The sequence below is a fragment of the Pinus tabuliformis genome, chromosome 3_2 (assembly GCF_031772625.1).
Source record: "Pinus tabuliformis cultivar Carrire ecotype Pingquan chromosome 3_2, CPIR1, whole genome shotgun sequence".
Taxonomy (NCBI): domain Eukaryota; kingdom Viridiplantae; phylum Streptophyta; class Pinopsida; order Pinales; family Pinaceae; genus Pinus; species Pinus tabuliformis.
In genome coordinates this window covers 1,115,795,424-1,115,939,602 of record NC_142302.1, presented here as the reverse complement: position 1 = coordinate 1,115,939,602, position 144,179 = coordinate 1,115,795,424, and positions in this window count along the sequence as shown.

The following is a 144,179-nucleotide window of genomic DNA, read 5'->3' as shown; positions in this document are numbered from 1 at the left end:
ACAAGACTTAGCTTTTTTGGATTTTCCAAGAGGGTTTCCTAAGCTTATGATGGTAATTTTATTTAAAAAGGAAATTTAGACACTATTTGAATTTTTTTTAGATTTTTAACTAAGGTTCCCCACTTATTTAGTATTAGGAATAACACTCAATAAGAAGGGGGGTTGTTGCTGGCCACAACAATTGGTGATTCGCTTGGAAGAACCAGTTATCTCTGCTGCTTTTTGAATTTTCAAAACTTCCAAAACAAAATTTTTCCAGAAAGTTAAACTTTATTATAGAAAGATAAAGTACATTATATTCTAACTGTCAATGACATTTTGTTTCAACTATTTTCAACCTTGATTAGTTGCTACCTCAAGCTAGTCCTTGTATTTACATCAGTCATTACTTGGCTTGTAAAGATAAAACAAAGTCTTCTCTGTAAACCAATTTTAAATATGCTCATTTTTCGTAGGTAGAGCCTCTACTGCCAGTAGGCGTTTATAGCCTCGACAGGGTTACCTGTTACCCAACAATGATCCTATATCCTACTTAAAGAAACCCACAATTCTCAAAGAAGAATCCATATCCACACTTTCTACTTTCATTTTCTTTTTATTCTTAAAGAGCAATGTCTTGGTTTGATAGCCAATTTATGACACAGTCATTCATTGATTTATAACTTTGCTGAACAAGCTGGCTCGTGATGAGACCCCTTGCCTTTTGATTGCAACAATCTTGAGTCTTTGCCCTGTTGTGGTATGCAGTATTGGCAAAGTTAGCAAGTTATAATATCTGTGATTATGATAAGCCGGCTCGTGATGAGACCTCTCACTCTTTAAGATAAAGTGTATCCTTGGATTGTTCCTCTGAAAGTTGTGATTTCCTTAGTAGGGAGGAAGTCATTGTTTCCTTAAGATAGCTCTGGACGACAATAGTAGAGTTTTTGGAAATAGCTGTTCTACAGAGAATCTTTATTTTGTTATTGATACTTTTCATTGCACTGATATAAAACAATTTCTCACTAAAGGTTGTTTTCATCACATTTTATGAAGTTGAAACTAGTATCATATCTAGGCTAGAGTTTTTAACTGTATCTTTCAATAATAAAGATCAATTTTCTAAAAGATTTGCTATTTATACAAGCAAAAGATCAAAATTTGAAAGAGAATTGGTGTCTTTTTCATAAATTCCTATCGTAACCATTCACAACTGGTTTTATTATGAAAAGAAAAACAACTATTCTACAAAAATAGAAGACTGATCTTCTATGGAAAATATTTCTTGAGAATTTGACCATTAATAGGCAGAGAATCTCTTTTCCCTGCTAAATCTTGTAACATGAAGGTCAATGGACCTATGATTTCTACAATTTGAAAAGGACCAAGCCACATTCCTTAAAATTTGTATGTTTTCCCTTTTCCTCATGAGCATTGTGCCATTTTAAAACTAAATCTCCTATTTGAAAATCTTTTTTGGATAGCATATTGGAATCAAAAGAGGCTTTCACCAATGCTTGATGATGAGCGTGAGTAATCTTAGCCCTTTCTCATTGTTCTTCTAATTTAATTAATTACAGCTGCCTAAGTTGTAAAGAAGAAGTTGGTACTTCATCAATGTACTTAACTAAGGCTAAAGAGGGAATGGCCAGATGCGTTGGAAGAACCACTTCTTTCCCATAAACTAAATTAAAGGGAGAAATGCCGATAGAGGCTTTCTGTGTTATTCGGTCTGCCCATAAAGCATATATTAAATAATTATGCCAATTTTTATGATTTTGGTCAATGGTTTGCTTGATGATTCTTATTAAGTTCTTATTTGTGGATTCAGCTAACCCATTCCCTTGTGGATAATAATTGGCCGAGTATTTAAGTTTGAAACCTATTTTGAGTGCAAACTTAGTCATTGCATTACCAGAAAAGTATGATGCATTATCAAATATTAAAGCGGAAGGCAATCCAAACCTGGTGATTATGAACTGATTCATGAATTCAATGATATTTTCAGCATTAGCCGTCTTGAGTGGAACTACTTCTACCCATTTAGTAAAGTAATTTGTCGATGTGAGGATGTATCTATGTTGTTTAGAAGAGTGAGGAATGATCTCACCTATTATGTCTAATCCCCACTGATCGAAACGCTGTTGGATGGTAACTGGTTGCAGTGGCAAGGATGGTTTCTTTTGTCTTCAGGTAGCAGTTTGACAGACTTGACATTTTCTTACGTAGTTATGTGCGTCTTTGAATAATGTGGGCCAGTAATAGCCTGCGCGTAAGATCATATGAGCAGTTTCATCTCCAGCGTAGTGTCCACCTTCTAGCCCATCATGGATTTCCTACAAAACTTTTTCAGTTTTAGCTTTCTCAAGACATCTAAGTAGAACAGAATCATAATTTATTCTGAAAAGAATGTCATTTACAATTTGATATTGTTTGGCTTTTATCCTCAGGGCTCTTTTCTTGGTGTGATAAGGGTTTGGAGGAGCATATCCATTCTTTAAATAATAAATAATATCAGCATATAATGAATCATCATCGTTTAGGCTTACATTGTATACTTGTACCTCTTCAGATGTGTTTTCGGACAAGTCCCCCCCACACCCCCCCGCATGGAGGGGTGTATAGTCTTCCTGGGGTATACATTGGCTGAAACCTTTGAATACAAAAGATAATCAGGCTCCACACCCAATAGAACGAGCACTTGAATAGATGGATATAGATATGGAGCGACAATAGTTAGAGTAAGACGTCGACCTCATGCCTCACCACCAAGAGGTCGACCCACCAACTTCACCGCACCCAGAAGACGAGCAAGTCCCAAGTGACCAAGGAGACAATGATCCTTGGAGATCAGCCAGAAGGAGAGATGCACAACATATCATTCGACAAGTCTCAACATAGAGTTGTGAAATCTCACAAAGTGTCAACTACGAAAGATCACACATCTCCTTCACAGTATGAGGAATGAGTGATCATGTCTGATGTGCACAAACATCCAACAACATTAGCCAATTGCACCAAAGCATATGTACTAGCTCGAGTGTTCACTTTCTGATAGTTGAGAATGAGCGAATGGCTAAGGAGCTGCAAACAGCTAGGTAAGGAGGAGAATTGGTTACAGCATCTCCCCGATCAGAATTGAAGAAGGAAATACTAGATGAAGTATTGTCCCTTGAAATAGTCATGCTGGCATTGTATTCCAAATTCGGTACCATGCATAAGGAAGTTGTCCATCTCAACGGATGGCAACAACGATGTACTAGAAGAGCACGTATCTTGTCGAATGTGCATGCTATTGTTGATTACATGCAAACCTGGACAATGAGATACAAGGGAGCCCCGCTTCACTTGAATAAGATGATGAAGCCCAGAGAGGTCGAGCTAAACGCATGCATCCGGAGTCATATCTGGAACTATGAAGAGCTCCCGCAATTCATCACTAGTTTATAGGGTTCCCATGCATGTGTATTCAAGAGTATGGATGTTGTAGTGCGCGCACATGTAATCCCATCTATTGGGACTCTCACATAGGTGAAGACAAAGGAAAAGGTACGACTAGAGATTGACTCGTACTTTGACAAGTTGATTCACATAGTCACCAGCTTAGACTTTTCAATTAGCATAGACACCATGCACAAGTTTGTTGCTGGTCCGATTGCGTTGAAGACAATGATGTGCATGCTATTAGACGAGTTGGATAGAGGAGCCTGAGTAGTGTGCCCAGATGCTATGGAGGCAAGAGTCAAGTTCCAGAAAGATGTCACCTTAGAGTACACAAACACCATCGCAGACTACCGATCTTGGTATCAAGTTGCTAATGTCAACAACCATGAGGATGTCGAAGACTTGGTCTTCTAACAAATGTTCGAGTCTTAGTGATGTCTTACATGGCTTGCTCAAGCCATTTTGTCTCACATGGGTACATGTGCATTGTAATGTAATGTCTTGTCAAGTGTAAGTTCAAGTGTCGATAGTTGGATGTAATAGTCATAGAGTAGATGAAGAGTCATGAGGGTAGATGAATTGTCACAAAGGGGAATGTCAAGGGCCACCCCACCCTTTTCTATAAATAGTCCCTCATAACTCATTTTGAAGGATTTTGGTTAGCCATGTTTCAATAGGAGTATCTTAGAGAAATCTTGGACAAAATTGTAACGCACCTTGGCTTCTCCACTGCGCAAAGCTAGTATATCTCTTTGGAGGAGCAGAACGTTGTGGCTATAATTATGCTATCGAAACTATTGGGTTGACATGGATGTATTGTATGACTAGAACTTACACTTCTTAATATAATAGAGCCATCATGTTTCATCCATATTTTTTACTGTATTCCAGCTATCTTGTTTACTCTAAATAACATAAGTAGTTTTTTGCTTACGCATGCATGTATGGACGATTCTGTATAAGTATGTATGAATATTTTTGAAATGTGCTGTTGGTTTAACCATCACTTTGGATTACTTGCTAAATTTCTTTCCAGCTTGTGTTGCATCTTCACTCGTGTGTTCCCTTCCAAGCCACGTACTATTACAGGTTTCCAAGGGGCGCACTCACCTCACCCTCAGTGTGTTAAAACCTCTCATGCACCTTCCTTGACTTACTGCAGCTGTCACACCCTTGCTACCAACAGGGACATCTTACTTGCCTCTGTGTGAAACTGTGGTCAAGGCATTACCATACAAGCCATTGCTGGGACTCCTACACCAAATGGTTTGAGGTATAATTGGGACTTCTTACCAGGGAGATCCCCTGACATGTTGGCAGGTCCAACACAGTCATCATTTTTGGTGCTAGAAGGAGGGATAGATGACAAGCTGTGTCCTATCATCATGTTTTGAACCTTGGCATATATATCATGGAGTCTTGCACTCTCCTCCCTCCATGATTTTTTTCACATGCCAAATCTATTACCATCACGAGGGAGTTTTTCGATCTCTTCTCCACATACACATATGATGGTGAAGGTGAAGTGGCCTGGCTTGAGTTCTTACATGACTTCCTTGCCTTGCTTCATGAGGATGATGGATGTTCTGATGAACAAACTTATTTTCTGCTTTCATACACACTTCGCGAATCTCCACATCGGTGGAATTGCAACCTACCATTTGATAGCGTGCACTCACTTGAGTACTTTTGTGATCTCATTGAAGACACTTCCTATCATTTTGGTCCAAAGCATCTTGACCAAAAATTGTTACAACAATGGAAGGATTCACATGAATCACTTATGGATTTTTTGATGCACTTCCGTGATTTGCAGTTTCAAGCTCTGAAGAGCCAGATGAATTTTTTCTATCTTTGGGACCAATTCGAGTATTGTCTTAAGAAATCTGCTCATCCCAAGAAGAAGTTTGAACTCAAGCCTTGGTCAACATTCTTCAGTGTTGGAGTTGCCCAATCACAGATGGAAACGGTCACTGTCACAAGTGACTGTCTGCCGTCCCCTCATCAAATAGATCCACCACTGCAGAGTGATGTGGGAGACCATGCTCACACATCTGTTCAGTTGTCACATCCTCCCAACATCACTTCACTTAATTTTCACGCAGATTTGGTTGTGAGTCCATCGAATTGTCATATGGAGTACCACCACATTCGTCTTCGTACTCGGCTATTCCTCCAGATGATACTGTCTTGTGTTCTTCCATTTCAGACTCTACACGTGTTTTGAACAAGGATCAAGCCATCAATAGAGTTGGTGTTGCAAAACCAACATGCACTGTCATTCATGAAGAGTATGACTGGGAGCTTGAGCATCAACACTCGGTGAAGGATGAATCCCTTCTGTCCAAGGCCCCTCCATTCTTTCCCGACATATTTGGTGAACCTTCCATCCATGATTTCACATGTGTATCTTCATCTACGGATGCACCCATTGTTGATCATTTGTAGGACACACTAAAGGCCAGTCCCTCATTTGACAATGGAGAGGATAACTTATTCATTGAAAATCCACTTGATCTTTCATCTCTTTTTTGGAAACACAGAGGATGAATTTGTTCGCTTCTCATCTACCCCTCTATTTGATTTATCAGATCATGAGGATGATGATGAAATCATTGATTTTTCCGATCGTGGCTATTGTGATCCATTTACTCCCATATTTGATCATGATCATGATTCTATTGCAGTTGATATTTCGAAGCCACCTGTTTATGATGATCTATCTAACGATGAAGTCAAAGCACCCCAGATTGTCGAGGCACTTCAGCCCGAGCTGATGGTTATGTCAAGCCCTCACTTTCTTGAGGTTGGTTTCACTTTTGATCAGGAAATTATTCAATCACCCGAGCCTCCTCATCACTCATTTGTATGCATTAAAGATCAATCTCACACATAGATCATGCTTCCTCCACTCAAACTGCACGATCCTATCACTCATGCATTGGAGGAATATTACATTGCAAGAACACATGAACGTCACAAGTTGTCTTTGTTTCTTTCATTTTCTTGCATATCACAGTCAAGATTATGCATATGCTTCAAAGCTACACGTAGTGTCGCACAAAACTGTAATAAGTCCATGGACCACATGTCATGTACTTGCACTCACTTAGGTGTTGTGGACACCTTTAATCATGAAGTGTGTTTGTCTTCATTGTTATATCTTTCTTGTATGTTGGTTCACACAATATAGTTTCTCGCGGACCAAGCCTTCACCAACATGGGTCAACCAATGCGGCAGTGCTTGCGTTGGAAATATCACTTCACGTGATCAGGCCCATGCAACATTAGTTTAGGAGTAGGAGTAGTGTTTTGTTTTAGTTTGTTTGCTTGCATGTTTGTTTGCTTACTTGATTTGCTTGTTTATTTTACTGCTTGTTTTCTTACTTGCTTTGCATTTGCTTCTACTTCTGCTTTGATTTGTTGTTTGTTTGATTGTTTTGTTCGTAGGTTAGTTTCACATGAAACCATGTATGACTCTTGAAACAAGATGGGTAAGGTACAAGAGGCCTTGTACTTCTATCAATACTTGGTTATCTGTCATCCCACCTCTATATGAAGAACTTGTTACTTTTAGTCCATGATACATCGAAGGAAAATATGTGTTGTTCAAACTGAACCTTGGTGAAAACATAACGATTATGCACTAACTAGTGTCACCTACTCTAGTTGGTTGCTTTTGGGTTAACCCTTGTCAGATCAGTCAAGTAGAGTAAGGTGAGGGGGAAAACCTTAACAAGCACGTCAGAGGTATATAATAAACTACTTCTATGAAGGAACAACTTCTTCTGCACTCAATAAGTTGGGATCCCTCTTCCGCCTCAAAAATGAAAAATGAAAAATGAAAAGTAAAAGTTTTGAAAAATGAAAATGAATAAGGCAAAAGAAAAGAAATGATTCCTTCATAGAGATCTGATTCAAGTAACTCTGCCGGGGTACTGATTAGGCTCGCTTGTAGCGGAGCAATGCTTGTGTTCCTACGTGACTCCGCCGGGGTACTGTCCAGGTCTGCTAGTAGCAGAGCAACACCAAAGATGAAACTAAGACTCTGATGACCATACTGCTTGCGCACCAATATACCCCTCAACCCCAATCGAAACAACTATGTTTCCTTGGCTTGGAATGTGTGTCAATTGACCAAGAGCTTGGTAGATGCTACATCTTATAATCAAGCTAATGTGAAATAAGATGAACTGAGAACTGAACAATACTTCAGGAGGTATTAGAATTGCTTTTCACGAACAAGGTCCATTCAGAGAGCTGGAGTTATACCAATGTGTCGCGAAGTGTTGTAGCAACTACAACCACCCTTAAAAATCTTTCCTTAGATTCTTTTTGGAGCCTCCCTACCAACCTTTCACAGTACCATGTCTTGCTTCATCAAGTACACAAGATTCGGTGATTTTCTTGTAGAATGGTAGCCTATCCATGAGAGCTTGTTGCATTCCCCTCACAGGCAGTTTCTCCGGACTTGGTCCAGCTACAGGCTGAGCAAATCCCTCCAGAAATTGAGCAATTTTGGAGGGCAACCAACCTTCCCTATAGAAATTGCGTAATTCTATATGGCAGCCTGCTGGGCTCCATAATTGCGCAAATCTGCCAGTCAAGCTTCACTGAGAAAATTACACAAATCTTCCCAGCATGTTTGCTCAGCCTAGGAATTGTGCAACCCTTGGCAACAGTTAGCTGCTTTGCCCATAAATTGTACAAATCTTCTGGGCAGCCAACCAAACTCCCTCCTAGAAATGCACAATTTTTTCTCCCAGTTGAGAAGACTGTTGCATGTGCAGTTGAGTTGACTGGTTCCACCCGGGACCAAGAAAACTTGACTTGCATGCATGGGTTGCTTTTTCCTGGAATAGAAAAAGAAACATGCAAAAAACATCCCTAGATTTTAGGGAGCTATTTTTAGCAGCTGGAGGTTACATGCAAAGATCATTTTAGAATCTTTCCTCCAAGTGTCACTTTTTCCTAGATTTGTGGCATGCATGTCATGAGCTTCAAACTTATTTATTCGATGCATCAGAGCTCATTTCTTCACATCGATCTTGGAGCTTTGACATCCCACAACACATCCAGGACTCTTTGACACATCCAGCTCAGCTATTCATGAGTAAGTGGTCTTAACTTGTCTTTTGCAGTGTTTTTTCCGCTTTTTGTGTTTTCACTTGTGTGAGTGCTATTTTCTTGATTTCTATGAACTCTTGCTATCGTTTACATGCATACTAGCTTGTACTAGCACTGTTTCAGTTTTAGTTAGCATCTCACTGCTGTCGCATGCATGAAACTATTTTGCATGAAGGGTTGCTGATTGAGTGACTTGTTTCACCAACATGCATGTTGTTTCATTTTCTAAATCTTTCATTCACTATTTTCATGCATGATCATTCACTCTTGCTTACGCTCAGTATCACCATGAATTCACAATCACATTTTCTTTTAGTTGCTCATCGGTGGGTCTGGGCAACCTTGGCCCGAACTATGCCTCACCAAGACAACATTGCACAATCCTAAGTGGGAAGGATTTGTCTTCCTCTCAGGAAATGTGCATTTCCGCCTAGGAGTTTTCCTCTAGTCTTTCATTGTGAAATTATGAGGGATAGGATCGCTGGACTAGAAAATTGCGCAATGCAGTCACTAGGCCTGCAACCACTGCCAGCTGAAGTTGCGCATTGTGAAATTCTAGCAGCCAACAAACCATCCTGGATTGCGCATTGCACAAATCCAGCAACCAGCCAGCCCCACATACAACCCATGCTTCCTTTTGCGTAGTTATGGCAGCTAGTAGCCAACCTCCCAGAAGAAATTACGCAATACTTTCCAGTCAATTCCTAGGTATGTTGCATGTTGCTCCTCAAGTTTGCTTTGGTTTTCGCTGATAGATTTCTTTCCATGCATGTTGGTTTGTCTCCAGATCTAGCAGGTGTTCGTCTGCCTCTTAGGATTTTAGGATCAATGGCCTCCAAGAGAGTAGGATCAAAGGACACTAACAGAAGTGCAACTGGACCAGCAATTGAGCGATTGTCTACAAGTCTGTCGATCTATGAAGATACCAAGATGATTGTAGACAAGCACATCAAGATGAAATGGAAAGAGGTCAATGATGCATTGGCAGGCATAATTGAGGAAGACCTCGAAGACTATCAAGTATATGTGAACATTCACAAGTCCAACTTGTATCAGATTGCATGAAAATACCCCGCGTTCCCATCCGCGGACATGATAAATTGGATCATCTCGCACACTGATCCTGAGACAATGACATTGAGCAGTGTTAGCGGGATGGAGATTGCTACCTTAAAGGCACATGATTATGATGAGATGTATCAGACGTCAGAGCCCGTGATCATCATGGAGACACCCTTCAGCTTACCCAATAGTAATTCCAAGTCCAGAGACATTTTGAAGAATTGGGTGAAGGAGATGACTAAATTAAGGATGACACACAACTAGATCTACAAGACGAAGATACTATGAAAGGAATATCAATACTTGGTCATATTTTCATGTCAATTGTATGGCTAAGGAAGCATGGAAACCTTCCCACAGAGTTGGGTGATCGCATTGGACCAATTGGCCAGAGAAAGCAAAGCATGCAATTGGTCTGGCATGTTGGCTCATCAACTGAAGGAACAGGTAACAAGGGCTCAACAACTGCCCAAAGGTATGCAAGCAAAAGTCTACATTTCCACCTACATCTTAGATGAAATCTATGCCTGACAGGAGTTCTGAGGCTTGAAGTGCACATGGACACCGGCGGAGACTACTGTGAACACTTATTGTAAGATGTTGTCTGAGTGCAGCTTCATAGGAGTTACCACATGGTTGTTTGATCATCTTTTCACCCTGGTTTACAATATGATATTCAAACAACATCCACCCTGCATGGTGAAGGAAACAATGGAGGCACTGATAGACATAGATGATTGGTATGCCTCACTATCCGACACCTTCATACGGATGTACAACAAGGAGAAGACTTTGCATGTTCTACTGAAGTTTTCCTTGGACATACTCATCATGCAAGAAGTAGCATATCACATCTTGGTAGGATTGGCAGCTAGGCTGCACCGAAAGAAGAAGTCAGCTTGGCCCTCTCTTTCACTGTGCATTGGGTTACATGAGATTCAGAGTTTCAAGCATGTGGATGTTGAAGTAGAATAGATGAAGAAGTATCCATTCGACCTATGAAGTTACAATCTGTGTGACCCGCATTGTCTTGGGAAAGATCACTGCACGAGAGTACAGTTCAATTTGATCCACAGGGCATGTCATTGGGCGGAGGAGGACCCATGGAGATATGGTTACAACTCCTCTAGACTCAATGAATCAGTCGGCCTCACTGTGAAATTGATAGCGAAGTAGCATGAAGCAGTATCCCGTAGAGCACCAGAAGCAACAACAGAAGTAGATGTGAACATAACAGTGCATGATAGGGGCAAGAGGAAGATTATCGATCACATAGAGGAAGAGAAAAGTTGCAAGTTCTGAGAAAATCCACTTGTGGAGAAAGCAGCTATGGCTATAGAGGCAAATAGGCAACAACGCAATAAGTGAAACGCGAAAAGGTAGAGAGAGAAATGTGGAATGGAGGAAATAGAGAAGGAATTGTAGGATTTGAAGGAGCAACTCCGGAAGGAACAAGAGATGTGTGGACAGGAGAAGGAAGTGCAATAGGAACATGTACAACAAGGGATGCAACTTGTACAGATAGATGAGACTATGCCCATACTAGTAGTGGACTCATCAAAATAGCTGGCATCAGGGAGACAGGGTGAACCATCGTAGGAACAAGACTTCGCTCATGAGATAGAGAGGGCACTTGAATAGATGGATATAGATATGAAGCGACATGAGTTAGAGCTAAACATCAACCTCATGCCTCACCACCAAGAGGTCAACCCACCAGCTTCACCACATCTAGAAGATGAGAAAGTCCCAAGCGACCAAGGAGACACTGAGATCCTTGGAGATCAGCTAGAAGGAGAGATGCATAACATCTTATTCGACGAGTCTCAACATAGAGTTGGGAAATATCCTAGTGTGTCAACTCCCGAAAATATCATACATCTCTCGCACCGTATGAGGAACGAGTGACCATGTCTGATGTGTACAAACATCCAACAACATTGGCTGATGCCAGTGGAGCATATGCCGAAGCCACTAGCTCAAGTGTTCACTTTCTGATAGTTGAGAATGAGCGAATAGTTAAGGAGCTACAGATGGCCAAGCAAGGAGGAGATTTGGTTACAATATCCGTCCAAGCATAATTGAAGAAGGCAATACTAAATGAATATTGTCCCTTGACATAGTCATGAGGGCGTTGTATCCAAGTTTGGTACTATGCATAAGGTATTCGTCCATCTCAACGGATAATAACAACAATGTGCTAGAAGAGCATGTATCTTGTTGAACGTGCATGCTGCTGTTGACTACATGCAAATGTGGACGATGAGATATAAGGGATCCCCGCCTCACTTGCCTAAGATGATGAAGGCTAGAGCGGTCGAGCTGAACACACGCATCTGGAGTCAGATCCAAAACTATGAAGAGCTCCTGTAGCTCATCACTAGTCTACAGGCTTCCCATGCATGTGTATTCAAGAGTATGGATGTTGTGGTGTACACACATGCGGTACCATCTATTGGGACTCTCACCCAGGCGAAGATAAAGGCACAAGTCCGACTAGAGCTTGACTTGTACTTTGACAAGTTGATGTGCATAGCCACCAGCCCAAACTTGTTAATCACTGCAGACACCATGCACAAGTATGTTGTTGGTCTGGCCATGCTGAAAACAATGACACACATGATATTAGAAAATATGGATAGAGGAGCCCGAGTAGTGTACTCGGATTTTATGGAGGCAATATTTAGGTTCCAGAAAGAGGTCACCTTGGAGTACACGAACACCATCGCGGACTACTGATCTTGGTATTAGTTCGTTACTGTCAACCACCATTAGGATGTTGAAGAGTTGGCCTTCCAAAAGTTGTCCGAATCTTAGTGATGTGTTGCATGGCTTTCTCAAGCCATTTTGTCTCACATGGGTACATGTGCATTGTAATGTAACATCTTGTCAAGTGTAAGTTCAAGTGTCGATAGTTGGATGTAACAGTCATAGAGTAGGTGAAGATTCATGAGGGTAGATGAATAGTCACGAAGGGGAATGTCAAGGGCCACCCCACCCTTTGCTATAAATAGTCCCTCATAACTCATTGTAAAGGCTTTTGGTCAGCCAAGCTTTGATAGGAGTATCTTAGAGAAAGCTTGGACAATATTGTAATGTGCCTTGGCTTCTCCACTATGCAGATCTAGTGTATCTCTTTGGAGGAACATGCAGTTGTAGCTGTAACGTTCCACTATCGGAACTAGTGGTTGGACATGGATGTATTGTATGACTGAAACTTACACTTCTTAATGTAACAAAGCCATCACGTTTCATGCATATGTTGTATTGTATTCTAGCTATCTTGTTTACTCTAAATAACATATGTATTTGTTTGCTTACACATGCATGTATGGACTATTCTGTATAAGTATGTATGAATCTTTCTAAAATGTCCTGTTGGTTTAACCATCACTTTGGATTTCTTGCTAAGTTTCTTTCCAGCATGTGATGCATCTTTGCTCGTGTGTTCCCTTCCAAGCCGCGTACTATTACAGGTTTCCAAGGGGTGCACTCACCTCACCCTCAAGGTGTTAGAATCTCTCATACATTCCTTGACTTACTGCAGCTATCACACCCTTGCTACCAACAACAACATCTTACTTGCCTATGTGCGAAACCGTGGTCAAGGAATCACTGTATGACCCACTACTGGGACTCTTACACCAAACGGTCTGAGGTATAATTAGGAATTCTTATCGGGGAGATCCGCTGACATGTTTGTGGGTCCAGCACCTTCAACAGAACCATTTCATGATCATTGGATTGTAGAAAAGAATGTATTGAGATATATTCGTGGTACTGTTTATTATTTTTTAAGATAGGTTGCAAGTAATGAGGTTCAACTACAGGGATACTCTGACTCTAATTGGGCTGGAAGTGTTGAAGACGGGAAGAGTACGTCTGGTGGTTGTTTCACTTTCGGCTCCAAAATGGTTTCTTGGACGAGCAAGAAGCAGACCTCCATTACACTTATCATTGCAGAAGCATAATATATGGCAGGCTATGTAGTTAGTTGTGAAGCAGTCTGGCTTCGTAAATTTATCGTAGGTTTAATTAATGAGGTGTTGAAATCAATTGTGATGTATTGGGATAACCAAAATGGTATAAATCTTTTAGAGAAACCTATCTTCCATGGGAGGTCGACACACATTGGAATCAAGTATTACTTCATTCAAGACATGGTGTAGAAGGGAGCATTTAAGCTCAAATACATCTCCACTAATGAGAAAATTGTTGATATTAAGTGAAGTTTGTGTAGTTCTAGGAAAAAATTGGGCTTGTGGAGAATGCCTATATCATTGAGAGGGTGTGTTGATTGCATCGTGGATGTACTTTCTCCTCATGTCAAGCACTTTGACCTAAATTAGGGAAATTATCCTTGTGTCAAGTACATAGACCCAAGTAAGGGCGAATGATTTGATAGATTAGATAGCGTCATGGAATGTAATTCTTCCTATGTCAAGTACTTTTATTTGAATCAGAGAATTTATCCCCATGTAAAGTAAATTGACCTGAATTAGGAAGAATGGTCCAGTGGACTAACTTTCTCCCTATGTCTAACACTTTGATAAAAATTAGGGAAGTTATCCACGTGTTAAATACATTGACCCAAATTAGGGAGAAAGGCCCAATAAAGGACGTACTCCCTATGTTACTTGACGTTGGGTGGAGTATGGTCCTAGAGGCTACTCAGTTGATCTAAAGTCTCCCAACATCATGCTTGGATCTCTTTATAGAGTCATCTTGTGTTTCACCTAGACTATGTTAATAGTTGTCTGAAGGTGAACCATGATTTTGTATGGTTGATGATGGTAATTATGATGCTTATCTTAATGTATCATTCCTTAGAGAATTTGTCAACTTGAGATTATCGTGGTAGTCATTATGAATACCTCCCTAGCTAAGAGGGAGTGTTGAATTTATAACTATGGTTGATATTCATATTAATGTATTTATCATTGATGCACTTGTTTATGTAAAGCATGTTATTCATGCTCATAATAAAATTAAATTATTAATATATTTATCACAAATAAAAATATATATATATATTTTTTTGACACCACAAGATGTCCAAGTCGTCCCTCATCTCCTCAAGTCGGCCCAACTATGCAAGGCACCCTTTCAACCTATTGATCAATATATATATATATATATATATATATATATATATATATATATAGAAGTCACTCATCCTCCTCTCCATCCATCATTTGATCTGAGCATCAAGAACTAATATCTTGTAGCCATATGAAGCAAATCAAGGAACATAATGAAGAATATTAAGGAAGAATTTCAAGGGAAATTTTAATCTCTATGAAGAAGTCGAATTCTCTGTGATTATTCTCTAAGGAACATGATAATTTTTTTTCTATGGATAAGGTCAAACCATAATGTGGAAATGGGTTGAGACTCTTTGGTTCATATTTGAGGAAAGGGGTCAAAGATTCTATGGTTCATCATTGTGGAAATGGGCTGATATTATTTGGTTTATCTATACAGAAAGAGGTCTAATTTCAGTGGCATTCACTCTGTGGAAAGAGGACTAAATTCTCTCTGTTGCAAGTATATTAAGGAGGGATGATTTGGACTTTTGGCAGATGTGTCTGCTAGTTAGTTTTTCCATAGTCTTGACATTGATATCTCTTGTTGAAATGATAATTTAAGGAAGGAATTGTTGGGTTTTTACCCCAAGTGGGTTTTCCCAAGGTAAACATTGTGTTGATCTTGAGCATTGTGATATCTACTTTTATTTTTCTTGCATGGTTGAATTTATGAAGTATAATTGCTTGATTAAGAATTTTTAAATGCTAAAGGAAGATATATATAATCATCACAAGTAATTATAAATGTTCATAAATACTTGTGCTAGTCTACATTGTGATAGATTTTTCAACAATATACACCACTACTAGTAAGGCAATGAGAATTGTAAATATGGAATTCCTTTGGGGACTACATAGAACATAGAGGTCATGAATATATGTTGGTCATAGTAGACATGTTTTTGAATATTGCACATTTCACACCTTGTAATAAATCCAATGATTCTACTGATGTGGCTATTTTTTTCTTTTGAAAAATTGTGAGATTACATGGGCGACCAAGGAGTATCACTTTTAATAGAGATACCAGATGCCTTGGAAATTTTGGAGGGTAATTTAGAAGAAAATGGGCTCTAAGTTGTTGTACAATTCCACATACCATGCACAAATGAATGAATAGACAAAGTTGTTCAACCAAATCCTTGGGAATCTGTTGAATTTGAGTGTAGAAAAACTAGGACATTGGGATTTGGTTTTAGTCCAGGATGAATTCCCTTAAAATGATTCAATCAATAAGTTTGTTGGAAAGAGTCCATTTCAAATAGTTTATGAAGGTTTCCAAGGGGAATTTTTGTTTTTTTTTTTTTTTTAAGTTTCCAAATCTAAAGGATAGAAGGAGTGCTAATGCAAGTGAGTTTGCAAAGGACATGCATAAAATCCATGAGAAAGTCACACTAAATCTATAACAAAGAAATGCCAGATATAAGAAAAAAGTAGATTTGAAAAGAAGATAAAATTATTTTAAAGAATTAGATGTGGTGATGGTGAATTTAAAGAAATAAATATTTCTCAAAAGTACATTTAGTAAACTCAAATATAAGAAAATTAGAGCATTTTGAGTCATGAAGAAGATTTCCGATAATACCTATAAGTTGGAGATACTAGATAATTTTGACATTTCACCAATATTCAATCTCACTAACTTGGATTATTTTCATGAAGGATACGGGGATGATGAAGAAGGTACCTTGGATGATTGGAATAAACAATGGTCTATCAAGCTAGCTAATGAATTAGAGCAAGTCTTAGCGAAGAAAGTTAGTAGAATGACTCAAAATAAGGAGTATTTTGAATATTTGGTCAAGTGGAGAAATAAAGGTTTCAAGGAGGCAATGTGGGTTTCTAAAGAAGAATTGGAACAATTATGAGGGCCTTCCTCCTTTATACCATATGTATTAGCATCGACATGAGTTGTAAGCTCATGTTTTTCTTATGAGGGATGTCTAATGTAGAAACATATTTGACCTAAATCAATATGCATCAACTTATTTGAGTTAGTATTTAGAGGATAAAATAAGAGTGTTGTGATCATGCTACAAATCTGGCATTAATGTTATAGTGTTGTGACTCCACGGTTGTTGTTATATTGTTGCGACTCCACTATTGTTGTTACAATTATGCAACTTCATCACTGTTGCTACAATGTTGCGACTCTACCATTGCTGCTACAGTGTTTCCACCTTTCTAGTGTTGTTGCAGTGCTACAACTCCACCATTGTTTTTATAATGTTGTGACTGTATCATTATTGTTACAATGTTGTGACTCTAACATTGTTGTTATACAACTACAACTCTACCTTGGCGCTATAGTGCTACAAATTTGCTACAAGACTATGGATCATACCTTACTACAATTCCATGTGTCTGATAGGACTATGACATATCAATGGGTCACCTATGCTGGGAGATGATGATTGGTTTGGGAAATGAGGGAGGAAGTTGAACCAATACAGCTATTCAATTTCTAAATCATATTTAAGAGTACAGAACAAACAAAAAATTAGTGGCAAGATGAGGAGAAGCAAAGGGTAGAGAAGAGATCATGAAGATTGAAAGGAACAAAGGAATAGAGAGAATATGGACGACTAAGTGCATCTGGCAATGAAATAAATGGTGTATATGTAGATTCATATCACAAAGTAGGAATTTACAGAGATCGTAAGAATAAATTGATGTGTATATGAATAAAAATTGAAAAAGTGTTATTGTCTCTTATCTCGTTTCATGTAACTCTCAATTTCTCATTATATTTGTTAGTCTTTAAATTTTGTTAACACTAGCATACAAGTAGTTATGCACTTAGAGAGCAAAGCCTGTGTTTCTATAGTTAGTTGTGTGTAGGATTTTATGGTCACATTCTTCATGGTGTTCTCACCTCAATGAAAGTTTTCCAATTTGGTTAACTTACTTTCTAGCTTCTTAAATAGTCGTACAGTTGGGATATTGATTCATTCCTAGTATTTATGACTCAATTGCATATATAATTTTCATTTTTCCATCAAATATAGGAGGCTTGGCCTTTTCATGGAATCCTCTTTAATGGCTATCTCGTTGAGATCTCTTTCTATTGTTTTTTCCATGAGATTCCTCTTAAAACTCTAATAAGGTAGAATCGAAAAAAGACAATCTTTGGGATTTTTTACTCTCCTTCTTTCATAAAAAACATGTTCCTTTCTTTGTTGTAACTACTTTTGTACTTGTATCAAGGTTTATCACAATTTATTTGTTTCTTAACTATGCTCCTCTTGAACTTTCAAATTCTTTCCATGAAACTTCTCATGGATTTTTGCAAGGTAACCACGCATGTCACAATATGTGAATCTAAGACATTGCATCTCAGGCATTACATGTGCTCACATCATGCACATAACAATCATGGGTCCTAAGAATTAATGAAAACAATTCTTTGTTCCACTTGAACTAATTAAGAAATATAATTATATAATGAAATTAATATTGTAAATAGACCTCACTATGCTTACCATAACCTTATAGCTTTATTATTATTCTTTGAGACAAAATTTCATATGCTCTAAATTTTGAGAAACTGAGAATTTCAAGAGCTAAATACCTATCTAATCTCATTTTTCTGAAATAGTGCAGAGATGACTCCAAATTTCGCTAAATGTAGCCATCCCCTTAAACGCTGACATTAGATATTTATCTCATTTAACTATTAATTGCTCCATACTTGCACTCTCTCTCTTTTCAAAAGGCAGATCGCATTGCCCTAATGATGGACTCACTAAGCTAGTTCGAAAATTGGTTTTTTCCAAAAAACTGATAACAGGTTTTTCCACAGATTCTTTAAAACTCTACCAACCTGTATGGACTCTCTCTTTAACACCATTAAGTCCCACCATGGAAGGGACATAATGAACAATGCTCTAAATTTTGAGAAGCTGAGAATTTCAAGAGCTAAATACCTATCTAATCTCATTTTTCTGAAACAGTGTAGAGATGACTCCAAATTTCGCTAAATGCAGCCATCCCCTTAAACGCTAACATTAGATATTTATTTCATTTAACTATTAATTGCTCCATACTTGCACACTCTCTCTTCTCAAAAGGCAGATCACATTGCCCTAATGATGGACTCACTAAACTAGTTCGAAACGTTGGTTTTTTCCAAAAAACTGATAATAGGTTTTTCCACAGATTCTTTAAAATTTCATATATTCTATTATTTTTCTCTTTCTCTACACCAACTGATAATAGGTTTTTCCACAGATTCTTTAAAATTTCATATATTCTATTATTTTTCTCTTTCTCTACACCAATTACTCCACTTTGTGCATAATTAGATTTACTAACCTAAGTGGACTTACAGTAAATCTTTCAACATCCTTCACTAATGTTCATTTCATTTAATTCATTCAGTATAGATGAAATGACAATTAACCTTTTTTTCCGCTTATCATTCATTTACTTTAAATGACATAAAAATCATTCCACTTCCTTATTGAAAACAAATAACACTCTTATTGGTCAAGTAACACTTCGCATAAATTTTGAAATTTAACCTAATTTTTTCACACTCCAGAAAAATGTCAAATCACTTTTTTTTTTCTCAAGAAAGCATAATGAAACGTAATATTCCTCTTTTTCCTTTTATAATTTAAAAATTTGGTTTCTATTATTAATTCAAAAATTCCACTTCGCTCTTATTTTATTTTATTTTATTAACTATTCTAAATTATTCCACTAGGTACATAAAACAGAATGGAGCAAAAACAATTTAATTAATTTTTAATCAGAGACATTATCATTTAATTTTAATTTTTTAAAGGGAATAATAATACCAATAAATATCTCTCTGCGCAACTTTTATGATACACAATAGTGAAAACTAACACCACTTTATCGATGGAATCTTGTTTATGGCCTCTCCCTTAATATTTATGGCCTTAAAGTCTTCCATCATCTAAGAATAATTAGACCTCTTTGTTGGTGGGTTCCTGTTCAGCTATATTTTTTAAAGAAGAAAATTTGAACCTTTCAATCTAATATTTAAAATTGCAAGGAAAACTGCTTTCTTTAACTTTTCATTTCCCATAATTATTTTGTCCATTAAAAACAAGACAATTGTGGGTCTCATACATAAATGGACAAGAGGTTTTCTGAAATATAGTTTTTAACGCAATATATTGTGATATATACGCTATTATGTGCATATATTGCATATTATATAGCTTACTGGATATATTATTAATTATGGCAATGCAAAAAAAAAATGATGGTTTGAATTGGGGTCTAAATAAAAATAATAATAATAAATAAATGGATTATAATTTAAACAAATTAATTTATAATTTTTTAGCGGAGATAAAATTTATGTGGAATTTTTTTCAGAAAAAGTCATAGAAAATAGATTAGAGTTTTTATTAAAATAACAATGAGTTTTTTATATTCACTCACACCCCTATTTTATATGCGTAAAAATAAACTTTATTATAATACTATGGGTCCAATACCATGGGTGTGGACAACTCACTTGACTCTTTCCTTAATATTATGGAAGCCTGAAGAAGTCAAAATATTTTATATTTTGATTTGGTGGCACACCTAACAATCTCCCACTTGAGACCAAACAGAAGGTTGATTGAATGTTTTTGACATTGTTTTTCTCTCCTTGCTACTAATCCTTTTCAAAGATGCCTTTCATCATGTTTGCATTACTCCAACTAAGGTTCTACAAAGCCCCTTCTTATCCCCTAGAAAAATATTCGTTAACATATCATTTGGATTGCTTCTAGTGTGTATTTTCTCCAACTTTAGCAACCCATCATCTAACACCTCACGAATCCAATGATATCAAACATCAATGTGCTTTGTCTTAGAATGATAAGGTGGGTTTTTTATGATAAGAATGGTGCTTTAACTATGACAACACAACATATATTTATCTTGTTTTATTCCTATCTTTCCTAAGAATCATTTCATCCACAACATCCTTTTGCAAGATTTTATGGAAGCTATGTATTCTACCTCTATTGCAGAGAGAGATACTACTTTCTAATGTCTAGACATTTAAGACACTGTTGCACCTGCAAAATAATATAAATAATTAGTGGTCGAATTTCTAGTATCCACATGTATAGCCATATTTGCATTTGTATAACCTTCAAGGACAACATTATTATTACCAAAATATAAACAGTAATTACTAGTACCCTTGAGATACCTCAAAATCCACTTTATCACTTGCTGTTTTTTTTTGGATTTGCAAGGAACCTCCTCACCACTCTTCCTGAATATGCAGTATCTAGACTAGTACATACCATGGCATACACCAATCTACCAACCGTTGAAGCATAAGTGATTTTACTCATTTCATCCTTCTTCTTGTCATCATAAGGGCACAAATCAGCATTGAGTTTGAAGTGTGATGCTAGGGGTGTACCAATTAGTTTCACATCCTTCATATTGAACCTATTTAACACCTTCTCAATATATTTTTCTTGCGACAACCAAAATTTTTTGTTCTTTTTTTTCATGTATGATCCTCATGCCCAATATTTGTTGTATTGGACCTAAATACTTCATTGCATATTGACTACCCAAATCTTTCTTCAACCTATTGATCATTTTCTTATCATATCCAACAATTAGCATATCATCCAAATACAATGGTAGTATAATATACTTTTCTTAGTCATACCTTTTGATGTAGACACAATATCAACCTCTAGCCTTTTGAAGCCATGCTCCAATATAAATGAATCAAATTTCTTGTACCATCGGCGAGGTGGTTGTTTTAGCCCATAAGTGCTCTTCTTCAACCTGAAGACATTGGTTCTCTTTAACTTTTACCTTGAAATCTTCTATTTATTCCACATAAATTTCCTCGTTCAATTCTCCATGAAGCAAAGTTGTCATCAAATCAAAATTTTCAAATTCAAAATCTACAGCAACAACAAGACCAAGGATAACTCTTATTGCTGACATTTTGACAATAGGTGTATTTTTTTTTTGTAAAGTCAATACCATATTTTTAGGCAAATACCTTTGTTTGCAACCTTAAAATTGATGAAATTTTGACAATAGGTGATTTTTTATTTGTAAAGCCAATACCTTCTTTTTGGGAAAATCCTTCACAAGCATCCTTTCTTTGTATATTTCCTTTTTCTTTTTACCTTCATGTTTAATCATATATAACCATTTGTTTGTAGGGAATTCCTTCCTTTTGGAAGCTTTACTAACTCCCAAGTTTTGTTTTCCAATAGGGACTCCATTTATTCCTCCATTGATTTCTTCCACTTTTTCTAGTTTCCACTTCACAAGCTTCCTAAAAACAATGAAGTTCACCTTCATCAGTTAGCAAAATATAATTTGAGGGTGAATACCTTTGTGAGGGCTTGTGAGGCTTAGTAGATCTATGAACCAACTATGGTGGCATGTTTTATGGTTGAATCTCTTGTAATGGTTGCACACATTTTTCTTCTTATTGTTGTCCATCATTTTCCACTTGTTGTCCATCTTGTTCTTGAATTGGCTGCCCAAATTCTAAGCAAAAATGGGATATTTTCGTGTTTCTCTGTAAACTTGTCAACAATTTTATTAAACTCCATATCACCTATAGGTATTTTATACATCTCTAATTCATTTAATATTTCATCCATGCTTCTAACAATTTTGTGATTAATTGTATTGCATAGACAATAATCAAACTCACCATCCACATATCCCAGAAAAATAGTTGTGATTGATTTATCATGTAATTTGGTTCTATGCTCTTTGGGAATATGCATAAATGCTTCATATCCAAAATTTTTAAGGTGAGAATAATTTACCTACTTACCGATCCAAACTTCTTCAAGAATACCAATGTTTAAGGTTGTAGAAGGTGGGTGATTGATGAGGTAATACGCTGTCCTTACTACTTATACCTAGAAATTCCTTTCCAATCTAGATTTTGTCAACATATTCGTCAACTTCTCCATAAAAGTGTGATTCATCCTTTCTGCAATACTATTATGTTGGGGAGTACTAGGGACAATATTCTCATGTTTGATGACAAACATATTACAATAATTCTTGAATTCATTGGAGAAATACTCTCCACTATCACTACTACATATGGGTGAAAAAATCAACACTTTACTCCGATAGTACTGATATAATTGATGGTAATGCCATATTTTATTTGGGATTTTCTATAATTCTTAAAGAAATCCTTGAACAATGTTAGATATTCGATGTGATGAATTAATGTGTAAAATATCTAACTGTTGCGCTAGATAACCAACACCATTTCATACACGCTAGATACCTAATGTGTATGCAATGTGGATTGGATTGTCAACATTTGACTAGGTTAGCCATGGTGATTTCAGAGGATCAATGTTGGACGGGGTCAATTTTTTTAACCATTATACATTGTCTCTCCATATTATGTGGATGTCAGAAATCCACCACAATAAAATTATATATAAGGGCTATTTTTTGTTCAAAAAAAAAATATTAATTGCTTTACAAATAATTAAAATATGGTTGATTTTTGGAGATAATCAATGTTAAAAGTTTGGTAAGAAAAAATGAGTGATGGAAAATGTTCTTATGCTTGTATCAATTGTATGGGATAAAATAGGAGGAGACATTTAATAAAAACAACTAAACAACATTGTAGAGAATTTGGACACCTTGAAGGTAGGCATGAATATCATCCCTTGGTAAATTTTTCATTATGTCTTTATATCGAAGATTTTTTTTTTCTAAATTAGGATTTATGGTTTAAGGTGTCTAGGGTTAGGGGTTAAGGGGTTAATTGAGCACATTTTTCTCAAAATTATTATCTTGATGGAAATAATGGAAGGTTTCCATCCTCACTTCCTCTAGATTTATATTTGTGTTGGAAGGTTCTAGAGATTTTAGGGGAATGTTGTATTTTCTATAAAAAGAGGCTAAAGATTATCTTATTGGAAGTTCCTTTATCAAATTTATTTTTAAAATCAAAAGCTTCATTGGATTTTTTTTTTTTTTTTTTTTTTTTTTTTTTTTTTTTTTTTTCCGTATTTTAAGCATAGCCTCTAAATCTATGGGTTCCTTAGGCTTATATTCATGTTTAGTTAATAAAAGAAGTTTCTTATTTACAAGAATAGTCTTATTATCCTCACCTCTCAAACTTTGTACTAATGTGGACATTTCCTTCTCAACCTTCTTAGCTTCCTTAATTTTTTTCTCAAGAGTGGTTTTACCATTGGCTTTGACAAATATGGAAATAGATCCATGTGGAGAAAATGTGTAATATTCAAATACTACTCCTTTGCTCAATTGCACATGAATAGTGAATTTATTGAAAAATATGGTGAAGTAATAATTGAATTCTTTGATATGCTCTTCCTTCTACATATTAATATATATTTGTTAAACAACAAAAATGGAATGGACCATATGTGAACGATAAACATGAATGCATTTACTATTCACAAGATATAAATTTATAACACATTGTTATGACTGTTGGATTCATATTGCAAGGTCTCTTGGACTCCCTTTGACTATTCAACTTCCACACCATAACCCTTAGTGGATTAGGTGTCCAATGTTCCCCCCTTAATTTGAAGGGTGTTAATTTTTCTTAGGGCTATATTTTTCTTTGCTTTGATTATTACATTTCAACATTAACATATTAAATTTACCCCATAACAACTTAACATTATTAAGATCTACAACATTATTCAACATCATATGCAATTATATAGAAAGAACAACATCATCATATTTAATGCCACAGAACATAAGGGAACAACAGAAGAAAAAAAATTCACACATAAAGACACCAAGATTGGTCGGAGACCAAGGCAAAATCCACTACGGGGAAAACCCTTTCAAACTATTATTCTTATTAGATTTGTCATTGAATGATTTAGAAAAAGAGAGTACAATTACCCATATCTTCAACCATAATCCTATCGAACAAAAGAAACTAAACAACATTCATGATATGACCCAGCAATGCCAATAATTAAAAACCCTAATTCAGGAGCCTGTAATCAAATTTCATTGTCTGTATTCAACTTCCAAACTCTGCGGTCAATGAGCGAAAAATTTGGTCAACTAAAACCTTTAGTTTCCAGTAGCAGGGAAGATGTCTCATGCATATGGTTGAAATTCAGTCAAAATTTTCCCATGACATTCCTGCAGTTGAGACTCAAAACCATAAAAACATAGATGTGAGCTTCAAACCCTGCAATTTTGAACCTGTGCCAACCAATCTCCGCTAACTTGCCTCAGACCTGTGCGAGCCAAATCAATGAGGAGAATAAAATAATGCTCCATGATTATATCCAAATACGGTTGAGGTCACTTGTATTTATAGAATTCCAAGAGTGTCCAATTTTCTTTAGGGCCGACCTGATCAAATGTGCACATGCGGTGGTTAATTAAAAAATACACTTTCCCTTGTCCAAATTGAGCACTTCAATAGTCAAAATTGGTCTTCTCAAAAAGAGGAATCTCATCCCATGGTTGGAAATTTTCACTTAGATACCAAATTAACACTCCCTCTTAGTTAGGGAGAAATTCCAGCTGCACCATGTAATCATCGTAAATATCTTATCATCAAATCATATCCCATCTTAGGTATCTCGTCATCAAATTTCATCACATCTCATCTCTGCTCATCTCTACTTATCTCTAAATTATATTTTCTCATATGCTTAAACATTCTCAAATCTAAAAGAAGAAGAATTTGATATCAGAGGGGAGCCTAAGCTTCCACCCTCTATCCATTGGGTGCTACCACCCATAATCACTTCTAGCGGGGACTTCTAGCGGGGAGACTAATTCTACCACCTGGGAAACATCAAAGAGCTTATCATCAGGGAGAAAATATGAACTTGGAACCACATTGGGGAGCTTAGTCTCTACTTGGAACCGCATAGGGGAGCACATCTCAACCCAAAAACCAATGAAAATGAGGAATGTCCTATTAGACACTCTCAACCCATGTCAAGCAAATAAGTGAGATACCACTTACCAAGAAAGGAATACAACCATGCCATTGTGTATTCAATTGGTGATATATGACTTGATATATGAGATAAGGATCACAAAAATCCTATTTCCCATTGATCTTCCCAACAATGACCCTCAATAGTCATGTGGTAGAACACCTGCATCATAATTTGAGCTTAAGTGAGATACTCGACTTACCAAAGGTAAGGATCACACACCCCCAAGCCTCCTCAACCCTTTGGCTAGATGGGGAGGGAGAATACCAACAAGCCCAACTTGTTGGTATGATGCCAACTAGTGTATACTCTACATAGACCAAGATAGGGGGAGATACTTGACTTGTCAAAATAGACAAGGATCATGTTGTCCCTTAAGAAATCAATTTCTTGGCTGTGTAGAAATTGTGCTTAAGACATTAATGTTTATTATTCTTGTCACTTATTTGTATAATATATCCTCAAATGAAGGACCTGAAAGACCTAGTTCTTAACCCTTAATACTTAGGTGATATGAAAGTCTCAGAATGCCATATGATGCTGGATATAAATGCTAAATGAAGAATGCTTTGAAAGGTTAGAGACAATATGCTGTTTTTCACAAAAGCTATTCTCTATAACACTTTCAGAAGTTAGAGACAATATGTTGTTTTCACATAAACTATTATCAGTAACCTAGAAGAAATGTTGAAGTAGGGGTTTTAAGTATAGGAGCATTCTTTTAAGGAATTTTAACTTCATTCATGTAAGTAAACAAAGACCTGCAGCTTCATTACTATACTTAAAGAAAAGGAGACATATGATGACACATAATTGGAAAGTTACAAAATCATACCCAACAATGTGTGGAAAACTTCTGATTCTTTCATTAATCAACAATTTATCAAAAATACAGTAGCCTAGTCTCTAGGTTCTTCAAAATTCGAACCCTTTTTCTATAATTTTCCCTCTTTTTATACATTATGAGACAGTTGGTAATCACCAAAACTGTCAAACTGCCTAACTATCTCCTAACTGTTTAAGGTAAAATTCATTACAGAATATTACATTGGAGGGTAAAAGACACCTCATTCTTCTCAAGAAAACAAAATAACAAGAAGTAACAGAAATTAGAAGGTGATGGTTGCTTGCTGTTCGAATCTGTGGCTTGACTGCTGATGAAGTTTCTCTGTAGATGTTCTGATAATAGCTAGACTGTTTTAACACAACAAACTGCATCTTTACAAAACTCCATGTATGGACTTGTGGTTATGGGCCCACGTATCTATCAGAAGTGTTCTGATTGGCAGAAACACAAAGAAACCCGACCAATCACCATTCCTTTGAAGTTTCGGTCATCCAGCTCTAATTTTAGTTATTATGTTAAAACAACGGAATTGGTTGATTTACGTGGAATATCAGCTACCATGGAACTGAAAAGAATTTAGACTCCGGTTCATAACCTTATCGTGTCCGCCTTTTCCACAAACCTTTGCCTTCCCCACGGACCCAATAGGAAACAAAATTGTAGTTAAAAGACTTCTCGGGTCCTAAATTTATAATAAAACCCGTGCACTTTTTGACGCGATATCCATTGGATCTTGTCCCTTCGTGATGAGTGGATGTGGTTGATCTAGACTTCAACGGATTAAATTGCACTCCATAAAACATCGCATTCGTTTTCTAAATTAAACCTCATCCATGTTAACCACGCGATTATCGTCGAATCTGCATTCTTCAAGTGAATGATCCTGATTAACTGAGTTTTTAACTCAGTTTTATGACTTCTCACATCCAATTTTGGAGTAAACCTCGCCCTTGTTAACCGTGCGACTACCGTTAGATCTACTACCTATCAATCGGATGGCTTAGATCTTCTCTCGAGTTTCTCACGTTCAAAATCCGTCAATAATATAAAACAACTCATTTCTTTCGGATATCCACATTTTCTTTTATTTCCATTATAACATAATATTTGATTTTTTTTAATTTTTGTGATAAAATTGAAAATAAAATTAAAATGACGATGGATGCTACAATAGATGATAGATAGAAGAGCAACATCTACGACCCTATTTTCCAAATATCCCTAAACCCTAGGAGTCCTCCATCTCAATTCCTCACCCTAGGAGCTTAGACAGGGGAGAAGAGTTGGTTCAATGTTCTCGATCAGTCCCACTCTCTGTAGATCAAAAATATGTTATTGTGTTCATATCTGGTAATCATCATGTCTCATTAGCAGCAATCTCCTATTCATGTAGGACATCAAATCAAATAATATATATATATATATATATATCTATCTATCTATCTATCTATCTATCTATATATATATATATATATATATATATATATATATATATATATATATATCATAAAAGGATACCATATTCATCCTCCTTCTCATAGAGGTAGCAATCACAAGCTTAAGCTTGTGTCTTACAATAGTACAAGTTGAAGAAATTTTAAGATTTTCTGCTAATTGGATCTCGCTCATTATTATTGCAATGTATCGTTGTTATATCCAAAACCTGCTCAAATAGCTATCCAAAGAGCTTCTTCAAGTAGACTCATAGCTAGCCATGCCAACATTGTCTTACTGAACCTCAGATATGCTTAAATGTTGGGCAGCGGATCCCCCGTGTAACGGTTTCGAGGCTTAAAGCCCATAATTTTGGGTAATGGTATGGTAAGGGTTCCACGAAATGAGTGGAGCGCGGGTCGAAATGAGTCAAGTCAAAGGGTTGTCTGCTCGAAAATAATGTAAGATACTAGAAAGTGAGTCAGCCTACCCATGGTCTGCAGACCATGGGAATGTATAAATAGAGCAGGGCTCTAGGTTTAAGAGTCAGTTTTTTTGGTAATTCTTGATCAAATTTGAAGTGTAATGGGTTGTTTGCTCTGAGTCTGTAAGTCTGTGTCGTGGTTGGTAGTAGTTAGCGTAGGCTCTGCAGTTGTGTGCGCAGAGGCCTGGTAGAGTCCACAGTTGTGTGCGCAGATCCTTGCAGCTGAGTGAGTAGGGCGGAATTGGATTGTACTGAATAAAAGATTAATAAAGATAAGTGTCTCCGAATTATTGTGCATCTAGTTGCAGAACTGTATGTTTAATCTTATGTTATAGTTTTATGCATATATTTAAGATTTATGTGTGCGCGTTGGTCATAACTATTGAATGCTTGATTAAGACTCTAAGGATTAGGTCAAATCTAGAAAGTACCTTGTCGACGAGCTACACGAGGGCCATAAAACTGTGCCATGTAGCGTGAGTGCGTAGATCGGTTCGCGACCTCTCGAGACCTCATCAAGACATCCCTAGGGGTGGAAACCTAGTTCCAACACCCTCCCATACTACCTCAGGTGAGAATTCAGTCTGCGCTCTGTAGATTGCTGCCGAAAGGGCTGGTAATGCGGGATTTGTTTGGCTAAAACACTTTCGAACTTGGGTCAGGCCCCAATAATCCAACAAATGGTTCCGTTGTCAGGACCGGGATCTGCCTAAGGGATGTCTGATGTCGGAATGCTAGAACCTTACGAAGAAGGAAATTGAAGATTGGTTGGATCAGAAGCTTCACAAGTTTGTGGTACAGGAAAATAAAACCCCACAGATATCTAAAAAGAGGTGGCTGGATCACTACGTATATACAGAAATCCACGAGATCTTCTTCGCATCTTTCTCTTTAGAACTGTATGAGTGGATCGCGAGGCTAGCAGACAGCTAGGGAAGGTGCAAGCTTGATCAACCCATAGTGTGGACTCTAGAGTTGGTGCACAGGCTAGAAGCATTTAAAGATAAGGTCGCATGGGTTGTAGACCACTGGCTAGATCGGATCATAGGAGGGTTTATCACTGAATTTGCGATAGACACAATTGTCAGCTATAACGAAGCAAAAAGACGTTTTCTCAAGGGACCACAAGGTAAGTACATCAAATCATTGAATACCTAGATTAAGATGCTATTATGTGAAAAACGGGTGATGCGAATCCATTAATGAGTGGAACAACGCAGAGCAGGAGGGCCTACAAGGGTATCGAAGGGTTAGGAAATAGTCCTTTAATTTTGCCTCCGCGAGAGGATGAGGAAGAGCACACTTGGGCTTCTCCAAGGAGTGCGGTCAGTTTGATAAGGCAATGCATTCTACAACTATCATCTCTGCTAACACCACCACTCGTGTCACCTCCTTCACCCCCATATTCGCCCACACCACCTCCACCAAACTAGCAGTTTAGCATGGAGAGCGCAATTAAGTTACCTGTATTCAAAGGGGTAGGGAGTGAAGATCCCGATGAGTTTTGGTTCATAGTAAGAGAAGTGTGGGAAGTGCACGGAGTTATGGATGATAACATTAAGAAGGCCACCTTGGTAAGTGCACTGTAGGATCACGTGCTGACTTGGTATATCAAGCACTCGAATGATCATCTGAATGCTAGAATAGTAGAAATCTAGATTGCATTAAACAAAGAATTTAGCCGGCCGAAATCGGAGACACAGTCGATCATCGGATTCAAGGAGATTGCGATGTTGCCAAGCGAATCCCCGGGGATCTGGATCAGAGACTTAAGACCATGATCCACGAGGTTAACATGACACTGACGGATATGCAGCATCGCATGTGGTTTGTGGCATCTTTGACACCACATCTGAGGACGACACTATCACAGTAGAAGATTTCAACCCAGGCAGAAGCATTGGAAATAGCGATGAGGTTGCATGAAACTCCGATACAGGATCCTAGGTTGGGAGTACAACAAATCCACGCGCAACTACAAACCCTATTCTTAGAGATGAAAAGTTTGAAGTAGGATAGGGCACCCCAGCTAGAGGCACGCGAAGAAGTGTGGTGTATAAAATGTAAAGGCCAGGGTCACGACAAGGATCACTGTTCTGTATTTGCGAACTATTTGGCGGGAGGAGGACCGATGCCATTAAGAGAGGAAGCACAAACAGGGCCGAGTGTGGCGCCCGCACTCTGTTGCGTGATTTTTCAGGTGTGAGGAAGGCACGCAACAGACAACTGTCACCTGTTGTAGAAGTATACTCAGACTCTGCAACAAATGTACTGTAATTTCTGCAGATCAGAAGGGCACAATGAGCAGACATGTCGGAGCTATGAGCTAGTGATGGATAGGATCCCAGCATATCGAATGTAGACAGAAACGTGAGGCCTCAATCTAGCTGCAGCAATCATGTGTGGGGGATTTCAAGGGTGAGGTCGAGGACGAGGAGGAATGGGACCCGGACGAGGGTGCAAACTGTTAGTCCGCTACAATTGTGGAGGACCCAGGCACTACGCGCGTAACTATACAAATCCGACTAGAATATGTTGTCCGTATTTCTATCAGTTTGATCACGAAGCAGTAGATTATCCGTCGTTGATTGCACACATGTGTGAGAAAGGGGTACTACAGCCTACTCCAACTCAAAATATCCAAATGATGAGGTTTGAACCACGCAAAGAGAAACCCAACGTGAATATGGTGCTTAGAAGTGGCACGACTACAGGGGACGATAAGGGAAAGAAACCCAAGGATGACACATGGGTTCGCAAGGCCCCTACAAGGGAATCTGAGCTTGACTCAGAACGTGCAACAAAAACAATTATGGAAGCTAGGAAGAGCTTAAAGGAGACCTCTACTTCAGGTAGTAAGGATCAGCCAGAACGGGGAATGGATCCATTTATGCTTACTACCTTTTCAGAGACATGCATGAAGCTGCTATGAGACAATAAGGTAGTTAAAGGAATTTAAGAGCTGATCACTAGATGCGCAGGATCAAGGGAACCACACATAGTTCGAAAGATGGGGAAGCATGCTTTGCATACTAGGAGGGAAATGCAGTTGATGATGCAAATTGGCAAATATGAGATGGATCAGGTAGTCCTTGACCTGGGTTCGGATGTAAATGTGTTACCAAAGCAGACTTGGGAACACATGGGTAAGCCCATGTTATAGTGGTCTCCTATTCAATTATAGATGGCGAACCAACAAAAGATCGTGCCCATGGGAAGATTGCAAGGGGTAACAGTGGATATCAAAGGTGCGAGCACGCAGACTGATTTTGAGGTAATAGAAATTGTGGATGATAGCAACCCTTACCCCGCATTGTTAGGGATAGACTGGGCCACGGATATGAATGGCATCATCAACCTAAAGAAGCGGACAATGATTTTCGAGAAAAAGTCCTTACGCATAGTAGTTCCGCTTGATCCCGCTGAAGGGGCGCGCTACAATGAACCTGTGCGTGAAGATGATAACGACGATGAGCTGGATTGCATCTATAAGATAACAATGCAAGATCAGGATCCAGTGAATCCAACAGCAGATGGAAGAATCTCATGGGAGTGTGACAGTTCTTGCACGTCAGATTCAGACGAAGAAATAGAGCGATGGCAGAACTGATTGCATGAAGGTACAACATTGAATTGTAATATGATGGTTAGATCACTGCGATGCATAACAATTGAAGCAAGGTAACTGCCAACAGATGGGGGTGAACCGAACGTGGCAGAATTCGTAGACCGCTGTGAAATTACAATACTAGAACAAAAGCAGCATAGTGTGCAAAAAGCGGCACTCCACGTGACAACTGCACTGGGGTGGAGTACACATCAGAAGACTAGTTGGAACTGGCGTGAAGGTAGAAGGTAGGTGCATGTACGGTTTGGAGGTCCCCCAATGTCGACCATGCTCGGGACAATAAGGACGAAGCGGTTTGAGAACCTACCTGCGGCAAGGGATGTAGATGTATGTTGTGCATCTAGCTTCCCAACTAAGAATAAAAAATTAGAACCCGACGTGGTAGCAGGAAAGGCAATGCATTCCACTTACCCACTCGTGATGGAGCATTCGGAAAAACATTTGGGATCCTGAATAGAGTTCGCCGGATAAAACAAACCAATTGGAATTTGTGCGTACCAAGGGTTAGATGGGCATATAGGACCATATGAAAAAAGAGGCATAAGAACATGACCCTATTAGCGATCAGATAAGATGAAGCCAGGGAGACGAAGAGAAGTCCCCCAACCATAGCCCCAGCATCTTGAACTGAACGCAGGGACCGGGGTAAGGGAATATAGCAATTAGAGGAAGCTATTCAGCAAGGGAGTTTGAAACTCTGCGCACTCGATGAAGAATGGGCACGGCTGAGGAGGAAAAGCGTAATATTGGGTGAAGGAATCAACAAACTTGAAACCGGATTCACACAAGCGGGCCGCTTGAGACTAGGTATGATGAGACTAGGCCTGACCGGTGCTACTATTATAGAAATAGTTGCGACCCTATTATCATGGCTTCGACCGCACTTTACCAAACAGGGGGTACACCATACAAAGAGGAACGAGATGCACTAATGGACACAAGGGTAGGTGAAGGGTGCCCGTAGCTTGGGCTAGTAGGGAAGTTGAAGTCTCGCACCTGGGGTGCGACCACCTGACTATCTGTGGAAAGCATAGTCTCAGCGCTCCAAGTAGTTGAGAGAAGGCGTGGGACTATAAACATGTCTGTAGGAGAGTTGTGTGGATAGGAGGTTTCATGTAGGGCTAGTAGGTCACCAGGATTGTGGTTGCACATAAGAGGCTGCACTGCCGCATGGGTAGGCTGGAAGGTGACCATTGATGCCACTATTCATGATAAGAAGTCTGACTTGCAACAGAAAGGAGCAGGCGACGGGCCATTATGACCGGAATTCAGAGCTATATATGGGAAGATCTGCCGCCAAGAAGATATTAATGACTCAAAAGTGGAGGGAATGATCGAATTCAAATTCAAACGTTACTATAAAACCCCTTGGGGTAGCCTCAAAACAACACTTGGATATTTGATATTCGAGCCAGTACAGAGCAGCAAGCACCAAGCTACCTTTCCACCCGTGACTAAGTACCTGAGCGAATCTAGGATAGAAACCATGTTAGCTGCTAGAACCAGAGTGAGATTCACGGAGGAGCCCCATCTAACTCAGGAGGAGCCTAGAAAAGCAACCGCTGCCCCAGAGGTTCCAAAGTCTCCACACACGCCGTGACCCCAGAAAGACAAGCAGACTATGGGGCCAGTCCGGGTATCATCGCGATTCAGTAAATTGTCAATGACCGAAAAGGGCAAAGCTATCACCACTGAACCTGAGGAGGAAGAGGAATATTTACAAGCCCTGATCACTCAGATTGAAGCACAGGATGAGGAAGAGGAAAATGTTTCCCAAGTACCTTCTACGATAATGCTACCACCATACATCTCCCCGTGGAAAGGGATGGCCAAGATACCGAAGGACCTAGAGGCCATGAAGAACACGCTCCAGACCCCGCTTCTTCCGGATGAAATAAGGTTCGACGGTCTGTTGTAGGGATGGATACTGAATATCAAGTTCAAATATTGGGACCTTGCAAACAATGAGAAGTTCCCCCAACTGGCTGCGGAGAAATTACTACAGCAGAAGTGGTTACGAGGTGTGTAGAAGGCAGGATTACTGAATCTGAGGTGGATACGCCACTATCATCGCACGACCATCACAATTTTTGTTATCCGACATCTACTATGTCTAGTACATGATGGATATCTCTCGCTGGAGGAACCGATTCCCATCACGGCCAATTTAGTACACCAAATTTCCTAGCTGCCTACTAAAGGAAACAATCCTGTAGCTGTAGTAGGAACGAGTAGTGACATGGGTCTCGCAGAAGCCATGAAGGCTAAATATAAGCTGGAGAAACGGAAGCGAGGGTATGTAATAGCATGTATCAAAGACCGAGGAGTGCACATCACCACCCAGTACTGGCCGGCAAGCTCATGAGGAAATGCCGCACAGACGAGGTGCCAACATCTGTCATTGCGCTCGCGAGCAGTGTGCAGAGGGGGTTCAGTTCAACTGGGTGCAGTTTCTTTGCGATGAATTTTTGATGAATTGCAGGGAAGCCGAGGAGCAGGGTAAAAGTTTCCACTACGCATGGTTGCTCCTGTCGATCCTGCTAGTTATAAGGGAGCTATCGAAGGGCAACCAGTTTCCCAACATTGAGAAGAACCTACCTGAAGCCGTGAGGTATAACTCGCTTTGGGCTACAAAAGATGCCACGAGGGTTCGTGAGATCAAGGTGTTTTGGATATTTATGGAGGCGAGTATCCAGACATGGATCGACTGCAGACCATGGTTATCCCCAACAGTATACAATAGTTTGCAAAGCACAACCAAATTCAAGGCGGATATGCATAATCTGTATATCCGGGCGCGAAAGGATCCAACTCAAACATGGGTAAAGCTTCTGTTCATTGCAACGGACGATGCAATTTTCAAGGCAATGGCGGCATGGCCTCTGGAGTGGTGTGCCTCGGACTTGGATGAATTAGAAAATATTGCAGCACAATAGTGGAAGAAGGAAATAAAGCCGCGCATCATAAAGTTGGCGGAAAGAACGCACCAGGAACAAAAAGCAGCCATGCCACAGGAGGCGACTGAGGCAGCAACAGAAACCACCACTGCACCCACCGAAGAGATCATGGAGGATCAAGAAATGTCCATGGAGATGGACATATAGGGGGAAGTGGAGACATAGGAACGCATGGACCTAATCACAACATTGACCCAACTTAAGAGGCCGCGCGTCTAGGAGCAGCCACCTGCATGCAAAGAGACAAAGACAGCAAAGACCTTGGAAGGAGATTTTCTTACCAGAAGAGAACCAGTATGCAATGTCATTAAGGGTGCTCTGGAGGAGTTGATGACAGAGTAGACAACTGTGTTGGGGGTGCTCAGAGCACAGTTGCAGGCATTACAGGTGTGACCCCCAAAAGGGATGATGCCGCACCTTGCGGAAGGTACATTCGCAGCCAAGCAGATGGTTCACACCCACACAATGAATACTTTAGTATTACCAGCAACTGCCATCTTAGCAGAGGTGGAAGGTGACACGAGGGGTTGGGGGTTGAATTTGGCTGCCCTTCCTAGAGAGACCCTATACCAATTGCAGGATGGGGTAACCACTGAGCTCCGCGCCTGGGAAGGCCACGCCCTCTAGATCTTAATGGAGAAAAAGGGAAATCTGGAGCAAATTAGTCTACAACACAATGACTTGGTTGCACACAACCAAGGATTGGAACAAGCCATGGCGGAGGTCTGTAGCAGTGTACCAGAACTGGCTATGCCAGCAGAACTCCCAGCAGTCGAAAAGATTCATCACATGGTGGCAGGATTCCATAGGGCCCAAGAGGAGGCCGCAAAATCCCAGTTGGAGTTGAACTTGCAGATCGTGTAGCTCAGGATGAAAGCGTAGCACCCTACACCACCGGAAGTCAGAAAGCAGCACCGTTGCGCCATTCAAATAGGGTTGGAAGTGATAGAGCACGTTGTATAGGACTGCATGTGATTGTTGGATCAGTCCCTTCTTATGCTCACATCACTGCAAGAAGACCTAATGCTGCAGTAGGTAGAGATAGAAGCATGGAAGTTACATCAAGCTTATGATAATGTTCAGGGGACTGCACAAACGGTCTCCCTCACTCAGCACTTAGCCAAGATGAGGGAGGCCCAAGCCCTAAAGGAATAGGTGGACACCGTGTGCCAGAAAGAATCCGGGCTTAAAGCACGCATCTAGTCTTGGCTTGAGGAAGCGTTCACAGTCACCACTATGATCGAAGGGAAGCTGACTCAGCTATAGGACACATATGAACTAAGGCAAGAAGGTGTCTCTGACAATGCATCAGAAAGCCACGCACAATTGATACAACAGATAGTGGAAGAATGTGTGGCAGATGTCAGCACAACATGGGTGTTGATAGATGGACTCCAAGCAAAGATCACCGCACCAACCGAGTGACTCGGGACGAGTGACGATGATTGTGTTGGGGGCCTGTTTGGTAGCAGATCCCCCACGTAATGATTTCGGGGCTTAAAGCCCACAATTTTGGGTAATAGTATGGTAAGGGTTCTGCGAAATGTGCGGAGCACGAATCGCAATGATTCAAGTCAAAGGGTTGTCCGCCCAAAAATAATGTAAGATAATAGAAAGCAAGTCGGCCTGCCCATGGTCCGCGGACCATAGGAATGTATAAATAGAGTAGGGATGTAGGTTTAAGAGTCATTTTTTTGGTAATTCTTCACCAGAACTGAATTGTAATGGGTTGTTCACTCTGAGTCTGTAAGTCCATGTTGTGGTTGGTAGTAGTTAGTGTAGGCTTTGTAGCTATGTGTGTAGAGGCCTAATAGAGTCCACAACTGTGTGCGTGGACCCCTGCAGCTGAGTGCACAGGGCGGAATTGGATTGTATTGAACAAAAGATTAATAAAGATAAGTGTTTCCGAATTATTGTGCATCTAGTCACAGAACTGTATGTTTAATCTTATGTTATAGTTTTATGCATATCTTTAAGATTTATGTGTGCGCGCTGGTCATAACTATTGAATGCTTGATTAAGACTCTAAGGATTAGGTCAAATCTATAATAACCGTAATAATAAGAATGGATCTAGGAAGTACCTTGTTGACGAGCTACACGAGGGCCAGACAACTGTGCCGCATAGCGCGAGTGCGCAGATCGGCTTGTGACCTCTCCAGACCTCATCAAGACATCCCTAGGGTGAAAAAACCTGGTTCTAGCACCCTCCCATACTACCTCGGGTGAGACTTCAGTCCGCGCTTCGCGGATTGTTGCCAAAAGGGCTGGTAGTGTGGGATTTGTTTGGCTAAAACACTTTCGAACCTGGGTCAACCCCCAATATGCCATCACTATTGCTAAGGATTTTTCATCAAAATATCATGGCAGATCTCATTCTAATGCAACACCCATATGTTCTTATCTCATCCTCAACAATCCTAAACAACATTAGTACATCGATGCAATCACATATCATAGGAATAATGTCTTAGACCAAAAATTGATCATCCCATGTAAATATCTTGAAGTGTGCTTGGTGGAAACTCAATGTGTATGAAGAGGCTCAATCATCAATTGACTCAGATTCTATGAAACACATACACACACACACACAAATATATGAACAAGTGGCCACATGGAACATTAATACTTTAATCAAGTATCGGTTGCCAAGTTAGGTTCAATAATATCTCTTCATAACTTCTTGAAATTCAATCGAAGTGTCCAAGGATTTGCATTTCCACTTTCCAAAACTCTTTAATAGCTTCATGCTATATATCTTATTTTTCCAATCTTCATAAAGTAATTCATCATGCCATGTTTCATTATTTCAAACTTCAGAGGCTAAATCCCTCATTCTTTGATAATAAGAGGATCATTACCTATTAAGAATAGACCATAAATATATAAAACCAAAATAAAATTCATACCTTGGACCTTTTTTGAAATAGAGGTTTGGATTTGAACATCTTCCTAGCTTCACAAGGTAACTGTCAAGGCATACATACCAGGCTTGGTGATCTATCTTCAAACCATACAATGCTATCTGCAATCATAATGCTTGACCAAACCAATATGCTCAGCCTCACACAAATCAACACAGTGTAATCAAATCAACTAAGTCAACTTATCAAGCCTGAGATGTCAGCTCAAAACTAATATCAAAATCATAAAAGTTTCTATTAGTATCACTATAACAAACTATTTGGACCAAGTGATAGGTAGAGATCATATCTAAATATCAAGTCAAGACTTCATCTATTGTCAAGTTAGCAAATTTAAGCAATATCAAAATTCCATCAGGCCATCATAAGATGAATTGTCACTAGATGCAAATGCATATACCAAGGATAAGTCACAATTGTTTATACTTCAACCAAAGTGCCAAAGCCAATGAAGCCAATACAAAATCAATGCCAACATCAATCACTGAAAGTCACTATGCCCACATAACACTGTCATCAAGGAAAATCATCAATCATCAAGTACCAAATCAAATCAAAACTTTAACTTGTTGTCATTGTGAATTTAAACAATCCATAAGCCAAAACATATATATAAACCATCAAGCATAAGGTCAATGTTCTAATGCATCATCTATCATCCAAGCCAATATGCTCACTAAGTCAAACCAACGAGCCAAATCTTGTCAAACCGTTGCAAATTTTATCATATAATGTCACATACTAACTTCAATCATCAAATCAAAATAACATGCTGATATGCATATTCCAATCCCATGCAAAAAAACGTTTAGTCAACATGTTTTTATTCTCTATAGACGGTCAAATATTAAAACTTCCCTGCTCTTAGGACATTCTAATGTTTACTCGATATCTGTAGGACTGTCATACTTCAGGCACACTTTTGATTTCATGCATGAGGCTCCAGATTTTGTGACCTACAAGCATAACTGCACCCATATGATTTCTTTCGTATAGATGGAGGCATATAGCCACACTGATGAGCTTGCTTTTGTGCAGTTGGGGCTTAGACTAAGGAAAACCCTCTCTTCTCAGATCAAGACTTGCTGCATACCAATGACATTAAATATTTGTTTATTTATGTCAGAAAACTTCAATAATAAAGAATCTTCTATACATCTAATGTAAATGATAATAGGGATATCTTATGGAGAGTTTCTCCCTTTAATGAGAAACCACTTCAATCATCATAATTCAAGACATCAACCTATCTATCATAATACTATCATGCATCAACAAAACTTTTAAATCATGAAATCAAACTATATCAATTTCTAAAACATATATCCATCTTGGTCATAACATTTCAGCATCAACTACTTCATCATTAGTCATATTAACATGACATCAAATTTTCATCAAGGGTTGGAGTCATATGATTAGGGTAGCTGACAGGTGTATCAACATAATTCAAGGATCATAGTCACTACATCACTTCTTTATCATATATTCACTCATTCAATTTTACTAAGGTCAACAAGGAGATCTTGAGCAATAACCTTATTGTTACACTTCCATCATCATGGCTATCATGCTTATCACACACACTATCAATAGTAAGGCTAACATATAAAATAATCAATGTGTTAGCCTTCTTTATGAGATGTTCTAAAATGAAATATTCTTGCCAAATATCAAGATCACCAATATATCAAAAATCAATGTTTCTATGTAGTTTTACCATGACTTAGTAAAATGTAGGAAACTTGTCCAATATTAAGTGCAACATATCATCATGAGTACCATGAATCAAACTTTCATATGCATGAGCCATTTCTAAAGGTGATATTATCATAATACCTTAGGGCTTACTTTGCCATCCAATATTTGCAGCTGAAGCATAACATTGAAATGAAGCATCATACATACCTTGTAGTATTCAAATACCCGTGAACCTTCTTATTTGACATAGGCAACTCTAGCAATTTGTCAACTTTTCATCAAGTGCATCATTTTATTTTTCCATCACTAGTTCTTCTCTTCCTATGCTAGACATGATCCTCAAGAAGGATCCACTTATCACAACTCATCAAGAAAAGTACTTATCTTCAATGATAGGTGAGATATCTTCCTCTTGAACTAGCCCTCAAGATCCATTACCATGCATTATCCATATGAAGAGGTTGCCATCAAGGGCTACATCAAATCTGGCACAAGTGCTTGAACATATTCATGCTTATCATGCTACAGTTTCTTCAAAACCCTAACCTCATAATATCCATCAAACCCTAATGCACAAATTTCCTAGGGTTTCCTTCAAACCCTATTATTCATTTAGGTCTCCACCATCTTCTCCTGCTTCCATCAATGGTGTCTTCATAGGGGTGATTTCAATGAATGTTTTCAGCCCAACTATGATACCATGTTAATTTTGTAGGTTTTAACCCTATACAACAATTACCTGCAAACAAATTCTTGAAATAGAAAGTATACAATGGCAAGAACATAAAAAAAAAATACACAAAGATTTTCCCCTAGATCCCAAAATCATGACTACTAGACTAATTTTTCATTGTGTTCATTTCAATGTTACAATACATATATATACATGCCAAAGCATTCATAAACACCAATCCATTAACCCTAGATTAGAACATAACGGTAGTTCCCTTACCGGATCTACAAAATACCTTAGGAAGAAAACCATCATGCCCAAAACCATGTGCAAAACCCATGCACAAAACCATGGGTAGGTTCACCCACCATCTTTAGGTATATATATATATATATATATATATATATATATATATATAGGGAAAAAAATTCCCGGGGTACTACCTCAGACCCCATGTAGGGGGGCTACCTCCCCCCTGTGACCCCCCTGCTGTGCCCAACGCAATGAATAAGGGGAGCTATCATCCCCCCTATGACCCCCTCACGTGTGCGACTAGTCGTGGAAATAATATAACACACACACAACAAAAAAATCTTAGGGCTAAATTGTTCTTTGTTTTGTTAATTGCATTTCAACATTAACATATTAAATTCACCCCATAACAACGTAACATTATTCATATTTACAATATTATTCAGTAGCATATGCAATTATATAGAAAGAATAACATCATCATCTTCAATGCAGCAGAACATAAAGGAACAATAGAAGAAAATAAAGAAACCCAGATTGGTCAAAGACTAGGGAAAAACCCACTACGGGAAAACCCTTTCAAAATTTTCTTCTTGTTATATTGTCGTTGTAAAAAAAATATAAGACTAAGGTCATGGGACAGGTATACCAAGCTGAATGGTGGGAAAAACATCTTAGTAGGTGTTCATTTTGGTTACTATGGCTAAACAAAAATGGAAAAGTCAATGGAAAAGGATTTTAAAAGGAAAATGGCATTTTTGGAAATATATTTATGAAAATAAAGGAAATTAGGAGCAAAGGAAGGTGAAAGGTCATAGAATGTATGTGAGGAGGAAAATGAAGGAAAATAATGGAAATTGAAGAAAATAGAGGCCTCATTAATAAAAATGCTTATGAGGATCAGTTCATAGATTTTTGTTAGTTCAATTTTGGAGCTCTCTCTATTCTCTCTCTCTCTCTGTCTCTCACTCTTCGATACTTAGAGTTTTCTTGCAGCACTTCAACATTGGATCAAGGAAAGAAAAGAAGGCAAGAAGAAGGAAATATCAAGAAAGGAAGAGCGAGATCAAGAAGCTACATCATGATTACTTGTAGGTATCAATTTGCATGTGTAATTTCCTTGCTATATTTGACATTAATGGCAATGAATGTGTGTTCTTGGTTCTCTTATTGTCATTGGCATGGGTTTTTATAGGTGTGACAATGTTTTTAAACCTAGCCTTGCCATTTCTAGATAACCATGGTGTGATGGGGTTCACATGTTTTTCTTGAGTTGGATTTCCAGATGGATTTGAAACTAAGTGAGGCGGATCTCTGAAAAGTGATCCTTGAACTAGACCATGGATTGTGGTAAAGCCTTGGTGTAGTAACGCTTGAACCAAAATATAGGTTGCAGTAAAGCTAGATTTTTTGTTGCCTCGGCAGGCCTAGGAATCCTCAACTGGTGAATGGCGAGATATATAGTAAATCCTAGAGGTGGGTGCCCTTGATCAAGCCTATGAATCATTGGTCAATGAATGGAAGGATATGTGGTAAATCCTGGAGGGTGGAGTCTCAATTATGGCCTAGTGATCCTTGAATTGGATTGTGGATTGCGATAAAGCCTAGGGACTAGGAGATAATGAAATTTCTCATAGTGTAGGTGGAGAAATTTGGTGGCATCCATGCTTTTTTAGGGCCTAGTGATCCAATGTAGATTGCAATAAAGCCTAGTTATATTATTTAGGGTGAGGTGATTTAGCCTTGGGAAGCCTTGGTTGATTTTGGCTATGAGTCCCACATTCATTCTTGGAATATGGCACAGGCGTGATTGGCTAAAAGAAATATGTGGTTCTACTAATCTATAGTTAGGTGGTTCATGGAAGTCCCAAACTTGGTTGGCTTTTGTATTCATTAATAAGAGTTTCTTTCCCTTTGTATTTCATGCATAAATGTACTAGTAATATGCGTATTTTATGGCTCTTATATCCTTGTAATTTTTGTTGATTATATGCTGGTTATGAGTATGTATTATGACAATTATGATGTATGGATCTCAACATGTTTTGATTTATAAAGAAATGAAAAATGAATATATTACCTAATAGATGATACTGAAACTAATGTGATAATGCATCAATTCTTCTTAGCGATTCTCAGATAAGTATGAGACCCCTAAGCTTAGATCTATTGTTATGACCCGTCGAATGCATATCAGTGACATGTTTGACGAAATGCTTGTGATAGCTAGTAGGGGTCCAGTCAAGTATTTTTTAAAGACTATTTACATTTGTATCATTGTTTTGATGTTACTTTTCATTTCTAGAAGCTCCATGAAATTTTGGGTAGTAGCCTGAGACTTGGCCCTGAAAAAGTGGCACAAAATCTGAGGTCATTGCCTCTGAACTAGTTGAAAAAGAACCCAATCATTTGCATTTCCTTGCTATGAGAGCAAATGGAGGGTCCCAATCGCATGCATGCCCATGTCATGGGAGTGAATGAGGATATTGGTTAGTAAAATGATAAGTTTCTTTAGCGATATGTTACCTGAAAGTCTTGGCTAGCTCCTGGAGGTTCTGTAGCATGTGGAGAAGGTCAGTTTGGTTTTGTTTTTCTAGTTCCACTTCCTTAATATACATAGGGATTTGAATTAGATCATAGTAGCCTCTTGTCACATGTTTACCCCAACAGAACAATAAACTTGGGTAAATGTGGGAGGAGGGTGTTATAGAGTGATATCATAGTAGGCTTCATTCTCTTTGGGGAATGTCTAGTTTCTGTTCTCTTTGGGTGTTATCTAATACCACAAAGTGGTATTAGAGCATGGTTCACCCTTTGAAATGGATGGACGGTGTGTTGGTCATGCATACATGCCAGTTTCATATGTGTTGTTTATTCTTATGGCTTATGTGCTTGTCGTGTATGCATGGTGGTGGTCATTGTTTCCATTGTGTCGCCAGGTGGAAGTTGATGATGTTGTTGTTTGGATGTGTTTTTCATGAATGCATGTTAGTTGTATATGCATTTGTTATGCATGTTAGTGTCTATATGTTGCTATGCATGCATTGTCATGGTTATGGTTTTTGTGCATGAGGTCATTGTAGGCACTTTAGGTCATCATGATGTTGTTGGTATGTTATGATGCTGATGTGTTGGTTGAGATAAATCAGGAGATGTAGGTCATCAAAGTGAGGTTGTAGGACTAGACCTCGGGGTAAGAGAAGATTGTTGTACATGTTTGTATGTTGGGTATGTAGGTTTGTTGGTTAATGTTTATTATACAATTTAGGTTTATGTACATGTCTATCATTTTATTGATGTTATGGTTACATAAATGATAAATGCTAGTTGATTAGTGTAGTCATGTGCACATGCATATATTAGTTATGAAGAATAGTAAATTGTTTTTATATGCATTGTGGTCATACACATGATGGTTATGGTCATTGCAACTAAGATCTTGATGTTATCAGTATCGTGCTAATTTGTATTGGTGTATGCATATGGTTAGGATTATGGAATTCAGGTATCATGAGTTAATATATTGTGATATTATGTCATACTAATCCAATTGACGGTGCATATGTGATTGTTATGCATGAATGACAATTGTTTATGAGCTTATGATGTGAACTTGTTATCTAGTCACTATTATGGATATCATGACCTTATTTATGTTTGAGTTGATGTATTGTGAAGTTAAATCATGCTAATCTATATTGATTGTGCAGACAGGATAACCTCCCTTGAGATACACTAAGGTATGAGTTTGTTTATCTCATCTACTTTGGGCTTGAATGTTTTATTATGTCATCTATCTGGTGTTTAAGTGTTTGGTGTCTATTATTTCGTCTATCTTTTGTTTGAATTTTTGATTAATTGCAGGATATGAGTTTGTATCTACAAGATTGCATGAAGGAATGAAATGGTTTTAAGATAGTTGTACTAACACATATGTGTTGAGAACAACTAATATGTACTTGAGTGCAAGTATGTGATAGTTATAGAATTATGTATTACGACTAATGAATGTGAGTTGATTATTGATTATGACATGGTTGTTAGACTTGGTGAAGGTTGATTTCAATTAATAGATATGTTTTCTTGATATTTAGAACATGTGATCAACATGTGCGAGAAGTTACAAGGAAACATGCTTGGCATTAGCATAACAAGGTAATAGTTGATTTGTTTATACAACTAACAGTTGGGTCCTATGACAGTGCATAGTAAGATTCATGTGCAACAAGGTAATGGTAAAAGAAAGGAATTGGGTGAGAATTCCTTTGGCTATGTTTGGAAATCGCAATTCCAAATGAATGAATGCTATGAATACAGGTAGTCTTCTTAACCTAGATTTTGTTTGACATTATGTGGATATATGTTATATTCTTAAACAAGTATTTGATAGATATATTAGCTAGTTTCTAGTTATAGTTAGACATGTCGAGAGAATTAGAATCCCTTGAGCAATGATATGTGTAGGTGTACAATGTGGAAATGTGATTGGCACAACAAGGTAAGATAATTGATATATTTTTATGATTACTTATGCATTGACACTTTTGTGTTTATGGAAGTATGATGTAGGGGATTGCATGGAAAAAGAGACTGCCATGAAATATTGAAGAAGGCTTAGGTTGAATTTCCCTTGGAGGCATTGGGAACCCATGGGGTTGAGTCATGGTTGCTAGTGTTGTGCTTTTGGTCTTTTTTGATTTGTTTACGCTTGATTTGTGGTCTTGATTGCATCTAGTGCATGATCATGCCACTTTGTTTGTGGTGTCGTATTGTATTGGTTTTCATGGTTTCTTCTTGTCTTTCCTTGTTCTTGCCTTTTATGTTTTGTGGGTCTTGAGAAATGGTTGGGAGAGAGGGAAGTTAGTGGAGTTCAGAAAGATCTGGATGGAACCCAACATGTAATGTAAGAAGTGGATGAAGCTTGGTGCATGTATAAGGGTAGCTAAAGGCAAGAGTATGATAACCAGTTGGAATTGTTGGGTCTATTGGTGTAAATGGATGGCGACAGGACATTCATGAGAAAGGTAATCATGTAAGGTAAGGTAAATGGATTTGAGGCATCAGATGCTTGGCTATGTTGTTCTCAATATTGTGCATGTTGGGCATGGATAAAGGGTGTTCTCTCAACCTTGACCTTATGCTATCTGATAATTATTTTGTGATCATGATTATACGGATTTTTATATATGTATGCATGTATGTATGTATGTATGTCATTGTATGACAAGATCATGATTATTTTATGCTAATGTTTATATATATGTATGTCACTATCTAACAGGGTTTTCAGGGATATTTATGTGGAGGAATGATTGCTTATCCAGGTGAAGGGCATAAAAGAGGTTCCTGGTCTTATGAGGAATCAAGTGGGCAAAGTGGCCTTGACAAATTTATGAGGTCAATATCATGTGGATATGATTTGATAGTGTGTTTATACTATGCGTATGTTTATGTTATGGACATGTAATGTTGAGAGATACATCAGTGGAATGAAAACAACATGATCCACGAAATGCTAGGATAAGCATGGACGTGAAAGGCACTGGAAGCAAGGTTTCTTGGTAGAGACAGCGTGGTCTTTTATTGTGTGGTACTGAATTTTGTATATTCAGTTATTGTACTTATGGTGTTGAGTGCCTGTGGTATATATGTTTTTTTGTGCATATTGCATATGTAGTGTTGGGTATAGATGGTGCTATGTACATGTTGGATATGCGGTGTTGTGTACATATCATATTGTGCACATGTTAGATATACAGTGTTGTGTACATATGGTGTTGTGCACATGTTGGATATGTAGTGATGTGTACATATGGTGCTATGTACATATGGTGTTGTGTGCATGTTATACATGTGGTGCTATGTACATATGGTGTTGTGTGCATGATTGTACATGTGGTGTTGTTTGCATTTGGTGTTGTGTGTAGGTGGTGTTGTGTACATGTTGTGCATGTGGCGCTATGTACATGTGGTTTCTTGTACATGTTGTGAATGTGGTGCTTTGTACATGTGGTATTGTGTACACGTTGTGTAGGTGGTGCAGTGTACATGTGGCATTGTGTACACATTGTGCAGGTGGTGTCATGTACATGTGATGTTGTGCACACATTGTGCAAGTGGTGTTGTGTATATGTGGTACTGTGTACATGTTGTACATATGGTACTAGTGCACATGTGGTACATGCTATGTTGCAGGCATGCGTTACTATATATGTGTATTCTATAGTTGTGATATCGTGAAATGTGTATTCATTGTGTTGTACTATGTGTATGTATGTGTATTGTGTAGTAGACTAGATGTAGGAGTATGTATTGTGTTGTGTTGTACACCAGGTGTAGGTGTATGTGTCGTGTTGTACGCTATGTGTGAATGTATGTGTACATGATTAAAGAAAAGAAAAAGGCAATGGGTGTTTGCTGGGTATGGCAACCGATACAGTGTGTGTACAAAAAGGACAAAGGATAAATATAGAAGTGAAGGACCGATTAAAGGATAAGTATCAGTATTTCATTTTAGTTTTATTATGTATGTGATCTATGATTCTAACTTATGATTATTACATGTGATCTATGATTCCGGTTTATGATGGTTACATGTGATTTATAATTTTGATTATGATGGTTGTGTTTTAAGCTAACTGGATGTGATATGTTTATTCATGATGATTTTACCAAAAAATTAGTTTTACTTGTTGTGAGAGGAAGTAACCAGGATTGCAAATGTGCCTTATTGACGAGCCATCGATGAGGTATGAATTAAGCTTATTTCAATTTATTTTGAATCTAACGAAAATTACGTGCTTGTTATAGGAAGCATGGAAAATGCCTGGTTGGGTGGTTGAAACTGACTAAAAGAATTAGTAGCAACAGTAAAAGGAATTGAAATAAGCAGCAGTATGCTGGTAAAAGCACTTCAGGAGCAGGGCCATTGTGGGACATTAGTACCTAATTGTGTCCATTGATTTCCATGTGCATGCTATGACTGATATCATAGTTTTGAGGTAGGGATATGCCTTGGTTTTCGGACCTTCATATGTAAGGAAACCTTACCAAGGGAGGTGTCACCCGAGGGACTATGTAGTAGAGAAGGGGATTGCCAATCCCCGTAGAACTTGGAAGGTGTGTGACTGCACAAGAGGGAGTGACTTGATTGTGTGATGGACTTTGTAGCACAAAAGGGAACGTTGGGGATGGATTTGTTTTGGTAATTATAATTTCCAGATGGAATCAAATGCACATTGGGAGTGTGACCTGAAACAATGAGTCAGTAACTATTCACTGAGAGTACAAGTGGCACTGGACATTGGATGCAGTTTGAATTTGGCAGTGGATTCTAGACTTCTTGGGAAGGTGAATCCTGGTATTACTTTAAGGGTGGAGGTGTAAGCCTCTGGATTCCATTGTTGTTGATGTGGGCATCATATCCTTTTATTTGTTGGTTGAGAAAATGTGAATATGTATATATGTGTATATTATTGTAAATACTATATTGAATTGGTTTTATAAAGCTCCATAAATAGTATGGTTATTTGTTGGTTCAACAAATGTGGTTGTTATTGTAAATATCGTAAATAGTTATGTTATAAAGCTCCAGTAAACAGTATGTCTATTATGTTTTCAGTAGGATGTCATTGCATATACTACAACAAGATGTGTTATAAATCTCCATGGGCAATATGTTTTGTTTTCAACGGTCTTGCTAGTTATAGGTGTCATATAAGGGAGCCCTGCTTCACTTGCATAAGATGATGAAGGCCAGAGTGGTCGAGCTGAAGGCACGCATTTGGATTCAAATCCAGAACTATGAAGAGCTCCCGCAACTCATCACTAGTCTACAGGCTTCCCATGCACGTGTATTCAAGAGTATGGATGTTGTGGTGTGCACACATGCGATTCCATCTATTGGGACTCTCACCCAGGCGAAGACAAAGGCACAGGTCCGACTAGAGCTTGACTCATACTTTGACGAGTCGATGTGCATAGCCACCAACCCAAACTTGTTAATCAGTGGAGACACCATGCACAAGTATATTGCTGGTTTGGCCACGCTGAAGACAATGATGAATATGCTATTAGAAAATTTGGATAGAGGAGCCTGAGTAGTGTACTAAGATTCTATGGAGGCAAGAGTCAGGTTCTAGAAAGAGGTCACCTTGGAGTACATGGACACCGTCACAGACAACTGATCTTGGCATCAGTTCACTACTGTCAACCACCGTTAGGATGTTAAAGAGTTGGCCTTCCAACAGTTGTCCGAGTCTTAGTGATGTCTTGCATGGCTTTCTCAACTCATTTTGTCTCACATGGGTACATGTGCATTGTAATGTAACGTCTTGTCAAGTGTAAGTTCAAGTGTCAATAGTTGGATGTAACAATCATAGAGTAGATGAAGATTCATGAGGGTAGATGAACAGTCACAAAGGGGAATAGGCCACCCCACCCTTTGCTATAAATAGTCCCTCATAACTCATTGTAAAGGCTTTTGGTCAGCCAAGCTTCGATAGGAGTATCTTAGAGAAAGCTTGGACAATATTGTAACGTGCATTGGCTTCTCCATTCTGCAGATCTAGTATATCTCTTTGGAGGAACATGCAGTTGTGGCTGTAACGTTCCACTATCGGAACTAGTGGTTTGACATGGATGTATTGTGTGACTAGAACTTAGACTTCTTAATGTAACAGAGCCATCACGTTTCATGAATATGTTGTATTGTATTCTAGATATCTTGTTTACTCTAAATAACACATGTATTTGTTTGCTTACGCATGCATGTATGGACTATTCTGTATCAGTATGTATGAATCTTTCTGAAATGTCCTGTTGGTTTAACCATCACTTTGAATTGCTTGCTAACTTTCTTTCCAGCATGTGATGCATCTTCACTCGTGTGTTCCCTTCCAAGCCGTGTACTATTACACATTTCCAAGGGGCGCACTCACCTCACCCTGAGTGTGTTAGAACCTCTCATACATTCCTTGACTTACTGCAGTTGTCACACCCTTGTTACCAACAAGGACATCTTACTTGCCTATATGCAAAACCGCAGTCAAGGCATCACTATATGACCCACTACTGGGACTCCTACACCAAACGGTCTTAGGTCTAATTGGGACTTCTTACTAGGGAGATCCGCTGACATGTTTGTGGGTCCAACACCTTCAACAGAACCATTTCATGATCATTGGATTGTATAAAAGCATGTATTGAGATATATTCGTGGTACTATTTATTATTTTTTAAGACAGGTTGCAAGTAATGAGGTTCGGCTACAGGGATACTCTAACTCTAATTGGGCTGGAAGTGTTGAAGACGAGAAAAGTACGTCTGGTGGTTGTTTCAGTTTGGGCTCCAAAATGGTTTCTTGGATGAGCGGAAGCAAACCTCCATTGCACTTATCACTGGAGAAGCATAATATATGGTAGGCTATATAGTTAGTTGTGAAGCATTTTGGCTTCGTAAATTTCTCATAGGTTTAATTAATGAGGTGTTGAAATCGATTGTGATGTATTGGGATAACCAAAACAGTATAAATCTTTTATAGAAACCTATCTTCCATGGGAGGTCAATGCACATTGGAATCAAGTATCACTTCATTCAAGACATGGTGTAGAAGGGAGCATTTAAGCTCAAATACATCTCCACTAATGAGAAAATTGTTGATATTATTACAAAGCCTCTTTTTAAAGTGAAGTTTGTGCACTTCTAGGAAAAAATTGGGTTCGTGGAGAATGCCTATATCATTGAGAGGGTGTGTTGATTGCATCATAGATGTACTTTCTCCTTGTGTCAAGCACTTTGACCTAAATTAGGGAAATTATCCTTGTGTCAAGTACATAGACCCAAGTAAGGGCGAACGATTTGATAGATTAGATAGCACCATGGAATGTAATTCTTCCTATGTCAAGTACTTTTATTTGAATAAGGGAATTTATCCCCATGTAAAGTACATTGACCTGAATTAGGAAGAATGGTCTTGTGGACTAACTTTCTCCCTATGTCTAGTACTTTGACCAAAATTAGGGAAGTTATCCATGTGTTAAGTACATTAACTCGAATTAGGGAGAAAGACCCGATAAAGGGCGTACTCCCTATGTTAGTTGATGTTGGGTGGAGTATGGTCCTAGAGGCTACTCAGTTGATCTAAAGTCTCCCAACATCATGCTTGGATCTCTTTATAGAGTCATCTTGTGTTTCACCTAGACTATGTTAATAGTTGTTTGATGGTGAACCATGATTTTGTATGGTTGATGATGGTAATTATGATGCTTATCTTAATGTTGATCATTCCTTAGAGAATTTGTCAACTTGAGACTATCGTGGTAGTCATTATGAATACTTCCCTAGCTAAGAGGGAGCATTGAATTTATAACTATGGTCAGTATTCATGTTAATGTATTTATCATTGATGCACTTGTTTATGTAAAGCATGTTCTTCATGCTCATAAGAAAATTAAATTATTAATGTATTTATCACAAATAAAAATAATTTTTTTTTATATTTTTTTTATACCAAAAGATGTCCAAGTCGTCCCTCATGTCCTCAAGTCGGCCCAACTATGCAAGGCACCCACTCATTATTATTGCAATGTATCCTTGTCATATCCAAAACCTGCTCAAATAGCTCTCCAAAGAGCTTCTTCAAGCAGACTCATAGCTAGCCATGCCAACATCATCTTACTGAACCTCGGATGTGCTTAATTGTTGGGCAATGGATCACTCGCGTAATGATTTTGGAGCTTAAAGCCTACAATTTTGGGTAATAGTATGGTAAGGATTCTGCAAAATGCGTAGAGCGCGAACCGCAATGAGTCAAGTCAAAGGGTTGTCCACCTGAAAATAATGTAAGATAATAGAAAGAGAGTCAGCTTGCCCATGGTCCGCGGACCATGGGAATGTATAAATAGAGCAGGGATCTAGGTTTAGGAGTCAGGTTTTTTGGTAATTCTTGATCAGATCTGAAGTGTAATGGGTTGTTCGTTCTGAGTCTGTAAGTCCATGTCGTGGTTGGTAGTAGTTAGCGTAGGCTCTGCAGCTATGTGCGCAGAGGCCTGGTAGAGTTTGCAACTATGTGCGCGAACCCCTACAGCTGAGTGTGCAGGGAAAAATTGGATTGTACTGAACAAAATAATAATAAAGATAGGTGTTTCCAAATTATTGTGCATCTGGTTGCAAAATTGTATGTTTAATCTTATGTTATAGTTTTATGCATATCTTTAAGATTTATGTGCGTGCACTGGTCATAACTATTGAATGCTTGATTAAGAATCTAAGGATTAGGTTAAATCTATAATAACCACAATAATAATAAGGGATTCAGGAAGTACCTTTTCGACGAGCTACGCGAGGGCCAGACAATTGTTCCACGTAGCGTGAGTGCGCAGATCAGCTTGCAACCTCTCCAGACCTCATCAAGACATCCCTAGGGTGTGGAAACCTAGTTCCAGCACCCTCCCATACTACCTCAGGTGAGACTTCAGTCTGCGCTCTGCAGATTTTTTCCGAAAGGGCCAGTAGTGCAGGATTTGTTTGGCTAAAACACTTCCAAACCTGGGTCAAGCCCCAATAAGCAACAAATGGTTCTGTTGCTAGGACTGGGATTTGACTAAGGGATGTCTAATGTTGGAACCCTATGAAGAAGGAAATTGAAGATTGGTTGGATCAGAAGCTTCACGAGTTCGTGGTACAGGGAAATAAAACCCCGCAGATATCTAAAAAGAGGTGGCTAGATCGCTACGTATATACAGAAATCCACGAGATTTTCTTTGCATATTTCTCTTCAAAACTGTATGAGTGGATCGCGAGGCTAGCAGATAGGCAGGGAAGGTGCAAGCTTGATTAGCCCATAGTGTGGACTCCAGAGTTGGTGCGCAAGCTAGAAGCATCTAAAGATAATGTCGCACGGGCTGTAGACCACTGGCTGGATCAGATCATAGGAGGTTTTATCACTAAATTTGTGATAGACACAACTGTTAGCTATAACAAAGCAGAAAGACGTTTTCTCAAGGGATCGCGAGGTAAGTACGTCAAATCATTGAATACCTGGATTAAGTTGCTGTTAAGTGAAAACATGGTGACGTGAATCCATTAATGAATGGAACGACGCAGAGCGGGAGGGCTTATAAGGGTATTGAAGGGTTAGGAAACAATCCTTTAATTTCTCCTTTGTGAGAGGATGAGGAAGAGCGCACTTGGGCTTCTCCATGGAGTGTGGTCAGTTTGATAAGGCAACGCATTCCACAGCTATCATCTCTGCTAACACCACCACTCGTGTCACCTCCTTCACCCCCATCTTCACCCACACCACCTCCACCAAACCAGTGGTTTAGCATGGCGAGCGTGATTAAGTTGCCTGTATTCAAAGGGGTAGGGAGCGAAGATCCCGATCAATTTTGGTTCGTAGTAAGAGCAGTGTGGGAAGCACACAGAGTTATGGATGATAACATTAAGAAGGCCACCTTGGTAAGTGCGTTGTAGGATTGCGTGCTGACTTGGTATATCAAGCACTCGAATGATCATCCAAATGCCAGAATAGCAGAAATCCATATTACATTAAACAAAGAATTTAGTCGGTGGAAATCAGAGACACAGTCAATCATCTGATTCAAGGAGATCGTGGTGATGCTAGGCGAATCCCCCTAGGATCTAGATCAGATACTGAAGAGCATGATCTGCGAGGCTAACATGACGCTGACGGATGTGCAATACCGTACATGGTTTGTGGTGTCTTTGACACCACATCTGAGGATGACGCTATCACAACGGAAGATTTCAACCCAGGCAGAAGCATTGGAAATAGCAATGAGGTTGCATGAAATTCTGATACAGGATCCTGGGTTGGGATTACAACAAATCCACGTGCAACTACAAACCTTATGCTTAGAGATGCAAAGTTTGAAGTAGATAAGGTGCCCCGGTCAAAGCACACGAATAAGTGTGGTGTATAAAATGTAAAGGCCAGGGTCAAGACAAGGATCACTATCCTGTATTCGCGAACTATTTGGCGGGAGGAGGATTGATGCCATTGAGACCGAAAGCACAAATAGGGCCGAGTGCAGCACCTGCACTCTGGTGTGTGATTCGTCAAATGGGAGGAAGGCATGCAATAGACAACTGTAACCTGTTTTAGAAGTATACTCAAACTCTGCAGCAACTGTACTGTAATTTTTGCAGATCAGTAGGCCACAATGAACGGACATATTGGAGCTATGAGCTAATGATGGATAGGACCCTAGCAGATTGAATGTAGACAGAAATGTGAGGCCTCGATCTAGTTGCAGCAATCACTTGGGGGGCATTTCAAGGGCGAGGTCGAGGACGAGGAGGAATGGAACCTGGACAAGGGCGCAAACAGATAATCTGCTATAATTGTGGAGGACCCAGGCACTACACACGTGACTATACAAATCCGACTAGAATATATTTTCCATATTGCTATCAGTCTGATCATGAAGCAGTAGATTGTTCAACATTGATCGCACAGATGCGCGAGAAAGGGGTACTACAGCCTACTCCAACTCAAAATATCCAATTGATGAGCTCTAAACCACGTGAATAGGACCCCAACGTGAATATGGTGCTTAGAAGTGGCGCAACTATAGGAGACGATAAGGGAAAGCAACCCAAGGATGATACATGGGTTCGCAAGGCCCCTACGAGGGAATCTGAGCTTGACTTAGAACGCGCAACAAAAATGGTTATGGAAGCTAAGAAGAGCTTCAAGGAGGCCTCTACTTCAGGTAGTAAGGATCAACTAGAACGGGGAATGGATCCGTCTATGCTTACTACCTTTTTAGAGACATGCATGAAGCTGCTATGAGACAATAAGATAGTTAAAGGACTTCAAGAGCTGATCACTAGATGCGCAGGATTAGGGGAACCACGCGTAGTTCGAAAGATGGGGAAGCATGCTTTATGTACTGGGAGGGAAATGCGGTTGACGATGCAAATTGGCAAATATGAGATGGATCAGGTAGTCCTCGACTTGGGTTCGGATGCAAACGTGTTACCAAAGCAAACTTGGGAATGCATGGGTAGGCCCACATGATAGTGGTCTCCTATTCAATTATGGATGGCGAACCAACAAAACATCATGCCCATGGGAAGATTGCAAGGGGTAACAGTGGATATCGAAGGTGCAAGCACGCAGACTGATTTTGAGGTAATAGAGATTGTGGATGATAGAAACCCTTACACTACATTGTTAGGGATAGACTGGGCCACAGATATGAATGGCGTCATCAACCTGAAGAAGCAGAAAATGATTTTCGAGAAAAAGTCATTACGCATAGAAGTTCCACTTGATTCGGCTGAAGGGGCGTGCTACACCAAACCTGTGTGTGAAGATGATAGTGATGATGAGCTGGATTGCATCTATCAGATAACGACACAAGATCATGATGGAGCGAATCTGACAACGGATGAGAGAATCTCATGGGAGTGCAACAGTTCCTACATGTTGTAGGGAAAAGTATCCAATACGGAATGACCCTATCCCACTCTAAGGGTGATAGTACCTCAGCAACAACCGAAGCAAAGCTATCTAAGGTTTCTTCTTTATGAAAGTAAAATAGGAGAGGAAGAGATCCACTAACCGATGTCTTTCGTTAATGATTGATCCAATCTTCTCTCCTTGCTGCTTGTTCCCAGCTCCTTGCTCTTTCACTGGCCTAGCTACACAAAGATCCTGCAAAAAGGCAAAAGAGGGAAACTACAAGAAGCATACATTCATAATTGATTCAAGGATTAGAATAAATCAAATACACAAGTATAGCAATACACCATTGAGACACATGCATATAGAAGAACCTCAAATGCTTTATTAATGGAAGAAGTAAAGTTCTGAGAGTGTTACAACCATAAGAGGCCCAATCCAGCAACACCTCCCAACAGAAATAAATCTCCTCTTCACCTCCTTCAAAGCAATCACCCAATAGCTCTAAACTCAAACCAACAACACTTCCTTACATTCACAAAATTCCAGCCTCATTAGACCTCATGAGAGAGCTCTATATATAGGAGTTTTGGAGAAAGGATGAGTCAGCTTGAGAGCTGACTAGTGTCCTCTCCCACTTCAGTTATACTTCAGTTCTTGAGTCCACTTGGAGATCCTTGCTTCCACTTGGAGTTTAAGAACCTCTTACTCATCACTAGGCGAATTCCCTGATCCAAGTGTCATTTTGGAAGCTTCCTGGGCATTGACACCTTGAGGAATGACTGTGCCATTTGTCTAATCTCGCTCAGCGCAGGTAGCCTTTGTTGGATTTGACATTCAACGTAGGTACAGAGAGGGGCAGTTGAAATTCAGCGCAGATGCTCAGTGGAGCAGTTGACATGATCCAGAAATTGCTTGTTTTTGAGTGTTTTCAGGTGGAGAACTGATTTTCAGTGCTGTGGTTTGCTGACCTTGTTCCTCTAGGGGTAGGAACAACATGTTTAGGGACTTTGGATCCCTTAGATTATGGACATTTCATGCTTCATGCTGCAAGGCACAAAAATGTCTATAACAGTTGCCCCCTAAAGCGTGAGGTCGTTTATCGGGTGAAATGCTTTATCAGGAGGATCCGAAGTTCATTCAATCGCTGAGAGGTGACCTGTAATAAGATACAATACAATACATTATTTTTCATTCTGCTTTCATGATCTAGCTGAGGCGGGCATTCCCATGCTCAGCTTTATAAATTCATTTTGGTACATAGAACAGACGATCGTCTGATGGTAGACTGATAATTCTCTGCTGAAATTATCATCCTTTGAGTAGGATGATCATCTGCTGCAATGATGTACATGAAAAATGTCTTTATATTTCCTGAATATATATCGCAGCCCGGATGGATGAAACTAGATCTGGGGTCTTCAAACTCGTTCGATCTTCACTCTAAGTACAAGTCGATCCATGTGAGAACTGCGCTGAAGTCGAACATGGAAAGACATCGCTTGATTACCGGTCAATGATGTAAACCGTTAACAAGCGCGAGAGGAATCACCGATAATGATAATGATCCTCAAGGTACTGCAGTACAATTCACGTGGTGTGAATAAAGGACTTGGCGTCAAACACCACGCAAAATCTTCTGGTCGAAGGTCATTGATGTATACCTGTCGCCGGAAGTGAGAAACTTGCCATTAAGGCATGCAAGCTTCAAAGTACTGAGGGGGTTGTTCCTAGATCAAGTTCTTGGATAATCAGCTGAAGTCGACAAGAAGCGATCCGTCAAAGGAGGGCCTTAATGAATCCCACATCAGTGACACGGAACGGAGCTAATGATTTTAGTGGAGGTGAATACAATCTGTGACATATGATTCAGGGTGGCGATCATGGATGGATGAAGGATAATGTATGGCAGTGGATGGGACACGGTTGACTCTTTCTGAACGACATCTCTTGAACATATAACGACACTGATGCGATGGATCGGTAGCATTACCCCAAATGTGGATGGTTTGGCGAAGACCATGGTGATGAGACCGGTGAATGAAACAACCCAACCCAATGTGGTACGGAGGAAAAGTGTCATGTTCAAGAGCGACTTGCTACCATTAAAGCTTTGAGGTTCTCCCAATTTTTCCCCAGTCATTTCTGACCAGTACCTCTTTATTTTTGTCAAGCTTGAGGAGGATAACATATGCTTGTTCTATAACCTACCCTTCGGGCAAGCCCATCGCTATATTTTAACGAGCCTAGCGATAGGGAAACTCGTTCTCGTCTAAAGACAAGTTTGTCGCTATTTAATCATTTTAACGAGTCTAACGACAAGGAAAACTCGGTCCTTTTCATTTTTAGAGAGTCTAAAAAGGTACGGAAAGTTAACTCCAAAATTCCTTTTTCGTCATCTAATCCCTTAAGTCCGAAAAAGTATAAAACAATACAGAAGGGATGAGTTTTCGGTACTTTTAACGAGCCGAACAAAACAAGCGCTCGATCTTTTTGTGCAATAATCCCTCAGGTCCAAAAAAGATTAAAATCTAGAGGAGGGATAGCTCTTCCGGTCGTTTAACGAGCTGGAAGGCCAAAACTCGGCAAACTTTTCATATTTTACGAGTCAGATGAAAAGAGCTCAAAGAAGACTCGTCTTTTGAGGAACGAGTGATAAATAGGGATAGCAGCAGATTCCAGGTACAGGTTGGAATTTTCCAATCACGGCAGTGTCACAAGGATGGGTAGGTGAAATCACTCTTCGCAGCTGTTCCTCAAAATGGGTAAACAATCATATGGAGGTGAACGATCGGCCAAATGACGGTGGAGGTGACAGGTGCAAACACGACCAAGGCCTTTTATGGCTGATGAATTTATGATCACAATGGTTATTTACCGGTTCATTTTTTCTGGATGAGCTTGAACTCTAAGGGAAAGCCTGCTCACAATCTTATGTTTATTTTTTAACGAGCATGAACTATGTGCTAAAACTGCTCGGATCTTGCGTTTATTTTTTAATGAGCATGAACTATGTGCTAAAACTGCTCGATATACCAGTCATAAGATAAGAATGTCTCCTGTGAGATAGCTATTTTTTATGGAGCTTTATCTCACGAAGCTATGCTCCACATCCTTTCTTTATGCAAGTTCGGAAACGGCTAATCCTACGAGTTTAAAGGGTTAGACCTACAGGTTTAAAGAGAGGACCTAAAAATTTAAAAAAATAAATAGTCATCCCTTGCTTGCACTCCAAACGGTTGCATGCCCCCAGGTATAAAGTACAATTTCAAGGCTGCCCCTACTTATCCGCTAAAACATTTGTTTTAAAGGGTGAGGCTTACCTCTTTCTGGTTACCCAAAGATTGTTTCGTTAATCTTTCAAACAAAACATTTCCTCGGCACTGTCTACTGAAATAGACAAGGGTGAATAACTGTTGTCAAACACGTAACCTTGACAAAAGAATCCTATTCCAGAACAACCCCTCTTCCAAATACGGACGGGGTACGGACTAGTCATATTCTTTCGCGGAAATTCTACTTCATACCCAGGGTTTCTTCTGCCCGAAGTAGACCAGGATGCATGCCCCCTGGGTTCCAGTCCTATTTTTCCGAATCACTCGCACTCATCGGGAAGAAGGACTGGGGGTGGAGACATTTCTTGATTGAATAGACCATTCAGGGTTGGTATTTGACTATTTGCGATGCGTGATCCCGGGAATGAAAGTTGGTCTATGAGTTTGACTATTCTTTCTTCGTGTGGAAAACACATTACTCTAAAGAGTGAGGAAACTATTGCTCCCATGCAATATATATAGTCTCGTCCAAGGAGTAGGTTATAATCCAAGGGTCCTTGAACGACCATCACGTTCATTTGAATGGTCTTCCCTTTCAATGTAACAGGTACATTGGGGAGGATCCCTAATGGTCGACTGGTTCCTTTATCAAAACCCGAGAGATTTCTTATCTCAGGCAAAAGCGCCGGGGAACCCAGTGCTTTCCAAGCAATAGAGGAAAGGATACTCACAGATGCCCCTTCATCAATGATAGTGCCAGCCATTATCATTCTGTATATTTGGACTATGATTCTGAATGGTATACTGGCTGGCAACCGGGGTCTGCCTAGTTGATTCCAATCAAAGGATACAACTAGGTTGCTTGGTGGTGGAACCGAATATACGGCCGGATATGACCCTGACGATGTTCCTTCCTGCGATAAAGGAATGGGCGCATTGCCCTGATGCTCATCAGAGTCTGTGTTGATGAAAAGAATCTGGATGGTGTCATCCTTATTCTCTTCAGTGAGGGTGTCATTTGAAGATGAATCTTCAATGACGGTGTCATCTGAAGATGAAACTTCTGAAGGGAGAACCGGGTCAACTGCCGTTTCGACCTTTGGACTTTCGTCCGGTCTGGATTCAGTAGGTTCATTTTCAGTGACTGGCGCTTCAACCGACCACTTGAGCGGGCCAGCTGTATTTTCAACCAACGAAGGACTTGGCACGAGTTTTTTGTATCCAGGAGGAAGTTTCAACGGTGAAACCGGACGATCTTCCAAAACTCTGTTCGCTTCATCTAAGAAGGGACAACGGTGGATGGCGTGATCGCCTTCACACAGTCTGCAGGGAGATCTTACTCCCCCTCTTTGTCTTGAACCTTCACTTTCGCTGGTTGACGGTAAGCATTCAACATGGCTATCAGAGGTTGATGCTCCCGAATTGTGCAAACGAGGGGACCAGTCCCTTAGTATCCGGGGAATACAGGGACAATCTCTATGGAAGTGGTCTCCTCTACATATGACACATGGCGATTTAGGCCCGGTCTGTGCTGTGTGTGGATTTTTGTCAGATGTCTTTTGCTTGCCCCTAGTCGCCTTAGGCTCCTTCTTCTTCTTCTCTCTCTTCTTCTTTTCCTTCTTCTCCATGGGAGCTTGGCTTTTGCCGGCTCTACCTTGTGAAGATGAAGGATTGGAGGAAGAGTTATAGGAAGTAGAAGGCTGGTGGGCAGCTCTAGACTGATCTAACTGTTGACTCGACTGTTCAGGAACCATGGTGTTCTGAACTACATTGGTTGAGAATAGCCAAATTGGCAGGCCAATTGTTAGTCCTGGAAGCGACAATGTGGCCATGTGGGGTGCACCAACTTCTCCCCAAGAGGAGAAAGGACTAGGATTTCCATCATGGGGAATTCCTTGGTTGGGGCGTTCCATGTTCTCAACCTACAGATCAACGCAGGAATAGGAGGTGATTATGTTCCGTTTAAAATAAATTTTATAACGACGCTTTAGACACAACTTGCTTTTTCACTTTTTAAGAGTCGAGAAAAAGCTAAAGATGACTCTAGTCTCCTTCGATGTTTTAACGAGCCCGAAGTGACAAATGCTCGGTTGGACTTTTTCAGTTATAGAGTTTGAAAAAGGCCAAAAGAAACTGCTCTGGAGATCTAGGCAGAGGGTGTGCCAAACCTTTTGCGAAACCACAAAATACGTTTTACGGTACGGGTGGTCGATCTTCGTGAATGCTGTGTTCACTGCATCGCGATCAGTAGGGCGGCCGACACGGCTTCCTAAGGATAAAGGCTTTGTTCCTATAGGGGTCTCCCAATATATACGCGACGGTACGTGGGAGCACAAGTCCGTATTGATACTTATCGCTTCACCGTGGAGGAATCACCCAACCACTCAACGCTAAGATATCACGTTTAACGACGTCGGAACACGTCTCTAGCTTAGACCTCTATGTGTTTGCATTATGTTTCAAAGCGTTGTTATGTAAATTCAATTCATTTTAAGTTGATCTTGTTTAGCAGTTTGCCTTTATGGATCACCACGAGATGTATAATACAACTTCCTAAATGCAGTCTAAGATGATAAGCAAGCTTTTCAATCTTTCAACTTTGAAAATCTTAACTACTGAGGGAAAAGAAAGACATCATCTTTTCACACAGATCATAGAGCACACACTAATGCACTTTCTCCTAAATCAACATGCAAACTATCAAAATGCACATGCACAATGCAGGTATTTCTTTTCTCTTTCTTAATGTTGATGTATTACAAAAAGAAAGCTGTTGTATAATTTTGAATTCAATTTCAAGTGAAAACAAACAAGCTTGTCCAAAATCAAAAGACACCTTAAGATTTACTTGTTTCAACACTAGAAATACATAAATTCAAACCATATGACGAAAGAAAAAGCTCAATCAGCTATGAACAGCAAACAAACTAAATCTTAAGATCAATACGACACTTATCACAGGTCTAGATCTAGGAGGCCACAGCAAGACTAGTTCGCTTTTCGTTATGGGAAACTGTAAATGATGTAAGAAATACACAAAGAACAAACACAGTTTCTTTATACAACCTGAGGTGGAATAGTGGCAAGGAAAGTTGGTTTCAGATAGGTACATTGACTGATAACAGGCTGCAAAAACAAGGGTGAAAACCGGGCAAGAAACAGCAAGGAACCCCAGTAGCACAAGGCAAGACTGGTTCAGCACAGGTAGTACACTGTCAGTTTGACATTCAACGCAGGTAGCCCCTTCGGGAACTGCGCTGAAATGCAGACTGCCTTCACAGTGCCTGCACTGAAGAACGAAACTTTCGTTTCTCTTGGTTTCCGGGTCACAGATTGCTCAAAAATTCACAGTTTTTGGCCAAATCAGAAGCTATCAATCAAGTACACACTAAAGGGTAATTAGGAGGATGAAAAGCTATCACTAAGAGTTGTTCATAGTCCTTGTGGATCAGCTCTTCAAATCATAAACATGCCCAGAAACTGAGCTAGAGTAGCTGCCCTCTACTTTGCATTTGAAAGATCCAAATGCAGTTCGATTCGGTACTCCCTGTGTTTATGAAATGAATAGCAAAAACACAAACAACCAACAAGATACGATCCCCAGCGGAGTCGCCAATTTGTTGTAGGGAAAAGTATCCAATACGGAATGACCCTATCCCACTCTAAGGGTGATAGTACCTCAGCAACAACCGAAGCAAAGCTATCTAAGGTTTCTTCTTTATGAAAGTAAAATAGGAGAGGAAGAGATCCACTAACCGATGTCTTTCGCTAATGATTGATCCAATCTTCTCTCCTTGCTGCTTGTTCCCAGCTCCTTGCTCTTTCACTGGCCCAGCTACACAAAGATCCTGCAAAAAGGCAAAAGAGGGAAACTACAAGAAGCATACATTCATAATTGATTCAAGGATTAGAATAAATCAAATACACAAGTATAGCAATACACCATTGAGACACATGCATATAGAAGAACCTCAAATGCTTTATTAATGGAAGAAGTAAAGTTCTGAGAGTGTTACAACCATAAGAGGCCCAATCCAGCAACACCTCCCAGCAGAAAGAAATCTCCTCTTCACCTCCTTCAAAGCAATCACCCAATAGCTCTAAACTCAAACCAACAACACTTCCTTACATTCACAAAATTCCAGCCTCCTTAGACCTCATGAGAGAGCTCTATATATAGGAGTTTTGGAGAAAGGATGAGTCAGCTTGAGAGCTGACTAGTGTCCTCTCCCACTTCAGTTATACTTCAGTTCTTGAGTCCACTTGGAGATCCTTGCTTCCACTTGGAGTTTAAGAACCTCTTACTCATCACTAGGCGAATTCCCTGATCCAAGTGTCATTTTGGAAGCTTCTTGGGCATTGACACCTTGAGGAATGACTGTGCCATTTGTCCAATCTCGCTCAGCGCAGGTAGCCTTTGTTGGATTTGACATTCAACACAGGTACAGAGAGGGGCAGTTGACATTCAGCGCAGATGCTCAGTGGAGCAGTTGACATGATCCAGAAATTGCTTGTTTTTGAGTGTTTTCAGGTGGAGAACTGATTTTCAGTGCTGTGGTTTGCTGACCTTGTTCCTCTAGGGGTAGGAACAACATGTTTAGGGACTTTGGATCCCTTAGATTATGGAAATTTCATGCTTCATGCTGCAAGGCACAAAAATGTCTATAACACTACATGTTGGATTCGGATGAAGAAATAGAGCGATGGCAGAACTGATTACATGAAGTAACAACGTTGAATTGTAATATGATGGTTAGATCACTGCAACGCGTAACGACCGAAGCAAGGGAATTGCCAACAGATGGGGGTGCACCAAACGTGGTGGAATTTGTAGACCACTGCGAAATTGCAATACTGGAACAAAAGCAGCACGGTGTGCAAAAGGGGCACTACACATGACAACTGCACAAGGGTGGAGTACACATCAGAAGACTAGGTGGAACTGGCGCGAAGGTAGAAGGTGGGTGTGTGTACGGTTTGGAGGTCCCCAGCATCGACCACACTCGGGACAACAAGGACGAAGTGGTTTGAGCACCTACCTACGGCGAGGGATGTAGATGTATCTTGCGCATCGACCTTCCCAACTAAGAATAAAAAATTAGAACCCGACATGGCAGTAGGAAAGGCGACGCATTCCGCCAGCCATTCGCGACGGAGCATTTGGAAAAACATGTGGGATCCTGAACAAAGTTCACCAGATAAAACAAACCAATTGGAATATGTGCATACCAAGGGTTCGATGGGCCTATAGGACCATAAGAAAAAATAGGTATGCGAAGATGACCCTATTAGCAATCAGACAAGATGAAACTAGGAAGATGAAGAGAAGTCCCCTGACCACAACCCCAGCAACTTAGGTTGAATGCGGGGACCTAGGTAAGGGAATATGGCAGTTACAGGAAGTTGTTCGGCAAGGGATTTTGAAACTCCTTGCACTTGATGAAGAATGGGCACGGCTGAGGAGGAAAGGCGTAATATTGGGCAAAGGAATCCGCAAACTCAAAACTGGAGTCACACAAGCAGGCCGCTCGAGACTAGGTATGATGAGACTAGGCCTAGCCGGCCCTACTATTATAGAAATAGTTGTGACCCTACTATCATGGCTATGACTGCACTTTACCAAATAAGGGGGCGCACCATACAAAGAAGAACGAGATGCACTAATGGACACAAGGGTAGGTGAAGGGTGCCCACAGCCCGGGCTAGTAAGGAATTTGAAGTCTCGCACCTGGGATGCAACCACCTGACTATCTGTGGAAAGCACAGTCTCAGCGCTCCAAGTAGTTGAGAGAAGGTGCAGGACTATAAACAAGTCTACACGAAGCTACATAGATATGAGTTTCCGTGCAGGGCTAGTAGGTCACTAGGATCGTGGTCACACATAAGAGGTTGCGCTACCACGTGGGTAGGATGGGGAGGTGACCGTTGATGTCACTATTCATGATAAGAAGTCTGACTTACGACAGAAAGGAGTAGGCAACGAGCCATTATGACTGGAATTTAGAGCTAGGTATGGGAAGATCTGCTGCCAAGAAGATATTAATGACTTAGAAGTGGAGGGAATGATCGAATTCAAATTCAAACGTTACTATAAAACCCCTTGGGGTAGCCTCAAAACAACACTTGGATATTTGAGATTCGAGCTAGTACAGAGCAGCAAGCACCAAGCTACCTTGCCACCCGTGACTAAGTACCTGAGTGAATCCAGAATAGAAACCATGTCAGATGCTAGAACTAGAGTGAGATTCGTGGAGGAGTGCCATTTGACTCAGGAGGAGCCTAGAAAAGTGGTTGCTGCCCCAAAGGTTCCAAAGTCTCCACACACACCGCAACCCCAGAAAGACAAGCAAACTATGGGGCCAGTTTGGGTATCACAGCGATTCACTAAATTGTTAATGACCGAAAAGGGCAAAGCTATCACCACTGAACCTGAGGAGGAAGAGGAATATTTACAAGCCCTAATCGCTCAGATTGAAGCACAGGATGAGGAAGAGGAAAATGTTTCCCAAGTACCTTCTACGATAATGCTACCACCATACATCTCCCTGTGGAAAGGGATGGCCAAGATACCGAAGGACCTAGAGGCCATGAAGAACACGCTCCAGACCCCGCTTCTTCCGGATGAAATAAGGTTCGATAGTCTATCGTTGGGCCAGATACCGAATATCAAGTTCAAATATTGGGACCTCACGGACAGTGAGAAGTTCCCCCAATTGGCCACGGAGAAATTACTATTGCAGAATTGGTTACGGGGTGTGGAAAAGGTGGGATTACTCAATCTGAGGTGGATACCCTACTATCACTGCGCAAACATCACAATTTTTGTTATCCGACAGCTACAATGTCTAGTACATGATGGATATCTCTAGCTGGAGGAACCGATTCCTATCACAGCCGATTTAGTACACCAAATTTCCCAGCTGCCTACTAAAGGAAATGATCCTGCAGCCATAGTAGGAACGCGTAGCGACATGGGTCTTACAGAAGCCATGAAGGCTAAATATAAGCTAGAGAAATGGAAGCAAGGGTATGTAATAGCAAGTATCAGAGACCGAGGAGTGCGCGTCGCCACCCAGTTACTAGCCAGCAAGCTCATGAGGAAATGCCGCGCAGATGAGGTGCCAATATCTATCATTGCGCTCGTGGAGTAGTATGTAGAGGGGGTTCAGTTCAATTGGGTGCAATTTATCTGCAACGAATTTTTGACAAATTGTAGGGAAGCCTAAGAGTAGGGTAAAACTTTCCACTATGCATGGTTGCTCCTGTTGATCTTGCTAGTTGCAGGGGAGCTGCCGAAGGGCAGCTAGTTTCCCAACATTGAGAAGAACCTGAAGCCGTGAGGTATAACTTGCTATGGGCTACAAAAGATGTCATGAGGGTTCGTGAGATCAAGGTGTTTTGGATATTTATAGAGGTGAGTATTCGGACATGGATTGACTGTAGACCACAGTTATCCCCAACAGTTTACAACAGTTTGCAAAGCACGGCCGAATTCAAGGCGGATATGCATAATCTGTATATCCAGGCACGAAAGGATCCAATTCGAACATGGGTAAAGCTTCCGTTCATTGCAACAGATGATGCAATTTTCAAGGCAATGGCAGCATGGCCTCTGGAGTGGTGCACCCCAGACTTGGCCAAATTAGAAAAGATTGCAGCACAACATCAGAAGAAGGAAATAAAGCTGTGCATCACAAAGTTGGCGGAAAGGACGCACAAGGAACTGCAGAAAACAGCGACACTGTGGGAGGTGACCAAGGCAGCAATAGAAACCACCACTACACCCACTGAAGAGATCATGGAGGATCAGGAAATGTCCAAGGAGATGGACATATAGAGGGAAGTGGAGACACAGGAACACACGGACCTGATCACAACATCGACCCAACTTAAGAGGCCACGCATCTAGGAGCAGCCACCTACATGCAAAAAGACAAAGACAAAAAAGACCTTGGAAGGAGATTTTCTTGCCAGAAGCGAACCAGTAGGCGATTTCACTAAGGGTGCTCTGGAGGAGTTGATGATGGAGTAGACAACTGCGTTGGGGGTGCTCAAAGTGTAGTTGCAGGCATTACAGGTGTGACCCCCAGAAGGGATGATGCTGCACCTTGCGGAAGGTACATTTATAGCCAAGCAGATGGTTCGTGCCTACATAATGAATACTTTAGTATTACTAGCAGGCGCTATGTTAGCAGAGGCAGAAGGTGGCATGAGGGCTTGGGGGTTGAATTTGGCCACCCTTCCTAGAGAGACCCTATACCAGCTGCAGGATGTGGTAACCGCTGAGCTCTGTGCCTGGGAAGGCCGCGCCCTCCAGGTCTTAATGGAGCAAAAGGGAAATCTAGAGTAGATTAGTCTACAGCGTGATGACTTAGTTGCACACAACCAAGGATTGGAATAGGCCGTAGTGGAGGTCTGTAGTAGTGTACCATAACTGGCTGTGACAGAGGATCTCCCAGCAGCCGAAAAGATTCATCACATGGCTGCAGGACTGCGTAGGGCCCAAGAGGAGGCTGCGAAAGCTCAATTGGAGTTGAACTTGCAGATCACAGAGCTAAGGCTGAAAGCGCAACCCCCTACACCACCAGAAGTCAAAGAGCAGCACCTCTGTGCCATTCAAGCAGGGTTGGAAGTGATAGAGCGCGTTGTACAGGACTGCACGGGATTGTTGGATCAATCCCTTCTTATGCTCACATCACTACAAGAAGACCCAACGCTGCAGCAGGTAGAGACAGAAGCATGGGAGTTACAACAAGCTTATGATAATGTCTGGGGGACTGCGCAAATGGTCTCCCTCACTCAGCGCTTAGCCAAGATGAGGGAGGCCCAAGCCCTGAAGGAATAAGTGGATGCCACGCGCTAGAAAGAAGCCAGGCTTGAAGCACATATCCATCCTTGGCTTGAGGAAGCATTCATAGTCACCACTACGATTGAGGGGAAGCTGACTCAGCTACAAGACACATATGAACTAAGGCAAGAAGGTGCCTCCAAAAATGCATCAAAAAGCCGCGCACAATTGATACTGCGGACAGTGGAAGAATGTGTGGCAGATGTTAGCACAGCATGGATGTTGATAGATGGACTTCGAGCAAAGATCACCACACCAACCAAGTGACTCGGGATGAGTCATGATGATTGTGTTGGGGGCTTGTTGGGCAGCAGATTCCCCACGTAACGGTTTTGGGGCTTAAAGCCCGCAATTTTGGGTAATAGTATGGTAAGGGTTCCGCGAAATGCGTAGAGAGCAAATTGCAATGAGTCAAGTTAAAGGGTTGTCCACCTAAAAATAATGTAATATAATAGAGAGCGAGTCGGCCTGCCCATGGTTTGCAGACCATGGGAATGTATAAATAGATCAGGGCTCTAGGTTTAGGAGTCAGTTTTTTTAGTAAATCTTGATCAGATCTGAAGTGTAATGGTTGTTCGCACTGATTCTGTAAGTTTGTGTTGTGGCTGGTAGTAGTTAGCGTAGGCTCTACAGCTATGTGCATAGAGGCCTGGTAGAGTCCGCAACTGTGTGCACGGACCCCTATAGCTGAGTGCACAAAGGCCTAGTAGAGTCCGAAGTTGTGTGTGCAGACCCCTGCAACTAAGTTCGCATGGCGGAATTGGATTGTATTGAGCAGAAGATTAATAAAGATAAGTGTTTTCGAATTATTGTGCGTTTGGTCGTAGAACTATATGTTTAATCTTATGTTATAGTTTTATGCATATCTTTAAGATTTATATGAGTGCGTTGGTCATAACTATTGAATTCTTGATTAAGACTCTAAGGATTAGGTCAAATCTATAATAATCATAATAATAAGAAGGGATCTAGGAAGTACCTTAATGACGAGCTACGCGAGGGCCAGACAACTGTGCCACGTAGTGCGAGTGTGCAGATTGGTTCGCGACCTCTCCAGACCTCATCAAGACATCTCTATGATGCGCAAACCTAGTTCCAGCACCCTCCCATACTACCTCAGGTGAGACTTCAGTCCACACTCTACAGATTGTTGCCAAAAGGGTCGGTAGTGTGGGATTTGTTTGGCTAAAACACTTCCAAACCTGGGTCAGGCCCTAATAAGCCAACATTAATGCTACAGATTTTTCATCAAAATATCATGGCAAATCTCATACTAAGGCAACACCCATATGTTCTTATCTCATTTTCAACAATCCTAAACAACATTAGTACATCTATGCAATCACATATCATAGGAAGAATGTCTTAGACGAAAAATTGATCATCCCATGTAAATATCTTGAAGTGTGCTTGGTGGAAACTCAATGTGTATGAAGAGGGTCAATCATCGATTGACTCAGAGTCTATGAAACACACACACACACACACACACAAATATATGAACAAGTGGCCACATGGAACATTAATACTTTAATCAAGTATGGGTTGCCAAGTTAGGTTAAATAATATCTCTTCATAACTTCTTGAAATTCAATCGAAGTGTCCAAGGATTTGCATTTCCACTTTCCAAAACTCTTTAATAGCTTCATGCTATATAGTTTATTTTTCCAATCTTCATAAAGTAATTCATCATGCCATGTTTCATTATTTCGAACTTCAGAGGCCAACTCCCTCATACTTTGATAATAAGAGGATAATTACCTATCAAGAATAGACCATCAATATATAAAACCAAAATAAAATTTATACCTTGGACTTTTTTGAAATAGAGGTTTGGATTTGCACATCTTCCTTGCTTCACAAGGTAACTGTCAAGGCAGCCATACCAGGCTTGGTGATCTATCTTCAAACTATACAATGCTATTTGCAATCATAACACTTGACCAAACCAATATGCTTAGCCTCACACAAATCAACGCAGTGTAATCAAATCAACTAAGTCAACTTATCAAGCCTTAGATGTCAGATCAAAACTAATATCAAAATCATAAAAGGTTCTATTAGTATCACTGTAACAAACTATTTGGACCAAGTGATAGGTAGAGATCATATCTAAATATCAAGTCAAGACTTCATCTATTGTCATGTTAACAAATTTAAGCAATATCAAAATTCCATCAGGCCATCATAAGATGAATTGTCACTAGATGCAAATGTATATACCATGGATAAGTTACAATTTTTTATACTTCAACCAAAGTGCCAAAGCCAATGAAGCCATTATAAAATCAAATCCAACATCAATCACTGAAAGTAACTATGCCCACATAACATTGTCATGAAGGAATATCATCAATCATCAAGTACCAAATTGAATCAAAACTTTAACTTGTTGTCATTGTGAATTTAAACAATCCATAAGCCAAAACATATATATAAACCATCAAGCATAAGGTCAAAGTTCTAAAGCATCATCTATCATCCAAGCCAATATTCTCACTAAGTCAAACCAACGAGCCAAATCTTGTCAAACCCTTGCAAATTTTATCATATAATGTCATATACTAACTTCAATAATCAAATCAAAATAACATGCTGATATGCATATTCCAATCCCATGCAAAAAATGTTTAGTCAACATGTTTTCATTCTCTATAGAAGGTCAAATATTAAAACTTCCCTACTCTTAGGAAATTCTAATGTCTACTCCATACCTTAGGACTGTCATACTTTAGGCACACTTTTGATCTCATGCATAAGGCTCTATATTTTGTGACCTACAAGCATAACTACACCAATAGGATTTCTTCCATACAGATGGAGGCATATAGCCACACTGATGAGCTTGCTTTTGTGCAGTTGGGGCTTATACTAAGGAAAACCATCTCTTCTCAGATCAGGACTTGCTACATACCAATGACATTAAATATTTGTTTATTTATGTCAGAAAACTTCAATAATAAAGAATCTTCTATACATCTAATGTAAATGATAATAGGGATATCTTATGGAGAGTTTCTCCCTTTAATGAGAAACCACTTCAATCATCATAATTCAAGACATCAACCTATCTATCATAATAATATCATGAATCAATAAAACTTTTAAATCATGAAATAAAACTATATCAATTTATAAAACATATATCCATCTTGGTCATAAAATTTCAGCATCAACTACTTCATCATCACATATTAACATGACATTAATTTTCATCAAGGGTTGGAGTCATATGATTAGGGTAGCTGATAGGTGTATCAACATAATTCAAGTATCATAGTCACTACATCACTTCTTTATGATATATTCAATCATCAAATCAAGTCATTAAATTTTACCAAGGTCAACAAGGAGATGTTGAGAAATAATCCTATTGTTACACTTCCATCATCATGGTTATCATGCTTATCACAGACACTATCAATAGTATTAGGCTAACATATAAAATAATCAATGTGTTAGCCTTATTTATGAGATGTTCTAAAATGAAATATTCTTGCCAAATATTAAGATGACAAATATATAAAAAATTAATGTTTTCTATGTAGTTTTACTGTGACTTAGTAAAATGTAGGATGTCCAATATTAAGTGTAGCATATCATCATGAGTACCATGAATCAAACTTTCATATGCATGAGCCATTTTTGAAGGTGATATTCTCATAATACCTTAGGGCTTACTTTGCCATCCAATATTTGCAGCTGAAGCATAACATTGAAATGAAGCATCATACATACCTTGTAGTATTGAAATACCTGTGCACCTTCTTATTTGACATAGGCAACTCTAGCACTTTGTCAACTTTCATCAAGTGCATCATTTTATTTTTCCATCACTAGTTCTTCTCTTCCTATGCTAGACAAGATCCTCAAGAAGGATCCACTTATCACAACTCATCAAGAGGTTAGAATTATCCAAATACTCAAATATACACGCAGAAAGTATAAGTAATAATGGAAAAAATAAATTCAAATAGGAATAGAATCACAAAGAGATAACATAAACCTAAAAGTACTTATCTTCAATGATAGGTGAGATATCTTCCTCTTGAACTAGCCTTCAAGAGCCATTACCATCCATTATCCATATGAAAAGGTTGCCATCAAGGGATACATCAAATATGGCACAAGTTCTTGAACATCTTCATGCTTATCATGCTACGGTTTCTTCAAAACCCTAACCTCATTATATCCATCAAACTCTAATGCACAAATTTCCTAGGGTTTCCTTCAAACCCTATTATTCATTTAGGTCTCCACCATCTTCTCTTGCTTCCATCAATGGTGTCTTCATAGGGGTGATTTCAATGAATGTTTTCAGCCCAACTATGATACCATGTTAATTTTGTAGGTTTTAACCCTATACAACAATTACCTGCAAACAAATTCTTGAAATAGAAAATATACAATGGCAAGAACTTAAATAAAAATACACAGAGAGTTTCCCCTAGATCCCAAAATCATGACTACTAGACTGAATTTTCATTGTGTTCCTTTCAATGTTACAATACATATATATACATGCCAAAGCATTCATAAACCCCAATCCATTAAGCCTAGATTAGAACATAACGGTAGTTCCGTTGACTGGATCTACAAAATACCTTAGGAAAAAAACCATCATGCCCAAAACCATGTGCAAAACCCATGCACAAAACCATGGGTAGGTTCACCCACCATCTTTAGGTCCACATATATATATAGGAAAAAAAATTCCTGGGGTACTACGTCAGACCCCATGCAGGGGGGCTACCACCCCCCTGTGACCCCACTATTGTGCCCAACACAATGAATAGGGGAAGCTATCGTCCCCCCTATGACCCCCTCATGTGTGCGACTAGTTGTGGAAATAATATAACACACACCCAACAAAAAAATCTTAGGGATAAACTGTTCTTTGTTTTGATAATTGCATTTCAACATTAACATATTAAATTCACCCCATAACAACGTAACATTATTCATATTTACAATATTATTTAGTATCATACACAATTATATAGAAAGAATAACATCATCATCTTCAATGTAATAGAACATAAAGGAATAATAGAAGAAAATAATACACACATAAAGACACCAGGATTGGTCAAAGACTAGGGAAATACCCACTATGGGAAAACCCTTTCAAAATTTTCTTCTTGTGATATTGTCATTGTAAAAAAAATATAAGACCAAGGTCATGGGACAGGGATTCCAAGCTAAATGGTGGGAAAAACATCCTAGTAGGTGTTCATTTGGTTATTATGGCCAAATGAAAATGGAAAAGTCAATCGAAAAGGATTTGGAAAGGAAAATGGAGTTTTTTCCAATATATTTATGAAAATAAAGGAAATTAGGAGCAAAGGAAGGTGAAAGGTCATAGGATGTATGTGAGGAGGAAAATGAAGGAAAATAATGTTAATTGAAGAAAATAGAGGCCTCATTAATAAAAAGGCTTATGAGGATTAGTTCATAGATTTTTGTTAGTTCGATTATGGAGCTCTCTCTATTCTCTCTCTCTCTCTCACTCTTCGATACTTAGAGTTTTCTTGCAGCACTTCAACATTGGATCAAGGAAAGAAAAGAAGGCAAGAAGAAGGAAATATCAAGCAAGGAAGAGCTAGATCAAGAAGCTACATCATGATTACTTGTAGGTATCAATTTGCATGTGTAATTTCCTTGCTCTATTTGACATTAATGGCAATGAATGTGTGTTCTTGGTTCTCTTGTTGTCATTGGCATGGGTTTTTCTAGGTGTGACAATGTTTTTAAACCTAGCCTTGCCATTTCTAGATAACCATGGTGTGATGGGGTTCTCATGTTTTTCTTGAGTTGGATTTCCGGATGGATTTGAAACTAAGTGAGGTGGATCTCTGAAAAGTGATCCCTGAACTAGATCATGGATTGTGGTAAAGCCTTGGCGTAGTAACCCCTAAACCAAAATATACGTTGCAGTAAAGCTAGATTTTTTATTGCCTCGGTGGGCCTAGGAATCCTCGACTGGTGAATGGCGAGACATATGGTAAATCCTAGAGGTGGGTGCCCTCGATCAAGCCTATGAATCATTGGTCAATGAATGGTAGGATATGCAGTAAATCCTGGAGGGTGGAGTCTCAATTATGGCCTAGTGATTGTAGAGCTATAAAAAGGGTCTCTTTCACCTCTAATTACCTCACATTAGTATGTCAATCTGGGAGCGTTTTGTTATTTCAAAGAGTGTCTCAGTCTGAGGCTATCATTTGTTAGAGTAATGCTAGTAGTACAGCGTTTAAAAATACAAGAGTAAACGGATGCTTGTCTATAACTAAGTTACTTCAAAAGAATAAATCGCACACTCAGAAAACTAGGCAACTTATCAGTCAAGGGTTCGGCAGCGATAACCCATCCCTTTGGAAACTGATGGAAAGGAAATTAGAGAATAGGCCACGGGTCTGGGAGCTAGACAACAAATGCCGAGGCTCACTACAGCCGTAGATCGTCTCTCACACCAAAACAACAAATGCGAGTAAATGGAACGACAGATAGAAAAATGGAACAGCAAATAAGAAATCGAACAGCAAATCTGGAATGGAACAACAATTCTGAAATGGAACAGCAATTCTTAAAAGGAACAACAGTTAAACAACTAAGTCTCGCGAGCAGTAATCAAACTTAATCTACTAACTCAAATGCACTCATCGTAATCAAACAACAATCTTTCACTCTTAAGGCAGATCAAGCAGCACACACTAATGGAACAACACTAATTACTGATAAGTTATGGAACAGCACTTGGAAATCATATACGCACACAACACGCTTGAATAGTAATCTGATCTAGCATCAATCTTAATTAAAAGGAATACGACTGCGTTTCAAAATAGAACAACATTACTTCTGAATCCAACAATCATAAAGAACACAACTTTCAGATGAATTCTGTAACATGAATGTATAGCACAAAAGCTCTGTAACAAAATAGTAACAATATTCGGTCAAGACTAATAATATTCAATCAACTCTAAAAGGAACAACAATATAATGTAGAGTCAATACAACAGTTCTGTCTGTAAAAATCTTAATGAATTAATCTTAACAAAGCATGTGATGTAAACTTATAAAGCATATCAGATTGCCAAATAATGACGATAAGCAAATCGCGCAGAAATCAAATCGTAGTAATACAGAAGCAAGTGTCCTCCGGGGCCGGGCCCTTAGCCTCCAAGGGTACACCGCTTTACGTTAATCCAGATGCAGAGATAAAATAATCACCAAGTTTGTATTAATGCATGAAACAAAAGCACAATGAACTAATTCTTATCGAGACTTGATGATCAAAGTTTTGATCTTAACAGAAATTATATAAAATCATAATCCCCTCCAAAGCTGACAGTGCTGTCCCTTTATATAAGGGTGACGGCGGAGATGTCTAAGTAACAAGATAGATAAAGCAACGATAGCTTAGGATCAAAGATCCTGAGGGATTCGCCAAACTGTTAATCCTTAATCATCTCTTTTCTCCTGCACCGAGTTGGTGTCTTCTCCTCCTTTTCAGGGCTGATTTGCTTTGATCTGCTTAGCTTTGTTTGCACTCGGTCTCCCATCAAAGGGACAACAGTTACCTTGTCCTTGTCTTTTTCTTTGGAACAACAACTCCTCGTTTTCACCCTTTCTTGCACGAGAGAATGACAATTATTAGTGGTTAAGTCTTGCATATTAATCTCACATGTTTTGTTATAATTCTTTATTGTTTTCCAAGTTCATGATGCAAAAAGGTTTACAAGTTCTACTGAAAAGCCACTGAAATGATCATCAAAAACATACCTTTTTAGTACTCCACACACCCCCCTGCTTACCCTGTTTCATGCCCTCATGAAAACGTTGTAGTTGACATGCAAGGCAGTGAGAGAATAGGCTGGAGAAGGAATCTCATGCAGAGGCCTACAGCCGTGATGAGTAACTAGGTAGTCAAAGAACTGGCCTGTTTGACCCTCAGGCATCTCATACAGGGCTTGGTATCCGGGTGCAGGGTGCCAAATAATTGGACTGCGGAACCTATATCCTAACCAGGATGGCCCTGCTCTCAAAATGCTTTCGCCATAGAGGTGCAAACGGTTGGCAGCTAATTTAAAATTCTCATACTTAAATGGTTCCTTGAGCTGGATATTCGGATTAGAGATTTGATACTGAAATTTGGCTGCATCAATGGCAAGGTCTTTGATAGAAAGAAAATATTCTAATCCTTGTCGAATGAGTGCCTCATGCATGGGTCCTAAAGTTTCAATGACACCTGGAGTCCTCATGAGGTTTCTATGTGCTTTCCAAAATTGCACTGGGTTCCTAGGCTCAACCCTTACCCACAAATCTAGGCCATTTTCTTGCCTCTGGAAAGTATTATAGGCTTTGAGCCATTTAATCTGATTAACCCCAAATGAGATGAATGCTTGCAATTGGATGTCTCCAACAAAAGGGCCAGGGTTCAGCTCAGTCTCCTGATCTAGTACAAGGTTATGAAAATAGAATTCGTACAGCAATCTCTGGACCTTCACCCCGTAGTGTTTACAACAGTCTATAAAGTCATTGACAGTGTTAATTTGTATGGGGGCACCTGTTTTAACAACTTTATTTTTTAATTGTAAATACCGTTCTAGTAAAAATAGGGCATAATTTTTGGCAGGGGCCCTACATGCTAAAACATCATTGTATAAAGAACACAAGGTATCCATCTGCTTGATAATAGTATCTAGCCTACGAGTTACCTTTGAAACTTTCTCTTGTTCCTTCCGCCAACCTTCAAAGGCCTGGCTTTCGGATTGGTTGACGTTCCTAAGTTGCTATTGTAGTTCTTCATACTTCTCACGAGTGACCGTTTGCTCTCTAAGCTTTTCTGCTTCCTGCTGAGCCTGTTTCAACCCCTTGCACAAGGTTACTGTCTTTGGATCTCTTCTCCATGCAGTAGTGGTGGCCGAGAGTTTTACCTGAACTTTCTTATTGCGTTGCTTTGAGTTCAGAACCCTTATCACCCCTGAGGGTGGTGCCTCCGTCTGAATTTCCTTGTCACAAGTCATCATATCATCCATTTCTATTTTAACATGAATATCAGTTTGCTGCTGTTCCTTTTCAAATGGAACAACAGTCTGTTCTTCAGTATCATCTGGAACAATAGCTGGATTTTCAACAAGGTTTTGAGCAGCAGGATGATTTTTGGTCCTCTGCCTTTTTGCCTTGCGGAGTTTTACTGGAGTGGTCACCTTTTTCTTCCCTGCGGTCTTTCTTACCCTCTGCCTTGCTTTCAGGATCCTGATCTGCTGGTGGAGCTGGGCTATTATGCTCAATAATCTCTGCTGTTCCTTTTGCAATTCTTTAATTTCCAAAGTTTCATTAGAAGGAACAACAAGCTGTCTGCTACGGTTTGGGCCATGACTAGTCCCTGGATCTTCCTCCTAGGGTGTTTCTTCATTGTTCTGCTCTGGCTGTTATGTGGTAGGAACCTTAACTGGTTCTGTCAATTCCTGGGCAACTTCTTTTTCTGCCCCTACTTCCTCCGGAATTTCTTCCGGTGCCTTAGGAATGGATTGTTCCTGTTCAGTATCTCTTATCTCTTCTTCATCATGAACAGGCAGATTTCCTTCTTCTGCCTCTTTTGCATGTGGTTTTTCAGATGCATTTTCCTCTTGGGGTTTGTCATGGAGGTCTGTTGGACGGGAAGGTTGGCCATACTCACCCATATTGGCCAAAACTATGGCCAATTCATCTTCTCTCACTGGGTCCTGTGGTGGGCTACCTTCTTGCTGTCCCATTTCTCCCTCCTACTTGGATTGTTCAACTTTTGCCTCAGAATGCTCAGCTTCTGTTTTAGAATGCTCAACTTCTTCCTCATTTTCTTCTTCGGATTGCTTGGCCTCCTCTTCAGATTGCTCGGCCTCTTATTTCTCTTCTCCTTCAAATTGCTCTGCTTCTTCTTCTGGCCGTGAGGATTGCTCGTCCTCAATTTCTACTGGTTGGCTGGTGCTTTCCTGGAGCTTTTCCAGCCTTCCTTGTATCCGAGCTAACCGGACCGATTTCCTGCGTTTCTCTGGCTGTTCGGGTGTATCGGTGGCATGCTTATGCTTTGCCGATTCCTGGCGTGTTTCTGGACGTTCGGATGTACTAATGACATGTTTTTGTTTTACTAATTCTCTGCGTTTTTCTGGACGTTTTGGTGTGCTGGTAGTATGCTTACGTTTTGGGGATGGTGCTGTCACCCCTCCCTCAATTATTGCAATTAGCTCTTCCTAGCTGCTTTGCTGCTAGGTGAGGCTATGACTAACAATTAATCGAATTAACCCATGGTGACTGACAACTGACTCTACATGCTATGCCTTTTTTAAGCTTTGTCCAACGTCATGAAGTAACGAATTCAAAAGCGCAGGCAGATTTACAGATCATTTATGCTTTAAAACAGCTAAGAGTTTAAGATGTCGTGGTCTTACCATGTCTTTTCTACCCTCGCAGGTGATGTAGCTTTGCACGGTTCTTGCTAATTCTGCCTAGGGCTCTCCTAGCGTTGTTGGCAGAACTCCCTTCCCTTTAATCGTCAAGCTCTGGCCTTCGTCCTGGAAGATTTCTATAATCTTCTGTAGTCTTTCCTTTTTTAGCGTCCATACAGGTCCGGTGGCTGGTAGTCCCGAGACTTCTGCGATTATATCATCGGTGACTGCTATCTGTCTCCCCCTTACTATGGAGTAATCCTCCTGCAGATTCTGCAGGAATTCAATTGCCACTGTTTCGTTAGACTCCTGCAAGTGGTTGAGATAAGTCAGCCACCCTACTCTTTCCAGGATCTCCCGGGTAGCAACGGAGACTGTCAACACTTGCGGTTCCCTTCAAATCGCCCTTCCTCCCATGGTTTCATTGTGGATTCTCAATGGAATAGCAACTGTTTGTGCTGTTTGAAACACAAAGAGGGTAATAGTCGTAAGATTTTGAAAAAAACAGAGTATGCAATAGAAATGGCTTATGAACAGCAACTTGTGTAACAAAAATAGAAATATCATGCCGTTAAGCCGTGCCATACCCTAGTACACAACTTTTCCCGAATAGTGAGCTGACACGTAATCCAGGGAATAATGAGGTTAACCTCCCCCCTCGCAATGTGATAGGCTGTCCCAGCCGTCAAATAAAGGAGCAGCACCCGATCTGCAACAGAGTCATAAAGGAACAACGTATGAAAATATGCCATGTTTAGAAAAACAACAAATTACCGAAATCGAGGCATAAAGTTGGATCGCGTATTACGTAAGAGGCTGTTGTGATATGATGCGAGGCTGGGGGGATAGGACGTCTGTCGTACTTGCCAAATCTCAAGTGGTCATTGTCACTTACTTTGCCATGATTGGTGGTAATAAATTTTCATGCGATATATAAGTTGGGAAATGATATATGATTAGTTCCTAGGATATAAGAAACAAAAGAGTATTAGTATCTTACCTATTGGTGTAACTAATGTGACTTCAATACCATTAACAGTGCTCTACTGCCGACAGGTGTCCATAACCTTGGCAGAGTTATTTATTTCACCCCTGGAACCATGATCCTTTATGTGTATATTAAGGAGTGTAATGTCAAAGTGTAGGCCATTATGCTGGCTTGGTAACCAGTTAGCCATAATGCCATTCATGAGGAAGGAGCAAAAAGTGGGCAGGCCGGCTCGTGATGAGACCTCCTGTTCCAAGGTTTGTTTATCTGATATACCTTTTGGACCATATCCCTAGTGTGGTGGCCATAGTGGGAATGCCACTTCACTTCCATCCTCATGATCATGGTAGGCTGGCTCTTGATGAGACCCCCTATCCTGCATTTGACAACTTATAATTTATGTTTACTTTTTTCTTTTTCATAAAGTACTTTTCCTTATTTATACACAAAGGGTGGTTCAACACTCCTTAAGAGTAGGAATGGTGGAAGAAGTCTTATCATCTCAATAGGAAGATATAAACCCTTTGCTCTTATTCCTAAACAATAATCAAAGAGGATTAAAGGGATTGTCATGATAAAGATAACCAATCAAAGCAAAATTAGTAAGACAATGACAACAAAAGATGATGAATAAGTGTGTCCTTCCTTTTGTCCTCTTACCAATACAGAGCCTTATAAAGATAGCAATTTATGATTTGCGGATTTCAGTATGTTGTGATTTTGTGTTCATTGCATAAGTGCATAGCTGTATCTTAAAGACTTGAAAGAACAGGAGCAAGAAGCATCCTCAATTTAGATCAGCAAAAGGAATAAGTTGTTTCACAAGGAGAGAAAAAGTATGCTAGTGGTGTTCCTTTTGGAAAGAGGAACAACAAAGGAGCATAGATATCAAAAGTGCAAATGTCGTTCCTTTGAAAAAGGAACAGCAGAACACACCAATGCCGTTCCTTTGAAAAAGGAACAGCAAAAATTAAAAAAAATGCTATTCTCTTGGAAAAGGATAGCAAAACACCAAAAATGTTGTTCATTTGAAAAAGGAACAGCAGCCACCAAAAATGTTGTTCATTTGAAAAAGGAATAACAAAAGATGCAAAAATGTCATTCCTTTGGAAAAGGAACAACAAAAATAAAAAATATGTTGTTCCTTTGGAAAAGGGACAACAAACACACAGCAGTGCCGTTCCTTTTGAAAAAGGAACAACAAAAATCGAAATGATGTTCCTTTAGAAAAGGAACAACAGAACAAGCAAATGCTGTTCCTTTGAAAAAGGAACAACATAAAATCAAGAATGTTGTTCCTTTTGAAAAGGAACAGCAGAAAATCAAAAATGTTGTTCCTTTTGAAAAGGAACATTAGAAAATCAAGAATGTTGTTCATTTAGAAAAGGAACAACAGAAACACACAAATGCCATCATTTTGGAAAAGGAACGACAAAAATCGAAATGTTGTTCTTTTGAAAGAAAGGAACAACAAAAACGACAAGAAAACATTAGTTCAAACATATGTACAAGAAAGACTCAAAGAAAAGAACTTATGTACAAATTGTAAGAAGAAATGAATTCCTTAATGAATTACAGGTGAGGAAGACTTCTCTTCCTCTCCCAAAATCTCCATATCAGTGTCTCGGCATAGCTGCTAGCAGAAGGATTCCCGAGTGAGTGGTTTGCGATAGAGACGAACTCGGTGGCCATTTACTTTGAAGGCATACCCAGACCCGTCAATGGTGATTAGAGTAAGGGTTCCATTGTCATGTACCTTCTGGATTTCGTATGGTCCCAACCAACAAGTCTAGAGTTTCCCAGGGAAGTCTTGAAACCTAGAGTCGTACAGCAGAGCCCAGTCTCCCTCATGGAAGACTTTGTTTCTAATGAGCGCATCATGCCATTTAGCTCGCTGCTGTTGAATTAGTGCTGTATTTTGAAGTGCAGAGAGCCTAATTTCGTCCAACTCATTGATCTGCTGTAGTCGATTAATCTGTGACTCGCTTAGATCTAAGCCAACTTCCTGTGTTGTTCGTAATGTTTGGATTTCGAATTCTATGGGAAAAATGGGTTGTTTTCCAAACACTAATTGATAAGGTGAGTAACCAGTGGTGCTTCTCCATGTTGTTCTATAGGCCCAGAGTGCTTCAGGTAGTCTGGCAACCCAATCACGCCTATGTGACGCAATGGTTTTCGTTAGGATTGATTCTATTACCTTATTGCTACTTTCTACTTGTCCATTCGCCTGTGGGTGGCATGGAGTAGTGATTTTATGCTGGACGTGATAATTGTTAAGTGTTGCAACTAATCTATTCCCAACAAATTATGGTCCTCCATCTGTAATTATTTCCCTTGGAAGGCCATAATGTAGAAATAGATGGAACAACAACTGTATGACAGAGTCCTCTATGGCTCTTGGCAATGCTTCTGCTTCAACCCATTTGGTGACATATTCCGTTGCCACCAAGATATATGTTTTCTAATTTGATTATGGGTTGATGGGTCCAATGAAATCAAGAGCCCATCGCTCGAATGGTTCAATGACTAACTGTGGTTTCGGAGGCATCTCATTAGATTGACCAGGACGTCTTGCTTGCTGGCAGCTGTCACAGGCTTAGACAAATTTCTTTGCATCTCTGAAAATCGTGGGCCAATAATATCTTGTCTGCAGTACTTTATGTCCAGTTTTGCGCTCAGCGAAGTGTCCACCACACGGTCCATCATGACAGGCTTTTAGGATGTCAAAGATTTCATCTTCTCGAACACATCTCCTGATATGCATGTCTGCCCCTGTGTGAAACAAATAGCCCCCAATCCACGAGAATCGAGCACTCTTCTCAACAATCTGTTTGCGTTCGTTAGGGGTTAGGTGTTTTGGTAGTTTACCTACTGCGAGGTAATTGGCAACATCAACATACCAAGGTGTTTGAACGGCAACAGCAAACAGACGTTTGTCCGGAAATTGATCTTCAACTACTGCTGCATCGATTGGCTTTGGCATTCTTGAGAGAAAATCGGCTACAGGGTTTTCTTTGCCAGGTTGATCCTTGATTGTGATATTGAATTCCTGCAATAAAATCAACCATATAGTTATTCTGGCATTTGTGACAAGCTTATTTGCTAAATATTTTATGGCAGAATGATCTGTATACAAGATAACAGGATATCCTGTAATATAATTTCTAAACTTATTGATAGCATTTATTAGAACTAGGAATTATTTTTCAGTAACAATGTAATTTAATTCAGCAGGGGATAAATTTTTGCTGATGTAATAGATAGCATATGGTTTTTTATCTTCTTCCTGCCCAAGGATTGCGCCAATGGCTGTATCTGAGGCATCAGATGATATTTGGAATGGAAAATCTCAGTTTGGTCCTCGAAGGACTGGGGCTGTGGATACGAGCTTCTTTAAATCCTTGAGAGCACGCTCACATTTTTTTGTCCAAAGAAAATTAACGTTACCAGTTAGTGCATATAAAGGTGTAGCAATGTGCGAATAATGTTCTATAAATCGTCTATAATAACCAGAAAATCCAAGAAAGCTGCATACCTCTGTTTGAGTACTAGGAGTGGGAATAAGCAAAAGTATTTGGATTTTGGTCGGGTCTACCTGCATGCCGGCTGTTGAAATATAGTGTCCTAGGATAAGTCCTTCAGTCATCATCATGTAACATTTTTCGTGGCTTAAGCAAAGCCTGGTAGTGATGCAGCAATGTAGGACTTTTTCTAGGGTGTCTAGTGCTGGATCAAAATCATCTCCATATGGTGTAAAGTCATCCATGTATACTTCAAGTCCATCATTTATTAAATCTGCAAAAATACTAAGGATAGCCCTTTGGAATGTGGCAGGAGCATTACATAAGCCAAAAGGTAGAGCTTGATAGGCAAATGTTCCCCAAGGACAAGTAAAAGTAGTTTTGTCCTGGTCTTTAGGGGCAATCTGAATCTGATTGTATCCACTGAAGTCATCCAGGAAAGAAAAGAATTTCTTTCCTGCTAAAGTATCTAATACTTGGTCTATGAATGGGAGAGGAAAGTGGTCTTTTTGTGTTGCTTTATTCAGTTCCCTGTAATCCACACAGATTCTCCATTTCCCATTCTTTTTTGGTACCACCACAAGCAAAGAGACCCATTTACTATCGGAGATAGGATAGATAAAATTGACATCTAAAAGTTTCTGAAGTTCAGCTTTTACCACATCTTTTAGATGAGGATTAAGTCTCCTTTGCGGTTGACGAATAGGTCTGGCATCTTTTTCTATGTAAATGTGGTGTGTACATAATTGGGGATCAATTCCTTTCATATCAGGGTAATCCCATGCGAATGCTTATTGATATTTTCTTAACAAATGGATGAGCTTAGTTTCTTGTTTAGGTGTGAGGTTGGCATTAATATTTAAGGTTTTTCCCGGTTCAATTTCCACAATTTTACTATTTGCAACAGAAGTAACAGGTATTGTTTGATCATGTGTATCTTTCAGAGGATCTTCTTCTAATTCATTATCAAATGCTGCTTCTATCATGTGACACTATGTGCAGGATCCGGATTCAGTTTGACTAATGAAGTTATTAATGTCATCATCTTCTGTTTGGTCTTTAAAATCAAGTGCCTCTTGTATATTTAATGGAGATCTAATGTTATCAGTAAGGTATGATACAGGGTGCTTGTTAGTTTTAAATATTGTGACACTTGGCTGTGCTGGAGGATATATGATATTTGGTTCTTTGGTTATGGTCATATTTACTTGCCGACAGCCAATGTAAGCATCGGTAGTGGCAAGCCTACCTAGAATTAGTGGGTGTCCATCAAGTCGGGCTTTTGGATTAATTATCAGGAAATCGGTTGGATATTCCCAGGAATCTATGGAGACCATGACATCATGTAGAGTACCCTCCAGTCTAACCACAGATCGGTCAGCCAATTCTAACAAAGTATTGGTGGGTTCCACTGATGTAATGCCGAGCTTTTGGCAAGTAGTGGTTGTTAAAATATTAATTGCAGCTCCTAGATCAACTAAGGCATTAGACAGGGTCTGACCATAAATTTGAACAGTTAAAATTGGATTTCCTGGGTCTTCATATTTAATGGGTGTTTCTTTCCCTGATAGTAAATCAGATAAAGTGCCGACTACTTGGACTCTTCGATTATTTGTTATATTCCTCCTTGGTTTCTTTATGCACAATTCTTTGATAGTTTTTGCGTATATAGGAATGTCTTGAATGGCTTGGAGGAATGGAATTTTTATGTACAGATTTTGTAATTCTCCTAGAATGTCGAAGTCAGGGTACTGTAAAGGTCGAGGTATGACTAATCATTCTGGGAACGGAGGAGAGGATGTGGTTGCTTGATTATGAGTCTGTTGCTTATTCACATCTTCATGTTGCAACAGATGTTCTCTTGGTAACTGATCTTCAATATGAACTGTTTTATCTCCCTCAGTTTCAATAATACGTCCATATTGTAACTAAAGATCATTACACTCCCTCAGGTCGGGTCCTATTTCTGGTGATTCTATGATTTGGAGAGATTGGACCGGTCTGTTATTTGGATTGGGGTTGGGTTGGGCTGGGAGTTGCGGTCTCAGATTAGACTGGGGATTTTGTTGTAAGGCTGGCAGTGTAGGTTGAGGGAGCGGAATAGTTCCTACTGGCTGATGCATCGGTCTCTGCCAGTTTGTCTGCCAGGCTGAACTTTGTGAAGTAGGGGGAGTCCATTGTGGAGGATATGGGATATTTTGTCAATATGGTGGAGTGTAAGAGAAATTTGGCCAACCAGATTGGCTTGTCTGATTTAGCCATGGGTTTGAAGAAGAAAACGACTGTGGTGACCAGTTAGAAAATGGGGGTTGGGACTGACTTTGCCACATACTATATTGTTGAGCATTATACTGTGGAGGCTAAAAAGAAGAAGTTGAGTCTAGAAACATACCAGATTGTCTTGGCTGCCACTAGCGGCGCTGGTTGATCAAGTACACCAATTCTGGTTCTTCTTCCACTTCCTTGTATACCGCTTTCAATCCAGGAAGTGAGGGGCAGCTCTCCATAAGGTGATCTTTTGTACAGATGGCACATGTTTGGACTGTATCTAGTGGACATTCCTTGTGACTATGCTTTTTCCTGCATCAGAGATAGAAGATCGCCAAATTCTGTTCTGCCTCCATCTGCTTCTGTTTAGCCTGCATAATATCAAGTTGTGTAGTTAGTGTCCCCAGAATATCAGTTTTAAAATTTTCCAATAAATTTCCAATTTCTACGTGTGTTACTCCTTCTATTGATATTTTGTTATCTCTTACAAACCGATCATGTTCTGCTAGTTTTACTCTTGTGCTGCCTCTCGAATTCCTGATACATAAATCAATGATGTCAGCAAAATTCTCTTGATAAATATCCCCTTTTCCCATGATGTTTAATGTTTCAATCCATTGTTCCTTCATGCCCCTTATCAATGTCGTTTTTAACACATTATCAGGTAAAGGTAGTGATGCACAAGGAGATCTTTGTAGATTGTACTGAAAACGTTCCACATACTCCTCTAATGTTTCATTTGGTTTGGCTGTCATTTGAATATTTTGTCCTTTAATTCTCTAGACCTTAATCCTGATATTTTTTTAAGAAAGATTCTTTCATTTGATCCCAATTGTTTATGACCCCACCACCTAATCCCATAAACCATCTTAAAGCAGCCTCTTTTAATGTAGAGGGAAATAATTTCAATTTCTGGGTATCGGTGGTGTAATCATATCCCCTGCACAACACATCAAATTCGAATAAAAATGCATCTGGATCTTCTGATGTGAGACCGTGAAATGTAGGGATATGTTGAAGAGGGATTGCTTTCATGGGCACATTTGCTGCAGAATCCACTATAGGGTATTATAATGTAGAGGTTTGAGTGTTTGGTTGATTCTGAGCCATAGGATCAAATATATGCCAGTAACCTTCTGGGATATCTAGGAAGGTATTCCTAGGTTGAGAGGGAATGGATTTGACAGTGATAGTTTTAATAGCACTTCCTTTATCTGGGATAATGAGAATACCTGATGTCTGAGGAGATTGGGTTCCTTCAACAATGATTTTTGCAGTGCTCCCCTTATCTGGGCTATTTAATGGCTGATTTGTTCCAATAGGAGATCTTGGTTCGTCGGTTTCCCCTGTTTCTCCTTATCCTTCACAAAGGTTGCTGAAATTCCCTTCCTGCAATAGTTCTGGAGTAGAATTTTCAATTTCTTGAAAGTCCTACTCTTCAGTTTGACTATGCACCTCAGCAAAGGCTACAGATGGTGATCCTGTGGCTTGAAGGGAACTAGTAGGCTGTTTAGAAATGATTTTCCTAGGGCCTACTGATGGCTGAGATTCGGTTTTATTATAGATTTCGTCTATGAAGGTCGTTCGGCCAAGGGTCACCGGCCCCTTAGCTTTTTCAGGTTTGGGTGGAGGTTTGATATTCTTTTCTGGTTTTTTCTGCTTAGTCATGCACTCAAATGAACTACTAAATTCTATTCAAACAAATCAACAGCAAATCTGTTAGGAAAGCGGACAGTGGAGCAGAGATTTTACATGCTCTGTACGCAGGTTCTTACCTTCCATTTTTAAGATCCAACTCTTCCCTAGCAGGTTCGTACACTACTCTGAAAAAAAGACAAATGGCTACACTCTTTCCCCGGCAACGGCACCAAAATGTAGAGCTATAAAAAGGGTCTCTTTCACCTCTAATTACCTCACATTAGTATGTCAATCCGGGAGCGTTTTTTTATTTCAAAGAGTGTCTCAGTCTGAGGCTATCATTTGTCAGAGTATTGCTAGTAGTACAACTTTTAAAAATACAAGAGTCAACGGATGCTTGTCTATAACTAAGTTACTTCAAAAGAATAAATCGCACACTCAGGAAACTAGTCAACTTATCAGTCAAGGTTTCGGCAGCGATAACCCATCCCTTTGGAAACTGATGGAAAGGAAATTAGAGAACAGGCCATGGGTCTGGGAGCTAGACAGCAAATGCCGAGGCTCACTACAGCCGTAGATCGTCTCCCACACCAAAACAACAAATGCGAGTAAATAGAACGGCAGATAGAAAAATGGAACATCAAATAAGAAATCGAACAACAAATATGGAATGGAACAACAATTCTGAAATGGAACAACAATTCTTAAAAGGAACAACAGTTAAACAACTAAGTCTCGCCGAGTAGTAATCAAATTTAATCTACTAACTCAAATGCACTCATTGTAATAAAACAACAATCTTTCACTCTTAAGGCAGATCAAGCAGCACACACTAATGGAACAGCACTAATTACTGATAAGTTATGGAACAACGCTTGGAAATCATATATGCTCACAACACGCTTGGATAGTAATCTGATCTAGCATCAATCTTAATTAAAAGGAATATGAATGCATTTCAAAATAGAACAGCATTACTTCTGAATCCAACAATCGTAAAGAACACAACTTTTAGATGAATTCTGTAACATGAATGTACAACACAAAAGCTCTGTAACAAAATAGTAACAATATTCGATCAAGACTAATAACATTCAATCAACTCTGAAAGGAACAGTAATATAATGCAGAGTCAATACAACAGTTTTGTCTGTAAAAATCTTAATGAATTAATCTTAACAGAGCATGTGATGTAAACTTATAAAGCATATCAGATTACCAAATAATGACGATAAGCAAATCATGCAGAAATCAAATCGTAGTAATACAGAAGCAAGTGTCCTCCAGGGCCGGGCCCTTAGCCTCCAAGGGTACATCGCTTTAGGTTAATCCAGACGCAGAGATAAAATAATCACCAAGTTTGTATTAATGCATGAAACAAAAGTACAATGAACCAATTCTTATCGAGACTCGATGATCAAAGTTTTGATCTTAACAGAAATTACATAAAAGCATAATCCCCTCCAAAGCTAATAGTCCTGTCCCTTTATATAAGGGTGACGACGGAGATGTCTAAGTAACAAGATAGATAAAGCAGCGATCCCTTAGGATCAAAGATCCTCAGGGATTCGCCAAACTGTTAATCCTTAATCATCTCTTTTCTCCTGCGCCGAGTTGGTGTCTTCTCCTCCTTTTCAGGGCCGATTTGTTTTGATCTACTTAGCCTTGTTTGCACTCGGTCTCCCGTCAAAGGGATAGCAATTACCTTGTCCTTGTCTTTTTCTTTGGAACAAAAATTCCTCATTTTCACCCTTTCCTGCACGAGAGAATGACAATTATTAGCGGTTAAGTCTTGCATATTAATCTCACATGTTTTGTTATAATTCTTTATTGTTTTCCAAGTTCATGATGTAAAAAGGTTTACAAGTTCTACTGAAAAGCCACTGAAATGATCATCAAAAACATACCTTTTTAGTACTCCACAATGATCCTAGAATCAGACTGTGGATTGTGATAAAGCCTAGGGACTAGGAGATAATAAAATTTATCATAGTGTAGGTGGAGAAATTTGGTGGCATCCATGCCTTTTTAGGGCCTAGTTGATCCAGATTTGAACAAGAACGCAATAAAATATAGAGATAACCATAAAGACAGATATGCAATGGAAATAATACTTCATTTCATTACTATAAAATACTGAAATATGCTTACAAACAGAAATGGGAATAAACCAGCTAGGGCGATGGTAGCTTATCTCTGAAAAAAGATGTGGTGGCTACATGCCTCTGAACTGTGTTACAATGAGGCTCGAAGGCCTATTTATTGTTGAGAAACAATGGAAAACCCTTAACATTCTGAAATCTAACCCTAGAAGATGAAACGCCAAATTGTGGGCCCCGTTTGGGTAAATTGGTACATCAATTTCCCGGGTTCGTAACTTTGGCATACGATCTCCGTTTGACGCGTACAATAGCTCGCTAGAAAGATATGTCTGAGCACTACAACTTTGGGAGGAAACATCTATCCATGGACCCATGTTGCCCCAAATTATCCAAAAAACATCATTTAGGGCCTCAAAACGGCTCCGGAAGTTCAGGACTCGAAAAACTGCTAAAAATAGTAAACTGTGCTACAATTTAGGAAACTGAAAAGATTGAAAGAGACAGTTGTGGGGGTCCAAATGGGATAGGTGGGTGGCCACCAACATCCACTTGGATCATTCCTCCCCCCTTAGGAAGCAATGGTCCCTATTGTGTTAAGTTCCTCCCTGAGATGAGGAAGCTTCTGCTGAGCTGGGTCTCTGGTGAGCTGTTCTACAATCTTTGATGTGTCCAAAAATGGTGGGAAGCATGGTCGACGATGGTCGACATTGAACACTCAGTGTAAGCGTAGGAATGGAGGAATGTTGTGCTTCCAAGCATTGTTTCCCATAGCCTTGGTACTAGTGTAAGAACCATGTCGAAGTGGTCTGAGTTTCTGATGGGTTCTGGTAAGGCGTTCTTTCTGCAGATGTAACCAAACTTTGTTGCCCATCTGAAACTTGTGTGGTAACCCTGTGGGTGAGGAGAAGTTGTTCCTATGTTCTGTCATAACCGTATCCCTTTGATGCTACTGCTGTGTGGAGGAATCCTTTGCGGGGGTCATGGATGTGATGGTAATCTTCCCCTTACTTTGTGAGTGAACCAGACAGATGAATTTCCTGGTCTAGGAGATGAGCTTGCTGCCTTTCTTAGAGGTGATCAAAGATGTGGCGGTAGGTGGGGCTACCTCCGGTATCCTGTATAATGAATTATTCAAAGAAATAATGACAGCACGAGGCCTGGACTCATACACAGCACATCACCTCCACAAGTATGGCTGGCCTAATAATACATCACAAACATCCAGAGGTGTAACATCACACAATACCTCGTCTGTGAAGGGTTTGATGTTGTCGGGAAGGCGGCACTACTGGCGAACTTTTAGATCTCGTCCTTCGTGAAGCCACCCGATACTGTATGGCTATGGGTGCAATGTAGTCAGTAGGCCCAACCACTTCACGACCTCTGCTGACATGAGGTTCTTTTAGCTGCCACTGTCGACAATGAATTGCAGCGGCGAACCCTTCACCCACATTTGTGAGTGGAGAAGACTGATGAGCCCAATTTTTGGTACAATTTGGGCTCATTTGGCCTACTTGCTTTGCTCAAACCATTCATCTTTTATTGCTTATGCATTCATTTCTTGGTTTATTCGTGTTGTTTGTAGGAAGAAGGGTAGGCATTCTATCTACGTGACTAATACATGATGATTTCAGGTTTTTGGCATTAAAAGGGAGCAAAGACCACGAGAAAGGAGACAAGGAGACAGTAAGGTGGCACTGCTGGTTTTTAGGAGAGGATGTCCACAGTCTTGGGTACCTTCCTCGTGATTCCCACCATAGCTCCGAGCTCCAACCAATCTCCCCACCGAGCTTAGAGGCAGCCAACCGTTCTACAGGAACAACAGTTACAACTGTTCTACAGGATTAGCAGTTTAACCTTCAGTTGGACAGCCGAGCTCCACAAATCAAGGAAACCTGTTGGATTATCATTTTGCATAAATATTGAGGCCGTAGCCTTTGATAGGAGCTTTTTGAACTTTTGCATTGCTCTTGTAATTTCGAAGTACGAGCTACAACTCGGTGTTGGTTCTTTTTGTAAGCCAGTTTTGGCATGACATCAGATTTTTGGTTATGAATAAAGGCAGGCAGATTTTGATCTCATTCTGAGTTTCTAAGGGAGCTATAGCTCTCAGGTTAGGGCCCAACCTGAGAGCAATAGACCTCCTCTGTGTTGTAATGTTATTTGCCTTTCGTTCCAGCACTTCGTTTCTTTACTTTGACATGCAATTCGAATTTACAGTTTGCTGATTTAGTTTTTATGAGATTGAATAGGATTAGTTTATGGTGAATTTGCTTCTAGTTGCTTAGGTTAGAAGAGGATAGTTATAATTCATTGGAGCTCCAAAAAAAGGTTGTTAGAGATCACTGCCATCTCTGCTTAGGGATTGGGGTGCAGTCCATATCAACCACCAAAAAGAAACGCAGTTCTTTTCACGTCCATGCAAGCTGCAACAGTTACTTTAGTCGTAGATCCATCCATGCACTTTGGTCTTGATCATTACTTCTTCATTCCACTTCCATGAACGAGTTTCTTTCACAAATTTCACTGCTGTTCATTGGTTCAAAATAGCACAGTTAACATAGGTTAAAGAGTTCTCGTTTTTGGTGACATTCATAGACAATTTGTTTCATCTACACTGCTCCACACCATTCCATTACCTTCCTCTTCTTGTCAACCACACCTGAAGCCACTCAACCGACCTCCGTTCAGCTCGTTTACCTTCCAGCTCTTCCATTACTCACGTAGCTCCATTTACTTGACCTTTCGTTGATCCCATCCTTCCAGCCATCAACCCACCGCATACACTCTTTCTCCATCTGACTTCTCTGCTCCTGAGCCATCACCAGTTCCATCTCCATCTCACCTATCCTCCCACACCACTCCATCACTTCACCATCTCCCAAAACTCCCACGGTCGAACACCCTGTAGAATTTCACAGACTTCCTGTATAACCCTTGAGTTTCCTGTAGGATCCCCTGCAGACTTCCTGTAGAAGCCTGCAAACTCGGTTGCTGAGCATCCGAACGTGGTAGACTTCTATGGACTGATGCTAGAGACCCTCTGGGACCTCCCCTAGCCATCCTGACCTTGCCCATGCTTTCCTTCCATTTGAACCGCTTCTGCACAGTCAAACCCTAATCAAAAGCACCATCACAATAAATCCAACCACTTAATGACAAAATACAAAAACATGTCTTTTCAGATGCAAATAGCTTAGATTCATGTATTTCAACTCACCGCAAGTAATTGCATCATTGGTAGAAGTTTCATTCACATTTTTGCATTGTAAGGGTCAAGCTAGTTAAATTAGGGTTTATTAGGGTTTCCATGGTTTGTTGGCTTTCAATTTCCTTTTTGCAAAGTAGGTTAGCTTCCTTCAAGATAGCTTTCGTCCATCACTCATAAAGCTTCTTCTGAGAGCATATAGAAGTTGGCTTGAGCCCTAGCGGACTTGTGCCAGCTGACCAAGTGACAGTTGTGACAAGAGCTAGTACTTGTGCATACAGCACCGTCGCTTCCAAGTTTGTACGAACTACCGGGTTGATAAAATTAGAGATAGGAAGCTCCAGGAGTCGTAGCATTATTGCTACAATACTGGAGCCCACCATCTCAAGCTTATTACAGCCCCAACCAATCGACTCCTATGCCTTCCTGGGGTCCCCCTGCTCATCCTTCATGGTCCATGCCTCCTCCATGGTCTTATCCACCTCAGTACCCCACTCAACCTACTTCTCATTCATATCACTCACATGCCCAGCCACAGCCTCAATGGAATGCACCTCAGTCTGGGTGGAGGCCCCAATACAACACTCCTCCTACCATCTTGCCTCCACCACTAGTTCAACCTCAGCCATTACGTCCTGCTCCTCCAAGGCAACCTCAAATGCCTGCTCAACCGAACCCGAACCCCAACAATAGACAGGCCCAGCAGGTATACACTAGGGAAACCTCATGCCCTACCTATGCTGTGGAGATCCAGGAGATCAATCTTCGATCTGGAAAGACTCTACCAGATCACCAACCTCCTCCCCCAGAGGATGAGGAAGATAAATAGGAAAGTGAACCAAAGGCTATTCCACCCTTTCCTGAGAGACTAACAGCCACCACACAACCCAACCTAGAGGAGGATGAGCTTCTGGGTGAGCTCAAGCAGTTGTGTGTAAAAATACCACTTCTCCAAGCCATCAAGGATGTGCCAATATACAACAAACTGGTTAAGGAGAAGTGTTTCAAACACCCAGGCAGACGGAAGAAAGATGCTTCAACTATCAATGTCATAGGACAACTGTCTGACCTTATGTTAGGACAAGTCATCTGCCCAAAGTACCTAGATCCTGGAAGTCCTGTAGTAGATGTCCACATCAATGGCACCATTATACCTCACACCTTGATTGATCTGGGGGCTGTCATTAATGTGATGACCAGGGATACCATGCTTAAACTCAATCTTCAAGGTGCCTCGAGGAAGACCTCGACAGTACTGCAATTAGCAGATCGCTCCACCGTGACTCCCGAAGGGATTGTGGAGGATGTCTTGGTCTCTATTGACTCTTGGGAATACCCTGCAGACTTCCTGGTTCTGCAACCAAAGGCAAAGCTTACTGGATATCCTCTCATTTTGGGAAGGCCTTGGTTAGCTACTGCAGATGCTTACATAAGTTGTCGTACAGGAAACATGACCATCAAAAATGGTCCCATGTCCAAGCAACTAGTCCTATACCCTCCTGCCCAACCCTCCTTAGAGCATGACTTACCACTCTGGTTGGAAGAAGGAGAGGAAGACGAGGTGTACTCAGCACCTCTGTGCACCTTAGATACCACTAGAAGAGACCCCCCAACCGAGGATGACTTGATCGAGACCTTGATCCAGAATCCACCTTCCAGTGCACTACCCTTATAGAAATTGGTGGAGGAGGCCCAAGCTAGCACCTTAGTGGATCTTTGTACAACCAACCCTGTTACTCCCAGAATCAAGAATGTGGAGTTCGGCCCTGAGAAAGAATTGAAGATCAGCTCCTCCCTATCTCCTTCCCAGGAAAAGGAGCTGTGTAGTCTGTTGGCCAACCACCTAGATGCTTTTGCTTGGAGCTATAAGGAAATGAAAGGAGTCCATCCTTCGGTCTGTACCCATCATATATACATCAAAGAGGATTGTAAACCGGTAAGGCAACCTCAGAGGAGAATGAATCCAGCCCTTAAGGACATTGTCAAGGAAGAATTGCAAAAATTGTTGGATGCCGGGTTCATCTACCCCATCTCAGATAGTGAATGGGTGTCCCCTCTAGTGTTGGTTCCCAAGAAAAATGGGAAATGGAGAATCTGTGTGGACTACTGAGAACTGAACAAAGCTACCAAGAAAGACCATTTCCCTCTACCTTTCATAGATCAAGTGTTGGATGGACTGGCAGGAAAGAAGTTCTTCTCTTTCCTGGATGGGTTTAGCGGGTACAACCAAATCCAAATCAGCTCGGAAGACCAAGATAAGACCACCTTCACTTGTCCTTGGGGTACCTTTGCCTACCGAGTCCTTCCCTTTGGGCTATGCAATGCTCCTGCTACCTTCCAGAGAGTTGTCTTGAGCATCTTCTCGGAGCTGGTCCATGATGCAGTAGAAATCTATATGGATGACTTTACTCCTTATGGGGCCAACTTCCAGGAAGCATTGTCCAACCTGGGAAAAGTCCTAACCAAATGCACCGAGATGAACTTGTCCCTTAGTCCTAAAAAATGTGAATTCCTAATGATTGAAGGGACCGTGCTAGGCCATACCATTTCTTGCCAAGGGTTGCAGGTGGATCCTAACAAAATTGCTCTCATCAAGAGGGTTCCACCTCCTCAAAAGGTAAGGGATGTCCGGAGTTTCTTGGGATTAGCAGGATACTACCGGAGATTCATTAAAGATTTCAGCAAGCTAGCCTCGCCATTGTTCGGTCTGTTGGCAAAAGATGTGGAGTTTAAATGGACTGATGATTGTCAGAGGGCTTTAAATGAATTGAAGGACAAGTTGGTGTCAGCCCCAATCCTGAGAGGCCCAAACTGGGCCTTACCTTTCCACATCCACACTGATGCCTCGAACAAAGCCATAGGTGCAGCTTTAGGACAAGTTGAGCAAAAACTTCCATATGCCATTTACTTTGTTAGCAAAAACTTGTCCAAAGCTGAGCTGAATTACACTGTAACCGAGAAAGAATTCTTGGCTATGGTCCATGCACTGAACAAGTTCCGACATTATATTACTGGTTACCAGACCTTTGTACATACTAACCATGCTGCAATTAGATATTTAATTAATAAACCAGATGTGAATGCTCGTATTATTAGATGGTTACTTTTATTGCAGCAGTTTGATTTGACCATTGTTGACAAACTAGGTAGAGAAAATGTTGTTGCTGACTTTTTATCGAGATTGGATTTGTCTGCAGATGAGGATGGAACAGTGGATGACCAGATGCCCGATGAACATCTGTTTGCTACTTCAGTACTCTCTCCATGGTTTGCTGATATAGCAAACTATCTTGTTTCAGCACAGTTCCCTCCGCACCTATCTTCCAGAGAGAAGAGCAGAATCATCAGAAAAAGTGCCTCATTTACTTGGATTGGGGGCAATCTGTTCAAGCTTGGCCCCAATCAGATCTTAAGGCATTGTGTAAGGGAGGAGGAAGTCTTTGATATCCTCCTCACTTGTCATGATGGGCCTTGTGGAGGACATTTTGCAGCAAAGAGAACTGCCTTCAAAATCTTGCAGGCAGGCTACTATTGGCCCACACTTCATCAAGATGTCAGAAGATATGTCAGTCAGTGTGACCAATGCCAAAGAATGCGGAAACCGACCCAAAGGGATGAGATGCCTCTCCAACCTCAAGTGACTCTTGAGCCATTTGAGAAGTGGGGCATGGACTTTGTGGGCCCAATCAACCCATCTTCGAGGCAAAGGTCTTACATCATTGTGTGTACTGACTATTTGACAAAGTGGGCAGAGACCAAAGTAATCAAAGCAGCAACAGAAGAAAAGGTGGCCTAGTTCCTAAGAGAAAACATCTTCTATAAGTTTGGCTATCCAAGAGAGCTGGTCACCGATCAAGGGAGCCAGTTCACCTCCAACCTGGTTGAGGATCTACTAGCTCATCACAAGATCAAGCATATGACTTCCACCCCTTATCACCCTCAAGCAAATGGGCAGGTGGAAGTCACCAATAGAGCATTAAAAGGGATCTTGACTAAGGTGGTGAGCAGCAGCAGAAAGGACTGGGCAGATCACCTGGTTGAAGCCACATGGGCTTACAATACCACTTGGAAGACCACAATCGGCTTCACACCGTATGAGCTGGTCTATGGGAAGAAAGCTTTGCTGTCCATTGAGTTTGAATACAACACTTTGAGGATGGCAGCTCAGCTGGACCTAGATCTCAGCCATGCACAACAAGAAAGGCTATTGCAGCTGAATGGCCTGGATGAGCATCGAATGCAGGCCCTCCTTCACTCAGAAGTGGTTCAACTTCAGAGAAAGGTGTGGCATGACCAACATCTCCATGACAAGCAATTTCAGCCGGGAGATTGGGCTTTGTTGTATGACTCCAGATACAAAGATTTCAAGGGGAAGCTGAGAACCAGATGGCTAGGACCATATGCAGTGGAAAAATGCCATGACAATGGATCTGTCCTTATTCGAACCATTGATGAGGAAGCCATTCCCATGCTTGTCAATGGGCATCGATTGAAGATCTATAGGAGACCTCTCTCAAGACAAGAGTTCATCAAAACTATGGAGAAATCTGTATTGGTCATAGAGAAGGGTTCTGCCTCTGCTTTTGGCATACCCTGAAGGATATAAAAAAAAAAAAAAAAGAGAGAGAAAAAATAATAAAGATCCTTGGGTGAAAACCTCTCTGAGGCGCCCAAGGCAGGTAGTAGGGGTGAAAACCTCATTGAGGCGCCCAAGGCAGGTAGTAGGGGTGAAAACCTCATTGAGGCGCCCCTATTGTCTTTCAAAAAAAAAAACAAAAAAAAAAGGAAAAGGTTTGAAAAAGATCCTTGAGTGAAAACCTCTCTGAGGCGCTCAGGGCAGATGGCATGGGTGAAAACCTCTTTGAGGTGCCCCTGTTATCTTTCAAAAAAGAGAAAAGAGAGAAAAAAGAAAAAAAAACAATAAGCAAAATATGGTAAAATTGCATGCAGGTTGCAGATGTTCTATGGAGGAGAGGAAGCCCTTCAACTCAAAGCCAAGGGTCCGTATCATGCTGTCAAGGGACCTCACCAGCACCTCCTCCAAGGATACCCATGTTTTTTTCAAGGTATGTGCAATTTTATCATGGTTTGAATCTTCTACAGGAAGATGCAGTCTTTCTACAGGAAGACGCGGATTTTCTACAGGAAAGTGCAGACTTTCTACAGGAAGCTCTGTGTTCTACAGGAAACTTCCTGTAGAAGTTTGGGACGGCCCAGAATTCATTTTAAAAGGAGATCTAGCGATTACAGATCGGTTTGGACGCATGCAAGCCTCTGTTGGCACCTGTGCACATCGCTGTTACCTTGCTCCACCATCCTTGTCGACATGCAACCAAGTCCCCTGCACCAACAAAGCAGATCGATGAGTTCTCGCGGGAAAAGCCATTTTCAAAGATAAACAAGTGCTGAGATCTCATACCACAGGCATCAGAAGCTCCGGGAGCGTGACCGAAAGGCCAGATCCTCCATCGTGCAGCATGCACCCAAGGAGGAAGAACTGTTACGAGACACCCCGCGGGAATCCTGTAACAGTTAAACCTGCTAGAGTGGATACCATTCACAGCACTGCCATCTACAATGAAACGCGGGCGCAGGAAACCAAAGCATCCACTCCATCGTCGGCAGCCTGTAACCATGAGCCTCCGGGTCTGTGTAAGTTCGCATGCAGCAGGTAGATCCACTCACCATCGTCCAAAAACTGGAAAGTCGTGTGCAGCCACGCAGGTAAGTGTCTCGACCCTTCCTTCCATCAAATCGCATGAATTTTACTTTGAATTGTTTGCACAACGTAAAAGTGAATGGTTGAGTGGCCGTATGGCTAGTCGACTGGCCACGTCGGCTAGTTATGGTATAGTTGGATGTTTGGGTGGCGGCCACGACAAAGAGAATGAGCAGCATGCACGTGAGAACACTCCCGTCGGAAGCAATGAGTTTAACAGAAAGAGGCGGCGGCAGATCTGTGGGAATGGATGCGGCAGCAAGTGAATACGCAGGCGAATGATGGATGACGTCGCCCAACGGTCTGGTGGGGACAGCTCACCCCCGGCACCACGGATTGCACTGATTCAAAATCTAATCAGCTAGATTGTGCGCATGCATTTATCAACCACCACTTCAAACTCGAGTGGCTATTCTGATCTCCTCTGCACTTTGATATGCCGAGCTTTTGGCTACCAGAACGCCGGTGAAGCACACCTCGAGCGTAGGCCAACTACAGTCCTCCCCGAAATTTGCGCACTGTTCCTACAGGAACACAGTTTCTACAGGAACGCAGTCTCTACAGGAACGCAGTCTTCTACAGGGAAGCGGGTGCCTCACGAAAAAGGTGGCCAATTAAAGAGGTAACCCTGAACTCTTCATGCAACTGGTTAGTAAGAGTGGCAAGATTGTCGTCCACAGTCTGGTCATAAAGATATCGGTGAAATTGTTGTTTGCTGTGCCTATACTGTCGTTCTACAGGATGTCAGTATAATTAGACTGTGTTGAATCTTCTGGATTATGTGCATGCTCTGTCTCAATAGACCAAATCTCTTTTGCATTTGCCACCTTTAGTTAAAACAACCGTGTTCATCATGCCGGGTGGGTTTATAAGATGGGAACCCACTGATTCAACCAAATTAAGGGAAAACCAGGAAGTGGTAGAGCTCTTCACACGAGCACAGTGGATATCTTTTTGTGATAAGCTGCAGGGTTACGATGATGAAGTGGCCGAAGAATTCTTGTAGGCTCTGAGGCCGAAATCCCAGACACTGGCCACAGTGAATTTCAGAGGTCTAAGCCTCAAGCTCACCCCGCAACATCTCAGTCGGATCACAGAACTTCCTATGGGTTTGCCATGGGATAAGGATGAAAGAAAGCTGAGCCAGCAGGCAAAGAAAGAATTCTTTCCACCTGAGGAGGAATTCTCGGAGGACAAAAATGGGGTGCGAAGAACGAGTCTGTTGCCACCATGGAATGAAGTCAGTTTGTAAATCATGAAATATATCACTTGTGAAGGCCGGTTTAGCATCGTGTATGCATATCACTTTCGGTTGCTCACTGAATTGAGGCACCGGATTGATCTTCCTGTAGAACAAAAAATGAGCATCCCCTATTTCCTATTGCAGTCTCTAATGGAGTGTGCCACAAAGCTAAGAGAGGGCATACCAGATCAGATAGCCCACCATGGGTTGATCAAGCTTCTTGTGGAGGATGCGCTGCATTCATATAAGGTTCCCCTCTCATGGGAATCCTTCCGGAATTTGACAAAAGATGGAGACATTAAGATGTTGATCGAAGAAACGGGTTCCTCCAGCAGTGAGGAACAAGAAGCAGTGGCCGAGGGACAGAGAGAAAAAGGCCAGAAGACCCCGACCACAGTGCAGAAGAAAGAACAAAAGAAGAAGCATGAGGAAAAGGAGGACAAAGAAAAAGGTGGCACACCTATCTTGTCAGCAAGAGAAAAGAGGCTGAAGAGCAGAATGGACAAAGCTGAGGTGGTCCACGTCAGCCCAAGTACCTCAACAGTACCTGCAACCAAAGCAAAAAGCAAAACTCAGGCAGGTAAGCAAGCAAAGGTGGAGACACCCGTGTCTACAGGAAAGCAGAAACAGGCTTCTACAGGAAGCCCGAAAATCATTGAGAAACAGGTTCCTACAGGAAGCCTGAAGACAGAGAAAGGGTCTTCTACAGGAAGCCCGAAGATTACCAAAGCAGGATCTTCTATAGGAGGCCCGGAAGTGGGCAAAGCAGGGTCTTCTACAGGAAGCCCGAAATTTGAAAAGGAGGGGCCCTCTACAAGGAGCTCTGAGAGAGCAAAACACAAGAAAGAGAAGGCTGGTATTCTCGAAAAGGAGGCAGCAGCGGCGCTGGCCGCCCTCAGTACACCTCCAAATCCAAAGGAGAAGAGAGAGAGGGAGACCCCTCTACCATCTGAAGCCAGGAGAAGCAAGAGGATAAACACGGGCAAGCCACAGCCTCCACCCAGCGGCCAAACCATTTTAGGGGATGTCCCTACTTCACCCAGTGCAAGAACCCCCTCTAAAACATCAGCCACCCCCGAGAGGGGAAGCCCAAAAATAACTTCCTGGACACGAAAAATAGGCCAATCGCCTTCCGAAGCCCGGCTCAAGGAAATGGAAAAGGGGGAAGAAGCGCCACCCTCGTCACCACCAGGGGTAGAAAAGGCAGGGCCACCAAAAACAGGAAAGGAAGAGCATGCTCTGGGCTCTAGTTCTCGGCCAAAGACGAGGAGCCAGAGCAAAGTTGCTCAAGGATGAGCAAATACTTTAGCTGGGGGGTGATGATGAGCCCAATTTTTGGTACAATTTGGGCTCATTTGGCCTACTTGCTTTGCTCAAACCATTCATCTTTTATTGCTTATGCATTCATTTCTTGGTTTATTCGTGTTGTTTGTAGGAAGAAGGGTAGGCATTCTATCTACGTGACTAATACATGATGATTTCAGGTTTTTGGCATTAAAAGGGAGCAAAGACCATGAGAAAGGAGACAAGGAGACAGTAAGGTGGCACTGCTAGTTTTTAGGAGAGGATGTCCACAGTCTTGGGGACTTTCCTCGTGATTCCCACCATAGCTCCGAGCTCCAACCAATCTCCCCACCGAGCTTAGAGGCAGCCAACCGTTCTACAGGAACATCAGTTACAACTGTTCTACAGGATCAGCAGTTTAACCTTCAGTTGGACAGCCGAGCTCCACAAATCAAGGAAACTTGTTGGATTATCATTTTGCATAAATACTGAGGCCGTAGCCTTTGATAGGAGCTTTTTGAACTTTTGCATTGCTCTTGTAATTTCGAAGTACGAGCTACAGCTCGGTGTTGGTTCTTTTTGTAAGCCAGTTTTGGCATGACATCAGATTTTTGGTTATGAATAAAGGCGGGCAGATTTTGATCTCATTCTGAGTTTCTAAGGGAGCTATAGCTCTCAGGTTAGGGCCCAACCTGAGAGCAATAGACCTCCTCTATGTTGTAATGTTATTTGCCTTTCGTTCCAGCACTTCGTTTCTTTACTTTGACATGCAATTCGAATTTACAGTTTGCTGATTTAGTTTTTATGAGATTGAATAGGATTAGTTTATGGTGAATTTGCTTCCAGTTGCTTAGGTTAGAAGAGGATAGTTATAATTCATTGGAGCTCCAGAAAAAGGTTGTTAGAGATCACTGCCATCTCTGCTTAGGGATTGGGGTGCAATCCATATCAACCACCAAAAAGAAACGCAGTTCTTTTCACGTCCATGCAAGCTGCAACAGTTACTTTAGTCGTAGATCCATCCATGCACTTTGGTCTTGATCATTACTTCTTCATTCCACTTCCATGAACGAGTTTCTTTCACAAATTTCACTGCTGTTCATTGGTTCAAAATAGCACAGTTAACATAGGTTAAAGAGTTCTCGTTTTTGGTGACATTCATAGACAATTTGTTTCATCTACACTGCTCCACACCATTCCATTACCTTCCTCTTCTTGTCAACCACACCTGAAGCCACTCAACCGACCTTCGTTCAGCTCGTTTACCTTCCAGCTCTTCCATTACTCACGTAGCTCCATTTACTTGACCTTTCGTTGATCCCATCCTTCCAGCCATCAACCCACCGCATACACTCTTTCTCCATCTGACTTCTCTGCTCCTGAGCCATCACCAGTTCCATCTCCATCTCACCTATCCTCCCACACCACTCCATCACTTCACCATCTCCCAAAACTCCCACGGTCGAACACCCTGTAGAATTTCACAGACTTCCTGTAGAACCCCTGAGTTTCCTGTAGGATCCCCTGCAGACTTCCTGTAGAAGCCTGCAAACTCGGTTGCTGAGCATCCGAACGTGGTAGACTTCTGTGGACTGATGCTAGAGACCCTCTGGGACCTCCCCTAGCCATCCTGACCTTGCCCATGCTTTCCTTCCATTTGAACCGCTCCTGCACAGTCAAACCCTAATCAAAAGCACCATCACAATAAATCCAACCACTTAATGACAAAATACAAAAACATGTCTTTTCAGATGCAAATAGCTTAGATTCATGTATTTCAACTCACTGCAAGTAATGGCATCATTGGTAGAAGTTTCATTCACATTTTTGCATTGTAAGGGTCAAGCTAGTTAAATTAGGGTTTCCATGCTTTGTTGGCTTTCAATTTCCTTTTTGCAAAGTAGGTTAGCTTCCTTCAAGATAGCTTTCGTCCATCACTCATAAAGCTTCTTCTGAGAGCATATAGAAGTTGGCTTGAGCCCTAGCGGACTTGTGCCAGCTGACCAAGTGACAGCTGCGACAAGAGCTAGTACTTGTGCATACAGCACCGTCGCTTCCAAGTTTGTACGAATTACCGGGTTGATAAAATTAGAGATAGGAAGCTCCAGGAGTCGTATTATTATTGCTACAATACTGGAGCCCACCAAAGACGCTCCCCCTCTTCTGGCTCTGCAGGTTCATTCTTCTAGATCTTGGCAGTGGCAATAGTGGCGTTGGGATCCGCATCAATGATCTGCTTCCCTTTGCCATTCCCCTTGTCAGGTTCTGGCTCAGGGTCAGAACATGCATCTGATTCGGAAGCCTTCAACTCAGCCACCAGTGATTGCTTAGTCCGACACTCACTTGTGTTATGAGTGGGACTCTTGTGGAACTCACACCACTTTCCTGTGTCCTTATTCAGCTTCGTGGTGTTGTTCTATCCTTGCGGCTTCGACAAGTTGTCTTGGGTCACCCCACCTTGGCTTTGTCCTTTGGGCTTTGGATTTGCAGATCCAAAGTCTTGCTTCTTCTGTTTGAACTTTTGCTCGATTTTGACAGCGTATCGGTATGCTGTGCCGAGTGAGGAGATGTTCAAGAACCCCATCTCTTCCTGGATGTATCTGTGTAGGCAGAGGTGGTATTTGAGTACTAGATGCAGCGCATAATATTTGATACCCAACTGTGTGCGAAGGGTATGAAAAATGTTTGTGAACTCTAGCACATCTTGGTCTCGTCCCTGCCATAGTGTGGTCCACTTGATGTATTTGTCCTCGTAGCTTCCGACAGGGTAGTACTGCTCCTTGATGGCATCTCGGAAGTCATTCCAAGTGGGTGCAGCTGAAAATAGTGAGCCTGTACTTTCATCCTTCTGCTCGCAGTAGGTTTCCCACCAGTCCTTGACATGGGGGGCTGCTTTGAGAAGAGCGAAAACGATCTTTTCCCGACTTGAAAATTCATGAACAAAAAAATACCCATCTAGCAGATTTAACCATTTATCTACGGCATCTGCATCTATTTGACCCTCAAAGATGGGGATTTCAAAATTAACATGTACCTGAAACGGTGTGGCATTTCCAGAGTAGCTGTTGGAAGCCGATGCGTCGCCTCTGGGTAGCCGCTGAAGGATCTACGCAAAGCTATCCATCATCGCGTTCCTTTGTCGCTCGAGTGCTTCTTCAAGCAAGATTTTGATAGGATCTCCTGCCCCCTCATCTTTCTTCTCATCCGCGATGGGAGGCCGTCTGGATTTGCGAGGCTGGTCTTGCAAAGGTTCGACCAGTTCAAGCCCTAACTCCTTATATCCCGACCTCGTTGGGGACATGCAAAGAAAAACAGAGAAAAAGCAGACCACTATGATACCACTGATCCGTATTTAAACAGGAAAGCAACAAATTACAGAGATAACCATAAAGACAGATATGCAGCGGAAATAATACTTCATTTCATTACTGTAAAATACTGAAATATGCTTACAAATAGAAATGGGAATAAACCAGCTAGGGCAATGGTAGCTTATCTCTGAGAAGAGATGTGGTGGCTACATGCCTCTGAACTATGTTACAATGAGGCTCGAAGGCCTATTTATTGTTGAGAAACAATGGAAAACCCTTAACATTATGAAATCTAACCCTAGAAGATGAAGCGCCAAATTGTGGGCCCCATTTGGGTAAATTGGTACATCAATTTCCTGGGGTCGTAACTTTGGCATACGATCTCCGTTTGACGCGTACAATAGCTCGTTAGAAAGATATATCCGAGCACTACAACTTTATGAGGCAACATGGGTCAATGGACCCATGTTGCCCCAGATTTCCCAAAAAACATTGTTTAGGGCCTCAAAACGGCTTTGGAAGTTCAGGACCCGAAAAACTAGTAAAAATAGTAAACTGTGCTACAATTTAGGAAACTGAAAAGACTGAAAGAGATAGTTGTGGGGGTCCAAATGGGATAGGTGGGTGGCCACCAACATCCACCTGGATCACTAGTGATCCAATGTAGATTGTGGTAAAGCCTGGTTATATTATTGAGGGTGAGATGATTTAGCCTCGGGAAGCCTTGGTTGATTTTGGCTATGAGTCCCACATTCATTCTTGGAATATGGCACATGCATGATTGGCTAAAAGAAATATTTGGTTCTACTAATCTATAGTCAGGTGGTTCATGGAAGTCCAAAACCTAGTTGGCTTTTGCATTCATTAATAAGAGTTTCTTTCCCTTTGTATTTCATGTGTAAATGTACTGGTTATATGCGTATTTTATGGCTCTTATATCCTTGTAATTTATGTTGATTATATGCTGGTTATGATTATGTATTATGACAGTTATGATGTATGGATCTCAACATGTTTTGATTTATAAAGGAATGAACAATGAATATATTACCTAATAGATGATATTGAAACTAATGTGATAATGCATTAATTCTTCTTAGCGATTCTCAGATAAGTATGAGACCCCTATGCTCAAATCTATTGTTATGACCCGTCGAATGCATATTTGTCACATGCTTGAAGAAATGCTTGTGATGGCTGGTAGGGGTCCAGTCAAGTATTTTTTAAACACTATTTACATTTGTATCATTGTTTTGATGTTACTTTTCATTTCTAGAAGTTCCATGAATTTTTGGATAGTAGCCTGAGACTTGGCCCTGAAAAAGTGGCACAAAATCTGAGGTCATTGCCTCTAAACTAGTTGAAAAAGACCCCAGTCACTTGCATTCCCTTGCTGTGAGAGCGACTGGAGGGTCCCAATCGCATGCATGCCCATGTCATGGGAGTGAATGAGGATATTGGTCAGTAAAATGATAAGTTGCTTCAGGGATTGGTTACCTGAAAAGCTTGGCTAGCTCTTGGAGGTTTTGTAGCACGTGCGGAAGGTTAGTTAGGTTTTGTTTTTCTAGTTCCACTTCCTTAATATACATAGGGATTTGAATCAGATCGTAGTAGTCTCTCGTCACATGTTTACCCCAATGGAACAATAAACTTGGGTAAATGTGGGAGGAGGGTGTTACAGAGTGATATCATAGCAGGCTTCATTCTCTTTGGGTGTTATCTGATACCACAAAGTGGTATTAGAGCATGGTTCACCCCTTGGAATGGATGGACGATGTGTTGGTTATGCATACATGCCAGTTTCATATGTGTTCTTTATTCTTGTGGCTTATGTGCTTGTCATGTATGCATGGTGGTGGTCACTGTTTCCATTGTGTTGCCAGGTGGAAGTTGATGATGTTGTTGTTTGGATGTGTTTGTCATGAATGAATGTCTGTTGTATATGCATTTTTTATGCATGTTAGTGTCTATATGTTGTTTTGCATGCATTGTCATGGTTATGGTTTTCGTGCATGAGATCATTGTAGGTACTTTAGGTCATCATGATGTTGTTGGTATGTTATGATGTTGATGTGTTGGTTGAGATAAATCAAGAGATGTAGGTCATCAAAGTGAGGTTGCAGGACTAGACCTCGAGGTAAGAGAAGATCATTGTACATGTTTATATGTTGGGTATGTAGGTATGTTGGTTAATGGTTATTATACAAATTAGGTTTATGTACATGTCTATCATTTTATTGATGTTATGGTTACATACTTGATAAATGCTAGTTGATTAGTGTAGTCATGTGCACATGCATATATTAGTTATGAAGAATAGTAACTTGTTTTTATATGCATTGTGGTCATACACATGACGGTTATGGTCATTGCAAGTAGATCTTGACTTTATCAGTATCGTGCTAATTTGTATTGGTGTATGCATATGGTTAGGATTATGGTATTAAGGTATCATGAGTTAATATATTGTGATATTATGTCATACTAATCCAATTAAAGGTGCATATGTGATTGTTATGCATGAATGACAATTGTTTATGAGCTTATGATGTGAACTCATTAGCTAGTCACTGTTATGGATATCAAGACCTTATTTATGTTTGAGTTGATGTGTTGTGAAGTTAAATCATGCTAATATATATTGATTGTGCAGATATGATAACCTCCCCTGAGATACATTAAGGTATGAGTTTACTTATCTTGTCTAGTTTGTGCTTGAATGTTTTATTATGTCATCTATCCAATGTTTAAGTGTTTGGTGTCTATTATTTCGTCTATCTGTTGTTTGAATTTTTGATTAATTGCATGATATGAGTTTGTATCTACAAGATTGCATGAAGGAATGAACTAGTTTTAAGACAGTTGTACTAACACATATGTGTTGAGAACAAATGATATGTACTTGAGTGCAAGTAGGTGATATTTATAGAATTATGTATTATGACTGATGAATGTGAGTTTATTATTGATTATGACATGGTTGTTAGACTTGGTGAAGGTTGATTTAAATTAATAGATATGTTTTCTTGATATTTAGAACATGTGATCGACATGTGTGAGCAGTTACAAGGAAACATGCTTGGCATTAGCATGACAAGGAAATAGTTGATTTGTTTATACAACAAACAGTTGGGTCATATGACAGTGCATAGTAAGATTCATGTGCAACAAGGTAATGGTAAAAGAAAGGAATTGGGTGAGAATTCCTTTGGCTATGTTTGGAAATTGCAATTCCAAATGAATGAATGCTTTGAATACAGGAAGTCTTCTTAACCTAGATTTTGTTTGACATTATGTGGATATATGTTATATTATTAAACATGTATTTGACAGATATATTAGCTAGTTTCTAGTTATAGTTAGACGTGTCGAGAGAATTAGAATCCCTTGAGTAATGATATGTGCAGGTGTACAATGTGGTAATGTGCTTGGCACAAAAAGGTAAGATAACTGATATATTTTATGATTACTTATGCATTGACACTTGTGTGCTTATGGCAGTATGATGTAGGGGATTGCATGGAAAATGAGACTACCATGAAATATTGAAGAAGGCTCAGGTTGAATTTCCCTTGGAGGCATTGGGAACCCATGGGGTTGAGTCATGGTTGCTAGTGTTGTGCTTTTGGTCTTTTGTGATTGGTGTCGTATTGTATTGGTTTTCATGGTTTCTTCTTGTCTTTCCTTGTTCTTGCCTTTTATGTTTTTTGGGTCTTGAGAAATGGTTGGGAAAGAGGGAAGTTAATGGAGTTCGGAAAGATCTGGATGAAACACAACATGTAATGTAAGACGCAGATGAAGCTTGGTGCATGTATAAGGGTAGTTGAAGGCAAGAGTATGATAACCAATTGGACTTGTTGGGTCTATTGGTCTAAATGGATGGCGACAGGACATTCATGAGAAAGGTAATCATGTAAGGTAAGGTAAATGGATTTGAGGCATCAGATGCCTTGGCTATGTTGTTCTCAGTATTGTGCATGTTGCACATGGATAAAGGGCGTTCTCTTAACCTTGACCTTATGCTATCTGAGAATTATTTTGTGATCATGATTATATTGATTTTTATATATGTATACATGTATATATGTATGTATGTATGTCATTGTATGACAAGATCATGATTATTTTATGCTAATGTTTATATGTATGTATGTATGTATGTCATTATCTGACAGTGTTTTCAGGGATATTTATGTGGAGGAATGATTGCTTATCCAGGTGAAGGGCATAAAAAAGGTTCCTGGTCTTATGAGGAATCAAGTGGGCAAAGTGGCCTCGACAAATTTATGAGGTCAATATCATGTGGGTATGATTTGATATTGTGTGTTTATACTATGCATATGTTTATGTTATGGACATGTAATGTTGAGAGATACATTAGTGGAATGAAAACAACATGATCCACAAAATGCTAGGATAAGCATGGATGGGAAAGACACTGGAAGCATGGTTGCTTAGTAGAGACAATGTGCTCTCTGGATGTGTGGTACTATTGTTGTGAATTTTGTATATTTAGTTATTGTACTTATGGTGTTGAGTGCCTGTGGTATATATGTTTTTGTGTGTATATTGCATATGTAGTGCTGGGTATAGATGGTGCTATGTACATGTTGGATATGTGGTGCTGTGTACATATCATATTGTGCACATGTTAGATATACAGTGTTGTGTACATATGGTGTTGTGCACATGTTGGATATGCAGTGATGTGTACATATGGTGCTATGTACATATAGTGTTGTGTGCATGTTATACATGTGGTGCTATGTACATATGGTGTTGTGTGCACGATTGTATATGTGGTGTTGTGTGCATTTGGTGTTGTGTGTAGGTGGTGCTATGTACATGTTGTGCATGTGGCACTATGTATATGTGGTGTCTTGTACATGTCATGCATGTGGTGCTGTGTACATGTGGTATTGTGTACACATTGTGTAGGTGGTGCGGTGTACATGTGGCATTGTGTACACATTGTGTAGGCAGTGTCGTGTACATGTGATGTTGTGCACACATTGTGCAAGTGGTGTTGTGTATATGTGGTACCGTGTACATGCTGTACATATGGTACTAGTGCACATGTGGTACATGCTATGTTGCAAGCATGCAATACTATAAATGTGTATTCTATAGTTGTGATATCATGAAAAGTGTATTCATTGTGTTGTACTATGTGTATGTATGTGTTTTGTGTAGTAGACTGGATGTAGGAGTATGTATTGTGTTGTGTTGTACACCGGGTGTAGGTGTATGTGTCGTGTTATATGCTATGTGTGAATGTATGTGTACATGATTAAAGAAAAGAAAAAGGCAATGGGTGTTTGCTGGGTATGGCAACCGATACGGTGTGTGTACAAAAAGGACAAAGGATAAATATAGAAGTGAAGGACCGATTAAAGGATAAGTATCAATATTTTATTTCAGTTTTATTATGTATGTGATATATGATTCTAACTTATGATTATTACATGTGATCTATGATTCTGGTTTATGATGGTTACATGTGATTTATAATTTCGATTATGATGGTTGCGTTTTAAGCTAATTGGATGTGATATGTTTATACATGATGATTTTACCAAAAAATTAGTTTTACTTGTTGTGACAGGAAGTAACCAGGATTGCAAATGTACCTTATTGACGAGCCATCGATGAGGTATGAATTAAGCTTATTTCAATTTATTTTGAATCTAACAGAAATTACCTGTTTGGTATAGGAAGCATGGAAAATGCTTGGTTGGGTGGTTGAAACTAACTACAAGAATTAGCAACAACATCAAAACGAATTGAAATAAGCAGCGGTATGCTGGTAAAAGCACTTCAGGAGCAGGGCCATTGTGGGACATTAGTACCTAATTGTGTCCATTGATTTCCATGAGCATGCTATGACTGATATCATAGTTTTGAGGCAGGGATATGCCTTGGTTTTTGGACCTTCCTATGCGAGGAAACCTTACCAAGGGAGGTGTCACCTAAGGGATTGTGTAGTTGTAGGGGATTCCCACAGAACTTGGAAGGTGTGTGACTGCACAAAAGGGAGCAACCTGATTGTGCGATGGACTTTGTAGCACAAAAGGGAACATTGGGGATGGATTTGTTTTGGTAATTAGAATTGCCAGATGGAATCAAACGCACATTGGGAGTGTGACCTGAAACAATGAGTCAATAACTATTCACTAAGAGTACAAGTGGCCCTAGATATTGGATGTGGTTTGAATTTGGCAGTGGATTCTGGACTTCTTGGGAAGGAGGTGAATCCTGGTATTACTTTAAGGGTGGAGGTGTAAGACTCTGGACTCCATTGTTGTTGATGTGGGCATCATATCCTTTTATTTGTTGGTTGAGCAAATGTGGATATGTATATATGTGTATATTATTGGAAATATTATATTGACTTGGTTTTATAAAGCTCCATAAACAGTATGGTTTTTTTTGGTTCAAAAAATGTGGTTATTATTGTAAATATCGTAAATAGTTATGTTATAAAGCTCCAGTAAACAGTATGTCTGTTATATTTTCAGTAGGATGTCATTGCATATACTGCAACAAGATGTGTTATAAATCTCCATGGGCAATATGTTTTGTTTTCAACGGTCTTGCTGGTTATAGGTGTCATTAAACACCAAGGATAGTGTTCCCCCAAGGGCGACGGTTCTATAATAGCTCTAGTTAAAAATCCATGTGAAAAAAATATAAGACCAAGGCCATAGGACATGTATTCCAAGTTGAATAGTGGAAAAAACATCTAGTGGGTGTTGATTTTGGTTATTATGGCTAAAGGAAAATGGAAAAGGCAATGGTGAAGGCTTTGGAAAGGAAAAATGGCATTTTTAGAAATTTATTTATGAAAATAAAGGAAATTAGGAGAAAAGAAAGGTGAAAGATCACATGATGCATGTGAGGAGGAAATTGAAGGAAAAAAATGAAAATTGAAGAAAATAGAGGCCTCAATAATAAAAAGGCTTATGAGGATCAGTTCATAGACTTTTTGTTAGTTAATTTTTAGAGCTCTCTCTATTCTCTCTCTCTCTCACTGTTGGATACTTAGAGTTTTCTTGGAGCACTTAAGCATTGGATCAACGAAAGAAAAGAAGGCGAGAGGAAGCAAAGATCAAGCAAGGAAGAGCAGGATCAAGTAGCTACGATGAGATTACTTGCAAGTATCGATTTGCATTTGGGATTTCCTTGCTAGATTTGGAATGCATGGATATGCATGTGTTTTCTTGGTTCTCTTTCTATCATTGGCATGGGTTTTTCCAGGTGTGACAGTGTTTTTTCAACCTAGCCTTGTGATTTCCAGATAACCATGGTGTGATGGGGCTCTCATGTTTTGGTTGAGTTGGATTGTTGGATGGATTCAAAACTAAATGAGGTGGATCTATGAAAGAAAGAACAGATGACCTAGTGATACTTGAGATGGATTGTGCATTGCAGTAAAGCCTTGGCCAAGTAACCCCTGAATCGAAATGTGGGTTGTGGTAAAGTTGGATTTTGTGTTGCCTAGGTGGGCCTAAGAATCCTCGACCGCTGAATGGTGGGATATACAGTAAAGCCTAGAGGTAGGTGCCCTCGTTCAGGCCTAGGAATCCTTGGTCGATGAATGGTAGGATATATGGTAAATCCTGGATGGTGGAGTCTCAATTATGGCCTAGTGATGCCTGAATCATAATGTGGATTGTGGTAAAGCAAAGGGACTAGAAGACAGTAAAATTCCTCATGGTGTAGGTGGAGAAATACGGTGGTATCCATGCTTGTTTAGGGCCTAGTGATCTGGTGTGGATTGTGGTAAAGCCTAGTTCTATTGTTGAGGGTGAGGTGGTTTAACCTCAGGAAGCCTTGGTTGATTTTGGTTATGAGTCCCACATTCATGCTTGGAATATGACAAGGGGGTGATTGGCTAAAATAAAGATTTGGTTCAGCCAATCTATAGTTGAGTGGTTCGTGGAAGTCCTAAACCGAGTTGGATTTTGCATTCATTAATAAGGGTTTCTCTCCCTTGGTATTTCATGTGTAAATATATTGGTTATCTGTGGATTTTATGGCTGTTGTATTTTGTAATTTCTGTTGATTATATGTTGGTTATGAGTATGTTTTGTTATAGTGATGATGTATGGATCTTATCATGTTTTAATTTGTAAAGGAATGAACAATGAATATATGACCTAATAAAGTATAATTTAGCTAATGTGATAAGACATCAATTCTTCTTAGTGATTCTCAGATAAATATGAGATCCCTATGCTTAGATCTATTGTTATGACCTGTAGAATGCATATTTGTAACATGTTTGAGGAAATGTCTGTCATGACTAGTAGGGGTCCAATCAATTATTTGTTCAAGTATTTACATTTGTATCATTGTTTCAATGTTACTTTTCATTTTTGGAATTTCCATGAAGTTGTCGGAAGTGGCCTGAGACCTGGCCCTAAAAAAGTGCCACAAAACCGGGGTCACTGGATTTGAACTAGCTGAAAATGACCCTAGTCCCTTGCACGCCCTTGCTGTGAGAGAAACTAGAGGGTCCCATTCACATGCATGCCCATGTCATGGGAGCGACTAAGGCTCCAGGTCAATAAAATGATAAGTTGCCTCAGGGGTTGGTTACTTGGAAATATTTGTTGGTTCCTTAAGGTTTTGTAGCATGTGTGGAAGGTCAGTTTGGTTTTGTTTTGCCAGTTCCACTTCCTTATCTATACATAGGTATTTTAATTAGATCATAGTAGCCTCTCATCACATGTTTACCCCAGCGAACCCATTAACTTGCGAAAATGTGGGAGGAGAGTGTTACACTTGAGGTTCTAGTTGCAGGGAAGATTTGTCATGGATGCAGATGAAAGGCTTTGGTAAAAATTTATCCATGACATGCCTGCATCTACAATTGAAATTTCTCTATGACATGCCTACGACTGAGACCTAAAACCCTAAAAATAGAGATGCAAACTTCAGACCCTACAATTTCGAAACTGTGCCAACCAATCTTTGTGAGCTTACCTTAGACCTATGCGAGCCAAACAAAAGAAGAGAATAGAAGAATGGTCCATGATCATATGAGTTTGAGGTCACTTGTATTTATACACTTCCAAGAGTGTCCAATTTTCTTTAGTGCCGATCTGATAAAATGTGCACATGTGGGCCTTAATTCAAAAATACACTTTCCCTTGTCTAAATTGAGTGCTTCAATAGTCAAAATTGGTCCTCTATAAAAGAAGAATCTTGTCTCATGGTTGGAATTTTGCCAAATTAACAAATGGGTATATACGAGTCCAAGAAGAAAGCTGTAATATAATAGTCACAACCAATGATTGAATGTGCTTTCTGAAAAAGATATAATGTGGGAGAACTTGAGGTTTGAACCAACAATGGTTTAAGGATGATGCCAACAATGGAATGCTTAGTGTAGTTGCTAGAACTCTACCAAACCTGGTTGAAAGCTGAAGTCTTCTACTAGAGGAACTGGTCCTAATTTTTTTGTGAAAAGGGAGACCTTTGGGTCTCAATCTAGAATGATTTGTGAAGTTCCCAAAACTCTTCCAAATTTTGAAAGAATTTGGATTCTTTTGATAGAGGAATTTCTCCTTAATTATTTGAAGAGGGAAGTCACCAAAGTGGAAAAGGTATGTCTTCAACCTGTGTAAAAAAGGGAGAACCTCAACCTGAAAAAGGAGGTCTCAACCTATGGTGGTTCAAGGAAGGACACCAACCAAATTCATGTTCAAGGGCTTCTGTGTCTTTGTCTACAACTTTGAATCTGGGTATGGTTATCTCTAGCTGTAAACTTAAGCAGCAGGTTCAGGTTGTGGCTCAGGCTCACTTGATTTGTCTTTGAAACTTGTAGATGACCATCAATATAAGGTGAGAAGATGTAGAGAACTCAACTGAAATACTTTTAAATAGTCGAGAAGAAATTATATGATATGATCATAATATATTCTTGGCAGTTGAAGCCCATTTCCAAGAAGTGATCCATCCAAGGTGAATATTTGTTCTTCCCAGAGGCTTATTTTTGCATTTTTTTGAATGATGAGTGTGCTGACCATAATTTTCACACAGATAAATATCAAAACAATGATATTTCACATGGAAAACTTGGTCACAATATTATCATTTGACAATTTTCTATGAATGTGGAGGAGGAGCATAAATAGGCGAGGAACCAACTTGAAGAAATCAAGCACTCTGAAATTTGATGGGCTTTGAGTAGTCTAGAGTATGAAAGGATGCCTCCTTATCATATCCAAGACCCATTCTGTGCTTACTATTGATAAGCTCTTCCCAAGGTTTGATGATTGGATTCGGAAGTGCTGGCTAAATTTCCACACTTGCATGAAAATATGCTCCTAAAATGGGCACATGATGGGACCCAACCTCAATGTTATTGATTTGACCACTTTCTGGCAGTTGATGGGCTTCTTTCTTGAACTCAGATAAATTATTGTTCTGAACAGAAACTGGTTCAGAATGATGCTTACGTTATTGTAACTCATCTCATTGTAGCTGTGATTCACACTGCAAAAACTCTATTTTCTCTTGTTCATTTTGAAAACAATTTCTAATGCCAGACATAGTATCCTTGTTGATTTCAACCATCTTATCAACATTGGAATGAATGAGGGTATTCAACAACTTGAATGCATCATCAAGTCTACCCATCTTCTCAAAAAATGAAAGCAGGTGTTAGCTTTGACCATAATTGAACTTATAAAGAAAAATAGCTAAAAATTCTAGATCACTGTAATTGAGTGGCATGTTATGAACATAATAGTGAAAAAATATTCTCTCAGTGGTGAATCAAGTGAATCTCACACACGCTTCTCCCAATAGCTTTATCATGAATGGATAATTAGGGACTTATATCCTTGCTCTATATAGTGAAAGAGGAATCTGGAAAAAATCTATGGTGAATTCAAGTATTTATATAAATATTTAGGATGCATTCAATGCCTCTTCAACATGCCAATACACCATGAGATTACTCAATTCATGAATTTTGTTTCAAATTCACAGTTGAAGGAATTTTTTTTTGAAGTATGATTGCAGGCCTACCAATATAATGTATATACTCTCATCTAGACCAACGCACATGAATATAAACATTCAACACAAATACCAATGTATATCACATACCAACGCATATCACATACCAACGCTTCAACGCAGAGTAACAAGACAACATACACATCCATGCAGCATAACCAACACAGGATTTTAATTAATAGTGACCAGTGCATACCACTATTTCAATGTTCTAATCCACACTATTTCAATGTGATGTTCAAATGAATTACCCAAGAAAACATTAAATCCAGGCATAGAATACAACCTTTGACAAATGCACCACAAGTTCAAAAGTACAATTCCAACGCACTTAGCTCCAAAATTCAACATGATTTGGGTTTTGAGAGAGAGTAGACAATTTCTCTACCACTGAGCTATCGACCTTTTATTTCATGCTAACTTTCTGACAGGAGGTGGTATTATGTTGTTTAGCTAGCTAGTTGAGGCATTCAAAATTCAAACCATATACCAAGGCATGTCATATGTCATTTACAAATGCACATAACATTCAACACACAAAACTTCATCATGAACCAACCCACGAACATGTAATTTTTTTTAAAGACCAGATCATGAAATTTTGAAGGCTGCAAAATAGCGCTCCTGCACGAATAATAAAGGCTGAAGTCTATGGCCCCGTAGGATGGTAAATGTCAACATTAATTAAACATGACACACTCTAACTATTAGCCATGCCTCCGTGAATGAAGATGAAGTGTTTACGATATGTTGTCTTGATAAAATCCCATAGTTTGATAATAAATAACTTCTCACAATGATAAAATCACAATGTGCATTCCAAAACGAGCAGAGAATGCTTCAAAGTAATGACTCATGATGCGCAGTCTAGCATGAAGAGAAAACACTTTTCATATAGTCTCACTCCTTTTCCAATGGGAGTAGATTCTCTCTTTCATATATATAATTTCCCTCTTTTTACTTATTTCATACTAGTCTCCAAGCTTGACATACATTTAAGGACCAATTTCCCCTTTTGTGGCTTAATTGTAAGAGCGTGGGATACAGACCTCCAACTTGATAGATTATCATTTTAGTTATTTTCCCATCTTAAATTATGGATTCTACAGGAAAACCAATGTGATAGGAGAGAGTGCACAAAAATGGAAAAATTGAAAACCTAATGGAAATAGGAAGAGATGGCTGCAACAAATCTGTGTGATGACAAAGTGGACAAGTGTGGAAAGTAACGTTTGGCTTGGCAGAATCACACTTGAAAAGGAAAAATTGTGTATTGAGTAAAGAAGACCAATGGACATATATGGAAGGAAGTGCTAGGATTCTAAGGCCAACAATAGTGAAGAGGAGTTACAGTAACATGTTAGTTTGTTATTTCAAAACAATGGGTAGAGGTGCATGACTGACAATGGCTACAAAAAATAGTGGTTTAGATTGGAGCAGGGAAGGAATTCGCTCGCTTTGATACCATGTTAAACAACACAAATGGAATGGACCAGATGTAAAAGATAAATGTATTCAAGGCACCTTGTGACATCCATGCAAGCATGTAAAGTTAGTTTCCAACCATTTGATGAGCAACTAATTACTACAAAATTTTATTTTCTCACATATTAATTTCAATCTCAAAGGTTTCAAAATGTATAGTGTGAGGTGAAAATGAGGGTGGTGTTGAGATTTAGTCTAGAGGTTCATAAATATTTGAAGATAAAGTTCCACTAAATCTTCCACATAATCAACTAAAATTCCTTCTTTATCTCTTCTTTGCTTCTCTCTCTCTCTCTCTCTCTCTCTCTCTTTCTCTCTCTCTCTCTCTCAAACTTGAATTTTTCACTTTCTTCCTTTTTTGTTATTTTGAATAAAGAAAAATAAAATATGTTGGTGCTACAACACTATCCTCAAACATAATCACTCAGTCAAAGTTATCTCCTAAGGTAGATATATCTATGGATTATGGTTCATATTTCAAGTTTCATAGCTCATAGGTTCATGGAATGCAAAATGTAGAACACTTTATAGTCTATATGAAAATGTAACTATATTATCTATCCATGCTAAGAGCATATCTTAAATAATGAATATGAGGCTATCTGTATATATATGATCATTAATACTTCTATAAAAATATCATAAGCATAAGCATTTATCCTTTATTTTCATTTTTTCAAGAATTGAACGTTAAGTCCATTGCATCACATACATAATTAGTTTACTCTATACCATATTGGTGAACACATATCATGTAAGTTAATAAAGCTTACTAGATGAATTTTTTTTTTGTTACATTCATGGATGAGAAATTAATGTGAATATCATTCTAATTTCTTATGTGGAAGCAAACCAAATTTCATCATATTATTTGGCACATCACTGTATAAAATATTGGTAGTGGAAAAATTTAGGGAGTATAGTACCATGAACTAACCATGATGTGCATAATTTCATTACATATGAAAATGCATGGTTATTTTTTGCATTTTTAGAGGCATTCTTTCCTCAACAAGCATAGTGGATTGAGACTTATTTTGAAGAGTTCCTATAGATTTGAAGCACTTCTAGATATTTTAAGGCATATCTTTCCATTGAAGTTCATTTGGGTGTCATTACACATTGTTCAAGGAACTTCACATATTTAGAGGCATGTTTCACCATTGTGAGGTGTTAAGGATTAGGGGGATAAGGTATAAGAGGTTAGGGGTTAGGTCAAATTAAAGGGTTAGGGCCACTTAATGGTTTGGAGGTTAGGGGTGGGTTAACGACTAGGGATTAGAGGGAAATTTTCCATTGAATTAAAAGCCTATGTGGTAACCAAGTGAAATCAAGGAATAATATGACATAATGATGAAGGCGAAATAAGAATAGGTTATTTTTGTTGCTTCTGACTAGATATATCACAAAGTGTCTCTCTTTCTACATGTTAAAAAAAGTAACAATTTTCAACATATTCCATAAACATCTTGATAAATTGCACAAGCTTCATCATTGATTTGTTGTTTTTGTTTCTCTCTTTCACCTAATTTGATTACTCCTTATAGAATACAAACTGCTAGGTACCCCTAATGCTTGGATGACCAATAAAATATTAAATCCTAATATGTTAACCCCTAATCCCTCAGCTCTGAACCCATTATAAATCAAACCTTGATCTCCAATTAGTTGTGCCAAGTAAAGTTGTCATCCACACCAAACTTGTGGTCTCCAAGTGATGTCAATAAATAATATAACATAATGATGAAGGCAAAATAAGAACAAGTTTTTTTGTTGGTTGTGAGTATATATCTCACAAAGTGCCTCTCTTTCTACATGTTAAGAAAGTTAACATTTTTTATTTATTTTTTCAACATATTCATAAACATATTGATAAATTGTGCAAGCTTCATCATTGATTTGGTGTCTTTGTTTCTCACTATCACCTCTGTTGTCTTTCTCATTGTCTTTTTTGTCTTTGATTTCCTATGTTATATTTTTAAACATTTGTATAATTTTAATAGTTTTTATATAAATTAATATTACTTGATTGTTTGTAATTATAAAGCAACAACGCCCTAAGGCACTAGCCTAGATCAACATGACATTGTCGTTGTATTAGTGCCTGTTGAAGAACATGGAGCGAATATTGAAGATCAAGTTAGCGATCCCATGTAAGAAGATGATGATGCTAATAACATAGTTGACGAAGAGGGGATAATATATTGATCTAGGATACATTTAATAATGTTGGAATGGATAACGATGACAACCAACTAGATGGTGTTTTTGATAGACCTATAATTGAGAAGGCAACACAACCTCTTTATGAGGGCTCCAAAATAAGTATTCTCTTTGCTATATTGTTCTTGGTGAACTTAAAGGTTATGGGTGGCTTGTTAGAAACTTGTGTCACAAAAATACTAAGAAATGTAATATATTTTGTGACATTTAGTACATGATGATAAAGGTTTTTGTTTTTTTCATCCATTTTAATTGTTAGTGGATCATTTGTAAATTAATTTGGATGCAATATGTATGATTAATATTCTTTAAATTAAGTCATACTAATTTTCGAATTATGTTGTAGATTGTTATGTGAATTTCTATCACCATTTTCAAATGTTTTACCTCGCACATACCGATATTTACATGCCATTATGAAAGATATTGGAATGGAGTATCAAGTTATTCATGCATGTCCTGATGATCATATTTTGTATTATGGAGAACATGCGTTGAAAGAAGAATGCCCAAAATGTCAAATTAGTAGATATCAAATCAATCAAGTAACAAAAAATGTGCCTCGCAAGGTTCTTCGTTATTTTCTCATATTCCAGGTTTATGGCATTTTTTAGGTGCAAAAGCATAACATAGTTTATGGATTTCCATGCAAAGAACATAAGTAAAGATGATGTTCTTCAAATGCATACATATGGATCTGCATTTAAGAAGATAAAGGAAATATGGCCACTTCTTAAATATGATCCTCAAAATATTAGGCTTTCATTGGTTGCTGACAGTGTCAATCCATTTGGGGAGCTCAAATCTACTTACCCAATGTGGCTTGTTTTTGTTATCAACAATAAAATTCCTCCATGGATGTTAGTAAAGAGGGAGCACATAGTGTTGGCAATGATTGTTCTAGGTAAGTACCAAGTCAAATATATGAATGTATATATCAAGCCTCTTATCGATGAGTTACTAGAGTTATGGAAGGGAATCACTATGTATGATATCTCTAGACTAGTAGGTGCGCAAAGGGAATTTCAATTCCATGCAATGCTTGTATGGATAATTCACGATGCCCTAGGGATAACACATTTCTGTGGTATGTTATAACATTACATTACACTTTAATAGTGTTTTATTTTATGAAGTTCATGTCATGCATCATTTTTAAATAACATACTTCAAATAATTGGTATATAATTTAATCCATCTCTTGCAAGTCTTCAAACAAAGGGTAAATTTGCATGTCTAGTTTGTGGTCCTAAGATGAAATCTCATCATTTTAGAATTCTAGGAAATGAGGTGTTTGATGAGTATAAACACTTCCTCTCTTAGAACCATGGGTATCAATGTATCAAAAACATGTTTTCATTGGGAAAGAAGTGTCTGAATTAAAACCATATAGAATGGCACCTTGTCTATGGAAATTGCAATATAATAGAATTAATCATCAAGGAATGCATCGTCAAATGAAATGTTTGGAATATTTTATATTTTTATTGCATTTTTTCATTGTACTAATTGACAATAATTGTTGTAATATCTTAATCATGCTTAATTTATATGAAAAGTGTAATTTTCTTAATTTGTCATGCAACTATATTTTACTAATGTTTTAATGTACTTATATGCATTCTTTTGTTTAAACTTGTGATTTTCTTGCATCAATTGTAGATTTTTGTCATATAAAGAAATCGATAAAGAAGAAATAAAGTATTGCAGGAGACAAATTACTTGTCCAATGTGTTAAATGCAAATGTATCTACCTCCAAAAATTTTCAATGAAGAAGAACACTACCTCATACACATAGTTGAGGAGATTGAAAAGTGTGGACCTATACACACGAGGTCAATGTGTATGGTTAAGAGGCACTTGAAATCATTGAAAGCTTTAGTTAGAAAAGGAGCACATCCTATAGGTTCTATGTTAGAGGGATATATGGTATGCATGGTTTATATTACTTTGTATATTACTAAATTAGTTGCAAGTAATAATGTGGATTGCATTTGGAATGTCAACTCCATCAATAAATTTGATGGGGAGAACCTATTAGGGAAATGTAGAATGATGAAAGTGGCATGTAAGTAGATGGTGGATATTTATAATGTGTTTGATTTTTTTTATGTACATTGTACTTATTTAATTTGTATTCTTCCTAAATAATCCATTATTATGAAGTTATAATGTGAAAACTAATTTTATGTGAATCGTTTTATTTTAATACAACTAGACAGAACTGGAATGCAATACATTTATACCTCGCAAATAATCTTTGATTGGTTGAAGGTATGCATTGAATGATGTAAAGAATCTAATGATGGTAAATTATCATGCGGTGGTGTGGCTACATTGCTTAAATAAGCTGAACAACACATTGTAAGAGATACCAATCTTATAGAGAGGAAAATTGATTTAACAAATGCTTTAAAAGATAAACAAGCAATCATATCCACACATACTATTTAGTTTTTTTATTATATATTGATGTATATGGAATGTTTTCTTTCTTGATTTGATTAATTTCCAAGTATAAATTTGTTTATGAATTGACAATGCATTTTTGTATGTTATTGACATATATTGTAGTTAAAACACTACAAGGCTATGTGGTGCAATGGCCGCAAATTTCACATCTGAAAGCTTTTAATAGTGGGATTATTGTAGAATTTTAGGTTACTAATGATTCATCTAGAAGTGACATACATCCAGAAGTCACTGAAAATCGCTATTATGGGTTTTTGGAAGATATACTTGAATGTGACTTTAAATCCTTCAAAATAGTCATGTTCGATTTCAAATGGTATATGCTATGAATGAATGAACAAGATCTTGATAGAATTATTATTGAGCATGCTAATGAATTTACCATGATTAATACAAGGAAAATTGAGCTAGGATCATAGCTCTATGTTCTTCCAAGCCAACGTGAACAAGTATTTTACTCAGAGGTTCTAGGTAGAGGGTGTCGGTCATATGTTGTTAGCTTTGATACAAGAGGAAGGTTGATAAAGTATAATGTAGTGAAAGAAGATTGTGATGAAGAAGAATATGTCGTAGAGGAGCATTTAGTTGATGTGTTAGACGAAGACATCGAAGAAGTTCAAGCATATGTTAATCTAGATAATATTCTAGATGAAGATTATATTGACAATGTATTGTCAGATGGAGAACTTGAAGAATTCAAACCAAACATAGGAGCCAATATTCCTCATAATGACATAAACGATGATATTATTGGAAATGACAACATTGATGACAATGTTGATATGGAAAATCCTTTCAACATCAATTCTGAATCGGATGATACATATGTTGACTTGGATGAAGAATAAGATTAATTATATCGGAATGTTGAAATGTATGAGGTATGTTTTTATATGTTTTCAGTTGATTTTTCCTCTTTCATTTGCCTTTTTGTTTTCTTAGTTTGTAACTATGCTTGATTCTTACTATGTTTCTTTCAAATATTTTATAGTAGATAAATTGGGTTTTAGGGAATTGAGATTGATGTGGGTGGGGCGGGGGGGGGGGGGGGGGGGGGGGGGGGAGGGAGAGGGGCCATATGGGCTTCCACCTTCACGTGGTTGGACTTATTCAGTAGAGAATATATTATTCTTGAAACCAGGAGAAGCCCATTTAGGTTTATACCATCATATCAAATTTCCCGAGTACTGGTCGTTGTTAAAGCACCTTAATTTTCTATTGAGAGGTCATAGGTTGATATCTCTCCACGCTCTTGGGTTGTGAATGGAGCCAACATTGATATTTTTTAGTTTGTGATTGTATGCACTGAAATTTGACATAATTATAAATCCTAATGAACCTAGCGTTCTCCATATCTTCCTTTTATCTATCTCTCTTCTCACTCTATGAATTATCAATTTTTCCCAAAAATTGATTGATGACTCCACTCTCTACACACTAATTGTAGTAGCATGAATTCCTTTGAATGCTACATCCAATGAATCTACAGGGGAATTCCCTTTTATTCTTCCATATCCTATGTAAATACTCCCCTCTCTATTCTTTTTCCTTCCTTATTATTTATACTATGGAGTCGTTTTCCACCTCATCTAGTGTTGTTTTCACTAGTTCTATGTATCTTGGCATCAAATAAATCAATAAAATAATGTATATATAATATATATAATATATATTGTATATATAAGCTGCATTAACCTATGCATGGGAGCCAAAATCACCCTTGCAAGAACCTCGTGGAACCCTCATCTAGTGATTTATATATTATATATTATATATAATGCATATTATATGTTATATATATAATATACATTAACCCATGCACAGGAGCCAAAATCATCCCTCCAAGAACCTCATAGAACCCCTCATTAGTGATTCATCCACCTCCTTCATAACTAACTGTGCTTACGAATCCCTTCCTTTCTCAAAGATATGTGGACAATAATGATGGCTAGACCATTGCGTAGGAAGAACCTTGCAAAGGAACAAGAAGCCATAGGAACAAGAGGAATGAGAAGCTATAGGAACAACAATGAAGTAGGATGAGAAGCGATGATAAAAACCTTATTTCTTTTACTCTTTGTGTTCATGGAAAAAATGCTAATATTTTTTACTCTCTGTGCATGGTAAAAACCATAGTCTTGACATTTGATGCTTTTTGTTACTTTTTGGAGGTTTCTTGTAGTCCAAGATAGGTACATGGTATTTAAATACATATATGGTACAAATATGGTTAATAATCACTTTGTTTATTATTCCATTCTCTCATTCAGGGTGGAGAAGGATTCTGTTGACTCTGTTGTAACTTGATTGTGTACTTTCTACACGTTATGGTTAGTTCTTGTATACTTGATTTTTGATCAGCAGGTTTAGATGCCTCTCCATATAGGATTTTTATTGTTTGGTTGTGCGTTATCCTTTGGGTTCTTTTTTAATATTTGAGGATTATGTTGTAGCCATATCTGAACCTTGATTCTTGCATTTTAAATTTTGGGGACTTTCATTTGTATTTTTCATTATCATAAAAATCAACAGAATACGTGTGAATTTTTTGAAGTCTTATAGATTATTTTATTCACAGTATTTTACCTTCCCATATATCAATCGCTTAAAGTAATTGCATGCAGATATCACAAGATAAACTTTTAACATTCACGACCTGTGGAAGCATTATATTGGATGTCGAACTTAGAATGTTATTTCACTCTTCTTGCCATTTGATTCAATCTAATGATTGTGGATGGTTTAAATCAATAACTATCATTTTCTATCAGAGTGTGACTAAGGGTTTTAGACCTAGAGCTAGCCAAATCTCTCAAACTAGCCAATAAATCTCAACCCTTTTCAAGGGAAATTATTAGCAAGGGAAGGTTGAATTTAGAGCTAATTTTCTTATTTTGAAAAATGAGACCTTCATGCTAAGGCATGAGGCTTCATATACATGTTGTCCCAACCCTCTTTTTCCTTTTGATGAATTTATTTTTAGTTTTGGGTAGAAATGACTTTTGACATTTATTTCTTTCTTTATTCATGTAAAAAAATGCATATGGACAGTGATATGACATTGCATTGTTCGCAACACCATTGTCCTAGGGTGAAAAGGGGAAGGAACCAATGTTAGAGTAGTCCACAAATCATCCTGAGGAAGATATTACAGATGAAGAAATATATTCCTCCACAGACCCAGTGAAAATAATAAAGAAGCTTCTAAAAAGATCAAACAATGAGCTCACTTCTTTGGTTGATATTCAACTAAAGGCACAATCGAAAAAAGAAAGTATATGGATCTTGTTGTGAAATATTAATAAATATGGGGTAAGCATGAATATCTCTAATTATCCCATTTATTTATTTACAATTTTAATTTTTATACTCTTACAAGTCATTTATAAAAAAAATATTTATTTTTTATAGGAGTTTATGGATGAGTTTAATCCTTAGTTTTGGCCTACAAAGGTTGGTGTTGGTACTAGCACCATTATTACACTGGCCCAACATCATACTGGTACCCATTTTCAATCTCTCCCTCTAACTAACAAACCATTCACTAAGACGAGTGGACCCCCATGGTTGATTTCAGTACTACACCCCTTGAGAAATACAATCCAAAATGTGTGTGTGATGTTGACAATGACATTGCACATTTTGAAGCATGATTTCCTATATCTACTCGTGTCACTAGAATGAGATCACTACTATTTAATTTTTTGGTAGAAGATGAGCACATCCCTATGAAATTATAGAAGGTTCTAAGTATCTAAGAAGTGTTTTATTTATTATGTGTAATCTAATTGAAATTTATATATAATGTGTGATTAGTTTAAACTAATTATAATATCGTTTTATAGGAAATGATACATTTTCTAAACACTTGAATGAATTGAATCTAGATTTATTTGGTCCCACCATATTCTTAGGGTGGAATTCCCAAATTTCCAAGTTAAGACATGAGATCATTAGCAAGATGGTTGGGCTACATGTTCGATTATGGTTCCATCAACAAATCCAGAGTAATGTCAAAAGAAGGAAAATATTTCAAATATCTACAGGACTAGTATAGGGTTCATCTTGAAAATAAACCTAAGTATGAGATTCCTCCAATGGTTGTAGAGAGGCAGTGGAAGGACCTCATGGATGATGCGAAGGAGAAGTGGGAATGAAAACAAGGAAAAACACTAGCTAGCTTAGGAAGGTATTCAAAACTTCTAATAATGCAATTATAATGTGTTATCATCATTGCGATATCTAATTATGTACTTGAAAATTTTCAATATAGGCTCCCAGATACATCCAAAGCCACAAAATCCAAAATAAAAAAACATGTGCCACACAAACTTGGCCCAGGTGGTTACTCCAAATTGGCCACATGAATTGTAAGTATAAAAAAATCAATTCCATCCAAATAATAATTTTTTAAAAATTTTAATTTAATTTAACAAAAAAAAAAATTCATTTCTTTATGCAATATTATAGGGGTTAGAATTCAATGAAGCTCCAACCAAGGAAGACCTCGAGCTTTCTTACAAGCACAACTATCAAGTCGTGGTTCAATGCAAAAGAATATTGGGGAAACAAAATTTTCTGCCACTCCCATTGAAAAATAGGTAAATAAAATCAATGAAGAATACTTATCATTTATTACTTGTACTTTCTATTTATCATTATTATTTGGCATAAAGTAATGTGTTTGTTAGTTTTAAGCAAGCAAGCAATGAAGAGACACAACCTAGTGTTAATGGAGTGGCACCCAATGAATGTGGTTTTCAGCTCAGTAATGGACATATTTCATGTCCTATGAAAAATGTAGTATGCATTACAATTTTTTTTTTTTTTGTAAATGGTGCATTAATTATAACCTTTCTTGATTCAACTCTAGTGCACATTGTATAGGATGAGGCTACACAAGAAGAGGAACATATGGCTACATCCAAAACTACTTTTCTTGACCTCACTACTAAAGCAAGTAAAGAAAAATCTAATGCTTTTTTTATTAATGAAATAATTGTAATAATAATAACTAAAAATGGTGTACTAATTATAACATTTCTTGTTTCTACTCCAAAGCATGTATTGGATGAGGCTACACAAGAAGAGGAACATATTGTTGCATCTAAAACTACTCCAATTAACCCTACTAGCGAAGTAGGTGAAGGACAATCTAATGCTATTTTTATTAATGAAATGCTTGTAATAATAATAACAAAAAATATCAATTTAACATATCTTGTTTCAGTTGATGATTTCCCCTCTTGCAGCAACCTTGATGACATCACGAGTACACAAACATATCTTCAGTGAGAGCTGCATAGGACATAAGAACTGAAGGGAAAGAAGCAACAGATGAAGTCATTTATGAATTCCTTTAAAAAAAAAGAAAAACTTAAAAGAAATGATCGTACTAGTTATATCATTACAAACATCATATATGTGATAACCCCTTTGGGTAAATTCCGCTCCTATAAACATTGTAATAAGGTTGTAAATAAAATACACAAGGCTAATATGGGAGAAAATTTTTAGAGCTTTGGGAGGGAGACTAGTTGGGATTAGAAGAAAATATGATTGATTATGTGTTGACTATTTGGTAGATATGAGTGAATGTTTGGACTCCCAGTGGTGTTAAGTGAAAATCCTTTGAGTAGTTTCCGTCAAGCTATGAAATATGGCTCAAGGGTGATAGACGCAAGAAATATTTGGTTACAGTTTGTCTATGGTTGCATGGAAATTTTAGAGTCCCAATATAAGCTTCCAAGTCCTTAAAAAATAAGATAATTATTCCTTATTTTTTGTGAATGTTATAAGAATGTTTACTATGTTGGCTAAAATCATTTTGAATACATGTATTAATAATGATAAAGGTTGTTTGCCTTTTGATTTTGAGGAGTGGTTTAGATCTTGTTTGTTGACACAATAGTACTCAATATGATATATATGCAAATAAAATTTATATATAGAGTGTTGTGTTAGTTAAATTCCATTAAATATATGAGATATGTGTGATCCCTATGTAGGTAGGAATATGACTACCTACACTATTGATTAATGCGAATTCTCTAAGGTATGGTGTAGGATTCTTGTGATTGAGATGAGCATAAACACATTTGATAAGTATGTATATACATACATGGTTATGGAGGTTCTATAGGTTTTTGGTATATACGTGCAACATATGTTGGCTCTATTATTAATATAATTTACCTGATATAGTTTATGACTCGAGGAGGTTGTACTAGTAAATGGTCTCATGGCTAATTAAAATTATATTCTATGCATATACATATGAAACTCCATTTGTTGTAAAGTATGTTTTTGGTTGATGTCAATTAGGCCTGAAATGGCTATTCTTCTTTATATAATTTGAGGGGTGAGCATAGATTGGCTTGAGGCCTTGTGGTTAGTTCGAGGGGGATATTTTCTTGAAGAATTATCTATAGACTAGTATATAAATATGTTCGATGCAATGGAATAAGGAATGAACTATGTGTCCAAGTTTCAACATTCAAATTTGTATAAACCATGCACACAGACACACACACACATATCGAGGTGATGTACCTAAGAATTAGCTCATAGCCCTGAATATAATAAATTATATGTATATACATATAAATAAGTTAGACCTCAATGAGGCCAACATGAATATATTTATATGTATATAACTATAATACATTATTATGCCATAGGTTGAAGGACGTTGCCAGGACTAACCTTGGTCACATGGAGGGTAAGGTGACCTAGCATAAGGGGCTAGGGGCTAGGGTGCTTATGCATAATAATTCCATTCACCTCAAATTAGAGTCATATGGGACTATTGCAAAGGAATGAGTCAAATGCTAAGTCGTAATAGGATTGGAGTTGTTGAGACCTTGGGAAATAGGCTAGGCCATATGGCTAGGTAATAGGCTCCTGGATGGGGACCCTGAGCATTGATGTAGATCGATAATGGAAATGGTATCTTAATTTGATGGTAAGTATGAAATGAAAATTCCCCCATGTGACATAAACAAGGAAAGGGAGTATGAAATGAAAATCCCCCCCACGTGACATTAGTGGGGAAAGGGGGGGTGATTCGTGACATTTAACTTATATTGTTGGATTTACATGAGGTAGGAGGGCTATCAAATAAAATGGGTGGAAACATGCTCCAAAGCCAGGAAAATGAACCCCCTTTTGATGTGGAATATTGGGGGAGGTTTGCATTTGTTGTCAATTGTTTATCTCCTTGTGAATGAAGAGTCATTGGATAGATGAGGTGGAACCCTATGTTGAAACATGGAAAATTAATTTTACAAGGACTAAGGACTTGGTGGGGCCCATGGCCAGCATGGCAGATGACGTGGCCTAGGAATAATGTGGCAATATGGTGGTAGGACACATCTCACCTAGAATTGGAGTATTGGTGGGGCCAAGCAGCTTGTGAGAAATTGACATGTGGCACTCCCAAAGGAGGCCATGTGGAGGGTGCGATGTCACCCTGGGATGAAGTAACCCCGATGATTTCATAAAGGGGAAAGCTAAAGGAGTTCCACGAAAATGACCGGGGTGGAGAACGTCATCATGACATCACCCTAATGGTATTAGTTAATGACGCCACCATGAAGGAAATCGAAAGGAAGCAGTGAGGGAATGCCATGGATTTTATGCCTTGGGATAGAGGAAGTCACCATCAATTAATGAGAAGGGGGGATTCCCATCCCAATTCCATGAGATCCTAGAGGTTTTGAGTGGAGGCATTTTTTATAACACTCGGGATTTTACTCCTAGGGTGACATGGAACTATGGGTTCTTCTGTTGGTTTGCACCACTCAATATTTAGATGTGGGCCAAGGGGGAAGGAACAAGGTGTTGTATTCACGTGCATATGTGAATAAGGGCCAAAATGTAGGTCACATGGATTATATATCTATGTGTGTGTGTGTAGGAAGGGACACTTATGTAACATGACTGGTTATGAGCGGGTTGAAAAACAATGGTAGTAATGTCATGTGAAACTCTTGGGAGGTGATATGGAAATGATTTAGATATCCACATGGATGCCATGTGGGTGCCACATGGTAGGTTAGGATGATGTGGAAAGGCCTAATAGGCCAATATTTAATTGGTTATTAGTTTCATCCTAGAGTTAGATTGAGGCAACATTTATATCATTGGAAAGGTCTTGACGAGAAGAATGAAATGGAATTATGCATTTTCCAGTTTGAAAATGTTGAAAAAGATGAAAAAATTTAGACCCCATTTCCATAACCGGAGTTTGAAGGTTAGGTATGCAATATAGTAACCATCTCGTTTCATCCTTGATATGGTCTACGGGTCATGAGGGAGTGTGTTACAAGGTATCATATTATGAAAGCATATATTTAATGATAAAAAATATTGAGATAAGTATTTTGTGTCTATGATTAATGAATGAATGAATGTTTATATGTTAATGAAGTATTGCTATTTGTTTCTTTGATATGTACAAAACCACATGCTTCTTTATGGATTTTTTGTTTTGCTTCGTGTCTATGCATGAATTTTGATTTGTTGATTTGAACTATTATATAGTAGATAAATTATGCATTGGGGAATTAATAGTGATTGTTGTGGGGTGGGGGGGGGTGTGTGAGGGGCCATAATAGCTTGCACTTTCATGTGGTTGGCCATGTTTAGTAGGGAATAAATTAATATTTGGATAATCTTGGAGAAAACCTCCCTCGATCCAACATAGAAACAACAAAGTCAATGTTGACTTCACTATTGCTCTATCAAAATTGAGGGATGTTTGATACAATATTATACTACTCTGATAAATGATTCTCAAAACCAAGAGGATCTCACTCAGGCACTCATGCACTCGAGTCTTTTTAATTAATATTTAGTCATAAGTTTTTTTGTTAATTTATTTTATTATTTTGATTATTCTTATCTACCTTTAATTCAATTTATGTGAATTGTAAGTATTTTTATTCTCAATTTATCTGTTGTCATCCCAAGTTTGACATCAAATTAGTTGATATGGAGCTTTACTAGTGCATTTCAGGTATGTTATGGCCTTGAATTTTTTTCCAAAAATAGAAGCCACACTACTTTTCTAGATATTTTCTCACATTATAGATATTTCTCCAGAAAATCAATAGTCGAGGGCTTGTGGTAGACTATTGTATAAACCATATCTAAATACCTAGAGGATGTGTTCACCAAATGTTAAGGGATTATTTATTGTTGGTAGAATTTAAGTGATTAAAAAAATTAAGATTGAGGAAAATTGTTTAGTTTATAAAGATAAGTTCCCTACTTTCAATATTGTCACCTAAAACAATAAATTCCCCTCTTATACTTTTTATTTAGTGAGGTGATCTATGATTGCCACATTTTTCTTGTTAGAAACTAGGACACTATTTCGGGGGGTGTGTGAGTCAATAGTGTGACCAAATTATACAACTATTTTTAAATTAAACTTTTCAAGATATTTAACAACCATTCATGTAAGAAACAATAATCAACATATGAAGGACATATCAACATTATCATTAGCATACATATATTCAACATGTAATGACACCAATAAAAAGATAACTCAATAACAAGAAATATAGATCACTCGTTATATCATTGAATAAACTTGAATGAGAATGAAAATATTAATTCATTTAAATAGTTAAATGAATTAAATAATTAACAAAATTCACATATAAAACTAAAATATATATGCTTAAAACTAAACAAAACAACATATCAATAGTAATCTATTAGATTATTTAATAATAACCACATAAAATGCCTTAATGATTTCGTTAATAGAAAGAGATAAATAAATTAAAGTAATAGTGCCAAATTTTCTTTTCTCCTTTGAAACATGAAATCGTGAAATGGTTCAATTGATATATTAAGAAAAAACAAAGTACAATTCCAAAATTCAGAACCCTTAGCATAGTGCTAGAGAGTTGTTTAAATAGTTTTACAAAAATTAGAGGAGCATAGTCTTCCACCTAGTTTTTATCAACAAAATATATAAAAATAGTAAAACAAAAGTTGGTTTTCATATTCAAACTCAAATAATATTCTAGCTTGTTGGAGAAATGGTCTTTGAAGAACTATTGGTTTCTTGCCAATGACTATGTATTTTTATAAGCTCTGCCAGCTGGAGGAGATTTTGGTTTAACATTCACTTGAAAACTATATACATGAGCCTTAAGCATGGGTAACATCTAAGTAATATGGTCATTCATCATCTTATTCATATGAAGATAATTCAATGGTTTAATTAAGAATACCTAGATTAACTCAATACTAACCTTTTACATCTACTCAATCTTGTTTTGAGACACTATTCTATTGTCTCATAATCTTTTATTTAATGTTTCTACATATGGAATCTTCCCCTTTAAGTCTTATGTCAACAAACTTGTTTCTTTTATAAATTGAGAGATAGATTGCACTAATGGATTGCAATTTTGTTCTATTTTCGTAACTATTCTTTTAGCTTTCCATATGTGAGCTTTCCAAACATGAACAGTTGTGGTCCCCTTCATTTCATTAATTCTAGGAAAATTAGGAAAACTCCTCTTTTAATCCTTTTTCCATAGCATAATTCTCAGTTAATTAGAAAAATTAACTAGTATTTTCTGGATTTGAAATAAATTTAGCTTGTCACAACACATTTCTTGTCCTTGTTGAAGTTGTTGCTTGGTATTGATAGCTTCATGTTTAAACTATGCTAATTTTATCATGTTACCCTCACATTGTTGGAATTTTTCCTATAATTCATTTATTTGAGCATATTTATATTTTCCTTCAACTTCAAACTCATCTTGTAACTTCACAATCTGTGCTTGCATCTATTTCTTTATCTAGGAAGAATTTTGTTCCAAATGATGGATTCTATCATCTTCTTGCTGAATTAATTATTTTAACCCAGTAGATCCATCCATATTAGCACTTTCATAAGCTCCTATGTACATATATAACTCTTGAACAACTTGATCTGGTGCCAGTGAAGCTCCATCCCAAACTACCTCTAAAGGGGTTGTTGGCAAGACTTGTGTTCTGCTACCTTCCTCTTCTTTCTGCTTTTTTTAACAATAACATTTTTATCTAGGTTGTAAAAGACTTCAATGGATGGTATATGATCTATTTCGATTGGAGACATAGAGCTTGGACAAACCTCCATCTGCTTTGAACCTGACATTATGCTGATACGAGTTTCAATTATAACTTTAGGATCAACAAGACTACTTTTAGGGACAATTGGAGGAGGAGATGCCAATCGTTGTCCTACAATATCCTAGACATGTAATTTAGGTATATGTGATGTTGCACTAATTATTTGTTTGAGAACTTTTTAAGTCATTTTTTTGAACACCTTCCATTGTTGATTCATGATAAATGCCTTTGCTTTATCCAGGATAATCCCTTTGAGTATCTTGGTTGAAGGTTCAAAAACCATTTTTTCTTCCTGTAAAAGTTTTTCTTTTTGAATGGTAGCTTCTTGCATTGCAGATCTTGAAGCCTCTATTGTTATTTCTTCTCATGTTTCTCATTGCAATATTAGTGGTAGTGAGGTTTGAAAACCAAAAAATGTTCAAAACTATCTAGAGGTAGTCTCTTGGCTTTCCTATAGACCTCTTGATAATAATTTTCTCTAAAAAACAAGTAATCATAAACACAAGTTTCATGTGAATATTTTCTAATCCCTGCATCAGTGGTTACCCTACCAATTTCTCCATGAGGGTCATGCAATTTGAGAAGAACTATAGCTAGATTTAGTGCATGGAAAATATTCAAGTATTTTCCTGCATGTTGAAACTTCTGTAGAGTATAGATACCAATTGGAATTGGGTACTGAGGCCAAAATTTATTTGAGGCTCTTTTTAACTTGGTCATTATCCTTATTTATACTTTTTGATGAGCCACTTCTCTACAAATAAGCCTACCAGGAATATAAAGGGGCAGAGAATGAGGAGAATAATAATAACCATAACTCTAATATATGTGAAATTCTCCTCAAAAAACCAATCTCCATTTCTTGAAAGGTATTCCATAACTTCTTGAGACATTTTGGGGGGGATTTGTATTAAAGATAACTTCAAAAATTGGAATCATTACGAAATGAAAAATTTGGTAGAATGGGTTGAAATAATTATCTTCCCATAGCTTGTTGTGATATAAATGAATAGTAAAGGGCTTTGTAGGTGTCCATTTGAAACCCATTGTTGGAAATAAAGCGGAGAAACAAATGGCGTTCATGATAAAGGAAAACATATAAAATGGGGGATTATAGATATCAGTTTTATCATAGTGGAAAGTGTTAATATGAAGAGAAATATTATTTGACAGGAAGTTAGAAAAATTGAGATTATATCCCTCCGAATCTCATTGGATAAGAGGTACCCAATCTAAGGGAAAATGTGAAACATCCTTCTTACCAGAAATTCGGCATAACATATAGGAAACATAGGAAAAAATAGGGCTTGAAGAAGTAATAACGTACTCGTTGGAAGAATTTTCTCTATGTTTATTTGTGTATATTTTCCATTCTTTGATTAAAATGGGCAATGATATTTTATATTGAGTGCATTATTCTTTGATAAAATATTCCACAAATTTAGCATTATAATAAGCTTCATGGTTAGGCAATTTTTACATGACCTGAATGTCATTTGGTAGAAAAGAGCCAACCACTACGATGTGAGTAGTGAAAATCAATTGCTTGAAGGTGTTTGAATGGTCAAAAACACATCCTACCTTATTAGTATATGGAAGTAATCCAAGTCGAGTGACTACCTTATGCAAATCAGATTTAGCAGTGCCTTGAAGTGTTGCAACATAATTTCCTTTAGGCCCTTCTTTGTCAGCTAGAACTGTAGGTACTGGAACCTCTTCGCCTAGTAGTTATTCCTCTAAAAATTTGTGCATATCATTCCATGAATATTTTTCCAGCATCCATAGTAATTACTATCTGAAAATAATAAAGTGTTCGGGTTCTTATCATACATTTCATTAAAACTTGGGCTCAACAGGTTTTGCACAAGCTCTTTTCTTTTTGGTTGCCTCCCCATTTTCATGATTTTCACAAAACTCATAGAGTTCAAAGGTTGTAAACAATAAATTAGAGTGAGAATTAGAAACTTAAGGAGAATAAAGGTGAAGAGTAAAGAAATAAATCACCATAAAATTTATTAACTAACAAATCATAAATTCATGCATGCAGGTTGTTAATGCATCAAAGGTGAATATGAAAAAATACATGAAATTAAATATTTTGGTGTGTTTACCAATTCACTGAATGGGCATGATGATGTGGAAGATTTTACATGTATCGGGATGATATTGAGTGGCTTGTGTAACTTGGACATCCGATGTGCCTCCCATGTCATCCCAGGGATGAAATCCTAGGAGAAATGAGAGGAGTTCCTTTTAAAATAGTTGGGTTCAGTACTTTGGGGTGATTTGGAAAGCATAGGATGTGATGGCCTAATGTGAATGGTAGATGGGATAATGTGTAGGGAGGACCCACAAGGAATCACTATAAGCAACCCTTATGGAAGGTTCAGTCATCTAAATGATAAAATATTGGAGAAAAAAGAGGAGCGCTATAAAAATCCTCAGGGGTATTTATGTTCTAGGAATAAAAAGATAACAAAATGAATTTTTACGACATAACATGAAAAAATTTGTTCGAGAATAAAGTCCATAATTTTTTAGGAGCATCTTGGGAAATCTATGGGGAAGTTTGTTCTAGGGTGACATAGAAGGCGGTCCACAATGTTTATATAGTATTAAAAATGTATAAAAGACAAACTTCACATATATGTGGGGAATTCTCAAGGTGGTCAGTATTCATTCGACTGCCATGCAAATTAATAAAACAAAATCTCTTATCTTATCTAGCTTAACAATTGGCATTAATCGAACCTTGCATCTAACTGCTAGAGGTGGCTATTTATTGTAATTAATTGATGAATGGAATTGCTCACATAGGCGATCAATGCCTCCACCATGAAACAACATTCAATAAAACATTATTAGGAATTAATGGCTCATCCTTATGTATATCCCAATCGATAATCCAAGCAATCAACAATGATTTTGAAATGGATTTGGCCCCACTTCAATTAAATTCTTTAAGACAAAAGGGGAAGAGGCACTCATGGTTATATATGGCTTATTGTAGGTCATCCTTGATCACCCTTTTCATTGTGAATTTGTGTGTAGATGAGGTTATCATCCCTTGAGAGCTTGAGTAGGGCTGAGTATTTTTGTATCAACGCAGAGTCAGGGACTACAACTTGCGAGGAGGAGACAATTCAATTGCATCATATTATGAACAAAATGCTAGAGATGTTTGAGTATTTGTTGACAGTGATACATAATAGAGGGGTGAAAAAATAAAATAAAAGTGAAATGTTTCATTTGTTAATGGATACCAAGTTTGTGTTATTACAGAGAAAACTGGAGACGTTCCAGGAAGAGGTTCACTCTTAATTGAAAGCATTGGAAATGAAGGTGACATAAATCAAAGGAATTATTAAAAGTGATGTTCAATATATTAGGGAGGAAGTTGGGACTATTGCATAGCCTCAACAGGAAAGAGCCAACAGATCAAAGGGAGTAGCTTTAGCAAGAAAAAATGCATTTAGAATCAAGATGCATCACTAGAATACTAGACCTCTTGTGTCACATAATTCTCATAAGTTGAATTTGTTTTGATGTTATGTAGCTATAAGCTCTTATTAGGTAGTTTTCGTAACGACTATACTAGGAATATTTTTGGAACTATAGAGAAAACTAGCCATAAGAATAGGCTAGCTATAGTATGGGCCTCTGAATGTAGTTTAATCCTTAAACATGAAGACTTATGTACGGGTAGTAGCCTAGAAACCAGATCCTTTTATAAAAATTAATATTGATACAAAATATGTTCTTTGGTTTATCAATTCTCATGAGGCACTTTAATATTTTGTAAATAATTTTATGATCATGGTTGTAGAAACTTAATTCATTTGGTTTATGTTGTTGTTGCTACAACACCCTCAATGTTTTTTTCCTACATCTAAATTTTGGAGCCTACTTTGACTTTTCATGCTGCTGTCACAAGTATTAAGAGTTATCAAATGTGTTTTCTTTAAGTATTCTTGTCCTATTTGAAAGAAAATCAAAGTGTTGTCTTTTAGCATGGAAAGAATCGCACATCTCATATATGTGGGTTTGGTTTGTTTCAAGGGGTAACCTTGGTTTTAATGAGTCATTCTTACCATGTAGGCATGCATCACACTCATTCATAAAGTTTCAACCATTATCACACAAGTGTCATCACTGTCGTCGCAGAGTTTATCTTTAGTGTCAGACTTGGGGAAACATTGTTGCAATGTTGTTGCATTGAGGGAAGTATGTTGTTTCTGAGTTTTGTATGATCAATTTTGTGTCTTCAATTGTTCTAAGTGTCATCTTACTTAAGTTTCATCATTGCTCACTTTCGTGTGACTGATCCCACACTTAGCCAAAAACGGGAAAGTTCCTGTTTGAGAAACTTGGCCTCACTCAAGCTTCCTGAACTGTGCATTGCATAGTCTCAATCCTCAATTTCAAACTTGTCTCTTGGCACTATGCAATGTGTAGTCCCTTTTTTCCATAACTTCGCATTGTCTAGTATCAATGCCTAGCCTCAGCCCTTAAGATCCAGAACTATGCAACCCCTACCTCTAGTCATCCTCTTTTGCGCACTGTGCAATCTCAAGCATCAAGCCTCAACATTGACCTCTTGAACTATGCAACTGTGCTATCCATTGGCCTTTATCCCTATGGAATTTCACAATAGATATATTCAAGCCTCAAGCCCTCGACTTGACCTCTTAAGATTGTCAACTGCGCAAATGACTAGCCCTAGCCTGCCTGAACTATGCACTGTACAGTCTCAAGGCTCAGTCCTAGAACCTAACCTCCTGAGCTACACAACTATGCAATCCTTGATCCTATCTCCCAACCTATCACTTGGTTCTAGCTCAAGAAGTGGTTATCATGAAGCATTTTATAATAAGGGTTTATCAGACTGATATTTTCTTTTCATGAGAGGATTTCAGTTACAAGTATTCTATCATGTTATAACATGATGCTGATGAAGGAGATAGAGAAGGTGGCCCTACTAGAAGACACCTTTGAAGCTGCAAAAACAAGATGATCAATAAAGAAAGACAAGGGGACACCAGATTGTGACAACAACTGGAGATCAATGTTATATTGAATACTCCCTATCTTCAAACCTTATGGAGGGTGAAGATGAATAACATGTTCTATCTTTCAAGAGGACATGAGTAGAGAATTAAAAAAGAATGGCTTGGCATTGCCATGTCATCAAGTAGTCCATGTCATGAGTCATCATTTTCCACATCATTTGTGGATGATGTAAATTCAATATGGGAGAAATGTAATGTAAAGTGGAAGTATAAGAGTCATCCATAGAATGTGAAATGTCATCAAGGAGTCATAGAGTCATAGAGAAGTCAAACAGTCATGAGGGTAGTCCAAGAATCATGAGGGAGGTGAATGGGCACCCCAATTGTTATATATACACCCTTATAGATAATGTAAAGTAATTTTCACTTTGGCTCCTCCTACTAGGCATTAGAGAGGAAAATAGTTCTTTTGGAGGAGTAAGTGGTTGCCCTAATGCTCCACTATTCGGGCTAGTGGTGTTCACTTTATTGATGTACCTTGGAAATTTTTCTTAATTCAAAAGCTCTTTAGGGAAACCCACTATCATGCACCTGTTGTAAATATTCTAAGGTTATTCTTTGAATGTTTGCGGTGTATGCTCTTTTCATATGTACTAAGGGAATTGAACTATTTTAGTGGCTTTGGTACTTATCTTATTTAAGGTGTGTTTTATGTGTTTTAATAGTTGTTGCTTCTATGCGAACTATTTTTCTAGTTCTCCAACAATTCATTCATATGTACATGCTCGTGTGTCTTTTGTAGATTAGTAATATGATCTAGGTGGCTTCAAACACATACAGAAGTCCCAGAGGACTCAAAAAGGGTCAAAATTCAAAGTAGTCATATCGCTCCCAAACCAGCACCAGATCGAAGTGCTTGTCACTCTGATTCCAATGGTGTGAATGACAATCAAATCCAAGATCGTATGAGGAACGATCCAGTCAAATTTTTGGTCAAAGTTGGGTTGTGGGTCAAGTTTACGTGTCCTACAATTTGACCGACCCCAGGGCATGAAACCTAACTCTCGAAAGTGGGTGAATCTGTTGGATACTTAATTTGTCTAATATCCCTTATATTAGACAAAATCCAAAAATGTGGCTTCTTTTAAGAAAAATAAGAATATATATATATATATATATATATATATATATATATATATATATATATATATATATATATATATATATATATATTAAATAGGTGGCGGGCCATGACCCCCGCCACCTCGATCGAACCCACAACCAATATATATATATAGAAACAAATATTATTTAAAAATAGTCTGACGGCCATGACCCCACCAGATCTCCAACCAACCTCCGCCACACATTATGTTGTAACTATATATTACATGGGGTGGGCGGGCCACCTCCGGTGGACCTAACCCACCCCCAACAACATATACCATCTATATATATATATATATATATATATATATATATATATATATATATATATATATAGATATATATGGGTCGGTGGGAATCGAACCTACCCAGCCATGTGGTCGGCCCGCACTATGGGCGGTCCAACCCAACCAAACATAAATACAAGAAAATAAATGTAATGTGCCCAACTTATGAAATGGGTTAAACCAAATGCGCCCAAAATAATAATGTGCTCTATTTAAAAACAATGTTATGCGTCATTATTCCATTTCAAGGATTAAAACCTGGATCTCTGCCAGCTAAGTAATCTCAGCCACCAATGAACCATGGGCTCAATTATGGAACTCATCCCATGAATGGGTTGGAATCCAATAAACAATTTCCAAGTGGCGGTGGGAGGTTCTCTAGGGTGTATAGCCATGCGGCCAAGGCCATGATGTGTCACTCTCTAATTTTTCAAAATTACAATGGTCACATCTCTTGATCCAAAGGTCAAATTGAAGTAAAATCTTGTCATTGGATTCACCTTGACAAGGCGAATGAGATGGTGATGTTGAACTAAGGTTTCAAGTAAGTTGATGAGATCAAAATTTATATACCAGATTCCCATAACGAAACCTTGAATCTTGGGTTAGCGTAGTAATTTCCTCCTATTAATCGGTTTTATGGTAAGGATTAGGAGAGGGGTTGTTATAGTAGCATTAAAGTTGGTCTGAGGCATTTAATATACAATTAGTTGAAAAACTCATAAAAGCTTCAAATTTTTTATAATGTGAAATCCTCACATTTTTAATTCCTTTTTAGTCTTTTTGTCAATTAATGGGATAAAACCTTCACCAGTAGTTGATAGTATATCTATTAGACCCTCGATATGTCAAACTTTTTATATAAGGTTTTGTTAATAGAACCACCCAGATACTTTTATTGTGTAAGAGGATTTCCAAATATTCTAGTGCTTTGGGCCCTTCAACTGATAGAAACGTCATTAACAATTGATGTGAACATTTTTCATCATCCAAGCCTCATAAGTCTTGAGTTTTTGGGGATTTTTAGTGTTAAGTGATTCGGGTTATTTTTAAACATTACATTCCAAAAGGGAAATTTGGTGTTTGAGACTACCAATGCCCTCGATCATGGCATCTAACAAATAAATTTCCAACAAGTGTAAGTCTATTGCTCAAGATAATTCTATGTTGAAAGATTCAAAAGTGTAGTATTTGTCAAACCCTCTAATACTATGATATCTCGATGGACCTAACTATCAACTTATGAAGGAATTATAGATAGGTGATCACAATATTTCTTGTCTTGGGGACCAAAAGAAAGGTGTTTCACAGGCATTTTCTTTGTTAATTCTTTTGGGGATTTCTTCTGATATCTCTATAGTGTGATAAACACGAGAGCATGGCACAAACATACATGTAGTTTACATGTTCAATGTTAGTCCTATAATGTTTTAGTTTATTGTATGCTGTTAATAATAATAAGTGCTTAATGTTATGAGCACCTATTTTGAGAGTGGATTGAACGAAGTTCTTGTTTTGACAGTGAATTGAAGGAAGCACATATTCTAAAAGTTTGAGTTGAAGGAAGTACCAAGGATAAATGTGTTACAGTGGTAAATCTTAGTTCTCAAATGTTTAGTTTGAAGGAAGAACATGGTTCAACATAACATGTGAATGCACAAAGGCGTAGAATAGAGCATAATTAAGGAATGTAGAGAGGACCATTGCATATTAGAATATTAGATAATAGAGGTGATTCGTGTCTCCAATAGGTTGTTTCCTACAAGCACTTGCAACAAAGGATATTGGTATCTCTAGTAGGTGAATTCCTACATATTCTTGAAGTAGAGGGGATTGTTGTCTCCAATAGGATGGTGCCTACAAAGAACTATTATAAAAGGAAAATTTGTTTTTTTTATCCTAAACTAGTTTCCATGTATATCTTGTGTTTCATGAACTACTTATGAGATTATTTTCTTGTGGTGCTTGAATGTTTAAATAAGTAAAAAAATTGTCTTACCCCTTCTAGCAATATAAGTGTGAATTACACAATTGTTATTCAAGTAGTTTCCTTTGGAAGAAACCTAACCACTAGAAGGAATATCTCAGAGGGACCATGGCTAGTTAGGATGGTTCTTTAAAAAATAGATCTTCACCTAGTGTTTTGGAGAATTTGATATCTGTGGATAAATACTAATTCCCTAGATAAGTAGCCATATCTAGAACAACAGTTTAAATAATTTTAGCCTTTTCCTATAAGCAATAGATAAGACAAAGAAGATGAGAAGACCTACTTGTAGTTCCGCTTTCCTCTTTTCTCCTTTGTATTGATCCTGTTGCTCCTTTCCATACTTAACACGCTTGAGAAGTACCTGTAAACACAAACATAAGACAAAGAACCGATCAAAGCAAAAGATCTATTAAATACAAGTGAATGGAATTAGATACATTTCACACATATAAGCATCATAAGACAATACAAACATATGGGAGAAAGGTTCAAATACTTTATTAAATAGAATAAGGAATTACAACCATTGTGTCTGATTAATAGTCATTCCTCCAACTTGGATCCCATCCACATCACATCAAAAGCATGAAAAACTTGTATCATTACAATACTTGCTTCAAATCCAATTCTCATAGCAACATTATCTCCTTACAATTCAACATAGTCCATCCCCTGATCACTTAGATGAGTGGTCAATTTATAGGGAGATGAAGGAGGTTTTGTCATAAATGGTGGTATTGAATGACCTTCCATACTTAGAATTAGTTCCATGGAGGAAGGGATGAGAGGATAGGATGCATCTTAACTCATTCCTCATCCATTTTTGAGCTCATAGGAGTTGATAAGTGAGGGAACCTTCTAGATGACTCCAAAATATAAGAATATTCCCCAAACCCTATGTGAATTTCGCTCAAACTCACCCAGTGCAGGTGAAAGGAAGCCTAAGTGCTCTGCAAAGCACCTTGGCATGGACTTAACTACTCTGCAACGCACCCTTACATGGGCCTACCTACGCTGGTCCCTCTAGAGGTCATTTCAGGATGTCTTCATGTCATGAAACTGTCTGGGAAGGAGGCATTCAAAAGGGTGACTTGTTTAGGGCATGTAGCAACTGAAATTAGGGTTTGATGAGCCCTAAAACACTTATTTGGATGATGGGAGTGATGTGCGCAAATGGATCTGTAACACCTAGTACAAATTATACCTTTTGGACAGTATCAATATTTAGAAATTATAACTAGGTTTGGTCTTCATAATTGCATGAATAATTAATTTATATGTCAAAATAAAGAAAAAAAATGATTTTGTACATGTCCCATTTGGACATTTGAAAGAAAATAAATTTGAACTTTTATGGATATTATTTATCTTCCTAGATGCCAAGTTGTCCCTCATAGATGAAAATTCGACTCTATTTAAGGAGGCACCTTTTCATTTTTGGAATCAATTATATATTGGCATCCATGTTCCTTCATTTGGAAAGAAATGTGTATGACTTCTGTGATGAATTCATGGATCATTTGTGATAGAAAAGAATTTTTTTTTGAGGTCAAGGATATCAAGGTGAAGAAGATATTCTAACTAAATCTATGGATGACACCATGACTAAAGCATTATGGAAGGAAATCTATACGAAGTTCTATTCTAAGATAAAATTTGTACTATAAAGTTCTCTATAATAAATAATCTAAGGTCCTAAAATTTGAAGTTCTAAGGTAGCCTTATAAAAGAACAAGATCTGAAGCTTTGTTTTCTACATCTTGATTAGGCTATTGCAATTGACAACAAAAGATATATGTCTATGAAAAGAGATCAGAAAGGACTATTGTGACATGAAGGAAGGAGTGTGAATAGTTGGAAGGTGAATGATGGATGGTGGGATGACTTGGAAATGGAAAGAACTAGTTATAGGATTGTATGTATTTGACTTGGATTTCTCTTTACTTTATAAGGACAGGATTGATGGGTTTTCCCCTTTGGTGGGGTTTTCCCTTGGCTTTTGGCCAAATCTCTTATGTTATTTCTCTCTTGTGCACTATGATCATAATAGCTTGTATGAAATGGTAATTCTTTGTTGAAGGATATTAACAAACTAAGTAATGTAGGTTTTAACCCCATACAAAAATTACCTGCATACAAATTCTAAGAACATAAAATAAAAAATGCGAGAGCATAACACATAAAACACATACACAAAGATTTTCCCCTGGATCCCAAAACCGGGACTAAAAAATTGATTTTTCATTATGTTTCTTTCATTGTTACAGTACATATTTATACATGCCGAAGCATCCAATACCATGGACTGAAAACCATTGTGTCCAAAACCATGGACAGAAAGCCATCGCGTCCAAATCCGTGGACCAGAAACCATCGCGTCCAAAACCATGTGCGAAAATCATGCAAAAAACCATAAGTAGGTCCGCCCAACCTAACATAGGGTCCAAGACTAAAATTTTCCAGGGCACTACCTCAGACCCCATAGAGTGGGATTACCTGCACCCCTCAAACCCACTGTGACTCCCCCCACTACACAATCGACGCAACGAAGGGGGGCTCCGCCCCCCTTATAACCCCCTAGTTAACTACATGGGCTAGTCGTGGAAAGAATATAACACAACCCAACATTCTCCCACTTGTTGTTTTCTTTCCACAGGGGGCCACAATAGAGCTTAGTCATTTATCCAACCCTGCAACGCCCATTGTTTCTCTACACCAAGAGAACTTCTCAGAGCTCATAGATTTTGCCAATGCATCTGCAGTGTTCTTTAAAGTGTCCACCTTTACCAGCAACACATTTTTGTCTTCTATCATATCCCTCACAAAGTGATACTGAACATCAATGTGCTTTGTCTTTGAATGATATGCAGGGTTCTTTACCAATAAAATTGCACTTTGGCTGTCACAGTCTATCCTTATATCTCCTTGTACTAACCCCATATTTGAACACAATCTCTGCAACCAAACTGCTTCCTTGCTTGCATGAGTAGCTGCCATGTATTTTGCCTCTGTAGTTGATAATGCCACTACAGATTGTTTCTTACTCATCCAACTGACTGCACCTCCAAATAGGTTAAACACATACCCACTTGTAGATCTTCTCTAATCCAGATCTCCAGCCCAATCTACATCAACAAAGCCATGAATATCCAACACTCCGTCCAATCCTGGTTGGTAGCACAAACCATAATCACTAGTGCCACGTAAATACCTGAAAACCGCTTCCTTGTTGTCCAGTGCTTCTTCCCTGGTTTTGACATAAACTTGCTCAATACTCCCACTGCATGTGCAATGTCTGGTCTAGTACAGACCATCACATACATCAGGCTACCATTTTCACTTGCATATGGAACACGGGACATGTCCTCTTCCTCTTCTTATCTCTTGGGACATTGTTCAGCAGATAACTTTACACCTATAGGAACAGGAACCTTCACCGGTTTACTATCCTACATATTAAACCTCTGCAATATTGTCTCAACATAATTCCTCTTGTTTAACCAAAGCTTCCTCTTTGTCCGATCTCTTTTAACCATGCCAAAAATATAGTTTGCAGCACCAAGATCTTTCATGTCGAATTTGGAGGACAAATGGGTCTTCAATTCCTGGATAATTTCTTTGTCAATTCCAACCAGCAACATATCATCCACATACAAGACCATATAAATAACATGGTCACCAATTAATTTAAAATACACACTGATCTACTTTTCTTCTGGTGAAGCCAAGTCCCTGTATAAATGTATCAAATTTCTAATACCACATCCTTGGTGACTATTTTAACCCATACAAAGACTTCATTAACTTGCATACCAGTTCTTTCTTACCTTTCACCGCAAATACTTTAGGTTGCTTCATGTAGATCTCCTCTTCTAGATCCCCATGAAGAAATGTTGTTTTCACATCCATCTGTTCTACCTCAAAATCAAAAGCAGCAGCAACAGATAAAAGTAATCTAATAGAAGTTACCTTGCCAACAGGAAAAAAAATATCTCCAAAATCAATTCCTGGCACCTCGGAATAACCTTTTGCTACCAACCGAGATTTGTATTTCTCCACCTTTCCTTCTGCATTTGTCTTCTTCTTGAACGCCCATTTGCTGCCAATGGGTTTCCTTCCAGCCGGTAACTCCACCAGATCCCAAGCCTCATTTTGTGTAAATATGCCATTTCATCAACCATGGCCTCTTTCTAGAGTTTTCCATCCTCTGAATCTACTGCTTCCTTCACAGTTCTGGGATCATCATCAGTAATAGATAAAGAAAAATTTGAATAGAAAGTATATAGACTATACCTTTCTGGCTACTTTTTTTTCTCAAACTGATCTTCTCACACCCAGAGTTTGTGGCTCTTCATCTTTTGATTCCTCCTCTGTTGTAGAGTTTGATTCTTACTCCTTTAGATCAAACTCTATCTTCTCAGGTTCCTTTGGTTGGACTTCATGTTTAATAACATCTTTCACCTCTCTGAACACCACATCTTGACTATACACAACCTTCCTTGTTACTGGGTTCCAAAGCTTATAACCCTTTAAACCATCCTTATACCCAA